Source organism: Eleginops maclovinus, chromosome 11, assembly GCF_036324505.1.
Source record: "Eleginops maclovinus isolate JMC-PN-2008 ecotype Puerto Natales chromosome 11, JC_Emac_rtc_rv5, whole genome shotgun sequence".
NCBI lineage: Eukaryota > Metazoa > Chordata > Actinopteri > Perciformes > Eleginopidae > Eleginops > Eleginops maclovinus.
The window spans coordinates 17,667,610-17,788,222 of NC_086359.1; the positions used below are offsets into that span (position 1 = coordinate 17,667,610).

General features: G+C 38.8%; 1 protein-coding gene across 1 annotated transcript; it reads left to right on the forward strand.

The window, feature by feature from the left end:
- Positions 1-12,103: 12,103 nt before the first annotated feature.
- LOC134872649 (roundabout homolog 1-like) lies at positions 12,104-107,563 on the forward strand. Its single transcript, XM_063896033.1, has 30 exons — positions 12,104-12,398; positions 35,587-35,913; positions 77,224-77,381; positions 82,641-82,761; positions 84,478-84,616; positions 84,722-84,849; positions 87,509-87,517; positions 88,259-88,383; positions 88,472-88,643; positions 92,010-92,215; positions 92,293-92,374; positions 92,464-92,632; positions 93,571-93,737; positions 93,842-93,963; positions 95,823-96,057; positions 96,209-96,330; positions 96,489-96,660; positions 97,381-97,578; positions 98,276-98,302; positions 99,454-99,493; positions 99,685-99,839; positions 100,533-100,889; positions 100,972-101,091; positions 101,185-101,320; positions 102,437-102,589; positions 103,328-103,779; positions 104,690-104,830; positions 104,918-105,127; positions 105,215-105,351; positions 106,388-107,563. Exons 1-30 carry the CDS (start codon positions 12,338-12,340, stop codon positions 106,400-106,402), a joined length of 4,656 nt encoding a protein of 1,551 aa, XP_063752103.1. The 5' UTR covers positions 12,104-12,337; the 3' UTR covers positions 106,403-107,563.
- The last annotated feature ends 13,050 nt before the right edge of the window (positions 107,564-120,613 follow it).

The following is a 120,613-nucleotide window of genomic DNA, read 5'->3' on the forward strand; positions in this document are numbered from 1 at the left end:
ATATATTTGCATGCATTGTAACTTGAACTCACCAGCATTTCAAATGTTTATTTACAGTATGACACTTACAATAACTTTTATTTCATTAAAAAATGCTAAGATCTCAGTGTCCTATGGAGAATGTCAATTGCTCACTAGCTTTTGCAACACAGCGCCATGTGAATATCTCAAACGATTCAACAAACAACTGGCAGGACCATGCAAGTCATGCAAATTCCGCGTAATGCGTGTTAGCATTAACTTTGTATGCAATCGGGAGGAAAAAAAATGGCTTTACGTTTGGTTTGAACCCACCATAACCCTTTCAATTCATTGTCAAATGTTTATACTTTCCCAAACATACAGTATTTTTTTTGTCATTATTTGCAAAAGAAGCTAACGCCATGTTTAGCCATCTTACATCTAGATGTATGGGGGTCATTTATCCTCTGGGGCCAAAGGTCAATGTACCTCTTGGCTAGTCCCTAGGATCATCTGTTACTCGTCAGGCTAGCTTTCTTCGTCCATAATGCCGACTCAGCCAGCTGTGACTTGTTACTAAGAGCCTCGACAGTGCCCCAGACATCGCCTCTCATACTTTTAATATCCTTTGTCTTGCTCCGATAGCTCCCATAATGCATTACAGTGGCCGTGATGAAAGCCTGTTTCCCATCCATTTCCCCAAAAGACTATATGTCAGCCGAAACTGCCAGGTGTTGATAAGAACTCTTACAAGAGGAGACAGTAAGCCTTTTACAAAAAGTGCGTGATGTATGACTTTACTTGATTGACGGTAAGATATGCAGGTGGTTTTATCACATGTCTTTATGAAAAAAACCCTGTTCTTCCACATACCTCCCTCTCTGGTGTTGATTTAGAATCCTTTTACTGTGCGGGGAAAAACAGTCAGTGAATAAGACTTCCTGGTTTTGCCCCTGGCTTTCACTCGGCACCCCGGTGGGATTGAACTACAGTGCTGCTCATTAAACATCAATGTGAAAAGCAATGTATTGGCCTTATATTTAACTTAAAAAAACAATGCAGTATCACATAGCATATTCCTGCACATGCTACAGGTGAGGGGAAATGTATATATCTGCTTTTCCTTACGCCCAAAGTAAATAAACCTGTTCAACATCTCCCCCTGCACCTTTTGACATAGGAATATGCGGAACAACATATTGTATCTGCCTCTTTGAGTACAGGGGATTGGATTTAGAAGGGGGGGAAGATGTGGAGGGGGGATGCTGAGAGCTGATTCTGTTTACGCTCCAGTGCACTCTCTACAGTATGTGATCTGTCTGCTGCGGTATAGGGGGGGAGCTCCTGATCTGTCTTATTGACAATATGTTAGATGGTAAGCTGTGATTATTCCCCAGCAGACAGAAGAAGGAAGGGGGAAATCATCAGTCCCGTCTCCTTTGATCTGCAGATCCCCCTCCAGCTCCGAGCAGATATTTTATTATCATTGTTTTTTAATATGGATAACTTTGAGTGTGTTTGTCCAGTTATTAAGACAACATCTGCTGTATATGAAACAGTATGGTTTAGTGCTTAGTTTTTGTGGCACTAGATCCGACCCTTTTCTAGTCTTTTCATATCCGAATTATAAAGAACAGTAGCTACTTATTTATCCCTCTGGACAATTGCTCCATTTTAGAATAAATACAAAAATAAAATATAAAAAAGAATACAAATATTTGTATTGGCAAAAAGTTAAAGTAACATTGAAAAAATTATATATTTATGTAGACGTAAAAAGTTAAAATACAACGTCTATTAAAAGATTAATTTAAATGAATAAGAATACAAATAATTATACACTAATAAGAAGTGCAAGTTTTAAAGTTCACAATATGTAAAACACATAAAACAATACACACAGGGGTGTATTAGTATTAGTAAAATAACATCTGGTGGACACGTATTGGTGTGAAAGTAAAGTTTTTCCACTGCAGTGATCTGCATATTACACAATACACTTAAATGCTTTTTCTGTTTAACTCATATCTTCTTCCTCCTACTAAATCAAATCATGGATTTATTATGTTTTTTTTCCTTTCTACACCCACTTCCTGCATTTGTTCTGTTTGTTTTCCCCATGTTAGATCAAACTAAACAATGCAATGTTATTATTCCCACCCACATTTACTATTCAGGACTCTACAAAATGTAATCTTCCCTCATTAGGTTACTGATATATCCTTGGGTGCATCATGTTCAGCAGCTTTCAAAATGATTGTTATTCATTTTGAATATTATATTACAATGTCATTTTATTGTTTCTGGCTTTCATCGCTTTTGGAAAGCTCAGCATCTTTTCTTTATTGGCAAAACACTGCCAAATCTCAGTAGAGGTTATTTTACTAATCAAGTTTTATGCTGTGTCATGCATACAAATAAGCCAAGCCGGGATTGATTTACAAGAGTCTACAAATGATTATAAGCAAGGGGCTGCAACTAAAGAGGAACAATTCATTTGCCACTTATTTTCCTGATTAATAATTGGTCCATCCAATGTCAGAAATAGTGAACGTGTACATCCCAGAATAATATCATTATTATTAAACTGTGAAAATATATATAGAATATAAGGGAAATCTTCATATTTCAGAGTCTGAAAACAATATTTTTCTATGAAAAAATACATCAACAATGAATTATCAATTTTTCTTTGTTTTCAATCGTTGACAACCTTCCAACCAACCATAGCAGCTCCATTATAAACCTGAAAAAAAATGAAAGGAAAAAAATAATCATTAAAACCAATGGCTCACTTTTTTTCATAACATTGTAGATTGTCATATTTAAAAAATCATATTTTCTAAATCAAAATAGTTGCTTTAGCCTTTAATTCAAGGTTGTAAAAATAAAATCAGTTGCGTTGAAGACATCAAAAGGCATTCCATTTGTTTTAAATAAATATTTCATTTTATTTTCTCAACCATTTCATGAAAGATTGATAACAAAAAGCAAACAATAAGCATATCAATCCCACTTTCATTCCTTAGGTGCTTTAAATTTCCACAAACTCACAACACTATTAAGTAAGTCAAAATATCTCCATCCCAAGTTTTTGGCATATTTACAATGTTGGCTGTTGGTGTAAATTTCTCCGAACAATTAAAGTGGAGTCCGTGTCTGCGGGGTGCCAAGACTTCCCGGGAATCTGGCCTTCCATCAGACAACTAGGATGAGTTGCAAAGCTGTTTGTACCACAGATGGCTGATCAGTACAACCCTCTTCCTATTCCTCGCGCCTGGCGCTGTCACGGTGTCTCATCACCATTCCCACTTGAGAGCAAGGCTGTGTTTTATTTGTGTGTGTGTGTGTGAGGTAAATGCAGCAGGTAAACGCGAGAATGTTTCTATGGTGTTTGACTTGGATTATGTATGAGCACATGCAATTTTTATGGAGCCCTTCCACAAAGAGTACTCAGTTTTGCACACAGTGAGCATGTTTTAGGTGTTCTGTGAAAGCAAAGTGGTGTGTTGGAGTATGATAGGAAAAGCAAAAAGGATGCCATAGTGGTCTGCATTCCCTCATTATTCGTGGATGGATCAGACTAAAGCGGACAGTCAGAGTTTGGCTGCATGCTGGGTGGGTTTCAGAGAAAAGTCCATCTGTCTTCCCCTCTTCTTTATTGTGGGATTTCACACAGGAACAGGGTTGTGCATAGCCCTCGCCAGAAGGGTAGAAAGTGGACCTAGACTTTGTGGAATTTCACTTTAGGAAAGGAATTGTGTATTATGAATGTGGACTATCTAGGCTAATGCTATTATTATTAAAGTATACTGTTATTAGCTTTCCATGTTGCAATTCTCACTGTAGAATGACACAAAGATGTACTGTAGGCACATTATTATATATATCTAAAAACAGCTAGGCCTATTTTATATATTTTCTTGCACTCTGGGGTACTTATACTTATATGTTCCTAAATGTTTTTTAAACCTAGACAATCTGTTATTCTATAAGCCAATGGTACGTTTCATTCAGTTGCCTGTAATAACTATGCATCCCATTTGCGTTGTCTGCCAAAAGCTGTCATACGTTTACTTTTAATTCAAAGCCACATTTTCTGACAAACTATATCAAACTATATATTCTAGCGGACAACATTTTTTTCTTATCCAAACTCAGAGAAATAAGCAAAAATGTAGCGGTAGCCAAATAGTGTTGGAGAAACGTTACAGATTTTGACAGGAGGATCCCTCTGCAGATCATTTTTGCTTTTGATAAAAACTTCAGAAAGGTTAGAGCTTAAAGAGGACATATTATGCTCATTTTCAGGATTTGCACTTCTACTGTGACATGTTGACATGCTTTGATGTTCAAGAAGGTTTTTATTTATCTCATACTGCCTGTGCTGCAGCACCTCTTTTCCCCCCTCTGTCTGAAACCAGAGCCCAGTCTGCTCTGATTTGGTAGCTGGCCGGCTTTGTTGGGATTGGACAACATTGGTGAGGGAGAGAAACTCCTTCTAACATTTGGGATTTTAGCCTTTGCAGACCATAAACATGCAGATAAACCTACAGTATAACACACTACATGACATGTAAAATCCCTAAAAAGCATAATAGGGCCCTATTATCAGTGAAATAAGCTAACATAAGTGGCAACTCGGATCAGATACTGAACAACTTTTTCTGCCAGTGTCAGATAAACACATATTTTTAACATTTAACTGCTTAGTTTAGTGTCTTTACTGGATTTACTTTCCATTTGAGTATATTTTGGATGAGGAGACATCTACAGAGAATGCTTTGGAAGTATTATATTGTGTGCATTTAAGCATCAAGCATCGGACAGCTTTATCCCTCAAGCATGTCTCAAGTTCAGCTCACATTTATGTTTATTCATCACGCAATTATGTATTTAAATCATAGTTTTACCTGTCTCTCGGTTTCAGATTTATTAAGGCTGGCCGGGGCCATAGGGGACCATGCTGGCTGTACAACCACCCGTCACAATCCTTCTCATCATCCTGGTCTCTGTCACCCAGCTTCTGCAGGGCCTCGCCATGGACATTACATCAGGTAAGAATCTCTGTAACGTCATTAGTACTTATTATTTCTGTCTTTTTTTGTATTGGATTTATTGTTCTTATGAGATGAAAACATTTGTATATGACTTTGAGCCCCTGTGGTGAAAACATACTAAATGATGCATTTATTCAAAAAGCTTTGTTTGCTGTCCTCTTACAATAAATGGAATAACTTTAAGACAGTTTGTATAAACAGCTTTTCCATTTAAGTGGAAAATATATTTTTCAAACAGAGTACCCTCTCCCTTACAGGTAGTATAACAGACCATAGACTTATTATGCAAGGTCCCATTCATATGTCAGCTTTGGGATTTTATTTATAACAGAGGAATGAAAAAAGAAAAAAAATGCAATCAATACTAACCTATCAGTATCATTTCAGGCCCTCTTTGCTGCAGTTATACTGTCCTCTTGTGGCTGAGAAGTTATACTGTCCTCTTGTGGCTGAGAGATCTCAGGATATGCATTTATTCGTTTGTGTGAAATAAAACATGGGTTAACCCAACATACTTGTGCCTTTAGTTCACTGCACTGTTTCATCAATCATCAATATAGCGATACAATATAACTTAAAGTTAGATGTATGTATCTGATGATAACAGACAAAGAAGTGAAGTAGTGAAAGTCTTTAATTTCCATGGGTTTCAGAGGATTATTATACATTATATTAAACATACAGTTTGGTTTTAGGGGAAATAACTAACTCCCATACCGTCAAAGCTTTGTTAAAGTACTTCTCTTGTAGGGCTTCCACCAGCCATGTCGGTTATGATAACAGTTATGATGTAAATAGTCCTATAGCTTTTCATTTCAACACATTTTTAAAGCCTCCTCTTCAAGTTCACAATAATACAACACCTTTGTTGCTGCCTATTAGCTTTAACCAAATGCGGATGGCTCCCTCTAGTGGTACATCTTTTAAGTGACTATGACTCAGAGGCATGCACCTAGCCAGTGTATAAAACATCGATAAATCTACAGGAGCTTTATGGTTAGTACATGTAAGCATATTAAACTATGAATGTAATTTATAATTCACATCTTTTAGATTGTGTTCATCAATGATAGTACAATTTTAGGACTGCAAGTTGTGCAAACTGTTTATTGGTTTATTGATTTAGTTTCTGCTCTCTACAAATAAGTGCTCATATTATTCCTGCCACTAAGACATTTGTAGCAGGTGTCCAGGGAAATATCTCTTTAACTTCATGTCTTGCAAAACAACTACAAATTAATTTCAACTTGGTGAGTCTGAATCAATTACATTTTAACAACATGCAAAAGTTAATAAAACTGCTTTGTTGACATAAACGATAGTCCTACACTGGAGAACAATCAGAGTCTGAATACCTTTGTTAGTCCCACAAAGGGGAAATGTACATTGCATGGAATGTATTCTACTGAGTTACCTTGAGTTATCTTGTTGTGGATACTGCCTTAAGCAACATCTAATATTATTTCAATAAAATAATAATAAAAGCCTTCTTGCATTGTCTTCTTTTCTCTCGTTTGAATAATGTTTTTCCCCACCCTCCAAACACATTAGCTAAAAATAAATATATAAATAACTGAAAAAAAACTGGGAATTGAATTTCCTGTTCAAGGTTAAAACTAGGCCACTTAGGAACAAATACCACAGTATGGCATATGGATTAGTTAAAGAGGGATGTACATTTGATCTTTACTGTTTTATCGTCCCCATGCAAACAGATACAGAAAAGCACAAAGGGAAGCGTGAGGTCATCACCCAAACACCTGAATCTGAGGCAGCCTCTGAACTAGACAACAGCCTGGGATACAAAGGTACGCAAAAACTGTGCAATAGAGTGGTGCACGAATGAGTCCTAAAACCCGGAAACAAGTAAGCATTTTACCACTTTGAATCTCAAAGTCAACTTGTACTTGGTTAGATGTCTGTAAACATAGAACACGTCAGTCAATATCCCACTTGTGAATGTCCGACAAATATGTGTCATAAAAATAACAAAAATCTAAATCAAGTGAGACTGCTTAACGTCATCACCAAGAACATTAGCCGCCTTTAGTTAAGTGGTGGTGATGCCAAGTCATGTGACCCTGGTAGATTAGCTATCTATTTCTGGCGGTTGCATTTATGATTCAAAATAAATAAAAGTGATGTTAATATGTCCAGATTATCCTGCTGCACCAAATATTTAAGTATCACAAACGTGTGATTGCCACAGATCTTAATATTCCAACATACAACGGAAAAATCATAATGCTAACTACAGTACATGTTGACTATGCTAAATACACAAATACGTATGAATGGAGTATATCTGAATACATATCTCTATGCAACACAATAAATCATTCGTCAGAATCTTGTCACGTCTACTTGTGTTAATCCAGCAGTGTACATTTTGTTCAGGTTTTTTTCCTTTCTTTCCTAATGTTGTCTTCAATCAAAATAATCAGTTTTATCAAATTATGTTTGTACTACTTCTAAGCTGTCTGCTTTTTTCTGGTCCTATCTTGTGAACAATTGTAAAATAAATATCCAAAATAATCCTCAACAAGGCCAGCCATCAGTAAAGTGGTGCTCCAGTTTGTGCTGATTCTGTGTTTGTCCTTTGAAAGATACATGAACCCCAATTCCCAGGAAGAGGACTTTGCTTCCTTTTGCTGACAAAGACTCTAATACCACTTAATGCCAGTTCAGCAGCTGCAAACCTCAAGTGCTGTGTCCAAAAGCCAGCGCGGTTCAATCCCTTCTTCCCTTTGCTTTGACATTTTTATGGTGAGGGCTCCGACTTCACTGAGATAGAACAAAGCGAAACGTTTAGGAGCTCTCTCCCTGACTGCAGCCTCCATGTTTTTTAGAAGATTACAAAATAAGACAGTCTTTCTGAAGTTTACAAAAAGAAGAAAACTAACGATGCTTTTTTCGCCTTTTATCTGTAGCACCAACATGTTTTTTCTTCTTTTGAGGAATCTAAATTGGTGCTCCCATTTGATGTGGAGCTAATGGGCAAGAGAAGGATTCTTTATCCATCCGTTTCAAGATAAGAAGCCTATTTCTTTTTTTTTTTTCATACCTCAAATCTTCGTTGCCCAGCGGGATGGAAAAAAGATGACAGTGAGATTGCGAGAAGTTGAAAGGATGTCCACGTCTTAATGACTGATAAGACCATCTCGGTAGCTGCCAATTTTGGAGATGGGAAAAAGCGTAGCTGTTACATCAGTCTCTTGTTTTGCTTCAACACTTTGCGGGATCCTTAACAGCTGTAGTGATGTGCAATGACATGAGCTGACAAATATGCAAAGGAATAAACCAGTGAAGGGAAATGAAAGAGCCAAAGAACTGTCACAAATAATAGGAAATAAATTGGCGAATGGGGAGAAAAACAGCTAGAACAGGGAGAAAATGTAGCTAAAGTCGCAGCACAAATATCAGTACACTGAAAAAACTGAAATGTTGACTCTAATTAAATTTACTATGTCAACACATTTCACATAACTATATTAGCTTAGTTGAAAGCAATAATATTAAGTTGAACCTAATAGTACTGTGAAATCCGTTGCCATATTACATTTAATTAAAGTCACAATTCAGTTTTTTCAGTGTACATCGACAAAGCTCCTGTCATTAAAATAATTGTGGGGTATAGACACTCAGATGTGTATTTTGAATGGACATAAACAGTCAACAACAATAAAAATAAAAAAAGGACTACCTTAGACCAGGTTTGTTGGTCTGTGGAAGTTCCAAATGATTTGATTCCTTCACAAATCTTTTATTTTTTTGGATCTGGCTTTGTGCTTGTTGGAGATATTCCCCCCCTGGCAAGTGGAGAGCTACGTTGGAGTGAAATGAATAAATAAAAATAGGTCTCAGTACACTTGGCACTGTCTGCCTACCGTCCTTGCCATTTTATGCGCTGTGTTGCCATGAAGACGTGCATGTCTTTGTGTCTGTTTTGCACCATCTGTTCCTGGAAATACTAATGTTGGAGATGCTTTGGATTGTGACCAATGGGGACATGCACGATAGAACTCACAAATGCTGCATTTAGCCGTGTGCACCGCACCTGTTGTTATGTTGAGGCCACATGTGAACAAAGCAGGGGCCACATTGCTGAACCTTTATCCGGTTATTGGTGCTTTACCCCTAATATGACAGTCTATCCCTATCAATGTTATACTATAGACTGATATAGACCTTTGACAAATGAACAACATTGTTTATCCTGATATAGGTCATTTCATATCTCCATAAACATATGAATTATATTGCAGTTTAGCATGTGTTTTAGTTAGTTATAAATCATATTGTCCATGGGGAATATCCACATGGTAAAGCCAATTGTCGTATCCTCCTGTATGAATTTAATACAAATTAACTAACAACTTAAATGCAAAAAGGAACTTGGCAGTTTCGATTGCAATTTTGGGGGAGAAAAATCAACATTTCCAGCTATTCATTGACTAGCTTGCGTGTACATGAATTAAGCACAATAGGACTGACAACAGTTGGGTTTTGTAATCCAGGTTGTTCATCATATTAAAATGAATTGTAATGTAATTTTGAGGTAAAAAAACACAGCCGCAAATATTTTTATTTACACAAATATTTCCACATTTTTGAGAAAGTAAGTGCAAGTAAGCACTAGTTTTGTATTAAAAACAACCCATTTGTGTTTCAGAATATCTCAATATTATAATACAGGGCCTCTTTAAATAAGTATACGCTCATTACATGGCTAGGACCATATAGTACTCTGTATTGTACTATGGCATTCATTCAGTCTCCCCCACAGAGCTGCCATATAGTGGGGATGTTTACCTATAGGAAATACAAAAATCTGAACACAGACCCCTGTGAATTGTCTGTGCAACAAGCAGTAAAAAACAAATAATATGGATAACTACAAGACATATAGGACAACTGTATTGTAATTGTGTTCCCACAATGAAGGATGCAAAGAAAGGATAATTCTAGTTTTTGAATGAAAATAAGGCAAATGTTTTATAAAGGCAGAAGTGTTCATGATGAGAATGTAATTTCCCATAGTACACTGGTTGTTTACCAGCTCAGCCTTCAAGTGCAAGCTCCATCAGCAGAGCCGCCAGCCGTCTACAATTTGGAATTAAAGGATTTGAGGCAGGAGGCCAGGGAGGGTCGAGTAAGTTGACTTTGTCCCACCTAAATATGACTTAAAAGACCAGAAGCATCACTGCTCTTTCTGCAGTATGTTGACAGATTTATATTTATCTAAATACTTAGTTATCCTCTCTTTTATTCAGTTTCTTATTTTTGTAAAGGAAAATTGCAGAAACTATGTATCTACATACTTAACTTGGTGTATTTTTGTAGTTTCATGCACCCGGCCTGCTCTATAGATCTCAGTGTGGAGGAGTAGTGGTCAGCAACTAAATATTTGATCATTTACTGTACTAAACTACAATTTGAGGTACTTGTACTTTACTTTACGATTACCATTACCTTCTAAGGCTCTATAATAATGTACTTTGGTATAGCTTTTTACATAGTTAAAGGATCCCTTTTTTTAATTTCCTGTAGCGTGTTATATAGGTGTTGTATAGTGCACCTAAAGGGTCTGCAAAGGCTGGTTTCAGACAGAGGGTGAAAAGAGGTGCTGCAGCACAGGCAGTATGAGAAAAATAAAGAGCTTTTTGTTCATTAAAGCATGGAAACATGTCACAGTAGAGGCACAAAATACAAATATTAACCTTAAAATGAGCATAACATGTCCTTTTAAAAATTGTAAATAAACTACTGCCTTGTTACCCGGTTGCAACATTGAAGTGATGAAACCATTAATCCACCAATAGTTTGTATAATAATATAATGAGCTGCTATTTTGTAACATGACTAGTATTTAAGTATAATTTAAAGTTAGTACTTTTGCACTTTAAAGTACGTTTTGTATTTTTTCATTGTAGTTTTCCTTCTTGTACTAGAGTAAATCACTTCTAAAGTATATTTATTTTTTAATTCTTCATCTTGGAATGGGAGTAATATTTTTACATGGAATATCATTATTTAAAAAAGAAAAACACCCTAGACTGTGCTTCAGCCAAGCAGCCAGCAGAGGGAGTGCTAACCTGGAAAGACAACAAGAAGACATATTTGAGCCTCACCAGGTCAGCGATACACTGTAACTATTAACTAATCAACATATATTTGTATTTAAGAAGAATTTAACTCAGGCTATGAGATTAATACCCCACCATGTTTGATATCTGCACTTAACATTAGGCATCCCATTTCTAATGCACTTAGAATATCATTTAATTTCCCAGTGGTGTATTGAGAGGTCAGAAGGTGAAAACATCATCGATTCTTATGTCATGGAAAGAAGAGGCAACAATGCCGATGGAGGAACAGGGTCATTATAAATACACTGTTTCCCACTGAGCTGCTTCCTTAGGGGTTTAATAAGGACACAGTGAAAGTGCACGTTCCTGTGCCTTGATAGAAGGATACAATAAATCATTCATCAAGGTTAAATTGTATTCACTTTCAACACACTTTTAAATATTCAATACTTTCCTGATTTGGTAATTCTGCCTTGAATACGCGGATATTGGATTATGATAGACACTTAAAACAAGGCGTTGGATTGGTGCAGCAAGTTTGATTAATTTAAGATTGAACAAGATTGAATTACGCGAACATTAAAACTTTACGTCCCGTAGTTTGCAGCACTTTTATTATATGTTTTTAACTTGTATGAGGCAGCCTGGATCCTTTTTTCATAAAGGAAAAGCTTGGTCTAGTGGAGCCTCGTGTTGTGAATGTGTCCTTATGCGGTTAAACGGAGCCTGACTCGCAGGAATCTCTGCACAACAGTGAACAGCCTCTGTCTGGTTAGAAAAAAGGCAAACCAGCTCTGTGCGCGGAGACGCACGGCGCCTCATCCAACCAGCGGCAGTCCCATAAACCAGGGGGTAAAACTACGCGTTCAAACCAGCAAAGTGACTGCAACTGGAGGACGCGTTTCTCTTTTGGATTCTTTCTCTCTCCATTCAGCCGCGGAACTCTTCTTCTCCTAAAGTGAAAGTAAACGATCACAAATGAATTCTCAGCATTTGGAAGTGGGAGAAAATCCAAGTGGCGTTGTGTGGATTACTTCTCGAGTAACGATGCCTCCGAACTTTGATTCGAATATAGATTCACTCTCCGAGGAGTAAGAGTATTATCTGTGTATTGCGGAGTTCAGGAACTATTCCTCCACCCGGATCCCCATCACCCGTGGAAGTTGGGATTTTGATGAAATAGACAACAACGCGCATTCTAACGGGATTTACACCAGCTGCTATTGAATGATGCCTGCGTGTCTGACGGGGATTTACTGTCTATTGGCATTTCTACACATTTGTTCAGGTATGGGTTATTTACTCCTTAGACATATTTCCTTATGTTTGTTTAGGGAAGTTTAAAACAAGCTTTAGATGTGATGGAATAAGGGTGATGAATGTGTTAAATTTGATCCATCAAGCCCCCCTGAGTGTATTTCTGTCACCTTTTCCTCAGCAGTACGTGGCCCTTGACCCATGCTGCGTTCTTTTTGAAAGTGACCCATTTATCCACATGTCCTGCTGCAGTAAAGCAACACCGCCTTTACAAGCAGCCCTTATCACACCGGTGGACATGAATCGCCACAATGATGGTTCAAAGAGCAAGAAAAGAGTGATAGAGTCGGTTTATGTCAAGGCATGTTTTATACCGTCAACGGCATGATCAAATGCATGCAGGGAATAGGACATTGTTGGTTATCATCCTCAGTCAATGGGTTCATACATTACATGAGTTGCATGAGGAACACTTGGATAGAGCCTTTGCACCAGTCTGAGCAGTGAGGATGTGTTACTTTTAATGGAAACAAAGTGCTCCATGCTGTGACAATGACTGTATGCGTGGTAGCTACAATCACTATAGATAATTCTGAAGGAGCTTATATTTTTTATTGTTGAAAGAAACAAAATTAACTTGCTCTTTTGGTATTCAAGCATTCTTTTTTTCCCTTAATTTTTGCCTACACTATATGCTACAACCTGGCTACATCTATTACCATTATTATCATTGTCTAATTTCTTGATACAATTATCTATTCGTATAGAAATAGTGTCACATGTTGATCAGTTTTCCAAAACCCACAATGACGTCCTCAGATGTTTTGTTTTTTTTGTCCACAACTAAAACATATTTAGTTTACTGTCAAAGATGAGTAACAAAGAACAATATTCAAGGTTAAGATGCTGTGATGGAGGGTTAGGGTAAGGTTGAGTTTTTTTCAGTTTTTTCTTAAAAAGTGAATTAAAGCACTACATTGATTATTAATATAGTCAGCCAACCATAAAGTGGTCCACAAATGACCAATGAATCCATACATGTTCTCTTGTAATTGCTTACCAACACTTGAGACAGACAAAAACAACCTTTGGATTATCTATTATATGCTGGTGCTGTGTTTCTGTTGGAGGGTCAAGGTTCACTCTGGGAAAATGAACTGAAGCATAACATTGATATAACACTGATACTGCAGGTGGAGGTTTGGTGCACATCAGCAAAGAAAAGTTATTGTTTGAGTGCTGACAGGGTACTCAGGTTCATCTAGATTTTATTGGCTCAGGCAGCATCTCCACCTCCATACACTAATATAATGCATCATTTAGCTCAAGGCTGCCACCTACCAGTCAAGAATTAAAGTAATTAGTTGTTTCGATCATAGTTGACTAAGATTACTCTAGTTGATAAGTCATATATTTCCAAATAACATAGTACACACGACTCTGTTAAATTATAATGTGAGCTTTTGCTGGATTTTTGGAGGGAAATTGATTAAATCAACCAATCGATTAGTAGACAAAATCCTTGTAGTCATGGTCACTTAAAACTTCATTTGTAGAGAACAGCCCTAATATAGTTTTTAGGTAATTATATAGTAATAGTAGGTAGCCTGAGGCAAGATAATAGATATTATTACACTAGATATTATTTTAACCCTACACCTGCTGTGGGTAAACACAGCCCACAAAACACATTTTAAGTTAAACACAAGGGACAATAGCATAACTAAACATAAAACACCTTTCTTTCTTAACATATTTGAAGCTATTTAGTGGTAAAGTAGTAATTTATGTGACAAGTTTCACCAATAATCTGAAAAAGGCAAATGCATCTCTTGTTAGAACCACGGGCAAAGGAAAATACTGAATCATAAATGTTTTTAGAAATTCAAAGAGTCCCTCAAATTCCCCACTGGCGCCAGTCTTGTTCACTCTGTAACACAAAGACAGCTGTCAGTAACATTAGCAGTGGTCACGGACCAAAAGAAGAACAATATATTTTCAGCACTAGAGCTTTCATAAGTGTCTGTCTGTGAGTGATGGCTTTATTTGGCACTGGACTTTCTTTCTTTGACAGTGTACAGGCAGTTTTTTCCATGGTTTATGCTCAAATGTGGGTTAACCCTTATTGGGTGTGACACATTCTTTGAAATTAACATATTATGAGTGTTTTCGTAACATTTTCCAAAACTAAAGATGAAACACCAAATTCCTTTTTGTGACCAGAAGCTTCACAGTGTCAACATGTGGATACAGCCTTTTAGCAACGGTTTTCTTTCATTTCCGCAGTGGTGACTCAAAAAGAAGGAAATGCACTAAGGTTTGCAAATCCACATCAAGAGCATGAAAATGTATATGACACCAATTTTCCAGTTTGTTTTCTCTCTAAATTTCCCAACTTACAAATATAGTAAACGTGCAATCCTGAGCATTTCCAAAGTTCTGAAGTGGATTTGTGCTATTCTATACAAATCAGGAGGGTTGTTTAATCCTTTGACAGAATGTACACCTGACATGAAACAACCACTTTCCCCAATCCCAGATAAGACCCATTCAATGCAAGAGCTGAATCCATGACAGTGTTTACCACATCCCACTCTAGCTTACAGGGATTTCTTACATTATATCCAGGATATCTGCCAGGTTTACATGCCTGCCCTTGAAAAAACTCCTTGCCTAACAAATTGCAATCAGAATGATTACATGTTTTTTCTACCCTAATTTTGTTGAATGTACACAAAGTCATCCCCTTGTATAGCTTCTGTAAAAACCGTGCTGTTAAGTGACTTCATAGCCCTCCGAACTGAGGGAGACCTGGAACTCCCCTTCGCTGGGACTTTATTCTCTGCATAATAAATCTGCAGACGGTAATTGGATGATACATAATAATCTAAATGACGGCCATTAAAAGCACATGCTCGTGTCGAGATGGCTTTGTCCCTTTCATCCTGCGCATTGAAATTATGCATCCCCAGAGTGATCAGCCTCGCCATTCCACCTGCTTTGTTTGATGGTCTGTAAACACCGTCTCTAAAGGAACCATGGGAAAATAAATGAACAACAGGCTTATCATCCTGTTGTTCTTTGTAATGCTGGTTGTGCTTCCAAACTGGATTTTAAATGCTTTGTTAATGCTCCAAGTTCTGCCAGGGCTGATGGGATTAATATCTTCATAATAACCAAACTACTGTAGCTAAGCTAATAACTAGGCTAATTACTTTAGCAATAAGTGACCGAGGCCCTTTGAGGCTTATTTTATCTTTATAGACCCCCTCGTCCATGTGTTATCATTGGAAGAGGAAGTACAAGAGGGGCTCAGAGACCAGCAGAACACAGCCTAATTCCATCAGTGGCGTGTGCAGCAGCTCCATTGGGAACAGTGTGATTGAGACATCTGGCTGGCCTGCTGGAGTTAGTTGCACAAAGGTCAGAGTTCACGTGTACCTACTCATGCTGTTTGGCGATTGACACTCGCGGCTGCAAGACGTTGCCCGTTTTGACCAAAATACTGGATACAGAACGCCGGACTTCAAGTAATGATGGCTTGATTGTGAGGAAGCTGGCCCGCTGTGTAGTCCTCTAAGCTAACAAGACTCCCTGCAGTCTTTGTGGTGGTGACAGTGAGGATAATGAGGACTCCTTTCGCCATGGATGATAGGGCTGATGGGACATGTTTTCGCGATGGCGAGAATTCCTTTGTTTGTCGGATGGAATTGTCAAATTGGTTATTTTCTTCCTTAGAGGTAATGCAACTAATACGCTTCACTGGAGACCATTTGGGTTTAAAAAGCATCCTCTTTAATGTTACTTTTGTTGGAAAATGCAAAAGACTCATGGTCTGGCTCAATAACTGCATGAGTGAAAATCTGTACTCTGTGTTTCAAGAGAGGTGCACTGGTTTCTTGCTAATTTAGTATGTGCTTTTTTTGTTCTTCATAGCTGGCAGGAACTCTGCAGCACACAGTGCTTTCTTCAGCTTTGAATGGCTTAAAGGCTTTCGAGCAATTTGTATTTTTCTCACCCATCCTTCAAAATTCGTTTTAGGTGTATCTATAGACTTTGTAAGTCATTTTTGTATTTAGATTTTGAAAGGGTTTAGTTGGACAAACACCTTTAAGCATTAAATTATGTGTTCATTATTATCCAGAGCATCCACAGACTCAGTAAAGATGAGTTTATGCCAAAGGAAGGTTGTTTGGTACAGGTGTTTTTGAGGTCACGATACCCATAAAAATGTGTGAACCTAGGTCCCCAGGAACTTATCTGACAAAGAAACCGAGACTGTATCCCTGTAGTCTCTCAAACCCCTGCAGACGTTCCCGCAATTGTTTGCTTCTGACTGAATGTGCATACATGCATACATAATGGTGTTAGCGCAGGCTCGATTTTGAAATGCGTGTTTTCGGAGTGTGTGCTGAAAGCTGCGTTTCATGATTGCTTTCCTTGTTTGCTCACTGGTTTCCTGTGGTGCTGTGAGGCCGAGCGGTGTTGCCAACCCTGGGGAAGTGAAGCTACTGAGAACGTTAACAAGCGCCCGCGGGCCCGGAGTTCACAGGTCATCACACCTCCTCACAGACATATACTATACACACACAACTCGTAATTTCCAGGAGGATCGATAACAGTCTGCCTGCCCCACAAAAGGTAGCATGTTCCTTGCCTGAAGGATACTCCCACAACTATACTACTTCCTTTAACCTTATCTTTAAAAATAGAATCACAGCATGTTTGATTTCTTCATCTATTTTAGTTGTTTTTATTGACAAAGCACAGTAAAGACTTACTTAGGAGCAACTTCACAATGCACGCCAATTACTCAAACAAATGATTGACTATTTTGATAATCCAATTATCATTCTAATGTTTTGATGCAACAATGGCAGAAAATGCTGTTTTCAGCCTCTCAAATATGGAGATTTCTGTTTCAAATGCTATTAAAGTGTATTTCTTGGAATGTTTGATGGACAATACAAGACATTTGAATACACCACAATCGACAGTGCGAAACTGACATGGACATTTTTCGTAATTTCTTTTGACATATCTAAAATAATAATCTGCCCATTATTTGATAATGAACATAATCCTTAGTTCAAGCATTAGCGTGAACAAAAATAAAGCACAAAAACACCTTTAATTGAAGAATGCATAAAGCTGAGCGAAATAAAATAATAAACAATACATAATAATAAATAAATAAGGTTCATGGTTACTGCCCACTCGACCACACATTGTATTTTTACTAAAGAAATACCATGTCATTTAAGTGTCAGTTATTTAGACTGGGTTATGTTCTTGATACTAGTGTCAAAATATGTTTGAGATCTAGAGATGCTCCTCATAGATTCACACTAAACTGTCCTAAACGGTACAGATACAGTCTAGCTTTTATAAGCTCAGAAATTCCCTTTGGTTTGCGGTTTTCTCCAGGATTGTACTCTTTCAGCATTACTTTCCTGTTCTGAGGTCATTGTACAGCTATGGCTGTGCGCTGAGGATCTTTACTTCTTCAAATAAATCTCCCCTTTATTGTTTTACGACGTAATTGTGAAGATATTTCACACCTTAGGTCTATGGTTTCACCTCTGATATAAGAATGCTTGGTTTGTGTTTTTTTCTTGCTCAAACTGTGCCACTGGAACTACATTTGTGGCCCTACAACGTTTTCACTCTTACTATTGATGATTGAAATGCTATAATGGTCCTCATGGAATCGGGGTTTCAGAGTAATTGGGAGAGTTAATATTTTGAAAGGGCAGCTTTAAAGGTCATAGCAATAGTGTAACCTCCTCAAGGTTACTTCTGTGTGAGTCGTCTCCTCTCCAGCCAGGCGGATAATAATCAATAGAATCGATATGCTCCCGGTGACTCGGCTTATTGAGTCGATATTCCAGAAGCTACTGTTGCGTCCAGTTCAATTGGCCGTCAGACTAATGAATTAAGATTTTTTTTACACATTCAACTGTTTTTATTTTATGACATGACTTTGAAATTCTGTTATCAAAATGTATTCTGGCAGCCTTGATCAGAACACATCTAAAGCCAACCCAGTACTCTACTTCAAATACTAATTAGCATTCAGTGGTGACGAAAAGAGTAGTTGGAATGAGGCCAGTATGAGGGTGAAGCCCTCAGGACTGACCTTGTTATTACAGGGGAGAAGACCTGCTAATGTTACCTTCATTAACCAGAGGTTGTTGCTGGAATGTCTCTCAAAGCATCTCCAGCATTTTGGCATACGGTCTCATTAGTTAGTGAGGGAGCCAGATATTTGTGTTAGGGGTCGACCGACATTGGGTTTTTCAATAGTAGATTTAGAGAGCAAAGGACCTATATATATATATTGCAGATAAATTGTAGTTTTTTTCCACATCTGATTAAATACAAACAAATATAGAAATGATGAAAATGAGTACAAAGAAAATGTGGGATAAAATTGCTGAGCTTAACTGCAGTGCACCTATTCCAAACAATAAAAATATATCAGCTAAATACATTGACAGGCAATCAAATACAATTCTAGGGAAAAAACTGTATGAAGAAATAATGAATTTTCTTTAAGTGCACCTAACAGCATCATTTATCAGCAGTAAGCATCATGTCCCTTCTTCTTAGAGACAATTAAAATGTCTTTTCCTGGTGTTTGCTCTGAATATTAAAATTAATATCAGCTTTGTGAGCCAATGCTTGATCTTAACACAATGGCATACATTTGCCTGATTTCACAACTTGAAAAAGCATGATGTTGTACACTATTAATAATCATTTAACCTTTAAATGGGCAAGCATATATAAATATTGGGAATTTACCAAATTATAATTGATCAATAGGCTAAAATGACACATTTCATGATTTCATGATCACATTGTTTATATTATCAAAACCTATATTATAGTTTTATTACAGCCATATTTTGCTGTTATGAGAACAATATTAATGCCTAGATACCTATCTAACACCGATATTAAACCCTTACATCCATATTTCACCAATATTACAGAATATTATACCCATGTTACACATAGCTATTACCCAGGATACAAATACCATTTAAGGGTTGAATGGAGATATTGCCCAACACTGATATGTGAGGGTGCATCAGTTTGCATCACCTAAAGCTAATTTCTTTCCTTTCGTCATGATTTACTGACAGGATATTTCAATTATGTACTGTAGGCTCAGGTGTTTACTTGGTTTGATAAAGCTATTGTAAATATATATGCAGTAAGAGTTAACAGTATGTAACATGATTATGATGTGCCATTATCAATTTTAAGGTAATAACAACCCAGCATCTTAATTGTATTTCACTTACCGTATCACAACTCTTTTATTACTTTTCATTGCTGCTTTTGATGTCTCGCTGACCAGCTCACAAGAAAATAACTATCTTTCTATTTTCACCCCCCCAGGCATCCATCACTTACAATTTTTCAATTTTCTAATTCAACTGCAGTTTGTGTAAATACTCTTTAATGGTCCAAAAATACAGTGTCTTGGTTCAGGCCTGCCATGTCTTACATTTCATGTTTCCATTTTGTTTTTTATGTAGCCCATGGGCTTCTTTTGCAAGTCCTTTTTTTTGGGTTTGCAGCGTTGAATCAAAGTCAATGACATCATATCAAAAAAATACCGTAGGTTAATGAGGGAAGGAGAAGGATAGGGAGGAAAAAAAGGTGCAGACAAGATTTTGTCAAGGTGTTAGAAAGAGGGAAGACATGTGTTTGATGTTTTTTTGGTGTGATGAAATATAGTAATTAAAATTCAGACTATGTGTATATGAAAGGATGAAAAGAAAATCCAGATAGTCATTAATCTGACAGGCATCTTGTTACCATAGATTGTGATTTTCCACTGCACTAAGAAGTATTCATCAACCAAATTACCTGCAGTGTTTTTGCTCACTACAAACAGCTTTATTTTGAAATGCAAGATTGATATCAGGTGTGGACTGTAGCCAGATTTAAAAAGCTGCTTTTTGACCAAATAGTGATTGTTTGGCAGAGAGAGGAATGACAAATTGTTGCGTTTTATTTTCAAAAATCAACGCCATTACATTAAACAGTCGAGTGGAACCTCTCCCGAACCAGCAGATCATTACAAGTTATGCCAAGATTTTCAGATTGCATGCAAAATGTTTCAATCTTTACAGCAATTTATCAGTAACGGTTTACAGCAGAATGACCCCAAACTCAATCTATGCAACATGTCAAACCAAGCCTGAAAGCTTGGTGTATTCCTGACGTAAACAACCAACGGCAAAGCCAAGCGCCATCGTGTTTGATCTACAACACAACCCACGAATGGAGCCAAACAAAATGCGGTTCATACAGATAAATTCTCGTGTTACTACCACATGAGCAGTTTAAATCCCTTTCGAAAAAGCACTCAGAAAAGTTTATCAAAGCCTTTAACTTTTCAATGAAAAATAGCAGTGAAATCTGTTCACAGAAACTTCATAGCAAAAACGTGGGGGAAAAGCAATTTGTCAAAACGCCGTTAAAATAATATTTGCCCAGTGGAAGTGATTGACACAAGCAGGTTTGCTGTGGAAAAAAAAAGGTCAGTATATTATGGATTTCCTAGAGCTGCTTCTCTTCCATGCTGAACTCTGACTCCTTGGCTGATCGCCCTGCGGTGCTTTATTGCCACTTGAAGTATTGCTGCAGGCACTGCAGATAGAGTAGTTATCACATATAAGAATGAAGAATCCTGCTTTTATGTTAATCTTTAGAATAGGTGATGTCCAGACTTATATTTTGTTGCTGAAAGTGCATAGCAAGTACAATATCTAATATTTAAAATAAGGAGTTTGTTTCCACAAAAAGGGCTCCAGCACCACCACCAGCAGCAGCAGCAGCAGCAGCAGCTGTGTTTTGATAAGATTTGCATTTGGCTCCTTGGCTTGACTGCGGCTAATGTTTTAGACACCCGTTGCTGTTTTTCAAAGCGGAGAACTGCCTTGAGATTTTAAACCATTTTGAGAAACAAAAAAACACATTTGAATGTTCTTTTCTCTATGAGCAACGTCAGGTTAGTGTGTTAATGTCACAATTTCATAAATCTCAGTTTACATTTCAAGTTTCATACATTGTATTACTTACTTTTTAATACAAGATTGCCATTGCAACAGATAAACAGTTAGACACTATCTCAGATGTAGAGGCATTTGTATATGCATGTGTAAACATTCTTAATCCTGCATACATTATTTGTATCTCTAATCTTTATCTATTAGCACACACAAGTAAAACAGGTGGCAGGCAGCTCAAATAGCTGGACATCTGTGTCACAAAAGATGGGATGTGCTTTGCAATCCACATTTTTAATCAGAAAGAGAAGACCGATTCATTTTAAAGGTAGTATTACATTTTGGAAAACCAACTCACTCGCTATTATTTTTATCTTATTGGGGACTCATGCTAAGCTAGTTCTGTAACTTTGTACTAACTGTTAACTTCAGTGTTTTTCAGACTGGACACTTTTTTCCTATGTGTTTGTGTGTAGAATACTGCGGAGGACTAATGTTTTTGAAATTGGCTCAGTATTGGGAGAGAGCACTGCAGAAGGCAGCAGCTAAACAGGCTGCAATGTAATTCTATGATATCAGACCTTTATAATACTGTACCAATCTTAGCCTGTCATTAGCAAAAACAAGCATTTATTAGACCTACATTGCCATAACAATTTTTGTGGCTGCAGGATGAGGCCCTCTCTCTCAAAAGTGGACCAATTTCATAGCAATATCTTCATTACTTAGACACAGAAACATGGTTAAACTGAAGGGTAGTAATACCAAATAGTGGGTATTCTGACACAGTAGGTTTTAAAGTACAACCAAGTGGGATCCATGTCCTTTACAAAGTAAATCTAAACAGCAATAACTTCGTTGACCAATAAAATAATAGATAGATAGATGGATGGATGGATAAAAGTCAATCTGCAAGAATTACAAAATTACTTAAACATAAAATAAAATACAAATAAAATAAAGATAAACATTGAACCTTTAAAGTGTAAAAAAAACATCTACATATTCTCATAGAAAATACATATATTCTGGAGTATCTAAAAGCTATACAATTTACAGAATAAATGAGAATACTCTCTCATATAACATTATCCTAAACATATAAACATAGTACTATATACATTAAGAATAGTGTCCAGTAGCTTGAAATCAAAAGTAAGATAATTATAATATGATTGTTTTGAGTAACAATCTAGTTGAAATACATACAGGGCTGTGGCCACTCATTCTGCCATTTAGAGTCGAATTCCTGCTGATATTGAGACATACATGTGTGTTTCCGTGTTTGCATGCATGTATTCATGAAGTGGGACTTTAGTAACCGGAAGTCCTGAGTGAGGGTGTAGATGTGTGTGGTGCTCAGGGCAAAGTGTCTCTCCCTTCACAGTACGGCAGCCGTTTCACATCTGGCCTGCCACTACCAGGGGCGCAATTAAGTCCCCGAGATAAATGTAGGTCATGCAGACATGCACTTGTGACATGCAATGACACAGCATGCAGCTAATGTAATATTAATGCACGGTGGTGTTGTGGAAAACGGTTTAAATGATAACTTACAAGCCTCAGAGGAGATGAAGGAAACTTGATGAATTGAAGATGGTCTGAAATAATGCAGTCGGTTTAACTGACCAAACATCAGACTGTACGCTAAGATATACAGTGTGTGCATGATTAACCCAAAGTGGATTTTTTCCCCCTCTTTTATCTTAACAAACTACATCCTTTCCACTTTTCCAGTGTCTGTCCCTATTCATGGAAAGCTTTCAAGCGCTGCCTGAGTGAGAATCAATGGCCTATACTGTACAGCCTGTTTACTTTCCACTGAACATTTAATGGAGTGAGGATAAGCCTCTCAGAAGGGCTGCTGCTGGCCTTTCCAGGCAGTTGTGCTCCTAAGGTGTTCCTTATCACAAATACAGCTCAGCTTTACTGTATTTTCCCCAGCAATATATAATCACTATGAAAAAATGCTGACGCAATAAGGATTTGCCAGAGGTGGAAGTGGTACTGAGATCTTTTACTTAAGTTAAAGTATTAACACCCGGGGGGTAGACATACTCTATAACAAGTAAAAGTCTTGCTTTAAAAAAAGTGCAAAAGTATTAGCATCAAAGTACACTTAAAGTACCTGAAATGACAAGTACCCATTCTGAAATTGGGAATAATGTATTTAATTTTTGTGTGCCAATCATTTAACCTTTGCAGCTGGTAAAGGTAAAGCTAACTCTATTGAGTTTTTAGTTGATTTATATTCAATTTGAATAATATGGACCTGCTAAGTAACTAGTGTTGTCAAATAAAGGAGTAGAAGTAACTTTAACAATGAAATACTCAAGCAAAGTACACATACCTTAAGTAAATGTACCGTTAATTTCCAATACAGGGCATTAGCAGTTTACAGTATTAGCTTAGCTTGGAAAACGTCAATGAACTGAATCAGTGGCTGGATTCTTACAAACTGAAGGAAAACAAGACCACACCTGTTTGTGTTTTAGTTTGATAGACAAACCCAGACCACAGCTTGTATGTTATTGACAGCCCGATGGATTCTCTTTCCAGTTAAAGGGTCCCGGTGACCTAGTTGGCTCAGATGATTATCGTGTACCAGCAATGTTCGGGTCTGAGTCGCCCTGGGGGCTTTATTGCTTGGTACCTTCCCAGTGAGCATTTAAAAGCTGACAACTCAAAGTAGATTTTCTTTAGACAATATTGTATTATTGCACAATCCAAAAACACACACATACATTTAAAGCAGTTAAGAAACTGATTGCATAATGCGTACATTAATATTTTTTTGGAAATTTGGGGTCTTTTTAGGATTGTTTGTACTATTATCAGACATGTAATTGCCTAAATTATTCATATGTTCAAAGTTATTGGCAGATTGAATGAAATTGAAAACAATCAGAACAACATCTTTTTTCTTTTTTCTGCATCTTGTAATATGAATTCTTAATCCCTTAGAGTGTAAAGCGATCGTTGTGCTTTCCCACTCAGTCCGTATCTTGCCATGAACATCTGGCTGCTGCAGTTAGGAGGTGTTATCTTGTTCTTGACCTTGACTTTCATGCAGACCTGCTGCATTGTGGATTGTGTTTTAAGAACCTTAAAAACCTCTCAATTTTGTAATTAAAGTTCTTCATAACTTTCCATGTGATTAAAATCACTCTTACAAATGCAATTTGAGAAGATCAAATGTGTCATAAGGGAAAGTGGGGTTTCAGACACCTTTGTGCTGGCCACACACAGACATTAACTCACTCACATTCCTTCCCCCACATACTTGAGTGAATGACAGTGTTCAACTGCTCCACTTAATTGTAGTTTATACAGCCTGAGAAAGAATGTCTGGCATTTATTGGTTCCCTGTCTTTTACTTCTTACAAATGAATGAGGGTGTGTGTATGTTTGGAATACGTGTCTCCAAGGGATGAGCAACACAAATGGTTTATTTTCCATTGAGCCTTTGTTTCTCTTTGTTAAAGGAATAACCAGATGTTTGGGGAAATATGTTTATTAGCTCTCCTTCCAAGAGAAGTTGAGAAGACAGATATTCTCTCTTTATATGAAATTAAAGCCATAGAGTCAGTAGCAGCAGCTTAGCAGAAAGGCAGGAAACAGCTAGCTTGGTTCCTTCAAAAGCTGATAAAAGTCCTTCCACTTGCTCCTCTAAGGCTCACCAATTAACATGTTATAACTTGCTTGTTCTTTTTATATGAAAACTGTCAAAATGACAAGTTGTGGTTTTATGGGGTGTTTTCTTAGTACAGCTAGCTAACTGTTTCTTCGCTCTGGCTTCATATTTAACAGACATAAGATAGTTTACCTATTATCTCACTCTTGGCAACAGAGCAAAGTGTTTGTTCTCAGAAATATCACACTATTCCTTAAGTGTAGAAATATAATAAGCAAATTGTTTACTGATCCAATCTAAAGCAGACTTCAGTGTTCTGCCTGAATTAACGCCATGCTTTTATAAGTTAGCATGTGTTAGCAGTTAGCAGCATCATCATTTCTAGTTATTTTTGCCTCACTATAGAGAAAATTTGATTTAAATATTCTCGCGGAAGTATAACTGTGCATGATTGTCATTTGCAATTTTGAGTGCTTGTAACCTTTTTATGATATACTGCACAGTGTTGTAAAACAGGTCTACCTTTTCATGTAGCGCTGAATCCACATTCGTCAGAAATTGGCCTTAGAAGAGAGGATTTGTCGGATGTTTTGCTGACATTTCTGTATAATCACATGTGCTTAAAATACCACAGGTGGTGCAGCGATGCACAGCAAACACTTGCATAATTTCACCCACTTGTCACAATATCACTTTGATGCTGCGTGTCACAGACTCAGACAGATGTCTAGTCTGGGTCTGTGAAGTGTATTTCAGGATGGAAAAGCTGACAGTATTCACATCTTATTCAGACATAGGGTTCATTCCGCAATTTAAAGTCTAACTTAATCTGCTACTTTTGTCTAATTGAAGTGGAAAGTGGAAAATTCCCAACATCTGTTTAAAACTTGCTGGTCTAATTAAAATAAATGATTCCTTCCTGACCACTGATTAAACATGAAATAACTTCAGCAGTTGGGCTCTCAAATTTTTGGTTGTTTTTGTTACTTACATACACCACATTTAAAAAAATGCTAGCAGTCATTGTTAGGTCAGCCATTGGTTTTTGCTTGCATGTATAAAGAGAAGTAGATACAGCGTCAGAGACGGAGGGCTGTTCATTTTCAATATGAAAGTTGTTCAGTGGCCGTAATGAAGCTGTAACTGGAACGACTGTAGATTCAGACAGTATCCGGATCATGTGGGGCCTTTTGCCCATAGAGCGTGCACACTTGAGTTTTCCCCAAACTCCACCTCCAATCACCAGCTCTTGGCTCAAGTTAAATGACGCTTTTAGCGCATTTTGCAACTTTTTAAACCCTAATTATTCAAATAAAAATAACAGTGTTAATACTGGGTTGTTTATTTAGCTAAAATGAAATCCTATGCTGGTTTACAGACGTGACTTTCCAAATGTTAGTCAATAGGAAAATGTATTTTTGGGCCCTTATGACGTCACAGACTAGAACGGGAAACTTTGGCCAATACGACAATTTGCTTCAATGGCTGGCGCCCTTCCTTGGGGCCAGGTTTGCGCACTATGGTTGTTAGGCCATGGTTTTCGCATCTTGGATGTTGCCATTTATTTTTTCTGGAACCAGCCAGAACACAGTAGGCGGAGCTATGTACAACCAAACGCTAAACAGACACTTTAAGGCTACCAATATTTTTCTATCAACTTTTGTGCATATCCTGCTTTATCGATTATAACATGGGACCACAATTTAATAACGTGATAAGTAGGGTCATTTTCTCATAGACTATACAATCAGACTTCTTTTTGGAAAGCACGTTTAGGACAATTCTGCTGTAGTTTTGTACAAAGAGCTCGCTGCTTAGAAACTTGTCATGTCCATCTCTCAAATGCTCTGTAAGCATCCAGATTTTAGTGTTTTGTTCTCGATGGCTGGTTTTGGATAGTTATCTGTTCAAACTTGTGGTAACATTTGACATGTAAGAATACTGCTTTGATCTCAGAAGCTTCTGTAAATCTCTGTCCCGCCATTAAAAGTGTGGCCTGATCCGTGTTCCATCCCATGGGTCAGAAAAAAAGAGAACTCAATGACTTTGACATACTGAAACAAAAGGGGTTTCCCTAACAAGACATGGCTGTTCCATTTACTTGTCACTGTTAAGCCTCCAACAAAATCTGCCTGCTGTTATTACCCAGAGTGCTACTCTTCCAGAGCGGCACTCTGGCACAGGTAATCCCACACTACTTCAGGTGGAGATTTACCATTTTCCACCATTATGCCTCTGGTGGGCTTGGTGTCAGAGCAAGTTGATAGTGTCACACAGCTGTCAGCTGATGCACCAAAGTGTGACTGAATTATACATTCATAAATGTCACAATCTGCTCGTCTCATACTTTATTTTGGAAAACGGTGAAGAAAAAAACATTTTAAAATGGAAGTAAGTGGTGCCTCTTTAACATGGGTATCTCTGTGGGTGTCCATGTGTCTGGTTCTCTGAAGTGTTATACCTTTGGAAAGGATAACTTTTCATACTAAGCTGACAGCTAGCTTGACCTCAGTAAAGCAGGCTTATTTGATTGTGATACTGGATATTTTCTCTGTATATTTCTTTGGTTTGCTTCCAAGCAGGCATAGTAGCCTCCTTTCATGCACTGTAAATATATACGACACAGTAATGTAAATGACACTAGGGTAGGTTGATCCAAGACCACCAACGGTGGAGTAAATTACACTCATATTTTTCTCATTGTGTTATTAGATTTTCAGAGTGCATGCATCATTTCCTCCTCCTTGCTTTCTATAATTGATCCAACCATGCCTTCTTTTCTAACTCACATAGAACCTACTTGAATAAAATACAAAATACCTAGCTTGTTATTCCAACATATTTTCCTGCACATTTTAGTTGATTCTTTAGAGAGATGCACTGTTTTTAGAGAAAAAAGACTCTCTACCCCCCTTATTTCACATTGACTGAGACAAAACTACACAGACATGCTCCTTTCGTTTTTATGTTTGTTGGCTTCTTTCTCCGCCTGTCTCTGGATTTTCATAAAACAACAAAACTGCCTGCGGCATGACTAACAGAAAAAATAAATATTTGCGGCGGCACAGGTGCTACAAATGACCTTTGGTGTTTATGTATGTACTTCATTGTGCATCTGTGTGCATGTTTTTGCATACTGATTGTATGCTGGCTGCTGGCCCTTTGCAGATAAAGCCTACTCTTCTGGGGGGGGTCTGATATTGCCTTCCTGCTATGCCAGGGGGCTTAGGGAGCTGAATGGACCCTTAGGCATCAGCCCAACACAATTAGGAAGCGTAGGCAAACAGTGCCCACCTTGTTTGTATTGTTCTGTTATGGGTTTAAATATCCAAACCATGTTCAATTGTGCTTGAATGAAATTTTTATGCACACTTTTGGTCACAGCTACTTGAGGGATTTACCCTATTGTGCCTTTTTTTGGGGTCTGGAGAGCCACGTTTACATATTGTCTTGTATGGTATGCGGTTTTGCACCATTATGGAGATGATTCAGAACTCCATCAGTAGCAAATTTTACCGGTAATTCCTTCATCGAGGCACCGCCAGGGTTCAACATTAATATCTACCCATCCAGAAGTCATTTTCTTACCTGCCCCATCACAAGTCATTTTATTTAATAGAGGTTAGGAAAAAACAACGGAGACGCAAGTTTATTTTAACATTTGTTGTGTCTCCACCCAACAAATGTCATGTTTTCAGGAAAATAAAATGCTTGCTTACTTTCTTTATTTTTCCCTTTTGGCACTCTCAACAGAGATGACAAGGAAGCAAGATAGCTCATACCGTAGCTTTTTCCATCATCAGTTCCTGGAAAAAAACGTGTTTTACAAATGATTTGCTATCTCTATTTAGTTTACTGACCATGTGTGCCATTGTATTTGCCCCAAGAAAGTGGGCCCTGACATATGGGGGTCAATATCTAAGTAATATCTCATAGGCCTTAGTATTGCAGATCAGGGTTGCCGTTAGAAAAAAAATCTGCCGGTCAAAGTGACCGGCCGAGGTTTCACCTTCCGGACATTTTGATAACACCACGGTCAAATGTTCCATCGTTCCTAATTAGGCTAGTGTAGAAACATTTGAAGTAGACTAGTAGCTTACAAAATGACAATTTGACACACAAAAATAATTTAACACATTTATTGGCCTTACTTTCAAATAATTACGTGAACACTTATTGCGCAAACGACCCCGTGCGTTATTTGCACGAGGTGCCCGAGTTAATTTTAAGAGACGTATCTGATGAACCAATCATCCTTCCATATATATCAAACAAATAAAAAATAAATACAAATATTTCTATTTAGTTTAATAAACTAATCCCCCTTACCCACATACAATTAAGACTTTTAACAGCCCAACAATAGGCTACACGTAAGTTATATCAACGGTCTTGACGTGCACCTGATATGGTGCGGTTTAAGTAACATTTTAAATTAATAGGCATGAGGCCATCAAATTATTCATAGGCCTACACTGCCTCGTAGCCTATAATTACACTACTTTTTACGGTTTTTGGCAGTGTTGAAATTGGCAGCTGCCGACATGAAATCGAATGTTTGTAATGTCTCTCCACAACTTGCGATGCGCATAAGGCGCGTAACTTTGTTCTCTGAGAGGCGACTTCGCTGCTTGGTCTTGATCCGGTTCTGCAGCGAAAAACCCCTCTCTGCGGGAACACTTGAGACTGGGATCACACAGGCTATTTTGGCGAGCTTGGCCCACTCTGGATAGATTTCGATGAAATCCCGAATGAGGACTTCACAGGCTGTGGCGAATTGCAATCCCCCATAGCCACGGAGCCCTGTCATCACAGCGAGGGCATCTCGTCGCAGGGCAATGGCATTGATAAGAGGAGTGGTGTCTGCAGACTCAACAGTTGTAAAATGGGAAACAACCGTTCTGATCGCTGGTTCTGCATATTCTTGAAGAGCTAAAAAAAAAAAAAGAAGAAAAAAAAAGAGAAGAAGAAGCAAATAGGAGACAACGATGAGTTATTAGAATATAGGCTGTCTAGGCTATAAAATAATCGGGCATAGTAGGCCTTTGTCTTCAATTAGAGGGACAAAGAATAGCTCCTTCTTACCATTCTGAGTTGGAGGATATCTACGAGGATTGAGGAGGGTGTCGAAGCAGTGAAGTAGATCCAAGCAGTCTTCGGGGAATCTGTCTTGTAAGGCATCTATCAGATGTTGAACAAACCGTTCTCTGACTTTTCTGAAAGCTTGGATTGAGCGGTCGCTTGCGTTGGTCACTTTGATATCCATGTACTTGCCGTCTTCATAGCCTGCCAGGAAAGTCTCCTCTTCTGGACCCGGGGCATCTCGGAACTGTGTGAATGCCGCGACAGATGCTTGCACTACTGGTCGGATACTGGAGAGATTGACGTCGTCTTTCTGAAAAACTAAATTCAGCTTGGTCATCACAGGTAGCAGATCGGACAATGCGTGAGTCATGGCTATGAAGCTGTAGCTCTGGATTTGACCTAGCAGTCCTTGCGCTTTAGCATTTCCTCTCAAGGCCTCTTCAGTTAGCTCCATGACCACAGCTGGCCAGTTGTGTTTCATGGCCTTCACCGCCCTGTGTAGGGATAGCCAGCGCACTGCGCAAGGCTGCTTGAGGCTGACCATGTCCTCATCGTGGAGTTCAGCTGTAAGTTGGCGGAGCCGGTTTGTTCTTGTTGCTGAGTGCTTGTAGAAGGAGTACACTGATGAGATTGTGTTTTTGTAAGATGTGATGTTGTCGACGGACTTTTCTGCGTCCAGGGCAGCAAGAGCAGCTCTGTGGGCCACGCAGTGCACTTGTATGGAGAAGGGATTCACCTGCTTAAGCAAAGCACCAACCCCACCATGCCTCCCCATCATTACGCTTGCACCATCTGAACCCAGGCCAATGAAACGAGACAGTTCTACATCAATTTCCCGAAGCACAGCGACTAGGCGATCATAAATGCATCTTGCGGTCCCACAGTCCACATCGTAATTTCCAAGAAAGCACGTCTCCACCTTTCCTTCCATTTCCAGCTTTAGATAAACTATCAACTTTTTGTTCACTGTGATGTTTACTGTTTCGTCGATGATCAGTCCAACAAAGTCACTCCTTTTTATTTTTTCCTGTTTCTGATTCATCACCACATCTTCTAATGCCTTCTCCATGTCATCAACACAGTCACTGTGGTGATAAATACCATCGGTAGTGACGAAGTCTGGAGCCTCGAGAGCTCGCAGAAGCTCTGTCTGCGCAACAAACTGGTTTGAAGGAATGACATGTGTGGCCATATGGAAGACGATTTTGAGCTGCGATGACAACTTTTTCTTAGAACTTTCCGTGGCCTTCTCGCAGTGGCTTTTCATGACAACCTGCTGTGGCTTTAAATGGAGCGCGGAGACATGGTCATTGCTTTGGCTGTGTTCAATTAGAGCTGACATTCTCAAATTAGTCGATCCTTTTGTAAATCCATTGCGTCGTCCGGCCTTTTCGCAATGTGAACAGAACATTGTTTCTTTACCGCTAACAACCTCACACCTCAGCCATGTGAACTTTTCACCCCAATCGGAACGAAACACCCGAGACTTTTGCCTTTTCTCTGGAGGCGGAATCGGCACATCTGGCACAGGCACAGACCGGTCATCATCATCATCATCATCATCAGCAGCACCTCTCTTGTGAGTCGCATCTGGAGTTGTCGCATCTTTCAGAAAAAAACTTCTAAGGCTACTCTGCCTGGGACCGGCCATATTTTAACAATAGCCGACGTAGCCTATTTGTTTGTTAGCAGAAGACGCTAGCCGCATTCAATAAACAAAGTGGTTGTCATGTTTACGCTTTTCGCGGTAGAATCTTTGCTGCACGCAAACGCTCGTGGGCCAATCACACGCCATACACCTTCCGATGTATTTGTAGGCCTGTTAGGTTAAATTATTTTATTCTAATAGGCTACTGTGTTACTACATTAGACTTAGCCTAAATGGTAGTATTTTTCTGAAAATCAGATTGAGTTGGATAGAGGGATTATTAGTCAATTTCAAACGGACACTTTGACCGGTGAGATTTCATTTTCTCGGACATTTATTTTTTTTCCCGGCCAATGTCCGGTAATTACCGGACAACGGAATGTCTGTTGCAGATACTAACTGTGTTCTGGTATGCTCTCATAGATAGTGCTGTTAAAGATTAATTTCACCAAATTTGCATCATTCACAGTAATTCAGTGCAGAGGTTGGGTTCCAAATTTACATTCTAATAGTTTGTTTGAGTCCGACTTTTCATCTAGTGTCAACTACGGAACATTTGCAAAACTATCCATGATCTTTTTTGTGCTATTTACTAAGTATAATATAAAATTACGAGAATCATTCCTAACTTATTATCAGCATGTTAAAATTAACAACAAGATTAGTGTGCTGTACAGGGCAGACTTTTAGACTTTCTTTGATTGAAGTCTATTCACCTTCATTATATAAATGGTCTGAAGGCAGACATCTCAGAAGGATAACTAAAATAAAATATGCCAAATAAATACTGCATAACTAGATATGTTGGGGGTAAATGAGAACTCATGTATGTTGTGTGAACTTCTCGGTAAGACTTGATTTGTATTTCCTCTTTTTTTTGCCTGACACAATACCTCAAATTTGATCAATACCATTTAGTGTTAACCTTCAACCAATACATTGTTACTGTGCCAGCACAAACAAAATCCTGTTGGTTCTTTTGTTTAAAAAAGCATGGTGTGGGCGTTGCTGAGTAGGATTTTTAGGTTAATAATTACCTGCCTGTACAAAACCACATCTTAGCACTTGTCCTTTTAGCTGGATTTAATAAATGGCAGCATTAAAGCAAAGGCAGACAAAGGAAGCTAGTGGAAGGAAAGAACACGACTTAAAGGTCCCCTATTATGCATAATGCACTTTTTGATGTCTTTTATACATAAATATGTGTCCCCAGTGTATAAGGAGACTCACACAGTGTCAGAAAATACAACCCTCTCTCTTTTCCTCCTTACCCACATCTCTAAAAATTACAAAGGAGCTGATCCAGATTTGCTTCGGTTATGACGTCATATCGGAAATTTGGACTGGTTTTACATTGAACTCCTGGCAACGTCCCACCCCCGTGACACATCCCAACCTATCCTCCGCAATATACAGTTGGCAAGCTGAATCCCCTCGAGTAGGCACCTCTGTGTATTCAGCAGGAGGTCTGCAGGAGGGACTTAGATTTGTTGTATATATAATACATATAATGTCACTGTTCTAATCGTAAACCCTGAGAAGTGTTTCAGAAATAATGCTTAATGTGGTTTGGAACATAATATGGGGTTTAATCACGGCAGCGTTTAGCTGAGTATCTCCGTTAGAAACTTGCCTCTTCAGACAGAGAGCTGCAAGACGCTCCAAAAGGGCGTGGCCAACTTCAGCTCAGCTCAAATTTTAAGCAAACAGTCACAGAATCAGCACTTCAGGAACAGGGCTGACATAGAGGGGTATGAGGCATGCCACAATGGCTGATCTGTTTGGTATTTGGAGCAAACAACTTCACAGACAAGTCTTGTATAGATATTGCCGTACAATATATTGTTGAAATATAGCATAATAGGAGACCGCTAATTGATTTTAATAGTAAGCCAGTGTGCCTTATTCTCAACTGTCTATTTAATCAGAATGCTACCATTCAGGTAATGCTTTTGTCATACCTTTTCAGTGTTTTATGCTCTGCCCACACACTTGAACAACCTCTTGAATCATATTTTACTTAATAATGCTTTGCGTGTATGTCACCAGCGGATCAAATTCTCGCCCGTTCCACAATGTGTGAAGTGTTATCTTACCGGGTAAACATTTGTCCGTGTGGGATTTATTGGTTGCATCGGGAGCGTAGGAGCTCATCACTTTTTGCACGGTGGCGATTATGTGCTATCGGCACATTAAAGCCTGACCTTTTGGATGCTGTGTGAGTTAATGTTTGGGGTAGACAGGAATAGACAGAAGACACACAGTGATGGAACAGGAAAACAGTCAATTACATTAATGACACATTCTCTTCATCCTCTTCTCTTGTCTTCTCTCTTTTTTGGGTTGTTTACTGTTTCAATCCCAATCTTATTTTCGGTTTAGGACTAATTCATTTTAATTGAATATATTTACAAAATAATAACGCATGTAGCTTGTTTGGTGGAATCTACTCTAGATTCTTAAACATTTACACAATAATGGAGAAAAAAAGGGGAAAAATAAGAGGGATGGAGATGGGCTGGATGTGCTGCATTGGGGGATTGGAAAGAGATGTAAGGAATGTAAGATGTGCATTGGAGTGTGTACCTGGATCTCATTAGGGAGGTTTGCTTTGTCCGCTGGCTCAAAGGGACTCATTGCTGCACAGTTTCTTTCAGAAGACCAGTGTGATTGACATCTCAGCAGTGTATAAGGCATTAGAGGTGATTTTGTGGTTGTTAGTGTGGGCAAGGATGGGGGTATTGATTTGTGTTTCTATGGCAGGTTTAATAATTTCAGAGACTTGAAAAAATGGCTACAAACAGTAAACACAAGCACAAATAAATGTATACTCCAGTAAGGTTAGAGGATAGTGAGTAATGGCTCCTGTTGAGGAAGAGTATCTTTTCTCTGCTGCTTAAAATAGCAGAACTATGGAATAAAACACAGCCACATAAAGACTGTGATTACATGTCAGAATCCTGTTTGTTGCCCAAAAAGTTTTCACATACAAGAAAGCGTTTTGCTGTATTGATGTGTTGGAGAAAAAAAAATAATGTTAAGGGGATGTTCACATTATGAATACAAGTTAAAAAAGAATATATGCCATATCAGATGTAGACATATATAAAGACAGATTAGAAGATATGAATGTCACACATGACTAATTATGGGGAATAAGCTGATTTTTTAAAGATATTAGCTAGAACTAGAACCAAGAAAAGTGTGTTTTTCCAAAAATCATAATGGTTTCTTGTATTGAAACCCATAGTAGAAGTCTCAGACACTAACATTTAAATCAATAAAACAAGCACAAATACCGCCCATAGTATTGTGTCGGTTGAGCAACAGATAAAACCGTAATCCCATTATAATCCACCCTTGAAGCTTTTCTCTAAAACTGCATATTAATATGTTTTTCCCAACACATGTTTTAGGGTGAGACATGTTTTGAAAGATATAACCTCCCCGAGGATTTCACACATCAGCACCGTTTTTTTAATTTACAATGCCTCACGGGGTTCCAACTGCTGAAACAAAAGCAAAACATTTTATGAGGGACATCCGATTGTTTGGTAATTACATTGTCAAACTGGATTAATGTTAATACATGGCACTTTCGGAAGCAATAATAACACGCCGTGTCTAATTCCTTTAGAGCTGCTGCTGTTTTGATTAGTACTAGTCTTTATTGCATGGGAGGATAATTTGATGATTTTTCCTATGGGTCTCTGTCGTGTTTTGATAAATGCAGTCTCAAAAACCTAATTTGGCATTCAAGTGAAAACATAGAACTAATTATCTCTTTTGCTTTTGTCTTATTTTTACCATTTCTTCCCTCTAGGGTCTCGTCTTCGCCAGGAAGACTTCCCTCCCCGCATTGTGGAGCACCCCTCTGACCTCATTGTGTCCAAAGGGGAACCAGCCACTCTCAACTGTAAGGCCGAGGGCCGTCCAACCCCAACGGTGGAATGGTACAAAGACGGCGAGCGCGTTGAGACGGACCGCGACAACCCCCGGTCCCACCGTATGCTTCTGCCCAGCGGCTCCCTCTTCTTCCTGCGTATCATCCACGGGCGACGGAGCAAGCCTGACGATGGCAGCTACGTGTGCGTGGCCCGAAACTATCTGGGCCAGGCGATCAGTCACAACGCGTCCCTGGAAGTAGCCAGTAAGTGCTGTTTTCTCCTCTTGGTGTAGAGTTGTTACAGAGCAGAGATCTTTGATGACACACATGTGCACGCATTACTCAAGCAAGGTTTTTGAAACAGACATAACACATACATTAGAGCAGTATATCAAATTGCATATTTTCTTATACAGAATAATACTCAAGCAAAGGTTGCATCTACCAAATATGTTTTGTTAAAGAGGTCCAATCATGCTTTTTGGGGTTTTCCCTTTCCTGTAGTGTGTCAGAAAGGTTTTTGTGCATGTAAATGGTCGGAGCAGACTGGGTTCTGGTTTCAGACAGAGGGTGGAAAGAAGTGCTGCCGCACAGGCAGTATGAGAAAAATAAAGAGCTTTTTGAACATTAAACCATGGAGACACAACATCCAAATATGATCCTACAAATGCACGTAATTGGGCCTCTTTTACAATGAAAGAAAAACCTTAAGGGTCCGCCATTTTGACAAATTAGATTACAAATGTCATACTCTGCTCAGTGAGTGTTGTTATGAAAAGGTCTCTGTATTCTCTCCATGCCCTTTTAAATGCAAAATCCAAACTTGTTTGAGTAATAAATACATTTGGAAACAAACACACACGGTGAGCTTCACATGTTCCTCGTTAATAAAATACCAACAAAATATTGTGCTTTCTTATCCCTTTTATTGGCATTTAGCCCTTTTAAAAACAGCATTTTTACAGCAGTTACACTGAAAGTGCAGCCACACTGAAGGCTGCAACTCTAAGACTATTTGCAGACATTGAAAGCTTTATTCAGAAACTACAATAGAAGCTTCCAATGTAAAAAATAAACACAGAACATGAGGAGATATTTCCAGATATTTTCAATTGTTTATTGTATTTAAATGACAGACTTTACATTTAGTAAGCCTTTGTCTAACTATTATGTATACAACTAAACCTGTATATATTATGACAGAGTTCGTCCATCCACATTACAGACAACTAGACAGCTACGGCCTATCTATAATACCCAGGCACGATATACAGATAATACGTTTTTGAGCTCTCATCTTAAGCATTTTAATTGATTCTCCAATCTCTCAATGTGCATGATGATTGTAGGGATTTAAATATCCATCTTCAAAGAAAGTAATCCTTTTTGAAAATGTCTGAACATACTTCCTCAACATGACCTTCAAAACTGCATTTCTGTTTTGATGAAATACTTTTCATCTCACTTGAATCCCATCACAGTCCTGGTATATTTAATTGATTGTTTGCGTGTCTTCTTACAACTCAACCAATAGCATTGATCTAAACAGACATGAAATGCAATGTTTAGTTTTGTTACTTTCCTTCTTTGATATTTATTGCTAAGGGACAGGTGTAAGTTAACAATGCGACCCACCTGTCAGAGAGGCGGCAGCTGTGGGTCTGCTTTGGTCCCCAGGTTAAAACAAGTGCTGAGCGTGTTGCTAACAGGTGACGGTTGTGTCAACTCGCTGAATCCTGGAGCTGTAAGTGTCAAGTGTGTGCTGTTGCCATTTAAAACAGCCTTTCACTGCAAATTGTCTAAGGCTGGAATCTGTCAGGTTGCATGCAGCAGCCAGTCGTGTGTGTATATATACGTTTGCTAGGGTGATGGAATGTGTAGAAGCAAGCAGAGGGCACGAGGTCAGGGCCTACGACCATCAGATGGTCCAACAAGAGTTATATCCAGTACTCTCCACATGCAAAGGTGTCTAACTAAGGGGGACATGCCAGTAGAAACGTACTGAACGACTAGGGCACATATTGTATTTTGTCAACAGATCAGTTGAATACTTTATTCTGATTGGTCACCTTAGACTTAAGACGCTTTGATCGCGGGACTATTTACAGTGATATCAATCCGCAGAAAGGAGTCCTGTCAATTTAACGTCAGCTTTGGCCCCAAAAAAAGGGGTTTCACCAGTCAGAAAACACCAGTACTTTTTGAATACTGCTTTTTATATTTGTGGAGGGCAAGACACTTTGGATTCATGATGGCTAAACTGTCACAGAAAACAAAAAGAAAAAGAGGACAGAGAAATCAGCAGAAGAAGACGGATAGGAAGTGAATTTATCTAGTATTGTTTAAAGAATGGTTAATGCTAATGCTTGCTAACAATGAGTTTGCCTACTTCAGTGTAAACATGAGGTGGATTATTTTGTCAAACATCTATTTAAAATAATAAATTAAAACAATACCCTGATAGCCTTTGCATTAGCATCATCAGATGTTGATAGTGGAAAAATTGCACGTGAAATTAGTCTTAAATTGCACTCTGATTGGAAAGTTTAAGTGTTTTATCTAACTAGCCTTAGCAACCATGTTTTACATACATTTCACTTGTTTCATGCAACAAACAATGTTTTTTCTAAGGATGACCATGTGTTATTTTCCTTTGAGTTGCTCACAAATTGGTTTTTAATCAAGTTAGTTACAAGATAGCATATTGTTAATAATGATTATTCACTTGGTAGTTCATTCTTTAAACCTATTGACACATATGTGGCACATACTGAATATGCAGTGCTTTCAATCAATGCAATTCTTAATGGTTATTTTCATTTATGTCGTTAAAGTTGAACACTGAATGCAACTCTCCTCTCTCCACTCAGAACTCAAACTTGGAAAGACTGCAATAAAACAAGGAAGCTTTGTTGATAGGGGTTAACAACCACCACCATGCCCTCACTCAAACTGCAAAGCCCCCCCATCCTTTACTGTCAATACCCTGCTCTGCTTTGCTGTGTCAGCTTACTCTGGCTCTGTCTCCTGGGCAAGATATTCCGCAAAGGCTTTTAGAATAATAACACCCCTCTAGTATCCGTTTCACCTTTTGCATTATAATGAAAGAGATGGTCAAACGTATCATGGTAATGCCAGATCAGCATTTCTTACCCAGAGAAGCTCGGCCCTCAAGGGGGGAGAGTTTATTACTCGGGAGTTCACTAAATTTGCTGTCAGGTTTTAAGGTCGAGGAGGAGGTGGGGGAGCACAGAGAAGACTTGTTGAAGCTGCCTGGATGAGTTATGTTTCCCTGCTTCATCCTGCAGAGGTCACACAGATTCGTGGGTCACCCTGGGGCTGGAGAGTAAAACAGAACCCCCTTTAGCTAAAGTTGCTGAGTTAGGGAGTTTATAAGAAGACTGGGGAGTGTTAAAAGAAGGAGTGACCTTACTCTGTCAATACACTGAGGTGTCAGGTCATGTGTCCGGTGTTGTTAATGTGTGAGTTGTTCGTTTTCTGAAGGGTTTTAATTGCTATAAGGTGGGTGACTAAAAAGGGACTTTTTTCAATAATGACAGCTTTTCATTTGTTATGGACTGACAGGTTATGGATACTCTGTTATACACCGTAAGTGGATGTTTTTGGAATAATTTGCATTGACGAACAGCCTTTTTTTACAAACACACACTCACATACTGAGTACCATCAAGTATCATCATGAAACGCATGAAGTTTGTCATTCAAATATCATACAGGCAATAACACTGTTATGACACTTAGAGTAATACAGCAGAATAGTGGAATGATTAATCTCCATTATATGTACTACTCACTATAGGTGTATAAAAATACATGGCATTATTATAATAAAAAATGCATCACAACATGTAATAAAGGAACTATTTAAATGTTGATACCCCCTATTATTTGCCTTAATTCTAACACGATTAGAAAGCAAATGTTTTCTTCCCAACCACCCAATCACTTTTACACTGATTTACACACTGAAATTAAACTGACTATGCCATGCATCATGTCAGTTTGCATGTCACCCAGCTACAGAGAAAACAACATCTGTGCTTAGCTCCCGAGCTTGTGCCAAAGTGGTAAGCACTTCTGTATGCACACTCACAGGTGAACTAAGCAGGTACAACACAGGCTGTTTAAATCGCAGCAGCACATCTGCGCATGTTGGATACAAACCTGTGTGTCACTGCTAATGATAAACACATCTGGTCGGGTGTTTGTCAGTGTAACAGTCTGGAGGATGATGTCAGGATCCACTCTGTCACTTGTCTTTTGAAAGCTGTGAGTGTAGTTGATTTATCACTAAACCGTGTCACAATCTGTTCCGCCGTGCTGCCAGGACTGGAGCTCGCAAAAATGGGTTGGTTCTAACACTGCTAGCACACTAGCTTTGGACTGCTGTATGGAGGAGGTTTTCATGCCTGGGTAACTAGCTATATCACCATAAGACCAATTCCCACATACTTCTGCTCTGTTCATTTAGATTACTATGCAACATTTTGATTTGTCAAAACACCTCACGTGCAGTATAGTTTTTTAGTTCATTCATACATCATACCATATGTGTTATTTGTTTGCCTTTAATGGGGACATATCCTCTTCGTGCATGCGTTAGCGTTGTGGTTTTCTGGAAAATACTTTTAATCTAGTTTTGAGGCAAACATCTTTACAGTGCACTTTTTATATCAATTTCATTGTATTACTCTTAGTTTTAACTCATGTTGATCTTATGTGATCAGAGAAAAACAAGCTGAGCATATGCTAGCCTTTAGCGTGTAACCCCATTGCCTATTTCCATCGGGGAAACAATGATTTTTAAACCTTGTTTTTCTGTGTTTTTGCCAGTTTAACAAACCGTCTGTTTTTTTGGTTTCTTTTGGGGGGGAGGTCTCTTTGGATTCATCAATTCCTGGTAAAAACCTTTTGAACTATGGGATCTTTAGTTATCAGAGAAGCTGAGTCAACGTAACTGAGTTTTCTTCGGTTGAAACTGCCCACAAGTGAACCCTTAACTTTCCATGTAAAATGGTCATAAAGGCAACATTTGATTTACTAATTATTTGGGTTATTACCAAATATTGGCCAAACACACATATGACACACCAAGCAGCCTCAGCTGCTGTGTTCAGTGCTTATGTTAGCTTGCTAACATGCTAAATTATGGTGATTATGATAAACATTACACCTGCTTAATATCAGCATGTCAGTATCATACAATTTAACTGAAAGCATCGCTGTGCATAAGGAGAAGAGTTTTAGTCTGCAGATGCACACATAATGCTAAGCAAAATGATAAAATATAACACATTTTTAATACAATTCCAAATGTATTGTTTGCATGTAGATAATACTTCCAGTGCAGAGATGATAGCATTAGTGAATACAATGAATAATTAATGCTCTGCACCTGTCCCTACAGATGCACATTTAACTGTCATTGTCATTACACATGATTGGCTGTCTCGAATAACTTGTCATTTTATATAATATGATGAGTTCATGGACTCCAAGGCGGGGAAGGTGCAGCACATTCATAAAAAAATATCAGAGTTAGTTTTTTGATCTTATATGGAAAAAATAAATGTGAAAGCTACAGCAGGAAATTAATTACTCGTAAAAGCCCCAACTCGATTCCGAATGAATTTACCGCATTTTAACTTCTACTAATGCCGCCAGGATTAAAGTGCAGTAAGGAAGAGACAATGAAAAGTGTGAAGACGGCTGACAAAAGACAGGCTGACAGGCTGAAAGTGATAGGAGCGGGAGAGGACTGACAGACAGGAACAGACGAGAGAGGGGAAGAAGTGTCTGTCCTTCAAGGCACAGAAGAGAAACTACTTTGCAGAAAATTGAGGTGACGTGGTAGAGACAGTGACAGATGCAGTATGAGCTGGTGCCTGAAGCGTGACCACGGGGTCGGAATACTATGTAAGCACACACAACATGCTCACAGACAGACACACACGGACGAGTGAAGCCTTTTTTCTTAAAGTGAAAAAAATGAAACGGGGAAAAAAGACATGTAACTCAGTTCCTTTCCAATAAATGTCACAGAAGACACTCAGCATATTTTTTTTCTGCCTGCGGGGGCTCTAGAGGACCCTGGGAAATGAACATATGTCCTATTGACCTCAGCCACTTGATTCAATCATGGTGAGCTTTATTGAGGTGAAGGCAAAGTCACAGCCAGTGTACTCTAAAGGTTATTGGATAGAAGACCTGTTTTAGGTCCAGTAAGAGAGAGGAATACGTGATGTTTTTAAACTAATTGGACACTGCCATTTGCTAAAGGAAAGTGATGCTTGTGGCAGGACTGAATGATAGGCCAAAACACTGCAGTGATGAAGTAATGACCCACAGGGAAAGACAGTGATACCGCCACGTCACGTCACAAAGCATGAATGTGTATGAAGAGAATACGGAAATTAAAATGCAATATATCCAATTGATATTGATATTTTGATACAATACTAAATCTTACATTTATGTTATTGTAATATCACATCAGTGTCAATTCCTGTTCTTCTTAGATGCTCCATTATATCAATTGATGTTATTTTCTGAACTTACCGAGCTCTTCTAGTGGTGCTTTTACTTGCCTTAACCAAATGTATCCACATTGGTCAACTAATATTAATACAATATGTTTGATGTGATATTTGATTTTTCTCTAATTCGCCCAGTCTGACCTGGATCCTTACATTTGTGTATTCAGATATTTATATATTGTTTTATTTACATGTATCACAAATACTATTTTTTTACAAATGTATTATTCAGATATGAAGAGATGTACACATTTGGATAGTGATTTGTTTCCCCCTCCCCCAACAGAGGTTAAAATATGTTTTCTTTTTTACCTCATAGTCCGATACTGAATCTTGGCACATTGTGTGACTTCACAATACATTGCAGACAAAATGGAATGAGAGATTTGCAGATTTCTTCTCAATTGCTTTCTTATTTTTTTCCCTTCACACTTAATGCCAAATACATGATCTCCAGATATGTTATTTTCTGGTTGGAATAGTGGCTTTTAATAACGTTGACATTCAAATTCCAAATCAACACATGAATGCTTGGCAAGGTTTTTCTCTTTGCTTGGCTATTTATTCGGTTCAAATCCAGTATTTTTGCATAAATGCATGTAATTATCAAGCTGCGCTATATTAGCGTTATACTTATTGTCGATTCAATTGTAGTTGACTTGTGTGATCCAAACATTTTCAAAAATGTTTTGAAGTGAACGAGTCACAGATCATTACAAAAGAGGACTGTAATAACTTTCAAAGTTTACATATTTGTTATTATAAATATTGGTATTTGTTCTTGCCACCCTCCTAACAAATGGAGCCACACACTACCATGATTACAAAACAATGAATTTATTGAGATATATTTAGCTCATAAAATATGATGAAAGGCATTAAAAACCACATTCAATATCTCAATCAAAGATTTGAATGAAAAAACAAGTTGTACAGCTGTGTATCAGAGAAATACAATAGTGAACAAATCCACTTAAACACCTGAAATCAACTGAGCACATACACACCTATGCTCCTTAGACAACTCATACAACATTACATCTTCATACTGTATAAATATTTCATCATCCTTAATGTATGCAATTTTGTTTTCATATCTTGAAAAGGGAGAGCCACAGGGAGACATGCAATGGCGTGTGGTAATTACATGAACGCATTAACATGATGGACATGTTCACAGTAACACCGTGCTCTCTGAGGTGGATCATGGGAAGCGCACCAGCTCAGTCACACTGTTTGATTGACGGCTTAAGGTGGGACCCCAGCTCCGCCTCCCCTCTCCGCTCCTCTTTGATTGTAATCTTATGTTGGAGAAGGATCGAGCGCAGAAGAGAGGCGGATTCTCAGAGGTCACATTTCCCCTCTGCCTGCCCCTACCCATTAACTAATGGCTCCCCACTTCAAATGGCTGTCACTGTAGTCACTCCGGATAAAAGCTAAAAACAATCCTTAGTGGCGTAGATCGGTGAGTCTAAGAAAAGTTGTCATTTTCTCTCCATATGGACGAGCAATGATAGACATACACTTGTTTAAATGCCGCTCATTCACAGTCTGATATCAGTGTTTGCATGCAATTGACTGTGACAGTTTGTGAATGCTCTTCATCCTGTTCCCCCCCTCCCTGCTCCCTTGTTCTACTTCTCCCAGTTGGCCTTCGGTAAGATCACTCAGTGAATAAGTATCACACTCCGGGGACAGCTGGTTTGTGTTTACAGTGTGGAGACTGGGCCCAGTGCGCTGCAAGTATTGTCTAAACAATTTGAGTCGCTATATTCCTGCCTAAGGCTCAGCGTTCCCAAAGAGGCAGATTTGTGCCAGGACGTAGGGAAAGAGTTTGTTTGGCTAGCAGCGGCACTGGAAAGGGAGAAGAGAAGGGACATACTCAAGCGCGTCTGACAAAAGACATATGGCTCCCCGGGTGTGGTTATATTATTCAAATGTATAGGTGTTCGTTTTGCGTGTCTGTGTGGACACTGTGCTCTATATGCATGTGTGAAACAACATTTGCTACTCTGAGAGGAAGAAAAGACCGATGTTTACATCTTTACGTTTTTTTCACATTATTTACTTGTACCATTTATTATAACTTGTTTTGTTGTTATTTGTTTCACTTTCTCGAACAATAGGAGCCTTCATTTTAGAATAGTGGTGTGTTTTCAGGAAAAGAAGGATTCAAATAAATGTATGATATGCAAATGTTGTCAGGGTTGGGTGACAGGACCCAAGTGCAGAATGAACAAAAGGAGGCAGGTATGGGGGTTCCCACTAAAAGTGAGCTTTATTAAATAAGAGCTGTTAACAGACACAACAAGGCAAGGTACCAAAAACAGAAAAGTAGCCAAAGAAAACTATGATGAACCAAAGGACCAGGGAGGACAAGGGAGGACAAGGGAGGGTAGACCAGGACACGCCACAAGGAACAGACTCTTGGGAAACCGGACAAGAGACAAAAGGGGAACCAGGATTAAATACACAAGGGTAATCACAAGACAAGACACAGCTGGAGGGGGAGGAGAAACACAGGGGCAACAGGTGAACACAATGACACAATCAGGCACAGGAGGGAAAACGCAGACAGGAAGTGAAACTAAACATGACGCAAGAGGGGAAAACATTTCCAAATAAAACAGGGAACATAAACAGAACAAGGCTCATGACAAATGTATAATAACAACAATTGATATTGTTACAATATGCTTAAAGCTTATACGTATAGTTATAAACACTCATAAACATTCATAATGCTCTACAACAATACATAACTCAATGTAATGAATTCTGTAACAACTTACTTTATTTTAATTTTACCCTATAATCACCTGATTATGGCGTATATAAATATATGCCTTTTTTTTACTTCCCTTAAATCACCCAATACCTCCTCAGGATGGGTAACTTACTATAACATTCCTCATAATAAGGAATGCATTATAACAATAATATAAACCAAAAATCCAAATGCAAAATGTAGGTGAGTGACAAACACTTGACTCTGCTATAAACAGATTATAAGAATGTTCATGATGCGATATCAACATTTGAGACACAGAAAGTGTTAAAGAAACATTGAGTGTTACAGTATATGGGATAAAAAGCTACCAGACACTGTGAATTATTTACATTACAGGCATACTGTATGAGTCTTTATTGGCTGTGTTGCATATGTGCACTTTTTTTCCTCCTTTCCTTTTTTATGCTTATCCTCGGAGAATACGTTGCTGATGAGGGAAGACCAAGAGTGGAGGAGAAAGTAACAACCTCGTAGAGTCAAATCAACAAGTGTGTTGTTTGAAGACAGAATTTTGAAGCCCCTTTGCATATGTGGGGGCAATCACGTACTGTATACACATTGGATGTTTCTTCTTCATGCCCTCACAAACACCCATACAAATCGTGTTGGATATCATATTGTCTTGAGCAATGTATTCAGCCCTGGTTGGTGCAGGGGAGACACTTTTCGGCTCAGCCCATTTCCCCCGACACTAAATCTTTTCCCCCATTACCCGCTCAGTGCCGGTTGCACTTCCCCGCAGCCTCGGAGCAATGATGCAGCCATATTTTATCCATTTCCGATAAAAGAAAATTCCACGCTTGCCGTGTCGTGTTACTCTGGTGTCATATGTATTTTATTAACTTGTTTGCAATATGGCACCCTCCCGGAGCCAAATAACCAGCATTTATGTGCTTTGCTGCCGAAATGTTTCTTACAACTGAAATTAATTAACAAGGGAAAGCCATCCTCAACTCACAACTTGCAAGGCTGTAGTGACACAATCTATGATATGTCACCTATATTTTACTTGTGGATTTTTCAGTGTGTAAGTATTAAGGGCTTACAGCACGCTTGAGTAATCCCGCTGTCACTGAGAGAAGAGGGATGGTTGTGCATTTGCTGAGATATTAGCCTTATCCATCCTCTATCCGTCACTCCATAACGTCACAGTCAACAGCACCCAGCAGCAATATCTGTGCTCAGGGTTAATGCTATCATCCCCGGCGGTCAAAGGTCACATCACTTTTTCATTTCAACCTTGTGTCAGTTTTCATTACCCAAAGCTTTCCGCCTGATCCCATCAGAAGATCACAATCAGAATCAGGTTTATTACCAGACACAAAGAAATAGCTTTGGTGTATACATGAACAGAGAAAGAAGAAATACATTGTGAAATAAGAGCAAATATAGGTTATAGGTTAATAAACATTATTTCCAAATATTATATTATGAACAATTTTTAACAAATGTTTAATATAAGTAAATATACAAAAGGAAATACATTAGGAATATGACATAATAAATTACATAAATGCAAAATACACAAGACATTTGCAAAATTCACAGTATGGGGAATGACACACAACATGTGCTTTGTGTGGTATTATATCACCTGGTAAAAGTTAACTTTTAGTTGGGAAAAAAAAAAAAGTTCATTGCAACCCTACAGTCCCTTCAGGGCGTGAAAATGAATAAGGAACGATCTCCCAGATGTGTGCTATGTAATTGTGGTTTGATGATTGTTTGTTAGTGTTTATGATGAAAATGCCAACTTTGTACACTGTCATTAAGTTAATCAAAATCTTATGTGATCTAGAAAAAGGCGGACACTTTGCTTTGTTATTGCCAACCATAATCAAATATTCTGAATGAATACCAGACATCGAAATTGTACACAGAGTTCAACTCAGTGTTTGTTTTTACAATGTTTTGAGTTAATACAGAAAATATCTTGTTTTTCATTCAGCATTCACTCTTTGCCCACCAAAGGATAATAATGGCATTATATTTAGATGGTTCACGCTTTTGAACTAGTGTCACAGTCAATACACATAGGATTACACAGTTTGACACACCTGGAAAGATGACACGTAAAGATATCTTTGTAACATGTAAAGTTAGTATGCAAAAATCAGACAACGTTTTAATTGCGTATTTAGTTTCTGCTACAGAATACATCTCTGCTGGGTAACTAATCCTTTGAGAAAATGCAAACAATTGTGGTTTCATGAGGAAGCCCCTCATTGCATTCATCCATCTGAAAACAGTATGTTTTATGTCTACTTAGAGGAACCATTTAATTTTAAACGCTCTTTGCAGAGAGTCGATAACGTCACTGTTTTCCCATAATCCACTGCCTTTAAACAACAACCCCCATTAGCTTTGATGCTAAAGTTGCCTTAGACATGAACACACATCTTGTCCTGCAACTAAGCTTGTTGAAGTAATCAAACTAGCATTCACTAGAAGAAAATGCACAGTTAATGTCAGTTGGCTGGCTAAAATGAGCTGATTAGCTGAAGCAAAGTAAGCCTAATTGCAAATACCACTTGGGCCCCCTTGGATAAGTAATACCCAATCTTTATTTGATTAAACTTTTTAAATAACACGTTTGAAATACACTGATTGACAAGCGGTTTTATTTGTTGTATTTTTATTGTAGCAAGGTGCCAGAGAGCATCCAAACACATCAACATAGACTGAAAGAACCTTCTTGTTAAAAATGTGCCAGGGAAAAGCAAGCTACTTCTCACTAATACTTCCAACAGCACACATTCTGGGATTGTAGGCTACATATAGCAGAACACATTTCCTTTTCTCTCATTCCCCTGCTGAGGCTCTGCCTGCAAGCTTCTGTCAATCAAACTTGAACATTTCTGATAAGACGTTTTTAATTTCAAAAACTAATCAAAATATACAGGAAGGGTTACAAAATGTATGTATTCATTGATCTAATTTCATCAATACTAGCTACACGGTATTAGAACAGCTACTATACAGCAGTTTGGTTTACCTTACAGATAAGCCAAATGTCATCTGCATAGTAATGAGCCGAGATGATTATTGGATACTGAGATGGTTATGATATGGTGAGAAGATAATATTGATTAAGAATACCATTGAGGCACGCCATACATAAATAATGTTGTTGATGAAAAAAAAAAGAATATCTGATGCGTTTAAGGGGATTTTCAGAGATACTTCATGAATACTGTATCTCAATACGCATACATTACACCACAGAGAGCCACAGACTCCTGGAATCAGAGAAGTGAGGTTTTGCCAGAGCAGTAGCAGTATTACCCTGTTCATACAGCATTGTTCCTACTGCTTACCCACCATGAGCAAAGACTCATCTCTAATAGGCAGCAGATGTGGTGATATATAACATGCAGTGAAATAGGCGACAAAGAGAGAGGGGTGGTTCCTCAATGGAAAGCTAAATAATGAGGTGAACAATTCCAAGGCACTACAACCATGCTTCAGTCTGCCTGGCTGTCAGTTCTGCATCCCCTATTTTCTGCCATTTTCCTCCACCTCCTCCTCCTCCTTCTGGAGCCTCGCTTCATCTCTCTCCTGTGGGAATACTGGGGAATGTGCAGACAGGTTTGTGATGGAGCTGCTGTTGTTGAAGCTACTCACTGAGAGCTTTGATGACCAGTGATGTGTTCCCCATTATTGTTTCATATACAAAATAGTATGTGTGTCATTCTGTGCAAGGTACTTACTCTGTAAAGGCAGCACCAAAACAAGGGTGTGTCTCTGTTTCTAGAAGATGAAGCCCTATTCCTAAAAAAACTAGTGCTCATATTAAATATTTAATTGTGCATGTGTCAAAAATTGTGAAATAAATAAATTAAGATTTGTTCAAATTAAATTCGATTTTTTTCGTATCGCCGACTCTGCGACTTTAAGGGGCTGTGCTTTTTTCCCTACCTTTTATGTTTTGAACATCAAACGTCTTTTGTGATGTTGACATTGCAGAATTCAAACAGCCACTATCAATATTTTTCTAACTAATTGTGTTGCTATGTGCAGATGAAGTGATAATTAATATTCACCGTCTCTGTGTTTGTTTAGCTGGCAGCTTCCTTTCACACCCACACTCTTACATTCCTTTTTTTTATGTCATCAAGGCCAATATTCAAGGTTTTATTACACAAGACAGAACTATAACTATCTACTCCTACCTGGCAACCTAGTATGATTATTCAAAAGACATGTCATTCTCTTAAATACAGGAGAACATATTATCTTTAAATGGCATACAATATAAAAAGATGGAATATTTCATCTTGCGAAACTCCCAATAAAACCCGCCTCTCTGTTTGCTCAATCTCTGTGGAAAAGTACCTTTTACTGTGCCTGCCAGACTTCCCAAGGCTATGTCGGATACATAACAAAGAAGCGCAGATACAGTCAGCATGAGATGAGGCGCTTGGAGCTGAAAGAGTGGATAAAGCGCAGAGGTGAAGGAAAACTAACAGACAGTGAAGTGGGACTGAAGATAATTAAAAGGATCTTCAGAGCGATATAGCCCTCAGCACTGAGATGTCTCATTCATTAACACACATATAAATGCCTCTCCGCACGTACATTAAAAGCACATAACGCACCTATACCCACAAATGTGTTGTTTTTATATTTTTCATGCCAATTAGGACATAAATCCATGTCTCCTCCACACCCATATCTTTAATAAGAATTATGCGAAGCACGTCAGGATTTTACTCATTTTCACAGTAGCAATCTAGCGACAATTTATCTCAATCAAGCATGAAAAATATGCTGCCGAACTTATTATTTTTGGTTTAATATAATTAATTGTTTTTCCAGGGGACTGATGCAGTAACTTGCATATTCATTTTTTGGTTAAAATGCCCAATTCAAATGTGTCCGTAGTGCAAATGAAACCTAATGTTATGTGTTGACTTTCCCAGTATTTATAGATACTAACACGTGAACACATAAATCTCATCTATGAGATTTATATTAAGATATTATATGTTTGTAGTTCAGAATGGCAGGGGCTTAACAGATGTTATGTATGCTGTCACTTACTCACTTGTTTTAGGACAATAAATGTCATGAATGGCTTAGCCCTGCCACCCCGCTCTGATGAAGTGCTGTTTCTGGGGCTAGTAATCATGGCAGTTCTGTCTCAGGTCTCAGAGGTCAGAGAGATGGTAACAGCTGATTTCACAAGCTGTCAGCAACTGGTCTGCCACCAGAATAATATATTTTTCAGTAGAAGAATGGAAGATAAGAGATTTACCACCTGTTACTATGGCCATTTCTGTCTGATAGCTCATATTCTACACAATGTCTCTCTTGGAACAGGATTTAATCATTTTAAAATTAAGCTGTCTTAGCAAAACCTTTTTTACAATGGTTTGCAATAGGGAATCAGAGTGATTGCACATGTATAACCAATTGTTCGCGATCAACAGATCAACAAAATCAAAGTTTGATTGCTATTTTAAAAAGATTATTGCCTGTAAGAAAAAGTAAGCAAATCAAACCCATGCATGATCAAATGTAGCAAGTATAATTCAAGAAAAGGGAGACTGAAATTAAATCAGTCCCTGTGCAAACTTAATCAGAGCAGTGGTGGCTCTGTGTACTCTATGTTTGATGGCATCCTCAGAGCACCACATTAAATATAGTAGCAGATGAATAACAGATGTGTTCCCCTACCCTAATGCACACATTTCCAGGGCTGCAGAGTGCTAATGTGGATTGCTTTTAAACAAAACCAACGATGTATATTTAGATCCATACCAGTAACACAATTTAAACCTAGAAAAAGGAAAAACAACACATTCAAACTCTGCTCGCCTTACTTTGTAGTGTTTTTATTGATTGTAGTTTTATAGATGCCCTTCATTAAAAACACATTTTCCTATGTTTATGTCTTCTGAAATGTCTGATCTTATCGTTTCTGACTTGACTCTTCACATCTTTAGTGTATAGGGAGGTGTTTGTGAAGGCATAGTTAGAGTTAGCATTGGCATAGTGAAACTTTTGACAGCAAACATAAATGTAGAATGCATTTTTGGGATAGTAACCAGATCCTCCTATCACTACCGTCAGATTGTATTGTATGTTAACAACCACTGATGCTGTGTCAGCCACTGCCAGTTTCAAGGTAGCAAAAATCACCAAGATGCTAACAATGCTTAACATTCTGATACTGCTGCTAGTAGCTCAGTTAAAGCATACTCCTCATTTGAGTTGAACATGTATGACTTAATTACGCTGATGGAGAAAGTAGATCACACTCACCACATTACTCTATTGATGCCCACTGCTAACTGTAGTGCTAGCAGTGTTGGTTGTGCTGGGTGAAAAAGAGTAGATGTGTTACTTGTTTATGATGTGAAGTAGAGTCCCATCTATCAGGGAATTTGATCGTCGTATACGTTTGACGGTTTTAGTATTTTGGTAAAGGTCTCCAATTATGCTCTTTTATGGCATATATTATAGGTCTCAAATATATTAATATATATATATATTTTTTTTGCTCAAAATACCAAACAGATCATGCATTTTAGCATGTCCGCTATCCTGGCCACGCCCCTTTGGAGCACATGCTGCTCTCTCTGTGAAGAGAGAAGTTTCTAACGCAGAAACTCAGCTAAACGCTGCCGTGATTAAACGCCATATTATGTCCCAAACCACATCAAGCATTATTTCTGAAACACTTCTCAGTGTGTCCGCTAGATCAGAGACATTATATGTATTATAAGTCCTTCCTGCAGACATCCTGCTGAATACACAGATAGGCCTACAGAGCTGCTGCGGAGGTGATTCAGCTCGGGACTGTATATTGCGGACGATAGGTTGGGACGTGTCACGTGGGTGGGACGTTGCCAGGAGTTCAGCATAAGGAACTGCCTACATTTCCGATATGACATCATATCAGCAATAAATCTGGATCAGCTCGTTTGTACCCCCGTTTTAAAAGATGTGGGTAAGGAGGAAAAGAGAGAGGGTTGTATTTTCTGACACTTTGTGACTCCTTTCACACTGGGGACACATATTTACGTATAAAAGACAGCAAAAAGTGCATTTTGTATAATAGGGGACCTATAGGATGAACATTTTGTCAGATCTCACCATGCGTAGGTTCTTTTTGGAACTAAAGATGTTTCAACGGAATCTTATTTTTATCTGATGGGCTTATTGAGTGTAATCTCACAGATTCCGCCTCTTCTCATGAAAGATTCACAGACATAAATTAAGTGAGAAGGATTTTCCTTCCAAAGCTCCAATCCTATACGTTATCCCAGTGGCCTTCATGCTGAGCTGGCTAATTATAGGCCCACTGAATTCATTTCAGCGAGTGAGTCAAGTGAAAAACTGGGATCAAGGTTTGACTGATAATTGGATTGATCGGGTACTTGAATTCCAGCAATCCACTCTCTTAAAAGTAATAGTGTGCAACCATTAACATAGTGCTATAACCTGACCAAATGCTTGCAATGCCACTACTTATTGGTTATGTTTTGTTAAAACTGCAAAGATATCTGCAAACAACATTCACCCTTGCCTTGTTTGTTTTATATCCTGGTTGAAATCCCTCTCATGGCCTACCAAATATGTCATATATGCCATGAGAAGTGGCTTGCCAAAGGTCTCGCATCAACATTTTGACGGTCAATGAAACACACCCACCCACCACAGACACGCACATCTTTTCCGCCCACTGTATTTTCAGTGCAAGAAGCCCCACAAGATGAGTGGTGGTTTAATTGACAGATCCTTTACTAACTGGTTCCCCTCACTGACAGACGAGGACATTTTTACACTAATAGCCATCGGACACCTGGGTGTCTTGTCAGTTTTTCCTTGAGGTTTGTTGACAGCGCGTCCAGAGACAGCGAGTGTTATGTAGTGTAGAAACGCTGTCAGTCTGATGTCTTATATTCCCCCGCTGTCACCGCTTCCTCTCTCACTCACACAAAGTGCCATTTATAGATATAGAGTATTTCTACGCCATGTGTTGTTCTTGGCATGCATCTCTTTTAGCCTTTGTACCTCTGAAAAACAGGCAAAAATAAATAAACCAGGATAGGATTGAGTCATAATATCAGATTTACACTCAAGGTTTTCATGCATTTAAATTTGACGCACATTTGATGAACTTTTGTCATCTTTTCCTTCGCCTCCTGATTTTTGTTTACCTCAAATGCATAGCATGCCTTCTCGTATGTGTTATCTTTTTAATAAGCTGATACAATAAATATACTACCAAGTCTGAGAGAATGGGGTATTATTCAGGTCAGGGCACTCGTCTTCCACATTCTCTTTTTTTGTGTATTTTCTTTCTGGGTTTTGCTTGTTTGAGCAGTACTTGGCCTTGGGTTTGCCTCTTTCCACCCCTTCTATCTGCTGCGGCTCTGTGTGCATTGATTATCTCAGAACTTAGGTATCCAATTTGTGTGTGTGTGTGCATGTGTGCGTATCTGTTTCACCGTCTGTAGCTTTGCTGCATGCTGAGAAGGCAGAAATCTCTAGAGGTTCTTTAATAGAGCGGATAGTGTTGCCCGCCTCACATTGCCATAGGGGATGGAGGTAACGTGAATAGTGGGGTGGGATATAAATGAAGAATATAAGGGAGAGGGCAGAGCATGACAGTATTCATGGGTAACTTACAGATAAGACTGAAATCCTGTGTGTTTGATTAGCCTTTTGACTCCACTTGTAACGTATACTTCTAGCTTTATCTAATTAAATAGTGTTGTTTCAGGAGATATCATGCGGAATGCGCTCTGCCTGGGTTTATCATGATGAATTAAAGGGTCAGTTGACCCAAATCCAAACAATAGAGAGATTTCCTGGACTGCCACGGTATCCAACCATGATGGTTTTGGTTTTATACATGTTTTGCAAGAACTATCTCAGAGATTTTGGTCTCCACTCCAATTAAATGGAGGTCAATAGAATTCTGTGTTGAGTACCAGCATTAATAAATGTTTTATGTATTGTGAAACATTGGTGAACCAGCACTTTAACAGCACATTTTAGAGGGATACAGCACAAAGCCAGGGTCAATAGCAAAATGTTTTTTCCAGCAACAGTGTTTTGTTTCTGTGGATGATGAATAACATGCTCACAATGGTTTTCATTGGAACTATTATTTCATTAGAAGGCATTATCATTGAAAATGGTTCAAGGTGATGTTGGTGGGTTATTCCAAGAAATAACACCTCTTGTTGTCTAAAGACATGTCACTTTGTGCCATTATTAATAGCTTTGAACAACACACACAACATTCCATTTACTCCCATTGTATTGGTTTCATTTAGCATTAGAAATCGAAAAGTGAGATAGTATCTAACAACCTTGGCCCAGTTCATTAGAATGTTGTGTTATAGAGTGATAACACATTTTCTGGATCATGGAAGTGTCTCATCTTGTTTCTCTGATACTTTAAGATTCAGACTTTCGGAAGGTTTCACCGGGACCCGAGTTATTCGCGGAGGTCCAATATCTCTAATCTATCTAATAGTGTAAAAGTATTAGATAAAACAGTTTTACGTTTATAATGTGGGGTTTTTCAAACACTGTTCAGCTGCAGCTCATTTTTATTTAGCTGATAATTTGAGATCCAAACAAATCCTATAAACATTCTTCTGGTTTAAAAACAAAAAAAATGTCCCTTAAAACTGAATAAAATGTGCTTTTTCTAGAAAATGTCAGCTTTACTGGTAATCCAATACATACTGGACTGTGAGCTTGATTCAAATTGCAGATTTCCCTAGGTTTGGGATGATGTAAGCAAACACCTCAACAATACAACTTAACATATGTCTAGTTCATTTTAGACATTTTAAAGCAAAAACGTTATACATACATACTTTTAAAGCAAACTTTAAATGCAGGTCAGAGAGAGTCAGAGATGTTTCCTTTTTGTTAAAACAAAAATCCTACTATTAAATCTACCTTTTTGGAATGGACGCATAACAGTAATAGATAGTAATAGATATTAATGCCCCCCCTCTGAGTATGTGTGTGTAGTGAGGAGCAGCAGCACAGCTAGATGACTCCAGCACAAAATTGCTTCTGGGAGGTGGAAATGCAAGAAGCTTCACACTCCCATGAACACACAGCAGGGTAGAGTGCTGTACATTGTTTACAGTACACATAGTCTGCCATGTTTAATAGTGCTCCCCGTCACTCCCATTTGGATTCTGAACAGAACGACAAGCACACAAACTTTAACAGCCAAAGCATGTTAGTCGGTACGCTTCAATGGATGCCATTAAACATGAGGTACCTTCAGCTCAGACACCTACTGAGTCTAATCAAGGGTTTCAGTCCCAGCAAATCTCACTGCAGCCTTGCAAATTACTCTAAGTCCTCCACAAATGTATGTTCAAACCCCCTAACAGCTGCATTTTTTTATCAAGCAGAGCAGAAAAAAAACAGACAAACCAATTAATTTGGACACATGCTGCCATATGAGATAGTGTTTGGAATTAAGAAAGTGGAAGTCAACCATGGTTAGACAGAAAACCTTGGCATAACATGGAACTCAATGGCTTGTTTTGTGGGAGCTGGAGAAGCGACACAACCAAAGCGGAAATTATTATTAACGCTGACCTCGACCAGACCCTAATTCACTCCTCTACATGTCATTTTTTTTCTTTCCTTGTATCCTTGAGAGACACAAAGGAAATACTCTCCCCAGATGGTGAAGGACATTTCATTTGAGTCCACAATGTCAGAAATCCAAAAGAAAAAGGTTTTCCTATCCCTAACTGCCCTATTTCTCAGTTCTTCCTATTTGGATCCAGACAGTGCTTAGTCTGCTAAGAGGCAGACAGCTGGAGGGATTACAGTGAGCTAATTATAAGATATATCTCTATAATTGCAGCAGATTATGCTATTATTCATGCAGAGGTTAGCTGCACAAAATGCCTTAACCACCATCACATTACGTAGCATATATCGCTATGTATTATTCACTATTTACACAGCTGAAACTAAATACCGCCGTTTAAAGAGCTTTGGAAAGGGTAAAGAATAACCAAACCCTATTACCCTATTACAGCTCTTTTCTCAGTCCGTAACCCATCATTGATGACTCCATTAGACTCATGCATTGATGGTATTGTTAGACAGAAATGAGGAAAATGGCACGGCCCATTCAGACAGCAGATCAATTGTTGAAACGAATTCCAGGAGGATTGCATTATTTGACATGTGGGCTGGTCTTCAGATTACAAACAGACACTTTAGTGGAGGAAATCATTTGAGAAAATAGCAGTGGCTCATTGTTCTGATGCTAATTCTATGATAAAAGAAGCGACTGAAAACTATTTTAAAACATCATCAACACAAGCATTAGTTTCAATGTTTGATAAGTTCAATGGTCAGACGCACTAGATAAATTGGCTGCTCTTTTGGTTAATCAAAAGTCACATTTAAATTCAGTCTGCTTAATTTGTATTTGCCCTGAAGCAAGCGTTTGAAAATGCACATTTTGGGTCTCAGTCTCCTTTTAGCAGTGCTTGTCAAATTTGTATATGGAAAAAAAGGGAAATTAAGTCAAATTTAAATGTAATTCTAAAACAGAGCATTAAAGAGTTCAACTAGGCTAAAATATTAACTATTGAAACCAACTTGACGGGGATCACCCAAGCCACAACATTAAATTGGGTCAGACATGGTCCTTCCACGTCCTTGTAATGACCACATCCATCTTCCAAAGCGGCTTCATACATCTGTAAAGTTGTATTTTAAATAAAGTAACACTAGGAGTGTAAGATAGCATTATAGTAATACAGCTGTGAGATTTGTGCGTCAGTGTCTCTGTAATTTGTAGTAAAAATGCAGAGTACATTAGTCTTATTCAAAGTGGGTTAATGGGACAGGTGGTAGGTGACAAACCAGAAACCAACAAGAGTGTTGCCTAAACAAGTAGATTTGTGGGTAAAAATATAAAAATCCCTGACCTGTGAATGTTCCGTGATATTGAAATGTCAAGACACCAGAATGTGTCGTGGATGGGAGGCAAAGTGAATATTTACACGCCACGCTAAAAATGATTGCATGTCTTTCCCTCCATCTGCATATCTCTGTTTGCCAGGATGACAGTATGTTGTTTCAAAAACCTCACTTATTCTTTTTTTTATTATCTATTTAGCAGTATGTTCACTTTGCCCCTTCCTACCTCCTCCTGCCCATCAGAGCAGCTGTCTGTGTACACATGGTGCAGCAAGCCAACCTTAACATTTTCTTTGCACTGCTGCTAAAACCAATTAAATTTACGGCAAAGAAATCACCTGATTACAAAGCACCACCCCCAATCCTTTCCCTCTGGTGTGTGTATTCATGTGTGCATCTGTGTACTAATGCCACCGAGGGCAATGTTAAGAGCTGATCAGGTGGTGATGTGACATACTTTCTGCTTGTGCGTGTGCCTGTCTCTTTGCTAATCCATATGGGCGCAGCTCTAATTAAATCCAGCGGCTCAACCGTTCACACCACTGGCTGCTTGGCACTGAGCAAAAAAGTCTGTTGGGGTTTTGCCAGGTAATATGACAGAAGCAACAGGGGGGGGGGGTGTTAATGTCAGTAATAGAGACAGGGGAGTGATTGAGGCTGTTTAAGTGCAGTAGTGAGAAGTAATGACCTGACCTGCTGAAACTGAAATATTAAAGGGCACACATAATGGGGAAAAAAAAACCCGATGTACTTGTGTATCTGGAGTGCCTACTAACCCCTCACGGGTGAATTAAACAACCCAATCAGTTTTTTTTTTGTGGGCAATCATAAAGCTTAATATTTAACAAGCCGTTTCAAATTCAAATATTTCATATTTAAGAGTGTCCCATACACAGAAGCTACAGTGTAGAGACGGAAATGAAAATCCTAGGTTATTCCAACAATGCAACATTCATTTATATAGGACATAAAACAATAACACTGATTTAATAAAAATAAAATAGTGCAAGAAGAAGCTGAGTACAATATCTTTTTTATTAAATTATCTTGCAAGACCAATCTGGAAGTAATGCAGATGAATTAGATTATATAAATGTCAACAGATAAATAAATGAACAGGTAAATGCAGGAGTATTTATACATGTAAATAGATTTGGCTACCATCCTATGTAACATGTATGTACATACCGCCCCCCCAACTGAGTAAGTCCACCCACAGATTGAGAACTACCTCTGCAAAGGGTGCCATTTTTTCTTGAAAGAAAATCAAAGTAGATTGGGAATTTATGGGGGGAGGCGGGTGTCAAAGAGACAGGCACTTAAATAAAACATTTCAGGCAGAGGATAAGGGGGGTGGGGGGCTATGCACTGAGCCAACCCTGCTGGCGTCCCAGGGACAGACTGGGGGGCTGCTTGTCTCTCCAGAAGTGGGTGCCTCTCTCAGCGATTTCCAGGCCTTATCAAATCTAACCAGTATAAATGTGTGCCTGACCACCTTCACTCCCCGTGCCCCTCTACCAATCCCCCTCCATCCTCACAGGCGAGACATACAGTATTATTGTGTAATACGTGAGATGACTTTTGCATCCAATTTAAATTTATTTTTGTATGTGTTAGGGTTAGGGTTAGTTAGAGTCATTTCCGTTTTGCTTTCCGGAATTGTTGAGCAGGAAATATTGTTTATCCATGTATTATTTGAGTGTGACTGAGGTCATGTTATAATTATCCGCTTGATGTGGGCTTCCCAGTAATTTCGCAGCAACCGCGCAGTTTTTTTTTTGTACGGATTGTGTGACTGTATGCTTGATTAGTCTGCTGCCGCTTGGGAGGGCTAATGTGTTGGTTTATTGGTGTTGTGTTAACAGGATAAAGATTTATGGGGGAGCAGACCAGCATGTGTTCTGTGGTCCACACAACAGATATACAAATAAATAGAAATTGGGTCCATTTGTCACTGCCAAGGACTTGCCTGGGTTGCCTTGTACCTGTGGAGTGCAGAGAGCCCGGCAGAGATGTGACAGTTTTTCCCTGTCGGTGTCTTATCTGCTCGTCTATCACACATGTCCCTGTCAGCCCTGCTGCAGCCCCCTGCACACACTACTGCTGGCTCCTAGCGAGAACAAGGCAAAGAGCCACCTCTGTTTGATTTCCTGCTGTTTGTGTTCACACCTTTTGAAGATATTTCTAGTTGCGGGAATGGATGGCTTCAAGTCTTCGTTGACTTTTTTAATATTTTACCCAGACCACGATGGTTCCCTAACCAAATGCTTTGATTTGCCGAACCATAACCATTACGTTTCATCACGCCTAAGTCAACACAAGCAGAGATTGTATTGCAAGAGTGGGTATTTCATGTTGTTAGTAAACATTTTGCTAAAAATTCAGTAACAAAATTGTGCAACTTATTATTTTTTGTTAATTAACTGCTTTTCCTTATTATGTTAAGGAACAAAATATCCGGGTAGAATTATATTTCTAACAAACTGTTCTTGCTATTGCAAATTAACTGAAGAAAACCGTGATTTCTACGAGACAGGATTGTTTATTAAGCACATTTCCACTATAATTTCCCCAGGGATTCAAGTTGGGGCACAGAATGTGGAAAAATCTTCTCATGCACACTAAGTGCTGAGTTAGTTAGAAGCAACAAGAGTTACTTGAACAAGCGGGTAATTATCATGTATGTGATAGCATTCATCCCAGAACTTTTAAGAAAATGCTGTCTATGAAATATAGTCTTAATAAAGTAAAGGTGGAAAAGTAATTTAACTTGTTATCAATTGAAATAAAAACTCCATATTGAATATTGAATAATTTGCACCTGTGGTGTTATTTATGAAGCCTTTAAAAAGTGAGTGCAATCTCACTGGAGTCATTTCTCTGTAATGTTCAGCCAGCACTTCAATTTCTCTCAATTTCTCTTTTTTTTCATGTATAGAAGAGAGAGACGTCGAGGCAGAGACAGACATGAAGCCACAGTGCAGTTGTGTGGTTTACTCTGGTATTCTGCTGACATGGGATCCATTAGGAGGGTTTGGGGGTTGGGGGTGGAGTATGCACAACAAGAAAAAAAAGAGAGGGAAGCATGGGCCTAAAAATCAGTGAGCATAGCTGAAAAACTCAAGAGTAGGTTTTAGAAGCAGGTTGGAAGAAATGGGGAGGAGCAAAGCCCTGAGAGATGGCGAGATAGCTAGGAGGAAACAAAGGAGATGAGAGCAAGCAGAGATTGAAGTTGGAAGACAGGAAAACACAAGGGACAATGAAAAGTGATGAGGGTGTACTGTACTGTAATGCAGGGGAAGAAAGAAATGAGCAGAGAGTTGGAGGGGGGCTTATTCTGCTTACTTTGCACTCGTGGAGAATAAAGGCTGCATGGTGGAGCCATACAGGAATGGCAAATGTGAGACTGTCACTAAAAATGATTTAGGTGAGCACTTGCCTTAATCAATGTGGCAATATATAACTTGTATTCTTCCGCTTATCATTCTATATTATATGCCGACGCACAATTTTATCGCTGTTCAATAAAGATCCAATGTGTTCCAATGGCTTTACAATGCCATTCTCTCTCCCTTTCACAATAAAAGCCCTAGACATACTGCATTACTGCAAGCATTTCACTAAGAGGTAACTCAACAAAATAGCTGATAGCTTTTCCAGGTAGCGTAACAACCAGAGTTACATCCATCCATCCATCCATCCATCTTCTCCCGCTTTTCCGTCAGGGTCGCGGAGGTAACAGCTCCAGCAGAGAGCCCCAAACTTTCCTTTCCCCGGCCACATCAACCAGCTCTGACTGGGGGATTCCAAGGCGCTCCCAGGCCAGTGAAGAGATATAATCCCTTTTTTTAATGTATGAGTTACATTAAAAAGACAAATAAAAATGTCATAAACATTTTTAACAGCTAAGCTAGTTCAGTAAGTAACACAATGTACATACCTATTAATACTGGGTGTTTTAATCTGCCTTCATCATAGCACTTTTAACAGGGTTTTAAGCATTTTTTTATAGTGTAAGTTGTGTCCTGTTTTGGATAGTAACCAGGCTGCTAGCGTTAGCCATGCTGCTAACGATGTTGGCTTTCGATCTTGTTCGTTCAAAGAGCATTGTTCATAAAAAAGATGTCATTGCCTTTCCTGTCGTTGCTGTGTGATTGGTAAAAAATGCAGTTTCCATGTCGATGGTAGCTCTAATGAAAGCACAAAGTGATCTGGTTTTCTTATAAACAGCGTCAACAACAATATTACCACCTGGAAATGCCAAGGGGCAAGTTGAAAAGCTATCTGCATGTTCTTTAACAGAAACTGTCAATGACACACACATTTGACCTTAACTTGGCCTCAAATTTGCTCCCATCAAGTCAGGTGAGTCACCAAAATGTTGCAGAGGACTGATAGGTGCATGGTTTTCAACAGAGCTTAATCATGGCATACCTCATACTAATGATAAGGCAGGGTGTCTGCACACACACTTAGTATTTTCTCCAGCGGTGCCCAAATGATACCCTCCGTCCCTGTCATCACTGGCGCCTCGCACGCCAACCGATGGGAGTGTCATTGTCAAGGAGATTGGAAACACCTGGAGGCTGGCATCGTCCAACAGCACATCAGTCAGCCATATTTACGCGGACTCAAACATTGACAGACGAATGTTTGTAGCCACAGGGCTGCGGCCGTGTTTGTGATAGGGATTCGCAGAAAAACACAGAAGGGGGGATGGAGAATGAGGATAACGGAGCGCTCTATTAGCTGTACTTTCCAAATGTGATTACAGATGCTTCTCAGGGATGCACTTTGCTCACTTTTCCTTGGAACATTTACACATGCAAATATCCACCCTGCCCAATTGTGCCTCTGACCGCAACATCAAACGGAATGAGCTATCAGGACCGAGACCCGGCGAAGAATCCAATATCACTTTTTTTTTTTTTTTTGTATAATCAGGCTTTTTCTCTCTTCCCTTTGCATATCATTTTGAGGCCCTCCGCCTTTCCTTCCCCCACACCTATCTGCAAACTCTCCTCGTCAGTAAGACAAATTACCCAGTGGGCTGCTCTTTTAGCTGTGCTTTCTGTACAATAATCAATTTAAACAGGGGAGAAAGAGAAGGCTAGAGAAACGTGAAATTATTCATCAGGGTCTCTCAGTAGCGGGGCTGTAGAGGTGTGGGGGATGGTTGGGGCTACCTCGTCCTCCGTGAGATAATTAGGGAGAAGACCGAAAAGCAAAAATAAGGGGAAGGCTGTAGGCCGGCAGTGAGAGAGAAAAAAAAAAGGTAGGTGTTTGGTGCAGACATGGAGGGATCGCAGCCACTCTGAGTTTGTTGTTATATTTGGAAATCTGGAGATGATGTTTAGTTTAGTCGTCCCAGCAACAGACAGATACACAGCAGAGGGATGGAGGATAGACAGCTGGGGCTGGTGACGAGTGAAGGGGAAGTGCAGGGAGGCGGGGGAGGAAGAGATTTGAGGGAGCATGACTGAGACTTAGCTTCAGTTGAACTATACTCAGCAGAGAAAGAAGGATAGTGCGCAAGGGGGAAAAATGAGCCAGGCTCTCTCTTGTGGCGGGTGTTTATTCAGAGACCTCTTGTTTCCTACCAATTAAAGGGGCTGGGGACTGCTTAAGCACCCCCCCCCCCCGCTCCCTGCTTTAACTCCCTCCTCTGCTCAATCTGTCTCTGCTTCCCTTCTTCTGCAAGGCTTGCTCCATCTGCAATTTTTGATCATTTAAACATCTCACGTCGCACATGTTTTTACCTCCTAAGTTCTCCCATCTGACATTTTTTTTTCTTCATTTGACATTTTGACACCTGCATCTCAATGTGTTTAAATACACTTCAGTGCTTTCAGTTATCCATGGAATAATCTGAAGTATGTTTACCTCGGCCGTAATTACATGTTTTATCTACAACAGCTTGCATTTGTTCTGGCCTTATCTATACCCATCTCTGTGCTGCTGCAACGACTCGATTTCCCCAGAGGGATCATTAAAGTTTCATCTTTCACCTCTCGTTCATTTCTCCCTCCCTTCGTTCATTCCTCCCTGGCGCAGCTCGTTCCAAACCAAACAAGCTTGTCGTTATACTCGATTTCTCTTCCTGGTCCGACATTAAATCACCCGTTTTTAGCGTCTCTGTGACTTGAAGGGGTTTTAATTGCCAAAGACTACTGTGTGCGGCGGTTTAGCAACGTAACAGAACAAATATGAATGTACTGTATGTCTGCATCTAGTTCAGAATTTAAATTGGATAAAAAATACACCATAACAAACGTGTTTTCCACACAATTAGGTTCCCAAACAAGTAGACTGCATTCTCAATTTTGTCTAAGAGTATTTTATCATCGGTGACGGTCACATAATTAAACACTTCCAAATTGAAAGAAAACCAAACCAACTACTCGGTTTTATTAAAGGGGCTCTTTTTCAGGTTTCATAATGTAATTTTGTGCCTCTACTTTGACATGTGTCCATGCTTTAATGTTCAAAAAGGTATTTTTTTCCCCTTATACGTCCTGTGCTGCAGCACCTCTTTTCACCCTCTGTCTGAAACCAGAGCCTAGTCTGCTCTGATTGGTCAGCTGGCCAGCTCTGTTGGTATTGGTCAACCCCTTAGATTATGTGTTGGAGGGCTAGACAATAGAAGAGCAAGTGTAAGTAAAGTTGTCACTATGTTCCTGAAGTAAACAAAGCAGTCTAATGGAGGCGTTTCAGGAAGGGCGGGAATGTGTACAGTTAGACATAAACTGGAATTTGCAGCCTTTGCAGACCATTTAAATGCACAAAACCCTATAACACAATACATGAATGGGAAATCCCCTTGAACCATATAAGGATCCCTTTAAGGGGAAGACTTAAGTAAAAAGTCTGGCCTAAAATAGATTTGTTTGATACGTCATACAGTTTACAGACGTACACTTTAAAAATAGTTCAGAATCAAAATCCCTTTATTCGTCCCACAGAGGGGAAATTTAAATTTGCTACAGCAGCAACAGAGCCAAAGATAGCTTTACAAAAGAGAATATGCAATTCAAAAATTTGAAGATAAAGAAAAACACACATTTTACAAAATACACATCCTGTAGTGAGATATGGCAGCCAGGTAAATATTGCACAGTTATTAATAATTGCATACTTCTGTTTATATATTGCTCATAAATTGTTATTTATTTCACATTGGACACACACACCAGTTTCTTTGGTAAAAGTTTTTGTTTGACCCACCCATCCCCATCTTCTGATAGTTATTGACAATACACTTTGGTTTCCAGGGGAATTTTGAGAGACTAAGCTGAGCAGAATGCTAGAAAAACGCTGTTCTTTTATACCCCCAGCTCTGAAGTCATGACAATGGGGTGCATTGCTCGTCCCAGCCTACACACATCATTATCAGTGTCAAACACCTGACTAGTTGGCTCTAAATCAGCCGTTCATTCATTAATTTTGTTGTATACCTCTATCCTGCATCTCTCAACACATCCATCATTTGTGAAGAAAATAATGTCTTGGACAGTGTCAAATGCAGCCCCTATGTGCGCCTTGGATTCATGTGATTTTCGCTATCTACACTTGCACTGTCAGCATCTTTCCCTGTCACTATAGTGTCATTTTCCCTGGTTGAATAAAGGCATTGTTGTGCCATGTTGTGTATCTCACTGCAGACTGTATGCCCGTCAATCAGCATAATATGCCTCGGAATATAATACCATAGTCCCATTTTTATTTATTTTTTTGTCAAACCAGCCCATGAGGGGGAGAGCGTTACATACCTACCATAGCCTCTTTCTCTCCTGGGCCCAGAATTGTCTTTCAGATTGATGACAGGGGAAGGACTGGGGCACCTGGAGGTACATTAGGATGTGGAAAATAGCTAAAACAGTGAGTGTGTGCACATGTGCTTCGGTTACCTATTTTGGCACCAGCCTTGCCATTAAACAGAAACACTACAAGGCAGCGTCTGTCTCTTTCAGCATTGCACTGGAGCTCTTTGTTTCTTTGTGTCTGCATGTCTACCCATGCTTGTACGTCTTTGTCTTGTTCAGTTTTCTCTTTGCTATAATACATCGCCCCCCTCCAAAACACCAGCTCTTCCTCATCCTCCTCCACCGTTGCCTCTCTTTGTGACCCGGGTGCACTCCTCCCTCGAAGCATATCTCCTGGGTTTTTCTTTTTTATTATTTTCTACCTCTGCCCACTTTGTCTTCTTTCACAAACAAAGGCCAGGTAGGAATTAGGGTGGATTCTTATTTAAACAAAGAGTAGCCTACTAAGCTCCAGATTTATGCTCTGTCTGCTGTGTGTAATTGCACATACCCCAAAGTTTGCCCCTCTGTGCTTTTTGTGTACAGTTCATTGAAGGTGCTTATTTAACCTAGCCCAGGGAGATTTTCTTCCAAACACAATTTCTAAGGTCATGCTGCTCAAACAAAGGTTTTCATGGACCGGTATAACTGGAATACATTTGTCTCAAGGTCTGACTGCTGTCTCCTTGCCAGTTCTTTTGTTTTGTCGAACAAAGCCCGCAAAGTATTCTCACCAATCTCACTCCTTCAGGGCGATTCATTGGCCTTATTAGTCAAAAAATCTTGCAGTGTTATTTTAATCTGCTCGGAACAAAAATTAATTGTCACACACACACTTACGTACACGCTTCCCTCCGCTAACCATATTTTATCTACTCGTTAATGTTGCCCAATTACTCTGTCAAACACTGCCAACGTTTTGCAGCGTGCGGCGCTTATTGAAATGGTAATGCAAACCATCTAAAACTGAAAGTCTTTCATTCACTGGCTTCTAAGTGGATTTATTCATGACAATTTACTCTTCTCATGCAGGATTACACTAATGAGAGGGTTAAAGGGTGGTATGTGTGTGTGTGTGTGTGTGTGTGTATGTGTGGCTTTTCTCCGCTTTCATGCAAAGGACTCTTGCCCCAGAGAGAAAGGGCCACGTTTCTACAGCCTCCAGCTCTCTCCATTATTCAGAAGAAGAGGACTTGATTTGGTTTTGTGCAATTTCCCATTCTCATTACTTCTCCTGCATTCTAAAGAGTTCAGGTGTTGTTTATAGTTGTCGCTGTTGTTTTTCGAGGTTTTATCTGATTTAAATCACAAACCAGTCTATGATTAACTTCACACCTGGCCTTAGAGCGCTCTAAACTGTAATTGGTTCCTCCTTTTCCCATGCTACACCCCTTCACAACAACACATACATGCAATAATAACAAAATAAAAATATAATTCTTGCATCAGCCCAATGATTCAGGATCTTCTCCAAAATGTAATGCGTTCTTTTTTGACCCATTCTAGACTGTTCCACAAAGTTGCAGGAAAAGCGGGCAAACATTTTTCCCCTAATCCTTCCAACCGAAAACCCTGTTGGCTGAGGTACCAGGAACTTCCGCCAAATCTGTGGTGCATTCACATGCTTCTTGGATAGTCCCTTTTCCTAAATTGTGATGTGTTTTTTCCGACTTTGGTGTGTTCCTGAGCTATTAGGCTTTATGTGGGAACTACATTGATGATAAAAAGAAAATGTGTTTTTTAAAACCGTTTGAACAACACGTTAACTTCTGTTTCCAAGTCTTTGTTCCGAATCGGTGCATTTACATGCTCCTCATTCCCATTTCCCAAATGACACCTTTCTGTGTTTGTTAGCTTTGAATTTTATTACAACAACATTTTCCATATTTTTTTACTTTTGGTGGTCAACTCCCAATGTTAACAAATTAGAAACTTATTTTATGAATCAGGACCTGCTCCAAAATTCAATGGCTTCTCCCTTGGCCGATCCTACACCCTTCCACCGAGTTTCAGGACAATTGGGCCAGTAGGTTTTTCAATGCTGCTGACAGACAGATAGACAAAAAAACACATAGACAAGCCGAGCCTTAAAAAAAAACCATCCTTATCGAGGTAATAAAGCAATGCTTGTGTCCAATGGGACAATACTCTAGGTCAGCTCCTCATGGGGAGGTATTGTTAGCACAGATCCCCAGGTATTTCCTCTGCTGTATAGCCATTTCAGCTGGCTAATGTCAACACCCTGTCATACACCTCCCTGTATCCCCATACTTTTCTCTCATTAGTTCTCCATCCAGTTTTCTGAGGCGTTTGCTCTTTCGCCTCCTACTATCAAATGTGGCACACTTGTTGAAATGATTAAAGGATACACCTGGGGATTGTGGTCATTTCAAAATCGCTTGATGAGTTTACAGCTGTTTACCTGAGGTGGCTTTATGAATTCATACAAATGGCTTAAAGAGCTAATGGTCTATAAATAAATCAGGCTATACAAAATAACAGTTGGCAAAAGCAGACACTACCCACACATATAACATTTTTATTTAAACTTTCGCATAATTTAATCACGGCTTGCATCCTCACAACACTAAAGCAGCACTCAGTTCCTGCAAATATAGGACTGTGTAGAAAATGCTGATCTTCATTGTTTCAGGGAACCATGTCCTCATTGTGCCCCGAGGAAGCAGAAGTTGCCCTAATGCGTTCACACTAATTAAAAAGACCATGCTGCCATCTTGAGTCTGATTTACTTTCTATTCATTCAGTTTGCTAAATAGAAGCTCTGTCTGTTGAATAGTGAAGCCCGAGCACAATTTATTTACTTAAAAGTGATTAGCATGTTGATGCTAGAGGAAATAGTTAAATACAAATTATATTCAGAGCAATTTGTTTTGTGGTTAGTTTAAACTAAATAGCAATAATACACGATAGCATAAAAGGCTACTTTGTTGTAGTAGAGGTTGTGTGTGCAGTTCAGGGGCAGAACACACACAAATGATGTTGGAATAGCTTGTATGAAAAAGTGGGATAATAGTTTTGTTAATATATTATGAAAAGAAAAAATATATATTTTACTATGCTTAACAATCTTCTTATATCTCTGTATATTTAGAAATATAGACACTCTAATGCTATATTTTGTAATTGAGCATTGTATGACTTATAAAGTCACGTATCACAATACTTAATGGTTGATAGTCAATCACAGATATTTAAATTTACTATACTTTTTATACTGTAGTTTTGTATTGCATAATAATAACATGAAGGGTGTAGGCAAATTATTACATTACGAGATGGTTATAAAACACTATAAATTTCATTGTTGGCGTTAAGTACAATATTATAGTATTATAACAAATTCTGTTTAAAATGGCTTCTAGACATGGGCCACATAGAAATGCTAACAGCAGCGATTTCAAATGGATTTGTTAGTGTTGCAGCGGTCATTTTTAGCTCACTTTTATAAGGTGGTTGACATTTCGAAGTATTTTTGTAGTATAATCTGATCTGAGCCTTGCAGTTTAACATACGAATGCGTGTACAGTAGATTGCAAAAGTGTTGAATCATGGCAATTTAACATTAAGTACCATACTTTAGCCTTACACTTTGTGGTCTAAGACAGTTTGATACACACCAGTTGTGCTCAGTGTAATGTTATATTGGATGAATATCTGAAGTTAGATCTTCAGGGGCAGAACACTCTTCCTTTGAGTTGTCTTCTCCAGAGTTATCAAGCATAAGTTATGTGTGGGAATGTTTTCAATAAAAACACTGTGTTTTTCCCATAAACAGAAGAGCATGTGTTTCTCCGAACATGTGTAACAACTTGTCGGCCTAGATTTTATCTTCCAAATCCCTCACAAAAACTCCTTCAAGGTTACTTAAGTCTTGAAACCAAAAGCAATGTAATGTCTGCACTCCTGTTTTGTTATTGTTGTTTTATTTTCAAAGGATTCAGTATTTGATCCTGTTTTTTTTGTATTGGCATGAACATCAGCCTAATATGAATCTGGTCATCATCTTGAAAAGTGAGATGAACCAAGCCATTTTAGGCAACAGGAACTGGGATTCAACCATTTACACTTCTGTTTGATTGACAATTCACCTAACCCCAACAGAGCAGTTTCTGCCAGCTCTTACGCCCCTTCACTAATTATCTTAATCTGCTTCATGTCCGTCCGTCTCTCCGTATCGGCCCTCTCCTTATTCTCAGCTTTTTCCTTCCTTCTCCTGCCTTCCTTCTTACAGAGTTATGGGATGAGCGGAGGAGATTAAAACCGAGGTTACACAATCCTTTTAGCTGGTTTTAATGTCTTCCCCTCGCGAGTGATATGTTCTGCACGTACATCAACAGGATTAGAGTGTCAGAACATCCGAGAACTCATGAGCCGGTGCATCCATCCTTACACACACACTCCCACGGCATCATTGTACCCATAAACCCCCTCAGAATTCAGTGCCTTTTAATAGGTTTTGTGTATGTCCATTGCACCATCATTTATTCAGACTTTCCTCTGCCTTTCCTATTCCTGTTGTCATTGTGGTTTTTGAGTGAAAACAGCAAAACTTAAAGGTAATTTTTATGACCTATGTTATATATATATATTCCTTGAGTTGGTAATTCACAGTATCCAAATGTTTACAACAATTGTCAAACCTAAAGGCGTAATGGGGATGTATCCCCTATGCTTAGCGTTAATGTTGTTTATTATAAAAGATCCAGAATACCGATGACTAAATCTTCGATTTTAGTCATCGGTATTCTTGATCTGGACTTATCAGAGAGTAATACACTTCCTAAACGTCGAAATCTATCTCAGGGACAACCATAGTGGCGTAAACAACTACTCCCATGATCCTACACTACTTCAAAACGCCACAAAACACGTCCTTGCATTTGTTTAGATTGAGAGACTCCTGAAGGCAGAATATTACATCCAAAATTTCATCCAAAATGGTTTCATAAAATCATGGCTACGGGGTGGAATTAAGACAGACGGAACAAACCAAGAAAAAAATGTTGAAAATGTAATTTAAGAGGAAATATTATGGGATTACATCAGTAAAAAGTTGTGAGTGCGTTAGAATTGTTTCTGTCTTTAAGGTGATGTGTGTAAGGGTTACAAAAAAGAGGGGGGTAGTGTAGATGTTCACCAACCAACGTGAGATAAAACTGACATTTACAAAATAAAAGTAATACCAAATGTACAAATCCAGGAAGCACAAGTCAATTTTGGGTCAGCATTCCAAACATGTCCCTCATAAAGAGGCTACTGCCATGGCCATGACCAGAGCTATACACAGGAGAAAAAAGTGAAAGTGTACATTTTTGGCCGAACAAATATTATAACCAGGAGCTTTATCCCGGTAAGTGAGCCCCTATGTTGAGTTAATTGGCTCTCCAAACGTAAAATAGATTTATGGCCCTGCATGAAGAAAAAACCCTCTTTGCCTTGGGACCTTAGTGAGTAATGATTTATGTCATTCAAATAGGGGAGCTTAGGGAGGACGGGCAAGGATTTTTGTTTGCTTTATAAGCAGTGTCTTCTGGATACAAGTGTGTACTCCACAAGTCTCGTGTGGTGTAGTTATGAGACTGAGCTTATGCATGTGGTCTAATTTGTATGCGCAGTATCTTCTTTTTTTATTGGATTCGCTTGGTTGCATTTCATATTATCATATTATGGTATCGGCATATGTGCTTGTAAAGGGGTATGTGGCCCACTGGACCTTTTTTTCGACCAGCTTCAGTACATGAGCTGCGCATATAGTTTTTTCTGAGGAGCAGCTGTTTCTCCTGCAGCTTCCTGTCCCTCCAGACTAGAGCTCTAAGAAGCAAGGAGGAGAAAAAGAGTAGGAGGTGGTAAAGGGGCAGAAGGGCGGAGGGAAGGGGTGGGATAGAAGTAGAGAGGTAGGGGGTAGGGAAAGGTCAGGACATAGATTGTGAGAAAAAGTCAAGGATTTCATATCTGCTGGGGTCAGATGATAGCTGTATTTTTAAGGCTAGCCTTGGGTATGACATCTATATATTTTAAGTTCATCTTCCAGGGTATTTTAGTCAAAGAAGACTGGTTTGTATTTGAACTGAAACAAATGAGTTCAAGCACTGGACCACATAATGAAATCTGGATTGTGTCATAAATGCCATCACTTACTTTTCACTTACAATACTTACTGTTGGAATAATGTGTTTTAGTGTGGTATTGGTCAAGAGTGCCGCGCAACAGAACCATGATTCCAGCCTCTGCCTTTTTACACATGGTGAAGTACAAGAAAAATAGTCACACTGCATAGACCCTAATTTTAACAAACAGGGTTTATTTCTTTCTTTACTCTTCATTTTCCAGGAAGCATTTCATAAATTCTATTTTTTTCCCCTCACTACGAAATCATTGTCAGGAAGTGAGTGTGTACTAGATGCTCAGATAACGGATTAATAATGCATTGGAGGGATTAGATATTGAAATACAGAATGTTAAATGATATTCCCCTTTTACTGTAAGTGTCATATATTACTGTTAGCAAATACATATAGTTACTTATTGAACTAGTCAAATGTGTTAGCATGTGGCAGACAAGTTTACTCCATTTTACTCCAGTTATTCCCTCTTATTGGAGTATGTTTTGCTGAAAGGAATAATTCAACATTTTAGGAATCCTTAGAGTCCCCAGAGAGGTTGCTTAGCAACCAGCGTAGACTCCAGAAAGTGACTGCTCCAAGCTAAAAAAATGGTCCCCCATAAAACCACACCTTATAGTATTCATGCATTTGGTTTTTCTATAGATGAAATATTTAAAAGATTAATTTCCTACTGTAAGTTTAGCTAAGCGGCTGCTGGCTTCAGGTTGACAATAGAGCACTGACAGGTGGGTGCTACTGATCCAAACAATTGCTATTATTTTAACCCTTCAAAGACAATACCCTATACATCTCCTCCGACAAAATAAAAAGTATGTTAGGACCACATTTTGAAATCTGAAAAGTGTCATGAATACCAATACTTATTTTCTTATACACTTATGAATGCCACAAAGTACAACTATAATTCCAGTTCTTTCTTTGACTGAATATAATACATTATACATGTTAAGGCCTTTTCATCTGCATCTGAAAATACTTTTGAGAATGTGAATTAATGAAATTCTTGCACAAATAACATTGGCAGCTAATTGTACTCATCAAGCTCAGACCTGCTGATTGTAAAACTGTGGTTCCATTGTTAACACTCAGCAGGTACCCACATGCCAATACAGGTTTCGCTTTTCCATTTGCTCAAATGAAATTTCTGATGAATTATAAAACCTATGAACACGTAAAACACATCAAACTAACAATGTGGAGAAACTGTTTTTCTCGTCCAAGTTTAAATCTGTCCATTGCCTCTAAACAGCCATTTGTATGAGCTGATTGCTAATTGTTTTCCTCAACTATAATATGAGCTGGAAGCAGAAGCATGCACAGCTGCTGTCCTGCTTTTGGCGATGCTTTAACTGATATTAAACCGTCAGTGCCTCGCAGTAATGTTGATGTTGACTTTGGGTTATTGTTGTACCAAAGCAGTTGTACAGCTGGATGTGCGGTATTTAAAAACACTTTGAATATCAAATGAAGTCACAAGGGAGGGTTGGTGTGGACTGTGGTGACAAAAGTTGCCTGTGGCCATCTCATGCAGTGATGCAGTGTGATATGGTTACTGTGTGTGCCCCCTTTCTGCGGGGTTGGATTGTGCTCCTTTTTGGTGGAGTTGGACTCTGCAGAGAGGATTATTGGAGCTCGGCTGCAGTAGGCCTTTCATGCTTCTGCTCAGGCTCCAGAGGACTAACAACAAGTCAGACACTGTCAGATCCAGGGTAGCGAGGCCAAGGGCAGATGCTTTGAAGTGGGCTATGAGATTCTCATCTAGAGGGATCAGATGGAGGGTGAAAAGAAGACAGCGAGAGGTGTAAAGCTCCAGCTAAACAGGCGAGCTGGGCAGGCTTCAGAAGCTGTAGAGGTGGGTTTCACTGTTAGAAGCCAAAGCCGACATGCTATAGGCTTAAAAAAACCTGTGAAATGCATGTGGGTGCAACTTGTGATATAAAAAAAGTATGCTTTGAGAAAAATGAAAGCCTACAAAGCCTTACGGCTCTAATAAGTAACATTTAAAAATTTAAATGGCCAGATGTATTATATAGTTTGTCCCCCGTGTACCTACTTTTATCAGAAACGTTTCCAACAATTTGAAACCTCGAGAAAAACTGTCATTTTAATCAAGATAATGGTGCGTATATTTTATATGCCTTTAATTACGACGTAACCTCTTTGCACATGTGCCAGCCAGCATTGTGGTTTGTGCTGCCAGAAGCTGTCATAAATTCACATTCTTACAGTTTATCCTCTTTTTATTGTAGAACACGTACACAGCATAGAAAATGCAGTAACATTTACATTCAGTATTTAAACAACTGTAGTATGGAGCAATGGACATATTTTATGATTGCAAACCCGCGGGAAACTATCATTTTGTATGATATCTTGGTACTATTTAACTATGTATTGTTTTTTGTCTTCGGACAATTGGATCTTAAGTTCATAGGAACAACATTAGCAAACGTTAGCATTTAGCTCAGCGCCCCTCCATACATTTTTAAAGAGAAACTGCATTATTCAGTGTTTGTATGACCCTTCGTAAGAAAATGTACATATTACAAGTTTAAAATACAGATAAAAGAGCAACACAGAAGTAGCAAGAATCTGAAAACAACTGCAAAGATACTTGAGAAATATTAATCATCTGCAATCAAAGAATTCTTAGAAAAAAGTATCTCTGTTTGCATAGCAGAGGTAAGAATGAGGCTTTAATTTGTGGTGATTGTCCTCTACATCATTTTTTTTCTAACATTCTTGAAATCAGGGCAGTCATTACAGGATGTCGACATGTCATTAATCAGCCTGAAATATTTCGTGTATGCATCCTGCACACGTAACCCTCATTATGCATGTCCACATTTCGCAATCTCTCCTGACCCTAGCAATGGCAATGTCAGCAACACAACTCCCTGAGAAAATCTTGTAAGGATTTGTTTACTGATAAGGAGAAATTATTGGAATTATGTGGTGCTTATGGACGACAAGGAGATGAACCCAAGAATGTCGAGAAACTGGACAATTTAAGTATGCTTACATGATTTTTACTTGAACATGCATCATTTCTCATTACAACTTAATAACCAGGGACATTTTCCCTTCTGAGAACTTAAACAGTCCGTTTTACAAGCACATGTTCCAGATTATTTCCTAGGTGCTTACCCAGCACAATATGCGCAAACTGGCCAACTTTACCTTGTTCACACACACACACACGAAAACATGCGCACTTATGAGAAAACTCTTTACTAACCTTCATAATCTTCTAACCCATATCTGCCTTTGCATTATGTCTTACACTAATTCCAGCGTTATCAGCAGAAATAAATCGTTTAACCAAGGGGTTGGAGGAAATAGTCCAGGCTTTCAAATCCTATGGAGACATTTGGACCTCACACGATTGTAAAAACAGATGTGTAGCTCAATTTCCATTAAACTTATGAGATAGTATCAGTCAATCAATCATATACAGACACACACACACACACACACACACACACACACACACACACACACACACACACACACACACACACACACACACACACACACACACACACACACACACACACACTGTACACACAATCGTGATGGTCTCACTTTCTTCCTGCCTGGAGTAACCTCAACCATGTTTTTGCGTCCCATGAGGAATGCCTTTTATCATGTGACACGGTGGTGCTGGGGGTTGGTGGGGAAGGGGTCGTCAGACAGCTGTTTCCCATCAGGACTCAGTCAACTGCAGTCATCCAGTTGCAACCCTGCCCAGAGGATCAGAGGGGCGCAGAGCAGCGAGCAGAGTGGAGCTCAAAGAAGTGCGGGGGCCACAATGCCTCCAATTAGAAGGTCATCCCAATTTGTTCTCCCATATCCATGGTGCCCATCAGGTTTCTCAGGCCCGCTTGTTAGGCGTTATGTTCAAATCCATAGCCAGAGGTGAAAGAGTTTGCAGCCATCTGGGAGCCATTATGCCTTTTTCCTCATTGTTTCCTGTCTTTTCACCCCAACCCAGCTCGGCGCAGTTCTGTTCTCTCTCTGTGTTGGCTCAACTCCCTTGGCTTGTTCAGGTTCTAAACCCCCCGCTGTAATTTAAGACTGGGAATGCTTAACAGCAGTCACTCATGCACAGGCCAGGCGTCTATGTTTGCACATGTTGTTCACCACGTCGGGAGCAGAATTTTCCTCAGTTGTATTGAACAAACGATAGTTTAATTTATCATGTACCCCCTTTTTTTTCTTGCTTACAAAAGTCCCATATTACATGTTACAACTCCGTCAGATTTTTATCACATGAAGACAATCAAAGAAATATACATGACATAATAAAACCAACTAACCGGCCATAGTAGAGATGCACAATCAAGTCAGTCCTTTTGTTTTACAAATAGAGTCGATGGAGACAAGTCCCAGTGATGTTATAGAACCAGGAAACATAGTCTAGAAAAACGGAACCCTAGCCGTTAGCACGATGCAATACAATACAGTGCAGTGCAACACCGTCCAATAACTTGTGTTGACATCTCTCTATCCTAAAATGTTCAATCCCCATATCGTAATAAATTCAAGATTGGACAGATTAAACCAGATTTTTTTAAGCTATAGATTATAGTGTCTAGTATAGTCTGTGGAGCCAAAACCAAATAATGCAGATAAAGGCCTAACTTAAACTCTACAAACTGGAATCCTAGTTGATAGCGTTAGGGAATATTTTGCTTAGGTGTTTAACCTTTGACCTATTTCATAATTTTCTCCTTTCTCTGTCTCTATTCCCATGGCATAGTTCTTTGGCCTTCAGGTTTCTGTAATCTCCCTTAAGGAGGGGCAGCTTGGGCGCTTTGTTGATGCCAGTCTATGACCGAGGGTCCATATTTGTTTAGTCTGGCACTGACAAATGTTGATTGTCCATTCGGAACTAATTAAAACCTTGTATTGTAGGAGAGATCTTCAGAATTGGTCGGGCAAACACCGTGTCAACTCGTGGCTGCATCAAATGTCTTGTCAATTCTCCAGTCGTTTACTTCATATTAAACCTTCAGTGTTTGTCATCAAAGTTCCAGCTCTCCCCGTGTCTCTCTGAGTTTCTTCTCCATTGCTTCAGAAGTTTCCATCACAGATAGCACAATGCAGTCCAGTACTATACAGTCCAATACGCTTTATTGTAATGGTAATTTGTTCATCTTTAAAAACGTCAAATAATTCCCTTGGTAGGAGTATACCAGATTTCTTAAAGGTACAGACATGCCATTTAACCCTTTTTTAAATTTCCATGCCTTCAGGATCACCCTTATTGCAGTGGATTTGTTTTGACACATTTACATTTTTAGAATCCCTTGCCTCTCGTCAGAAACGTGCTTCCCTTAATGCTGTTTACGGCTTGAGGCTTTGCAGTGGAGACCTTTCTAACCAGCCCATGGAATGAGCAGCCTGTGGCCACCAGAAATCTCACTCTTCTGTTTTGCTTCATGGAGTGGATGCGGGTTTGCTTTGTCTCCAGTTCGGCTTCTGGCTGGCTCGTGAGCTCTGTTTCTGTGCGCAGCCTACTCGTTGTGGAAAGATGATAAATTGCTGTGGTAGCTTTTCCACTGCCTGCTGGTGGAGCCGTCTGGATCTCACCTTTCAGCGTTGCACTGCAGCAGTGTATCTTCTCGTTTTACTGTCAGCCATTTAGACAAGCAGCTTTCTCTGCAGCTGGTCCCAATAGACCTTGTCCCTTGTTTGAGTTAGGAAGTAATCCCATGATGATTCCTTGTGATATTTTATACAATGCAGCATGATATTGTACATAATATCTATATATTAAAAACTCATCAAATGGAAGGTCTTTCCGAAAGGAGTTGGTATTGTGCTTGAAAAATAATGTGATAGGCAGAGCTAGCAACAGCTCTTTATTATGTTGCTTTCAAATGGAACTTGTAAGGTCATATTTTTGACATGGGAACTCAAGTCCGCAATATGCTGCTGTTGAAGTGGTTAAAGTCACCGTTGCTAGGTGACTGACAATATGCCTTTGTTCCCATTACAAAAGTAGAGATCATTTTGTGTTTTGTGCTTTTTATTTCCAATCTAGAAACTAAGATAGGGTAGGTTACAGAGCAAATGGAAAAAAGAAATAAAGAAAAGCAATTCCCTGGAAAAACGTCCATGAGCATACTGTATGTCATAACTTTTTACCCCAGAGCTTGTGAAAGCTGTGAATACCACACTATCCATCAGTCAAAGAACTTTTCTTGTTGACACAATAAATACAACCTTGAAGGTGCCAATAAAATGAGCAAATATTGTAATATTTCATGGTCGAATCATAGACAAACATCATTGAATTCCACTCTATTAACTGTTCTGCCATGTTTGTTTTCCAGTTTTGCGCGATGACTTCAGACAGAACCCGGTGGACGTTATGGTGGCAGTCGGGGAGCCGGCCGTGCTGGAGTGTCAACCCCCCCGTGGGCACCCTGAACCCACCATCTCCTGGAGGAAAGATGGTTCCAACTTAGATGACAGAGATGAACGCATCACAGTAAGAGAAGCGAGTTACTAATGTTACCAAAACCGTAAGATACAATTAATCACAGGGCTACACACCGTTTGGATGATACTGCATCTATTTGATTTAATGTTTTGGTATTGAGTTTCCCTTTTTGTATCAGTAGAGAACTGATTACCTCTTAATCCAGTCATCATGAAGCAGGGCTGCAGTACTAGATTCTGGACCAGGCATCGAGGCACCTCAAAACCACTTATTTTAAGCACATTTTTCATCCAAACTAAATATGACGACTGTTCTAACTCTGGAAAGACCAACTAAAATAAAAGTTGATGATTCTTTTTTAACTTTTTCTGTCAAGATTGAGTCTTTATTCTGTGAAAGAAAAACTTTGGGGTGTACCATTTTATTTTTCTTGTGCTGCAAACAGATATACACAACTAGATCAGCTATAATGTTTTTTTTGGGGCTGATGGTGACCAAATGTAAAATACTGTATGTGAAACATGTCGCCCAATCCTAGGGTTTTTGCTCAATTTTGCCTCAACTCCCTGAACCAAGCACCAACACAGTTCCAACATTGATTATGTTGGAAAAACACTATTGCTTACTAGGGGCAGATTCAAGTCTCCATACAGACCAAGAACCATCTTTAGGAGGTGCAAATTCGGCTCCTGAGCACTGTGGAGGTGCTCATAAGCAAGGCACCAGTCCCTCTACACTGCTTTGAGCTCTGTAAAGTATAACTGCTCACTGCTCCTAATTTTAGTATATAACTCATTCAAATCCTCCATGTCCATGCATTCCTATTTTCATTATGATATTCACTTGACTCAGACTCTACTGCAACTGGTCTTGAAGTTGACTTTGACTCGGTTGGACTGAACACTTGTTAAGTTAATAATAGATTTTTTTTTCTTCACAGTCTTGAGAAAGACAAATAACCTAATCTGAAACTCATGTCTTCGCTGAGTATCAACAGATAATTGAAAATGTCACAAGAATATCCAACAGAAGATTTATTTGGCACAGAAAAATGAAGAACAGTGAATATAATACTTTGTTTATGCCCGATGGCAACCATAAACAACAAGAGAAAATAACAAGCTGGCACTAGCAAATGTCATCATATGAGCTACAGCATGTTATTAATCTGATGTATTAGGTTGTCATGTGGTGTACAGTACACAGCAGTGATTTCTTTTTCATGTTTCTGTACACACACAAGTGATTAAATACCCAGAGGCATCTGATTGGAGAGGCCAGCAGGAACAGGCTTCTCCTTCCTTTGACTCAATAGCAGCTCATATGATTCAATGTGTGTGTATGATTTGTTTATGTGAATGTGTACACACTCCTATGACTCACAAAAGCAGATTCAAAGCTCATTTTAGTGCGGAGTGACAGGTAGAGTCTCTCTGGGGGACTGTGATGGACAGAGCAGCTAGCTCTGATTTAAGGGATGGATGAGAGCCAGAGGGGGGGGCTCCTCTGAGGGAAATACAAAGGCTGCTTTTTCTTTGTACTTTCTGCGTGCCTGTCTTTGTCCTCCCTAATCATCTTCTCTATATGGAAATATGTCTTTGCTGTGAGAGTTCACTCAAAGACATCACTTACTGTACAAAGAATAAAGAAGTCCAACGCAAGCGGTTCGTGGCTACTGTCCATCCTTTTGAGTGTTTCCCTCGTGACCATCATTTATTTATACCGATACTTGGATAAAGTTGTGAGTTAATTCTTAATAGCGATTTTTAGACTCTCTCACACACACAGCAAAGGTTTGTTGGTTTTAATTTTGAAAAGGGGACTGTAGGTGCCTTAAAAATACATGTAAATGTAATGTAAATCATACCATCACAGCTTCAGAATGTGCCTTCAGGCTACGTGAAGAGGAAAGAAGACACACTCAAAAAGAGCAAAACCGAAAGGCTGACAGAGATGGAGGATGGACAAACCACATTTGGATTTCTTAGAAACGGAGCGGTCAGTCCAGGAAATGAAAAAATAAAAAAGCTCTTGGTCTGCTCTTTAATCAGCTGCTAAAGTTACTAGTGCAGCAGTATTTACAGCAAACACCAACATGTTGCAGAACCTAAGTATAGCATTACTAAATGGCAACGGTTTGAGTTAGATCTTTGCAGTCCTTTAGGAATACTGGCATTATGACGATGCCACAAAAGTTGATAATGCTTAATAAAGAGACAGTCATTACACAGGGTCCATACCCAATGAATCTAAGACACAAATCTCTTTATCCAGGGTTCAGCTGGGTAACCCCAATCACCTGATTGTATTATTGCTATGCTATGCATTTAATGAAAATATTAGTGCTTGCTCACTGAAATGGAAAAACGCGGTTGTCTGAAAGATTAGGAGCAAATAATACATGTATCCAGTGGCATTCAAGTAATTGGAAAGAACGCGTTTATTGTATGTCTACATGTCATAGGGTCCACTATTCTATATGTGCAGCTTTATTAATGTAAATGAGCAGTTCCTGCAATTCTATTATCTTCCATGTGCAAATAAGCGTCACAAACTGAACTATATTATTAATAGGGTTATTGAATTGTCCACAGATAAATTGCACCAACTTCAAGAAAGCACATCTTTCGGGCTCCATGTAATACGCCCACCTATTCTAGGGTTGGGCTGGGGTGATTAGCTATATGGAAGAAGATTAAGGCCTTATTTGATTTCTGAGAATAAAGTCAGAATTAAAAAAAAGAAAAAGTAATTCTGACTTTTCATTTTTCTGACTGAGATTAAACTCTGAGATGAAACTCAGAATCCTGAATTTAGTCTAATATAAATAATATAAAATAACACTTTTGGTAAGATCTCAGATATGGCCCTAATCGTCTTCAGAAAACACAAAACAAATCCAAATATATTTTAAGGAAAAAAAGATAAAGTGAAAAAGATATACATTTAATAGAATGGTTTAATATATTATGGTCCAATTAAACACTGTTTATGTCTTCTGAGAATATGCCTTACTTTCTAGGATTCCAACAATGATTAAATATTGTGTCTATGGCAGCGTAACCACTGTTTGCAATCGTGCACATTTATTTCCAGTCAAGTAGAATCAGACCATTTTGCATAAATCCAAATATAGTCCATTCGATACCAACAGAAATAGCTGATTCTGCATTACCAGTTTTCAACTCCCCCAGTTGCTTCTCATGATCAGTTGTGGTTGGCATTGTGTTTAAAACAGTACATAGAACCAAACCACAGTCTGTTAAATGTTCCTCTACAAACCACATCTTTTGCAACTCATTTAGAATGTCAGCTGTAGTTAGGCTGCTCTTAGTTGTTATTTATTTGCTGAATAATATGAACTGTTTGTGGTGGAAGGTTACCCCGGAGGAGGCTGACTAATGAATAAAATGCTACCGGTCTCTTCCCTGCAGCAGCTATTTAATGATGTATTCTATCTGGTGAGTGGAGAGTGCTCACCAAGCCAGGTGCTCTCTGGCATGACGCTCAATCCCCTGCCTGCTTCACGGGCGCAGCACTGTAGGCAACCTTGCCCTTTGACCTCTGTTAAATAAAAAAAAGAAGAAATAACTATTGCATGCTGCGTGTGTCTCTGAATAGATGGATGCCCATGCTCAGTGCAAGTAGGAGAACAGCTATTTTAAGCCATAATATGGAGGTTGAAAGTTTAATTGAATGGCTAGGGGAATGTTTCAGATGTCTTGGTGCAGGGAATGGCTGCCCTATCTTCACATCGCCGTGTTTACCTGCTATAGTATCATGCCTGCCGACACTGAAAGCACTATAAAGACCTTGTCTGTAGGGGGAGTCTGGCGGAAAGGATATGAAAAAGATTGAAAACAGTATGAGTGCAAATATCTTTGTACAGTGTGTGCCGCTTCTTTGTTGTGTGTGTGTGTGTGTGTGTGTGTGTGTGTGTGTGTGTGTGTGTGTGTGTGTGTGTGTGTGTGTGTGTGTGTGTGTGTGTGTGTGTGTGTGTGTGTGTGTGTGTGTGTGTGTGGGTGGGTGGGTGTGGGTGTGCGTGCGTGCGCGCGTGCATGTGCACGTGCATGTGTGCGCAGATAAGTTTGGGAGAGGCAAAGAAAGCTGACTGAACATCTGAGGAAGGTCTCTACAAAGAGCCAGTGTCTTTGTTCCCAGGGTTCTGTGCTAATGTAGCCCTAGATATGAATTATGTAATTTTGTAATGGGTGACCTTCTGTGCAGCTTGAAAGGCAGTGCAAATATTATTCCTCAGATACAGAGATGCATACAGATGCACACACGTATTACTGAGTGTTGTGCCATCGAGCGCATACACATTTATATTTCAAAATGACATACAGCCAAAGATGTGATTATATTTGGGGATCATTTTAAGTTAACCTTAATTCATCCAAAGAAAAGGGTAGGCAATAGAGAAAACACATTTCGCCAGAGGCCCCTCAATAGATATTATCACAAAACTAAAATAATGGCACAAAATTATTTAGATTTTTGCACTATGATGACATTTTGGGTAAAATATATGTTTGTCCATGCATTTGTAAGTGGGGGATGCGATATTATGTGACAGCTTCTTTTTTTGTTTTGCTTCTTGGTTCTTTAATTCAATGTTTTGCCTTTAAAAAAAAAAAAAAAAAAGTAACATGTTGAGTTATATAGAAGGTAGGGTATTCAAACCATCACATACTCAGTAAAATAAGACAATATATTGGGATTTATTATCTTTTTTTTCAACTTCTAAATATGTCGTTTGTCCACCTATAACCGCGGATAAAATTAAGAGACCACTCCAATTTTGTATTAAATCTTTATCTCGACATGTTTGGCAGCCATTCCAGTGTCTGCTGAATTCCAAAACAGAGAAAAATTCCCAGTAGTTTATAGAATACAATACAAAAAACAACAACATTTAACCTCAAAAGACGTACCTATAAAAAATTAAACAAGACGAACTGATGATGCTGAAGTGGTCTCTTAATTTTTTCCGGGGCTGTATTTTACATCGAATAAGCAACATTTCTTTCTATAATTGACCAACTTCCTGTTACTCTTGCTAACCTTGTAAAAAAAAAAGATTAAATCAGTAACATTTAGAGGCCTGAAAATGGTTCCATATTAGAAAATGTTGATACTTTTGCATGTACTGATACAAAATATGGCTTCAGTCTACTGTATCAATTATTTTCCACTAACCCTTTACTATTACATACATTATAAAAGTGCCAAGCTCCCGTGCACAGTGCACATATAGATGTTTCAGATATTATACACAAAGCATATTTTTTTTATGCTTTCTCCTAGATCCGCAGTGGCAAGCTGATGATCACCAACACCAGGAAGACTGATGCCGGGAAGTACATCTGCGTTGGGACCAACATGGTGGGAGAGAGGGAGAGTGAGATCGCTGAACTCACTGTGCTAGGTAAAATATGATTGCTTTTCACAATGTTGCAGTGTTTCACTTAGTCTGAGTACCCTCTCAGTTTGCCAGTCTGCCATGCAAAGGCTTTTTCACAGGTGGGGGGTATAATAAGCCGTTAATTACATTGATTATGCAGCACTACCATCTGATCTGCCAGCTTTGGAGAGGTTTTCCACCAAGAACGTGCTGAAAATCTACCGCTGCAACACTGAATCGTTGACTTTTATTAAATGCATTATGTCAACAGATGGACAGATTTCTTACTCTACTAGGTACGTTGAAAGCAATAATATCACATTTAAGTACAACAAATATTAGGTTTAACTTGTGTTGACATGATACATTTAATTTAGTTTTGACCTTGATTCAGTTTTTGCAGTGTACCTCCGCTATAACCCCTCAAACCTTTCAGGACAAAAGCTCCACATGCCACCTCCAGCGCCTCTTTTTAACCTCTATTCTCCAGCCCCCCCCCCACACACACACACTTATTTCCTAACATTTCCCATCAGAATAGAGCTCTTATCAATATCAAATGGTTAGATGACCTTGGTTGAGGTTGGGAGAATACAGCCTGGTGTCTCATAGAGCCATTCAAGGCTTTGAGAATACTCTTGCTGAATGCAGAAATGGGTCAAAAAATGTTGTTCGACAGGTTGAGCATAATAAATTACTGTGGAGACCGACGGATTATCACTAGAGAATATTCGGTATGCTTACAAATTCTATTATAATTGCAATATATGTAGATTTTCACAGTTTGCTAGGGTTTTTGTTTTTATTAGAAAACATTTTCTCTGGCTTTGTATGAAAAAATTAAATCGGTTAAAGTCATGGGAGCTGGCAGAGTTGGTACTTAGCTAAAAAACATACAAACAACATAACTAAGAGCCAGTTATACAAACAATATCAATGTTTTCTGTTCCATACCATATAGTCGACTGACTGTTTATTCCAAAGTAAATGTTATTGCTCTGCTATAATTTCCCTGCAACAAGTGCTTGTTATTATAAAACGATAGAAACCCCTAATCGAAACAATATACATTCCATTATTACACCGGGTACAGTAATGTTTAGACAAGGTACAGTAACTGCACAAAGAGGAAGACAAATGAACAACAATTGTATTAAGTTTATCCTAAATTATGTGAGCTGGGTATTTTCTAATGTACATTTCAAGACATTTTAAGATTTTTCTTCAAAATATAACTTGTTTTCTAGCTCACAATCTGTCTCTCCTCTGATCCCTTTGCCCATAAATGATGTTTATTTATATATTACTGAAGCCATATTTGATATATATTTTAGACCCATATTACACCACTGTTATTATGCCAATATGACACCCAAATGACACACATATAACCCTATTTGAATAAATAAAACCAATACTACACCATTATTAGACCGATTTTAAATCCATATTAAAATCTCAGTACACCAATGCTACAGATTGACACAGCCTGAAAAACACATCATTTCAGCCCTAACTAATTAAATAATACAACATGAATTGTTCTGACATCTGGCTGTTGGATGAGAACTACAGTTTATGCTTATTTTAGTCCTTTAGTACATTTTGATGCCAACCCTGAAATGAATCACAATTGTTAATGCAGGACTTTACTTGCTAAAAAATAATTGATTAAATTAACTACTTTTGTTGAAGTAAAGGATATTTTCATCCACCACTGCACTGATATGTGTTCTGCAGAGCGCCCGACCTTCGTGAAGCGACCCAGCAGTGTGGTGGTGTTGGCCGAAGAGAGCGTGGAGTTCCACTGTGTGGTACAAGGAGACCCTGTTCCCACTGTCCGCTGGAGAAAAGACGACTCAGACCTGCCTAAGGGCCGGTAATGCACAAAGGCTCCTCTATATACACATTAATGCACCATGCAAACACTGCGTTCCAACATCTCCATTCATCTCCTGATTGTGTATGTCGCTCCTGCCTCCAGATTTGAAATCCTAGAGGACCATACCTTGATTGTTCGCCAAGTGACCTATTCAGACGAGGGCTCGTACACATGTGTGGTGGAGAACATGGTTGGAAAGTCTGAATCATCCGCCACGCTCACTGTGCACGGTCAGTACAACCCGACCCTCACATGTTATGTCATCTAAATGTAGCAGCACCATCTTCTCTTTTATTCACGGTTCACACACCTTTTTCTCAGATTTCCTTTTCATGGATGAGATATTTGCAACACAGCTGCTTCTAGCCTACCAGGAGAACTAATCCTGCTTTGAAGTGTCACAAATGAGCAGGCAGTGACTTTCAGTTCCCAGTTGTGCTGAAAGAAATGCTGCAACTTTCCAAAACAACAATCATTTTGTGGTTTTGGGTTGAATTGAAGCGAAACATTTCAAATCTATATCTGAAATGCAAAAATAACCTCCGATAATGGAAAAGAAATAATAATTAGTAAACAAAATCACTGCATATTACATTAATGACAGATATACAATTATAGCTGAGGAATATAACTTAAAACAGCAATATTCATGGCTACATTATACTGCAATTTTGCAAAACAATCATAGGTTACATTTTGATAAAATGTTCAAAATGAAGGTCTGCATCTCCTGGTTATATTCCAGTAAATGAAAAAAAATCATGTTGATTTCTTTAGTAAACTGCATATTACACTAATGAATGACCAAATCAAGATAGAATGGATTATTGAGACGGGAGTATACAAGGAGTATGGATGCAGTCATCATAGATCTATTGTATATATTGTCACATGTTACAATGGAATTGATTGAAAAATGACTGCATTTTTGTTAATGAAAGGGTTTTAAGGGTTACATTTACACTATTGTCAGCACATGAACCACATGGCATGAACACAGAAGAACATAATAAAAGACTGAAAAGACTGTTCTAAAGACAGCACAGATGCAGAATTATCTCTGTTTTTCTATTTTTTACCTCCTAGCCAGAGGTTATATAGTACCATTTCTTAAAACAAAAAGAAGCTGAATCAGACACTGCAGCAGTTTGTTTACAACACATTTCATGGTAATGTCCTGAACAAACCGAGAAGAGCATGCAAAGTAAGTGTTTGTGTGACGGCAGGAAATGGATTAATTTGGTCTGAGCGGTCCCGCCACAATGACACCATTCAGTTCATAAATCAGCGACAGGAAAGAGCAAAAAGTCACCTCGCATAGTTGCAATCATACATACAGTATTATATACACCTACACACAGGGCAGTAACACAGTGTGTGACATAGACTGGGACGGCACTAGGACTTAATTAAAGATAAGGGCGGGTTGGATGCATATTGGGAAATGACATGGTTGTAATTGCATCGTCTTCCTCTGCTTCCAAAAACCTGAGAAAACGAGTGTCGGGGGGGTAGTATAACTAATTTTGGAAGTAAATGGATAAGGGAAGGAATAAATGGTATATGAGGAAACAGAGCTATCTAAGAGAATGTGTGTTTTATGGTTAAATTACAAAGAAAAACTCTGGCAGGGCTGATCATAAATATAGTCGTAACCACAAAATCATTTTTACTGACCTAGAACATTTGGTTGGTATTAAACAGCTGCCATTTAAAACAGATGAAGCAGGCCAAGGAGCTTTTAACGTTTTGCACACGTCCCAAGTTTGAAATGAAATGACTTCTCAGCGTTGCACTCGTTTAAATGATCTGTATTTTGGCAGGGTCTGTTAGATAACTTAACTCCTATACATGATGCACATCCTTTCAGACAGGGGTGCTTAAGCAGCTTTTCTGCAAGATCATGTGATTAAATTTTTTTCTGAACCCAAAAATGTTAAGCAATTACCACAGTCTTCCTCCCGCAGCAGTTCCAAAACAAGCTGGTTAGCTAGCCTTTCATTTTGCTGTAAATCTAGTTTACAGATGTCAGGATGCACAGTATAGTTCTCATCTTAAAATGTGTCTTTGTTTGTCCTGTACATTTAGTCGAGCAAATCTTCACAGAGCACCATCAGTTCCCTTCATCCGGACCCAATGCTCGTTACTCTGCCCTCACAGTTTTATGTCCTCGTTAGAGGATTGTATCTTACTTCCAAATGCACGTCAAAGCTGACGGGCTCTGTAACTCAAACCAGCAATTACATGTACTTTTCACACCTCAGAGTCTGCAGGGGCTAATAGGGGCTAAACATCAGGTCTAGTCCTTTGACATCTGTTTTTTGAAGTTTAAGGCGTTATACTTTTTGTTCTAAAAGCATTCTCTCCTTTCATGGTCATTATTTTCAAAGTATTTTTTAAATATGTATGAGCACGGTTGGTTCACTTACACTGTTTATTGATTCCATTTGTGTTTCTCTTGGGATAAAATCATTTATATAAAATACTTGATCATCATTATATTATCCGTCTTTTCTTTTTTCCTTCTACCCCTCCATGTTTGCGTGTTAAAAAAGAAAAATATAAGAAAATGGATGTTGTGAAAACCACTACGAACAGAAATTGAATCGTATCAATCAATATATATATATATATATATATATATATATATAATCATTAATATATATCTTGATAAAAAATATTCTATGTTGTAATTGTACTTAGACCTAAGTTGTTCAATTTTGACTTGCACCCCTATGTTGCTAACTATCTACTTTTTTCCATGTCAATTTCATTGTCTCTTACCGCCAAGCATGTGTTAGTACTGTTGAATGCATCATTGTATTTGCATGTTCAGGTTGGACTCCATTACTCATTACACTGCTTTTTTTTGTTTCTTTTTCCTTGTAGTCAAAACCGGTAAGTTGTCATCCATCCCTCATCCACCACCAGACAGCAACAAGAAATCTTGAGCCCTGTCATTGTCCTTATTCCATCCATCAATAAAGTATGTAATTCATGTTATTTGCGGGTAAATTAAAGGGGCCCTATTATGCTGATTTTCAGGTTCTTTGTTTGTAATTTGCACCTCTACTATTATAATTGTACTTGCTATAATGTTCAAAAAGCTCTTTATTTTTCTCATACTGCCTGTTCTGCAGCACCTGTTTTCACCCTCTGTCTGAAACCAGAGCCTAGTCTGCTCTTATTTGTTAGCTGGCTGGCTCTATTGGGATTGGTCAACTGTTTAGAGATGTCCCGTTCCTTAGCCTAGCATGTACAATGTGTTGGAGTGCTAGCCAATAGCGTGCTAGCGTGAGTGTTACGTAGTGATATATGACGGAAGTGCACAAAGGAGTCCAATAGAGGCGTTTCAGGCAAAGGGCAAGAGTGTGTGGGAGAGAAACTCCCTATGGAGGGAACTTAAGGATTTCAGCCTTTGCACTAAACCTATATAACACTGTACAGGAAAGGGAAAACCTTGAGCATAATAAGGCCTCTTTAAAAGATATTTGCTGTTAAAGGAGGTAAATTATGACTGTTTATTGCTACATACTATATTCCTTTAGCTTTTCATGAATACAATAATTGAATTTTCTAAATCTAAATGATGAAAATATGTCAGACTGCCAGGTAATTAGCGCCTCATTTCCTCTGCAGTGCCACCAGCATTTGCCATACACCCCAGGAACCAGGTGGTTGCAGTGGGCAGGACGGTCACCTTCCATTGCGAGGCCACTGGCAACCCACAGCCCGCTATCTTCTGGCAGAGGGAAGGCAGTGAGGTGAGATCACCCCCCGCCCCCCATCACAATAAAGCTACACAAAGCAAATAAAGCCAATGTGTTTCTAACTCTCTGTTCCCCCTTCCAGAGTCTCCTGTTCTCCAACCATCCGCCGCAGCCCTATAGCCGTCTGTCTGTCTCCCAGATGGGCAGTTTGACCATCACCGATGTTCAGCGCTCTGATGGAGGCTTCTACAGCTGCCAGGCTCTCAACATCGCCGGCAGTGTCATTATCAAAGCACTGCTGGAGGTCACAGACTGTGAGTAAAAGGGAAGGTGTGATGGAGGGCAGACGGGAGGGGGGAGCAATTTTATTTGGCAGATTTTTTGCTTCAATCTTTGTTTTTTTGGCTTCTTTACTGCGGCAGTTTTCCTTTGGTAGGTGTGTGAAGCGTTTAAGGCTTTTTTAACTAAAGATGTGGTAGTTGGGTAATAACTGGGGGGCACAAAACAGTCTGTTTCCGTGGTGATTGTGTGTGAGCACTGTCTGGGCTTGCATATCTTTTCCTGTGAAAATAGAAATTCTTAATTTATAACTGAACAAGTGCAATCTGAAAAAGGTTAGAGGAAATTAAAGATTCAAAGGCTTCACTGTCATTTGCACAATAGCCACTTAGTTGTTGTGGTCTATGAAAAATAAAAAGGTTTCTCCAGCAATTAAAAAAAACTCCACTTAGACATCAAAGGAAACAAAGAAATTCTGAAGTGGTAGCGTATTATTGATGAATGTAACTGACTTATTACAGAATATCTTTATATTTTGTGTTTCAGTTATGTTATTTTGCTCATTTTTAGGTTCATATTTGTATTTTATGCCTCTGCTATTCATGATTCCATTTTTTAATGTTCAAAACCATCTTTATTTTTTTTTCATACTGCATGTGCTGCAGCACCTCTTTTCACCATCTGTCTGAAACCAGAGCCCAGTCTGCTCTGATTGGTTAGCTGGCCGGCGCTGTTGTGATTGGTCATCTGCTTGAGTGTGGTGGAAATGTCCCGCCTTTACCAAATGACGCAAAATACGGAGCACTGGCAAATAACCAAAATAAATACTAATGAAATGAAATGTAATGAAAAATACAAGTAGGAATTATTTTATTCTTTATTTTCTAATATTTCCACAAAGGCTAATCTACTGCAACTATTTGTGAGTTGAGACTGCAAGATTGACTTGTAATATATTTTTAAATTACTTTTATATTAAACCTGGTCTGAGGGACTATCATCAAAATCCCAGGTGATGAAATAACTGTGCTAATTATTTAATGAAAAAAAGTAATTTAAATATGCTTGAAGGCCCATTCCAGTAATTACACACAGCCAGCAAAGCCTGTAAGCTCCCAATTAAAATAAACTGTGAAAATGAATACATGTGTTTGGGTAACAGTGTGCTATGTACATATGGTAAATTAATAAAGGTAATCGCTCCAGGTTTAAACAGACAGTTATTGCTTCTCAGTGCAGCCCTATTAGTTATAAAGCGTGATTCGCCGCTTGTATTAGAGATGTTTTCTGCAGCCGCCTCAGTAGGGAAAAGAGAGGCATCCACTCAGTGAAAAACCTGCTACATGTAATGGAAATAAATAAAGATGGGATCATGTTTTATGTAGTTTTTTTTCCGGCGGTCTCTAGCACTGCACTCTCAGCCTGTTCCTCTCCACTCTACCCTCCCCCGAATTCTCTCCATCCCACCACACTCCTCTCATCCCCATTTGGAGAGGTGCATTTGTATGGAAATAACTGCTCCACATTACCTGCAGCAGTTTTCAAGGCACGTTTTCATCACCTTTTTTTTTCTGCTGATTTTTTTATGTATTTCTCTAGAACCCCTGCCCCCATGCACAGGTTTTTTAAATGTTAGAGAGGCAGAAAGAAAAAGAGCTGTGTTATCTAAGTGGGGTTGTTATTAGTTGGGCTCTGCCGTTGTGATTGGAACCGGCTCCAGCACCTACTGCCGAATGAACGATTAGTTGCTCTCCGCTGGAGGCGAAAAGTTGATTTCTTTTTCCTCCACTGCCTGCACAGCCACATAAACCCATTGTTCCCTCTTTGCCAATTTTCCCTTCAATATCTTTCACATCTTATCTGTCTCTTATTTTTTTTTGGCAGCATTTTCATTTTCTCTACTTTCATCTGTTCCTACTTTTCTTTCTTTCTCTGTCTTCATGGCTTTGATCTTTTGAGAACATCAATTCCCAATTCTGTAATATTATGGGGTTTTTTTGCAAGTTGCTTTTAGTTAATGGTGAGAGTAGAGATGGAGACAGGAGCAGGGTAGGAGATATAGTGCAAAAATAGAGAAACGCACTGAGGACTTTGCAGTTATAAGGCACATGTCATAGCTTAGCTGAGACAACAGAAAATAAGGTAACATGCATGAAGAGGAAATTACAGCATCATGGGATAGAGTTCGGCTGAGAGACCTTGTTTCCTCTGTATTAACCAAACAAAGCCCTTTCCATAACCTTAATTTACCCATACAATGACCACAATGTTTCTGTAACCTCAAACAGATGCTTTTAGTTTCCTGAACATGACCCCAAAAAACCGTAGACACGTTTCAGCTGGAGTGTTTTTATAGGAAAAACATAAAACACATGTTCAATATTTATAGCTGGTGTTTGCAGGGAACACTGTGTGGCATTAAAGAAAGACATTAAAGATAAAGAGCAGTTTGATAGCAGATAAAGTAGGGCTAAGATCATTTTTTAAGCACCTGATATATATAAGCACTTTATATTTGCTAACTTTATTGTTGGCCGATCATCATTATCACATTTTTCATAACTTTGTGCCGATTTTCAGGCTTTCCGTCCATTTGTTCATACTGTACATACATCTGTCCACCAGTCCAATTCCCATGAACATGATACCTCAGGAAGCTCTTCAGGGAATTTGGCACACATTTCCACTTGGACTCGAATGAGATGATGAGATTCTGGTGGGCAAAGGTCAAAGCCTTTACCAAACATGTTTTTGGTAAAGGCAATTCATTTTAAAGCTAATTATGACAATTCCACCCACAAGTCTAATAAGTTAAAATGATAAGGTGATGAAGTTATGCACAGACATTTATGAAAATGGAATTACTAGTTGTATCTCTACCTTCTTAATATGAGTGACTTTATTTCTTTGTTGCATTGTGGGACAATAGTGTGCCAAAACCATACTTGAGTACCAAATTGTGGGCATCTTTCAATATACTTTATTTGGAATGTTAGTTTTATTAAAGTATGCAATAATGCCAACAGGCAGATGTACACATTTTTGAGTTAGATTCAGAGTCACAATACTTTATTCTCCATAAAATGTACATATACTGTAATGGAGATGTGTTTTTGGCATTGGCAAATAAGATAAAATAACAGAGACCATACAAAGTACAACGTAGAATTCATACAGACAAAAAGAGCAACATTTGATCATATAGGGACAAAGTGGCAGTCTTAATAAAAGTGGTTTGTTCTTCCACTGGCTTGGGTCCATTACAATATCAGTTGAATTACAAATAAATAAATAACTATCCATTATAATTGTCTGATGGTGTTGGTGACAGAATGTACTAAGAAGGATCCTTGACAGTGTTAGTCTTTTACTTCTGTATTGTCTTTATTCTTGTTTATTAGCTGGGTCAGACCACCCTCCTCCAGTGATTAGACAGGGCCCACTCAATCAGACCATTGCTGTGGACAGCACAGTGCTCCTGGGCTGCCAAACATCTGACTCTCCACCTCCGACAGTCCACTGGAAGAAGGATGGTTTGGTGATGTCGCCGACAGACTCCCGCATGTCCATTACAGACACAGGATCTCTAGAGATTCGTTACGCTAAGGTAAGAGGAGTAACACGGCATTGTTTTTTAACTGCTACAGCAACTACACTTCTAACCACTGCATCTTTTCTCCTCAGCTTGGAGATACAGGCTTATACACTTGTGTAGCTTCTAGTCCCAACGGAGAAGCCTCCTGGACAGCGTACCTACAGGTGGAGGGTAAGCCACACAAATCGAGACTTAAAGGTCCAGGCGAGTAGTCCTAAAGTAGTGTACTTATATTGATTTGTTGGTTTGCTCTGCGACAGAGTTTGGAGTTTTTGTTCAGTCCAGTGAGCCGTTTGACCCCACCATGATTCCCAGTGCTCCATCCAAACCTGAGGTGACTGACATCAGCCGCACTTCTGTCACTGTGTCATGGAAATCGGACACCAATAATGGCGAAACCCCTACATCTTACCTAATCGAGGCATTCAGGTTGGATAAATGTAGCACACTATTTATGACATCTAACAAGGGAAGCACTTTGACACTCATGTCTACAATGCATTATAAGAACACATATAATGTGAAGCATGTGTAAATAAATACTCATCATGCTTTAATACAATAAACACACAACACATTGTCAAGCTTTATATTAGTTATGAGTTATATTTTCAATTATCAATATACCTAGTAATTCAAAGAGTTATAAACACAATTCCTAGTGCATTATTGAATTATACTGCAAATAACATACCGTTAGCATTATAATTAATTTACTTGCTCTCAAATCAGCCGGGAGGGGTTATTTTTGCAATAATGACCTGCTCACTGTACATTATCCAACTACAAAAGAAAAAACAAAATATTTCGATGCATCATATTGACTTTTAACTTATTTGTTTTGCTTCTCCAAAGACAAATAGTCCACTCACTGTGCTTTGCTGTCACAGATCAGAATTGTAACCATAGCAAAGGTCTATTTACATCATTGGTCTGCTATGAAAGAATAACAGACTGTAGAATGCTGTAATTGACCAATCAGAATCAAGTATTCAACCAGTATGTGTAGAAGATTAGAATGTAAAATAACTATTAGTAACACACATTGATAATTGCAAACAACTATTAGTGAATGACATTTATAAAGTGTTACTACATTACTGATACTTGACCTTGTATAGGTCATCACAAAATGCTTTATAATGTTTTAAAGCATATCTAATATTGCTTTTCACTTTAATACTGTGCTAAAAGCAGATTATAATGTGTTATACTGTAGGTTTGTATTTATAATGCTCAATAGACATGAGAGTCAGAAAGTGTTACATTTACCCGCATATTTGAACTACTTACTACAGTATGTGTAACATCTATGAAGGTTTATGAACCTCTCCTCCCTTATGATATGTGTTCCCCTCACCCTGCAGTTATATGTCGGGCAGCAGATGGGTGACCCTAGCTGAGCATATAAATACACAGACCTTTGTGCTGAGGAACCTGAAGCCTGCAACTGTCTACCTCTTCATGGTCAGAGCGGTGAATGCTTATGGCCTCAGTGACCCCAGCCCAATCTCCGACTCCATCAGAACACAGGGTCAGTTTGAGCTTTTCATTGCTTTATCCTTTCCAATTTCAGTTCGCCTGAATGCATCGTTGTTGCTATTTTACTTCTTCTTTTGCTCTCCATTGTGCCAACAGACAGCACAGCCACCATGCAGGGAGTGGATCACCGTCACATCCAGAGGGAGCTGGGTGACGTGGTTATCCACCTGCACACACCCTCCGTCCTCTCCTCTTCTGCTGTCCGGGTGCAGTGGAAGGTAAGGGGGCAGCGCAGTCAACATGTTTTGCTACATACTCTACGTCTGATTTAGGGTGAATGTGGGAAAGGGTCAAATGTTCAAATACCAGTTAATGTCAACAAAAACTGCATAATATCAAATTATATTAAAGCCAAAGGGTTAGGGTTTTGAAAATAAAACCAGACGGCAGTAGGTGACCTGAGGATAATTTGTCATCATTTTTTTATTTGCCAGATATTTTCTGGAATCGTTTGATCTAAAAACAAATAGCAGAAAATAGCAAAAATGTCTTCAAATGTATTTAATATCTTGTCATTTTTTCATTTTTTCAGATGAGGGAAACAGCATTTTGCATGAAAAAATGATTTTCAATCATTTGCATAATTTTTCATTGCAATGACTTATCAATTCGATGATAGTCAGAAACTTAAGTGTTTCGACCAATTGTTTTATTATGGATTATTATAAAGCACACGTATACTATCTGATATTGTTCTCTTAGACAACATAACGAAGTGTGCTGTCAATGATAAATGAGAAAATACACTTTCTACAAAGATGTAGTAAAACATAGAGATCTGAGGAGCATGAGCTGACAGCGCCTTGGGATAAAGAGAAGAGAAGTGCTAAAATATTTACTTTATTCTAAAATTACAAGCGGATTCTTCGCTAAACATTTATTAGCATAGAATAAACCCCAGTGCACAGAGAAGCAAATTCATCTTTGGTCTTATGCCTTTTTCCAAACACAGGAATGTACTGTATTTGCAGCATTTTTCAAGATTGATGATGTGTGTTTGGATGTGTGTGTGCCTCCACAATAATCTCTTAAAGCATTCTTTGTGCGGTTTCAAAATGGAAAGTGCTTACTCCTCTCCTGGCTTGACTTTAACCAGAGCTATGTTGAGACGGAACTATTAATGACCTCATATTGTGGTTTGCATTGAGGATTCACAGACATGCGGAAATATTCATCTATAGCAACCTGAAGGCAAAAGGGATTAACTAGGTTTAAAAAGGTAATTCCTGCAGGATTTTCCCTTACTGAAGGTAAGGAGCTAACCTTTTACATATTGTTTGAACGAACATGCAGAACAAATTGCATTACAAATACAATACAAATCCAATTGTTTAGTTGGATTTGCAAACAGTACATTCACAATATCACTTTTAAGTGTTTTCAGTTAATTTACTCAAGTACTAAACTTTCCTTACTTACATGTTTTTTTTATTCCCGTATGTTTATTTCCTGCTGCTTTTTACTTCTACTCCACTTCAACTCAGAGGCAAATAATGTTGTTTTATATCCACTATCTGTCAGATATGGTTACTTTAAAGTTTAAGCTTCAGATAAATAAAACAAAATATGATCATCAAATAATTCGATATGTATTATTATAGGTTCGGACAACACTTTATTGATCCCTTAGTGAGAGTCATAAGCTAAGTTATGTTGTTTGTTTATTCATTTTATAGTTTTTAATATTTTATGGTATTTATTCAATTTGTTTTCCTTTGTTTTTTCTGAGAAGGTTATCTGATGAGAGCTCTCGGATAATTATTTATTTTACTTTTTTATTTATGAAATTACGTTACGTTATGATGCTGCATGTGTGCAAAATGTTTTAACAATCCTCCTGCATTAGATTTCTTCTTTTCTGTTTTAATTGGTGTTGTGTGCCATGTAGTTATAGCACTTTGAGTTGCTCAAAGTGTATGAAAAGTGCTATAAAAATAAAGCTTTATTATTATTATTGTTAGTATTATTTCTACAGTGTGGCACCTTTAGCTTAAAGATCTGAGTAACTCTTTCATCTATGCGCATTGTGTGATATTTCTGAAGCTTTATGCTGTTCTATTTTTAATATCTCCACTAGGTCGAGCAGCAGTCCCCGTACATCCAGGGTTACAAGGTCCTGTACAGGGCGTCCGCTGAGCACGGGCAGCCGGAGGGGCAGTGGAGCGTTCTGGAAGTGCACGCCCCCCGGGAGGAGGGGGTGGTGCTCGGTCAGCTGAAGAGAGGGTCCATCTACGAGTTCAAAGTGAGGCCCTTCTTCGATGAGTTCCAGGGAGCTGACAGTGAGGTGAAAGTTGTCCGGACGTTGGAAGAAGGTGACTTGAGAACTTATGCTCTGCAGTGATAAATATACTAGCCATTACTGTAATAACTAAAATCCAGGAGTTCCTGTTGGAAAACTGTTAAAGATGCAGACTCCACCTGAGGTTATGTCTGCATGGTAAACTGTATACTTTATGTTCATAGCCCCGAGCAGAGCACCCCAGGGTGTTACAGTGACAAAGACTGATGCCAATGGGAGCGCCATCCTCGTTGCTTGGAAACCGCCTACGGAACGCGATGATGCTGGAGTCATTCAGGAATACAAGGTTAGAAATGAAAGCCCCCCACCGTTTCCTGTTACTCTGAATAATGTGTAAGAGAGGTGAAAAAATAATGTAAATGGCATCTCTGTGAGGCTCTTGTGTCATCAGACGTGTCCCTCAGGCAATCACCGTCATCTTCTTTCGCCACTTTATCTCGACAGATCTGGTGTCTCGGTAATGAGAGTCGCTATCATGTGAACCAGTCTGTGGACGGCTCCACCTTCTCAGTGCTGATCTCCACTCTCACGCCGGGAATCCGCTACAGCGTAGAAGTAGCAGCAAGCAACGGTGCTGGACCTGGGGTCAAGAGTGATGTCACTTTTTTTCAATTAGGTGAGAAATCTACTGCCCAAGGGACTAACCTAAAAACACTGACAGAATCTCAGGGAGAAAATGCACTCTACAGTGGTCTTGAGAAAAATAGTAAAGCAGCATATTGTGCTTACACTGCTGCTGCTTATCTTCAGTTGTTTAACGAGACTCTTGTAACTTTGCTGCTGCATCAACATTTTTCTACACTTTGGAAATCTCAAGTTATGCTTCCTGTTAGTTTTGGACTTAAGTACTTAAATAAAAATTGAAATACAACTTTACATGTTTATACATAATACTCTGTATTTGAAAATGACCAAGTACATTAGTATCAGCATCAAAATATACTTTAAATAAAAAATACGTAGTAATAAGTAGAATTACTAATCCTGCAAGTGCCCATTTCAAAATAATAAATGTTATAATATACTTTATATAATATATGGATTCTACTTTGATGCAACAATGTGTTCTCTACTTTGGTATTGCAGCTGTTTAAGATGAAGGTTTCTATTTACATTTTATTCACACTTCAAAGTATACTATGGGTAGCTTGTGAACGCCACTTGGCCTCTGTAATGTAGTAGAAGAAGTATAGAAAATTAGGAAATGGAAGTGCATAAACCTCAAAATTTTGTTTAAGTACAATACTTGAGTTTCTGCCCACTGCTGCTTTCTGGTCATCATTATTAAAGTTGATGATGATGTTTTCTGATTTCCTCATCTTCTTCTTCCTGTTAGACTCTGCAGGCCAGATGATGGACATCAGCGAGGATAGAGACACGTTGTCTCAGATCTCCGACGTGGTGAGGCAGCCGGCCTTTATCGCAGGCATTGGCGCCACCTGCTGGTTGGTGCTCATGATCTTCAGTGTGTGGCTCTACCGTCACCGCAAGAAGAGAAGTGGCCTCAGCAGCACATACACCGGCATCCGCAAGGGTGTGTTTTCTTATTTTGTGTGTGTGTGTGTTTGTGTGTGTGTGTGTGTGTGTGTGTGTGTGTGTGTGTGTGTGTGTGTGTGTGTGTGTGTTACAAATACAAACCATTTAGTCCTAAAAAAGAATATCATGTTGCTTTTGTATGTATATCTGAAGGTGGTTATGGTTGTAGAAGGGATCAAGACGAGGCACCACACTGATCATCAGCTTCATCTCAGTGATATTTAGGAATCATTTGGATGATAAGCAGATCACATCAATGGGTGAAAAAGACTCTGGGCTAATCTTCTTTTGACACAAAGAACACATCTGCATTCAGGACTGCGCAGACAGTCAGAGGCTGACCTTTAGTCGCTCATTTGTGGAGTGTCATTTCCTCAACGCAGCACAGTTCTTCAAGGTGTGGGCCTGTCAACCTGCCATTACCATGTCTGCTGCTACAACACCACCACCACTATTTCCCTACTCTGTCTGGGGTTGTCTGTCACCCCCATTAACCTTCACCTGGACACTCATAGGGAGCAGTGAGGCAGCTGGCATGTGGTTATTTAAACGTTTGTTGACAACCACAATGTCCATCACAAGGCAGAGAGTGCGTGCCTAGACACGACAAAAGCTCAGTGTCATTAACAGCACATAACTGCTGTAATGGTTAAATCATTCTGCTCATTATTTCCTGTCTTTGTCTCTCCCTGCAGTCCCGTCGTTCACCTTTACACCTACAGGTATGTAGAGTGAGATTTCTCAGCCAATGTTTGTGATATTGTTTGTCTTTTATTTATTGCAAATATCCCAAGATAATTATACATGCTGTGTCCCTTTCATCTAATTTTTTTTTTCATTTTGGAAGCACAGCAGCTAAAATAACACGTGGATGGGATTGTACAAACATCTTAACATAAAATACAACAACTAGTGTGATTAATTAGTTCCCCCTTTGAACTGAAAACTGATGTAATTGACATATTTAGAGAGCAGGGCAGCCAAAGGCCAAAAAATATAAAAATACAGCAATTTAGTCATTATTTTATTATTTCCCAAAATAGACACAACTTAGCTAAATCTACTCTATACAAACATTTATTAGACACTATTATTGTCTGCAATGTCTCAGTTTAATCAAGTAGATATCCACTCATTCTGCAGTGCACTTGTTTTAAATAAAATAAATATAAATAATACTACAATTAATCAAAAAACGGAATCTTGAAAAAAAGTAGCATTTACCAGCAAATAGCAGCATTTCAGTTTTTCCAAAAGCGACAATACAAATGTGTAAATTAACAAATTAAAAAGTAATACACAATATTATGGCTTTTCTTGGTGTTGGCTTAGTGAAATACTTCAATGAATAAATAATAAGCCTCACAATTGCAGTAATTTATTTTCATTAACTAGAAACTAAAGAAGCATCTGTTGTTAGCTACACAGTCCTTAATTGTGGTACAAAAATACACATGCATCTGTTTAATAAAAGTGTCTGTTAAGCTGTTCACAATACACCTGATTCCCTGCCGATCCCACCTGCTCACAAGGTTGAAAGCTTTGATTAAATCAGGAAAATATGTTATGTTTTCTTTAGGAGAATTTGTAGGTGTTTGACGTTTACTGGTGGCGGAGGAGAACATGTCTCAAACACTGTTTCTGAATCCGTCATGCGGAGGTTGTTGAAGGCAATTATTTTACATCGTGTTCATGCACATTAAACCACAGACTCAGACTCTGAGCCCTATTGATGGAAGCATGTATTGAAGTGTATACTTATCGCTTCTTTCTCAGAATACCTTTCATGGCTTCACCTCCTCTGCCTTTGGCACTTCCTCTTCCTGACAGCTCATCAAGGTTTAATGTATTTTTTTTCTGTTTCTCTTTGCAGTGGCATATCAAAGAGGAGAATCAGCGTGCGGTGCTGGCAGGTGACTGATATGTTTGTCCCTTTGTGTTATATAAAAGACTCACAGGACACATTCACTTACACTGTGGAGACACTAGGGGGAGCTGTCTTCCTGCTCCAAACCCTTTGCATCCACCCCCTGCTCATTCATCAGCAATACATAATGAGACGGCCAGGTTTTGATTGACAGCACTGTGTTCCTCCTTATTGCAGACCTGGCCTTCTCAGCATGGGAGAACCTCTCAACCAGCTGTGGCTGCCTGACAATTGGCCAAATGCATGTGCCAATCACAAGGACTGTAGCATCAACTGCTGCAATAATGGCAACGGCACCAGTGACAGCAACATGACAACATACAGCCGCCCAGGTCAGTCAGAGACTGAACACATGTCAGAGTTCAATGCAGGAGCCCTGGGAGATACAATTCCATTAAAACAAACATTAAAAAGGGTAAAGCAGAACAGTATCGATATAAGGGCTTTCAAGATATACAGATTTTTACTAGAAAATGATCATTGCTGAAAGAATTCATGATAAGGATATTATTGTGATATTTATAGAAACATTCATTTCATTATTTTGCATTTTGTTTCTTTTTTTATTACAGTTTTGAGTATATTATAATCTGTGTATTACCTAGTTGTTTAAATTAAAGGTTGGGGGAAAAAAGGAAAACTTGTTTTGTTCAAAAGAACCAAGATATTTCCACTGAACCCTACTGTACATACCCAGTTGTGTATTGTTGGATTGGTTTCACAAAATAGCAGTTTAAAATGTAAAGACACTTAGCATTACCATCATTTTATTAATGTAACATGCAGCAATTGACATGTTTTGTATAACTTGAACCCCTTCTTCATGAAGTCACTTAAAATTGAAAAATGTGTGCAAAATATTTTTGTCTTCATTTTGCTTTTGTTTGCTAAAATTATATCCACAGCTGGTATGATAATAGTATATGCAGTAGATAGCAATATACTGTATTGTGTGTGTTTAAAACTCAAATCCGCTTCCATCAATACTGCAGCCTTGTGACTTCCTGTGTTCATGTGCCCCCCAGCTGACTGCATAGCTAACTACGGAAGCCATCCAGAAAACAAACAGCTCGGTTCTGAGACGGCCATTTACAGCGACGTGAAGCTCTCCAACAAGCTCAACGACATTAAGACGTTCAACAACTCCAACCTGTGCTACGCCAGCCCGGGAGGAGACCCGTCAGCCACGTACGAGCCCATCCCGTATGCCACCACGCAGCTCATCCAGGCCAGCATCAAGAGTAAAGCAGCTGCCGGGGCTGCTCTAGCTGAACCTATGGACATGCACTGCTGGAAACAGCCCCCCAACCCTCCTCCAATACCAAAGGAGATGATGGCGCAGATGCAGTACAACATAATAGAGCAAAACCTGCTAAATAAAGGTAAACGGGGTCACGTTGAATGCACTTAACACAATTTTTATGCCCAAAAAAAAGAGGTTTAAAATGTTTCTTGCTTCTTTAGATCATCCGCAAGGAAGTGAAGGAATGATCCATCCTAAGACTATCCCCTACAACCAGAGCCGTGATCACAGCACAGGCGGCTCGCACCACAGCTCCGACAGAGGCAGCAACAGCACCGCGGGTAAGGCCAACGGCTACTCGGCACGCTGGTGAATTTTAATGAGGCGAGACATAGGTCTGTTTTTTACATTGATATCTCTTTCTCACATCTCAGGAAGTCAAAATCAAAAGAAAGGAACGCGGGCCCCAAAGGTCCAGAAACATAATGCAGTGAGCTGGGGAGAAGCCCCGCCTCCTCCTCATGCTAATGCCTGGGTCTGCGACAAGTATAGCCTACCCATGGAAAGGAGGTACGAGTGGGGAAAGACACACTGTAGTTCTTTACAATACACACTTCCTGTCTTGTTTTGTGAGTCCGAAATTCAAAGATTTTCACTTTTATATGAAGTTAATGGGACAAAAGCAGGAAATTGTTCAAATAGTTTTCTTGAATATTGAAATAGCTGCAATGGTGTACTTTAAAGGGGCCCTAATATGCCTTTTTGGGTTTCCCTTTCCTGTAGTGTTTTATAGGTTTTAGTGCATGAAAATGTTCGGCAAAGGCTAAAATCCCAGAGAGTTTCTCTTCCACCCTGAAATGCCCTCGATTGGATTTGTTTGTTTTCTTGCGCGACATTGTGACCTCATGATGTAAAACTTGCATTTTTAGCTAGCGCACCAACACATTGTACGTGATAGGCTCAGGGGTGGGAAATATCCAAGCAGTTGACTTGTTTTCCACCGTTACTCTACTTTATCTATGGAGGGCGCCAGTATCTCCATGGTAACTATCATGCTACCCTACCAGCCTCTTAAGATTTTCATTTTAGATAAAGCTGGTTTAGCTGTTATATTTTATTATTACATTTTTGTTGAATGTCAATCAATCCATGTAGTATTTAAAGTCATTCTAGAACTTATTTTCATGTACTTTTGCCATTATGCATTATGTTAAATTTGATTCTACATGGTCTTAAAAATTCCATAATTTCACTTGTTTAAACCTGGAGAAATCCTGTATGAGGTAGTAATAAAACCCAATGCTCTAAACACATGAACATCTTCTGTCAAAGCAAGTCCTTATTGTCGCTACCAAAACAGAACAAACGTTCCAATTAGGGCTCGTCATTGTCAGAGCGTTTACTACGACATCAGGTTTTATATCACTGAAATGACTTCATAAAATCCACAATGAACAGAACAGAGGCATCCTGACATATGCAGCATTTCTGCAATAAAAAACACAGATGGTGCAGGAAGCTTATTGTTTGTCTTGTTTTTTGTTTCTATGATGGAAATGTGTGTTGTTGTTGCGATTCCAAGGGATTTGCACTGGTGTCTAATGGGCTGTGACTAATGTGTGAGGTCTGCCAGCACCCCTCATTCCTTTAGCCATTACCTCACGTCGGTTGTCCTTTCCTTATCAGTTTTGATCCAGACGGGAGAATTGAAGGCTGCCCTACTCCACCAGTTAGAGGGGCGGCCTCGTCTCCTCCCGATGTGTCTTATAGTCACCCACCAAACACAGCACCACAGGGAGACCTGAACAACGGCCTGCACAATGGAGCCCAGCACCTTAGGTAACCAGATTAAACTTTATAAGAACTTATTTGATCGGGTTTTTATTTATTAAATTGTATTGTTTTGTTTAATTTTTTTATAAATTAACTTTTTTTACATATTTGCTATTTTTTGTTGTCCTTTTTTGTTTTTTTTATTCCGGTTCAGATATCCAGATTTAACTTTATTGACAATATATTCAATTTAATTTTTAAGTGTATTTTTATATTTCTTTAAAGCTCTTGTTACTGGATTATACCTTCCTGATTTTTCAGGTTCAGGTTCAAGGATATTTTTGTCATTATATATCATTTTAATATATGTTTTCCTTTGTTTTGACCTTGATTATTCAGAGGACTGCATTTGTTTAGCTTATCTAACAAGATAAACATGTCCTTAATCAATATATTTTCTCTTGGATCTTTTTGTCTAAGTTTTTTGGTCCCCAACGAAATTTACTTTTTCTTTTTGTTCCAAATGAATAGCCAATAAGGTAAAAGGAAAATGGTCATGCATATAATGATAATTATGGTCATAAGGATTACAATATTACTCAAGTTGATTGAGCACCTATTTTCTTTTCTTCTTCCTTTTTTGTCTTCAAAAAAGTTGGGTTTATATATGTGGTTTAATATAAAGATGATAGCAGGGATGCATTGCCATACAGGGTCAGAGAGACATCACTTGGGATTGCATTCAACCATTTTGAAGTCACACTACTCATATTTTAGTTGTGATTTTGTATTTGCACTGTCTAGCCAACACATCAGCAGCCACGCTCGCACTCTGTCTCCGACACACACGTACAGCTCCATCCCCTTCTGCATGGACACCGATGGGCAGGAAGAGGAAGAAAGTGAAGAGGAGGCAGATGAGGAGACAGACGCAGAGCCTGCTGAAAGTCACTGCAGCCAACACCACAACCGGCAGAAGCACAAACACCAGCTGCACCAGCCCTCTCCACACAAGCTGCTCCTCCACGGGCTGGAGCAGACCCCAGCCTCCAGCACAGGGGATCTGGACAGATCGGTCACAGGGTCCATGGTTAACAGCTGGGGCTCAGCATCTGAGGACAACATCTCATCTGGCAGGTCCAGTGTTGTCAGCACCTCGGAGGGATCCTTTTTCACAGACGGAGATTTCAACCAGGCGGCGTTGTCTACGCGGGATAACGTCGGCCTGCGCATGTGCAGATATCCAGAGGAGTCAGGTGAGAGGGTTTTTGGAGAGAAAAAGTTTTGTCTTTACATATTAGCTACATTTTCGTAGGTCCATCATTAGTTTCAGACTAAGATATCTATGAAACGCTTCCCTGAAATGTGATCCCATGACATGTTATCCAGCAACACATTAGTCAAATATTAATGGATTCATTTCTGTAAAATAACATACAGATATTCAAAGTCCCCAGAGGATACATCCAGGAATTTTCCCCAACTTTATTATCTAGTTTCACCATCTACATGTTTTTCATGTTTTACACATCGCATTGTGTATGGACATTCATAGTCTCCAGATGATGAATCCCAATAAATTTGGTGTCACCTTATTTCAGGCTTGCACATACCCAGATGCAGATACACAGAGCAGTCGGGGGAAAAGGATTCTGGGGATGATGGTCTGTCATTTGGTCAAAACTAAAGATATAAAGACTTCTTCTTCATAAAATGGGCTTTGAGACATTCACGGTCCCCAGAGGATGCAGAAAACTGAACTAAGGGATCTTTAGACTTTTTATCAAGCATGATCATGAATACAATATCTATTGGATGTATTGCAGCAAAATAATTAACAGATATTTGAAGTCCCTTGAGTATGAATCTGAGAATTGTGGTAATTTCCCGAATTCCCAACAAGTACATTTTTTTGAACATTTGAAGTGTCTCACTGTGTACAGACATTCATGATTCTCAGATGATGTATTTCGATAACTGGTGATCCCTTGTTTTTTTTTCTTTCTGTAGTGACTTCATAGTATTTCTCTATCAGGTTTAATTTTACAGTAGCATGACAACATAAAAAGGCATGGAAACCTGGTTAATATTTTAGTATTCTGCTACATTATATTTGCTATTATATAAACATTTAATATGTCTTCTATGATTTTGTGATGATTTCAGGCCAACGCCCCCAGCGGCCCAGCAGCCCCATGTCCACAGACAGCAACATGAGTCCTGCAATAACACATAAAAGACCCAGGAGACATAAACAGAACCAGTCAGGTCAACAGGACTACCAACCCAAAGATGTCTTCAATGATGGTAAACACAAAACCAATAATTAGATTAGAGCGTTAATGCTCTTCATATCCTAATTACTCACTAACATTTGGATCTCTGTGTCCCCAGACTCTTGCACGCCTCTGAGTTTTTCCAGCCAGATGTCCCACGGCGACTATAAGGCGAGGGGTGCCACGCTGCCCCGGATGGGCTCTGGGGAGGGCCGGGGTCGGCGAGGCAGCGCTGGGACTCACAGGGTCAGGGAGGTTACAGAGAGCCAGGATAAGCACAAGATTCCACCCGGAGGAAAAGGAAGCAGCAAAAGCCGACAGCACTCAGGCACTGGATGGATTTTATTGCACTTTTTTTTTAAAGTGATTGAGTGCACTAGCTGACTCAAATGTTTTTTTCTTGTCTCTCCTACAGAATTAGGGGATGTCCTCCTGTATAGTCGTCCCGCTTTCCCATCAGGTCATGCTCAGAAGGAGACTGATGATACTCATTCATCCAGCTTTATGTCATGTGGAGACTCAAGGACCAAACACGGAGGACAGGTGGAGGAGGTAAATCAAAGAAATCAAAGCTCTAAATCTCAAATTCCTTGTTAGTTATTTGGTGCTCCTCTTCCCAAATATGTCTGTTTTTTTGAACACTTTTTATCGTTTTAGTTGGGAGCACTAAAATGCTTTATGACAATAATCACAACACATAATAAAACATTTTAGAAAGACCTATAAACTCATAGTTGCTTGCTACTCACTGACATTATGTGTATTTTAATTCACATTTGTGTAGTTCATTATAATCTTTTTTATTACAGCTTTGATCATTTTCAATTAGGGGATTCTATAGTCTGTTATTCAAAGCAGTGTTTTGCTTTTTCCCTATAATAGACCGCTGCTACTTTCAATGAAATCCTCTTTAAAATAATATTCTTATTTTAATTCTAAAAACAAATGCTGGCTGTGTGATAAAGGAGGTAAACGTACAGCGTATTGCTTTTCCCAAGGATCATAGCGTTTAATAATTACCCATAGTTGTAATACATTATAATATTTTGGTATACATTAATTACGGTTATAATGCTTTATAATGGGATTATTAGTTACATTAAGTGTTCGTTGAGTGCTTTAAGTGAAGAAATGAAATGCCAGCTTTATAGACGCGTTAAATACATCACAAGCTGTTTTTAATCTCTGGAAGTAGTTGTAAATAGTCAAATGAAAATTAATTTTACCCTGTTTTGTATGCATAGATTTAGATATATTTTATTCACTTACATTAAGCTTTACACTAAGCTTAAAATTAGGATAAAAATGCATTATTTAAATCTTATAATGTATTACAACCAAGTTAACCCTTGCAAGATGATTGGCAGGGAACAGCAATTATGAAAAAGTATCATACTTGACCTTATACGTCATTATTGAATGCTTTATAATTATTGTTATGAAGCTTGTGAATATTCATGAGTGAAATCATGAGCAGGTGAGAACGTATAAAAGTGTGTTTATTGACCCGCGCTGTTATAGAAAGTGTTACCATGTTTATTGTAATATTCAAGGAGAGAGAATTAATGGCACTATTTTGTTTCCACAGTTCCTGAAAAGCTAAACCGAGCACAAAAAGAACATCCTACAGTTGCTTCAGACGAAGGATTTTGACCATTAGAGGATGGAAAAAAGACTATAAAAAAACTGCACAATACATGCTATTGTTTTCTACTTTGGATTTCTCATTAGGTGTTGGAAAAAAAAGAAAAAGTGCCCTCATGTTTGAGCCTGTGGACTTCAATAGTTTGCTTTTTGGGTGAGCGGCCTGCAGGAGTCCACTGCTGGCTTACCGCTCAGTAAAGCAACTTGAATGCACATTTAATGGCGACCGTGAGTGACTACACAAACATCGTCCGTGGCGTCTGCTCGATGCGGCGCCGTACCTGATCTTTGCTTGTCAGTTGTCTTGTTCTTTTTTCCTGTAATTGATATCCAGTTCATTACCAGCCATCTTGTAAATTCCTGAAATTGTTTACTGCCACAGAAGTGCTTCGAATTCAAATTTTATATAACAGTGTTAATGTTTTATAAGTGATGTACATCTTGTCTTTGTATTATTTGTCCTACTTTGGTTATAAAAGCACAATCACTTAGTTTTTATTCTAAGTCTTTATTATTATGAATTCCAGTCTGGAGGAAAAACAGGCTTTGTCAATCATGGCTGAGAAAACGATTGTTGATTGTGATTGTGCATTCAGTTGCGTACATGTAAGCTGCTTCCATACAGATTTGTTGTGTGTACTGAGAGAATTGCATGCAGATTCACCTGTAAGAGCTTTTACTTAACATCTTGACTGCTTAATCGTCGCTTTGGGATGATGAGAAAAAAAACCTGTTAAGGAACTGGTTCCATTGTTTGTTTTCTCCACTGAAGCTCATGTCATTCAGTCCTGTGTTCCCTTGACCTTTGCCATAACTTTTTTAGAGCAGGGCTGGACAATAGGTGTCAATTATCCAAGTAGTGATTGATACCTTTTCAGTAATTATATAAATTATTTAAAAAATCTACAATTATCAGAAAGTCAGTTTAAGAAAGTGAATATAATCTGAAGGTGATGTATTAAAAACATATATTGTATTATGTATAGATCTAATGTTAAATTTGCATCATGTGATGCATTTTGGTCATATTGTCCAGCCCTATTCTGTAAGTTATATATGGAGCAAATTTGTCACTTTAACTACTCTGTTTGAATAAATATTGCTGTTCCTTAAGCAACAATAACAAGTTATGTCTTTATTTTAACTTTCAAGTAATCGCATGTTGTCTTTATAGTCCAAAAGGAAACCTTGCTTTTCGAAAATGAGTAACCAGAAATGACAAGAACGATGTGAAAGTGCACTCTTTGTGTAGAAATGTCATCAAGGGAATCACGCCTTACAGTGAATCTCAGTCTGCAAAATGCAAAATGTTCAAATGTTTAAGGGTCTACGGTGAGCGTGTTTGTAGCTGAATATCACCTGAGTTGATTAGAGGTCATTCAGATCACCTGTTGGCTCCTAATTTAGAATTGAGAGCAGCTGGTGTGTTTCTCCTCAAGTTCAATCAGAGTGAGACACCACCCTTTCTACAGGGCTTAAGAAAGGTGGAGAACTGCGCACCCAGGACATTAGGATGATTTTGTCACTTAATGCTCACCTTATATCATATCACATATTAAACCCTGGTCTTTGGCCTTTTGATAATTTTTTTTGCATTTTAAAACCTACTTTGAGAGTTTAGGGCTTGTCTAACAAAAAGTTAATGCACACAGGCTTTAAAGACATTTTCTTATTTTGAAGACACGTGTGAGATTTCTTTCTCCCAAGTTGTAGTTTTAAGGTATCAACCAACTCAGCGACCAAAGGACTCATTCCTGTGTTTGAAATACTTTAGTCTAAACAAAACTAAAGCTTAAAAGATAAAGAAGTACAGTACGTTCAGTTGTATGTTTCCTTGCCCTGTTTTTACCTGATATGAGATACAACTCTAGTATAATGAGTTATTATCACTCATTTAAAGACATTGAAAGCAAATGACGCACATACAGTAAGGCTTTCAGAACTTGAGAAGGGTTTTTTTTTCTTGAAGAACCAGTATATAGTATTGTAAGTTTATTCTATATGAACCTCTTTGGTCAATTAAATGGAATATAATCCTTTCTAGAGATTTAAAAAGAATGCACTCTGAGCTGAAATGACCTCAAGGAAAAAAGTCTTGAAAATAATCTTCAGTCATTATAAAGTGTACTTTTAAAAGCAAATTAAATTCAAATTGCAGCAATCCGAAAATGCAATTTTCTTTATTTTGAAACCATCTTCAAAGATCTTGGAAAGACACTTGTATTGTTTTATTCAGTTCCTGATTTATTTATTATCCCAGAGGTAAACCCCCAGAGCTCTGTGTTTGTGAGGTGATGTGCCTGAAGAAGACAGGAGAAAGGAGAACTGTGAGGATGTGATGAGACATGCTGTTTAATTAACCTCACTTATGAACTTTCATCAGCAGAGCAGCTGTGTGCTGCTGGAAGGAACAAAGTGTTTCCCAGATGTCTTTTAGTGCAAGTGCAAGTGTGTGTGTGTGTGTGTGTGTGACAGTTTAGCTTTTCCTTGACTCACACAGTAAGTGCACAAATAATTACGGCAATTTTATAATTATACAGAAGTCTGTTGATTTATTAACGAGGTTGATCCTTAACTGTCTCCACTCAGCAGTGATAAGTGAGGTGAGGAAGTACTCTGACCTTCTGTGCTCCTTCATTTAAGATGTTTTGACTTCACTACGATATCAAAAGGGCATAACTGAGGGATGATTACCCGATACACTGGTTAGTAAAATGGTCATATTGTCTTTAAGAGGACAAATTATGCTAATGTTCTGGTTCATATTTGTACTATGTGCCTCTACTGTGACATGTTTACATGCTTTAATGTTAAATGTTAAAACTCTCTACATTCTTCTCATACTGCCTGTGTCGTATTCATAATTTGGAGTAGACTAAGGGTCGGGACATCTCTAAGCTTTTGACCAATCATAGCAGGGCCGGCCAGCTAACCAATCAGAGCAGACTGGACTCTGGTTTCAGACAGAGGGTGAAGAGAGGTGTTGCAGCACAGGCAGAATAAAAAAAAACAAAGAGCTTTTTCCACATGAAAGCATGGAAACGGCATAAAATACAATTATGAAACCTCAAAATGTGCAGAGTAGGGCCCCTTTAATTACGGATTTCATCGAAAAACAAATGATTTCTGGTTATTTTTTGTCTCTCCCGACCAATTCATCATCACTCTCTTTACTAATGCACTGTAATTCCAATAAGAATTACAGTGCATTACTTTCAACCTTTCAAAGTCAAGGGTTGTTTCTGTTGGATGCAATCTCCTACCAGAACACTAGATTACACTAAATCCTACAAACTATTTTAACATCTTATTGTTTTGACAGTGTGTCCTGCCACTTTCCTCTTTTAGTCATTCTAAAGAAGAATGATCAAACAATTGTGTTATCGCAGGTTAAACTCAATTCATTGTTTTAAAATCTATTTGTAATACCATTTAGAGATTAAGAACTCATTTCAGGAGGTTGAATGACCTAACCAGACCTTGAGACAGACATATTGATGAAAGCCTTTTTCAGTAATTAAACCTTACATTTCCCTTAAACGGTCCACTCAACCAAGAAACACTTTAACTTCCCACTTGGCTGTTTTCCAACTCAATCAAATTTGTTTAGAATACACACTGCCAACGGTAAGAGAATATCAGAAGAGGTAGAACGATAGTCTCCTCAACTTTTCAAATAGTGTCATGCTTCTCAGTGAAGTGCCAGCTCAGCCTTGATGTCTTCTACATTACAACAAAGGAACCTGTAAAGGGTTTGTGGGTACACAACAAAGTGCGGTGCAACCATGAGGGCCACTCAGCTCTGTGGACTGACTAATACACAGTAATTTGTAAGGTGCAGCTACGGCGGTTTTCCTTCAGTCTACCAGCTGTACTCACTCTTGTATTTTAATAAATTGACTACATTTAGTTTAAAAAAATAAACCCATATAGCGCTTGGTAATGCTGATGATCTACACAGAGAAAACTATTCAAAGTTTATTGTAAATGTATAACCAAGAAAATCCTCAGTTACAATTAACTTTCAAACTATTATTTTAAGTAGTGTCCTTCTGAGCCTTATCCACACAGGATAACACACCTTTTAATATTGATTACTCAAAGCACACAATCAGCCAATAAACACTCAAACAACTTTTTCATATGGAACATTTATAATGTTTTCTGCGAGGAAGAACTATTTGATTTTACATGGACATGTGGGGGGACATACTGAGTCTACTGAATGGTCTCGGGTTCCTCTTTTTTTATATTTTGAACGTCAAACATTTTATTTTATGCATTCTGGGGAAATCCAATACACCAATTTATGGTGAAAAAGTCTTTATTCATGTGACTATTCAGGCACTAGGGGACAATTTAAAATTTGTGCCAAAGATTGAAGTTATTGACACATTAATTCTGATACATTTTTAAGTTAGCTTTTCTGTAGTATCAGGCTTTCTGCTCATTGTCATAACTTCAAAAGCATATCACATCAATTTGTTCTCTGAAAAGATGAGGTATTTTAAGAAAATAAATGATTTTTAAGGGAATAAAGTGGAAATGTAATCAAAATGTCAGCACATCCCTGTTCATACTCTGTGGATACAGCGCACACAGAACTGCAGTTGTCCCTAATACTAGCATCGGTTATATGTATTTTTAATGAATATATTTGTAAATCATTATTTATCATTAAATGTGGGGGCTGTGCGGACATTTTCAGCCTATTGGAAGATATATTTTAAAAGACCTTTCCCACCAAGGTATGCATTCTTGCCATTTGTAGTAATTGACAGGTACAAAGGCTACTTTCAGTAACTGTGAGTCCATCTTGTGTGCAGAGATGCTGATTTTCCTCATCAACTGTCAGCCCCTGCAACACAATGTGATCCACCCTACTTCTTTTGAACACCATCCCTCTAAGCTTGAGTGATGTCATATGAGTTAATGGTAGATACATCATTTTAACTCTGTCCATTGCAATCAACATGATTGCTTTATAAAAAATACCAATACCGAAGAAAAAAGTCATCCTCTTTATTTTAGCCACTCAGGCGATTTCATAAAAAAACTACCGGAGTGTGCAATGGACAAATGGAAACTTGAATATGCATCATTTAATGTTTTTATTATGTTTACCAAGTCATTCATGCAATCAGCCTCTTTATGAATTATTCCAATATCTTGATTGCAACCAAACAGAATAGTGAGGCCCTTACAGCTGTTTTCCTCTCAACGCGCTGAATGGCTGCCTTCATCTCCATCCTCCTCTTTTTTTCTCTTTTTCAAGGACAACTGTCTATAGTAGGATATTCACAAGTGTTTGCCTTGGTTTCTAAGATACTGTGTGTGTGTCTGCATGTGTGTGTGTGCATGTGTGTGTGTGCTCGTACATGCTTGTCTGTGCTGCCAACTTTCATTTTCAATTTTGCCGTGTTTATCCCGCAGATTCTCTGCAATCTGTCGGCACAAAACTGGCCGTGACAGCTATAGGGCAAATGTGGCGGAATTGCTAGAGAGGCTGAAAGAAAAAAGTGAAACTGATGGCTGTCAACCCCCCCGAACAAGTCTTTATAAAGGCGACAAATCTATCGAGACAGTATGGCTGAGTGCTGAGAATGAAAACACTCCCCTGACCTACCAGCTGAACCGCACCATATGCCATCTATGTGCTCAATTTCCTCCATCGCACACCAAATGTTGAATCTTAGGATAATCCAACATGTTTCCCTGGAAGCCATTGGAGGTTTTGGGTAGCTTTTTGGCCTCTGAAACAGGTATATTCAGGTGACATAATGATGTTTATTGAGGAGGTGCAGGAGAGAGGTCTGGAGGTGATGGAGACATTGATTAGCTCCAGAGCAGTGAAACAAACAGGTGGTGTCAAAGATAGGAAGCTCTGAGAGAGGCTGTCTCTGTGTCATTGACATACTTAGAAGGAGACAGGGGGGTGAAGTGACACTGGTGTAGAGTGAAAAGTTATGAGTGGAGACGAAGGGGGGGGAGGAGGAATAATGAAGTGCGAATTTATGATTTCAAATTTATTGCAGTTGTGTTTGAGGAAGATTACTTTCTCTTAAAGCAGACAGTTGGTGAGGAATTAGGAGGTGTAAGAGATAATGAATCTGGTGGTGAGGTGGAGCTCGACCCAGTAAATTCAGATTTGTTTATGGAGATATATCACGGTCTGTCACTATAAGAGCATGCCACGCCAACAGAGGACTTACTGCGGCAGATGAGAAGGAAATGCTAAGTCGTCAAAAGCTGCACTCCAAGGCAGAGAGGATGATGGCGTGGCCTTATCTGGCAGCGAGAAATAAGAGGGTGGATGGGGGGCTTTAGAGACAAGTTTGTTATAAAATCTAAATATTTAATGTTGCAGCATAATGCGAGGCAAGGGAATGCAAAAAAATACACAGAAAAAGGAACAAAATCATCAGTATAAAGGCCACAAAAGATTTACAACGTATACATGTATTCTTAAAGGTTTATTATTTTGTGATATTATGTCAGTTAAATACAGCCAAATAATTTTACCATCAATGTGTGGTTTGTCTATTGAGTTTATACCCTAGTTTTTTTATCGTCTCTTCAGACATGTTTCAAGACAATTACACATTTTTTATGACGCTATGGTCCAACTCCACTGACCTAAACTCATCTTTTTAAATCTAATTCATTTTCACAAAAGAGAAAAACTTTACAAAAATAATTCAATATTGTGCTTACATTATTTGTATAGATATTGCTAGGATATCATTTTAGTAATGTTTTCCATCTATGAATATCATTAAAAAAAGTCACAGAAAGACTCGATATTTAAACCTAATACTTATAATGTTTTTATTTTCCAATAAAAAGGTTCTGATACATACTTATATATTTCAAAATCAATTAATATCTAAGTATTTTTCATCAAAATGAAGATAGCCCTGGACAACATTTTTTTATTTCTTCACTCCAAAGTTTCTGGGACTCGAAAAACACTAGCTGTTCATTTATTGTTTTTTGATCCACTTAGTTATCTTGTCATGGGATTCTCATTTTGCCAGGTTAGCTGTCAAAATGATCCACTTTCAAGGGGAGCTTCCAGCTATTGGGTCTGGGTTCCAGGATTAAAGAGAGTGTGTGGATCTGTAAGTCAGGTAAGGTAAAGCCAATACTGACATCAGCATGCACTTACCTTAATACCCTCTGCCAGAGACCTCCAGGATAGGACTTGCTGCTTCATGTCAGTGGCAACATAAAGGAAGTAGACGAACGAGATGAGAACAAATTGGTCACTCAGGGAGCTAAAGGCCAAGAGAGCACTGGCCTGTGGCTTACCCCCGGGGTGTCTGAGCCACAGAGCGAGTCTCAGCCTCAGGTGGGTTTCATGTTAACCAGCACTCTGTTTGAATGCTGCAATTAGCCAAATGTCATGAGTCACAAATCAGCCTTTCAGGGCAATGTTACAAATAATCAGACTGAAAAGGTTGTCGACCGCATGTTGGGAAAATTTCATAAGATGATCCTCTCATGCAGTATTGAGATCTTGAGAACACAAGATAGAAAGGAGCAAAAATGAATGCAGCCAGGTCTCTTGTGACCATCATATTGTAAACCATCACAACCCACTCTGCAAATTAGTGAAATACTCTTTTGAAATACAAAGTGGATTTTTAGAAGTTCTGCAATCACAAGGTCTACATTTCCTTTGAAAATGTATGTCTCCTGCGTCTAAAAATGGCCTTTCCCTGAGATGTTGGCACTACAGAAAAAAATATTGCATGTTACTATGCTAATCACTTTTGCATGTTGGTACATGTTGAATAAACATGTCTACTGTTATGAATTGTGTGAGGCTCATTCATTATTATTCATGTATGTTCACCTAGATAAGGGGTTGGTTTACCCAGAGGATTATTTAAATAGTTTATTTTGTTTTACCCACAATCAGAGGGCCTTGTGCTGGGAACACCACACACACTGTTAAGTAATAACATCTTTAATTTGGCCCATTACTTACAAGTGATACATTTTGCCAATTGCTAACACGACTAAATTGTATGGATTCAAGTATTCCATCCAAGCTTTATCGTCCTTGTTACTTGAAGTGTTTCTGTGATAAATATTTAATTGTGGCAAAGTCCAAAGAAGCGAAGCAGTTTGAGGGCAAATTGCTCCCCTGAGTTCTGAGCAAATATCACAGCAGTAAATAACAGTTACAGTAAACTGCTTGTTCATCCTAGTGAAACCCCAACACCCCTAAAGTGACCAAACCATTCCTAAACCAGTGCTGCAAACTGCATCTTTATATGGCCCTATAACTCTGTGAAAGCAGGTGGGGCCTTGTAATTGGGCCCTATGGGCTCGGCTATGCATTGTCCTTTTGTCAAATTCACATGCAATAGAGGAAAAAGTACTCAGACACTCTACTTAAGTAAAAGTTCTAAAGCCACATTTTAAACGTAGACTGAAAAACTCAAACGTTGACTTTAATTAAATGTTTTATGTCAACAAATTACATATAATTGTATTTGGTTAGTTGAAAGCAGTAATGTTAATTACTGAATCTTATACTTACATTTAAACATTAAAAGTACAAGACCTTAATTCAAAATGATTTTGTTAAGTAAAAGTACAGAAGTATTATCAGCTAGATTAATTAAAGTATCAAAAGTAAAATTACTGATTCTACAGAACGCCTGTTTAAGGTTAAGGTGAATTATTATAAAAACGCATTTTCTAATGTTTTGTCATTAGAAAATACATGTCATAACATTTTTAATGTTAGAATTCCTCAATATGGAGCACATTTCAGATAATATTGAGAAAACGAGTACTTCATATACAGTATATCATATAAAAACTAACTACAATTATCAAATAAAAGTATTGGAGTAAAGGTACGATATCTCCGTCTGAATTACAAAGTAGCAGGAAATGGAAATACTAGTAAAGTACGAGTACCCCAACATTATACTTGAGGACATGTACTTAGTGACATGCCACCACGGTTCACATGTATACAAACTGAATTAGAATGAGGCTATGGAAGACGTGTAGTGGGAAACCAGCTTAATCCGGCCAAAGTGAGTGTGGAATTGACATCATAATACCAATTTTTCTGTCTCCATTGCACCTTTGGAAAGCCAGCAAGTTGGATTTAAAGCTTAAATGTTGGTTTGCTCACGGTCCCCCACCTGCACAATATCTGCAGACAATCCTAATCCCTGTCTATCTGTCTCAAGACACAAATATTGACAGGCTGTCCCACACAGCGAATAGCACCTACTGCGCCTGAAGCTATCCTCCCTACTGCTGCCCAGATCTATGCCAGCTGTCATTCAGAGATAGCTGAACGACGTTCAGTCTCTCCTGGCTCCGAAGGCATAGAATAAAGTTGAATCTGGAACTTGTTCAAACTATGGCCAAGACAAAATAAGTTTCTAAGACCTTAAAACCTAACACAAAAAGTACGGACATTTGTGATGGTAGCTTATTTCTTTGTTGTAACAATACTTCTTGGCAATAAATCGTATACCTTTGGAAAGCCTGTTTCCTTATCTTTCAAATGGTGCCACATTTGTGAGGAACATGCATTTGTGGGAGGAGCAGCAGAGCAGAGTGAGTTCTGCCCATGAAAAAATTGACAAATCTCCTCCTCGCCAATGCCAAACAGCTTTTTTGCTGTTGACTCTTTTGGTGTTGTTTGGTGGATTGGATGATTGAAGTTTGATGAAAGAAGACATATTGATAACAATTTATTTATTAACAATTTATTAATTTAACAAGCAGCCTGAGAAGCGTTTGTAAGAACCATACACAGCCACGACAGCCTCTCCTCCTCATGCTGGTCTCCAGCCTGGTCACACACTGCTGTGGGATGGCATCCCATTCTTCAAGTCAGCCAATGTGGTTGTGTTGGTCATTCTGGCACACCCAAGCTGATCCCACAAGTGTTCAATGGGCGCAACCCACATACTCACCACTGCTCCTCCCAGAAATGCATGTTCCTCACAAATATGGCATCATTTGAAAGGTAAGAAACCAGGCTTTCCAATGGTATAGGATGTATTGCCAAGAAGCATTTCTTTGTTACAACAAAGAAATAAGCTACCAAACACAAATGTCCTTACTTTTAGTGTTAAGTTTATATATTCAGGCACTGTGTGTGTCGACTTTTGGAGGAATTACGCTCTCCTCATTTGGACAGGAATGCTAAGTTCTTTGACAAACAGTGTGAGGAACATGGTGCTGGATCAAAACGCACATTTCAAGAGAGACAATTTTGCAGCTGTACCCTATTTTGCATTACTGGTTGGCATTTCTGTTTCACACCGTTCATTTTAGCTGAATTTCACAGCTCTCCTGATTTGTTTGCAGGTTATTCAGATCACCTGTTGGCTCCTAATCAACAATTATAAGCAGCTGGGTGCAATTCCCTTCAGTGCGAGGCAACACCCTTTCTCTAGGGCTTAGGAGAGGTGGAGAAACACACACCCAGTAAACTCTGATCCCTCCTCCACCAAACCTTCAATGAGCAGATACAGTGTGATCATAAACTGTTGTCTTGAGGTCCTTTATGAATTCTTTGCTTCCTAACTTTCTAAAAGACTGTGATTGTTTTTACTTTCTTAAGCCTAATTTGTGAATATTAAAGAAGGCCTATTATCCTTTTTGGGTTTGATTCAGGTTTGTGTGAATGTAAATGGTCCAAAACAGCTAAAACTCCGCTCCCCCCTGAATTAAAGCTCCATTGGACTACTTTGTTTACTTCCATAACATGGTGGTATCACTATGTAACTTCTATTGGCTAGCGCTCCAACACATTGTACGTGACTTTCTAAGGGGCTGGACATCGCTAAGCAGTTGACCAATCACAACAGAGCTGGCCGGCTCTGGTTTCAGACAGAGGGTGAAAAGAGATGCTGCAGCACAGGCAGTATGAGGGAAAATCATGCACAGTAGAGGCACAAATTACCCATATGAACCTGAAAATGAGCATACTATGAACACCTTACCACTATTATTGCAAGAGGATATGCTTGTCTTATGATAACCCAGAGGCTTTCATTTATAGATTTATTTTTATTTTTATTTTGTGATTTTAAAAGAACTTGAGAAATACTACAGCATTATGAGTTTGTTTTCATGACTTGTGTATCTGGATAACGTTTGATGTCTGACTCCAAACCATGTCTTTGGGAAAATGCAAACATTAAAGTGACAGTATTCGTACCTTAGCTTACAGAATTGAAGTTAGCTTCAATATATATAATATATATATATTTTGATATTTGCATGGACATACGTGCCGCAGAATATCATGATGTTAAAGCTTGGGTAGATGCTCAAGGAGAGGCAATGTTCCTATTGATAATAACCTTCTGAACCTCGACCGTGAAAAAACATTGCAGAGGACATACCTATAGATAAGGCCCGAACAGTGTGTACCACTCAGAAAGCAAAAAGGAAACAAGTAACTATTTGCTTGCAGAGGTCCGTCCCTTTTTCCTCAAGGTGGATCGATTTTACTTCAAAGTGCATGGATTCCATTCAATGGAATGAGTGGCATTCTGAATTGCAAAAGTCCCTGAGAACAGATTGAAACTTGTGTCCTCCATTACAACAGCTGTCACTAAAAACAACGATGTACAATTATTGTGACGCAGGTTTATACAATACGACAACAGATGGTTTAATGCAACCTACCCTTGACTCTTTTGTACATCAACAGTGCGCACTCACTTCTCAGGTCAATTCACAACAGAAGCGAGAGGAAATGTTCCTTGAAGAAGAACTGTTGCAATGTCAACCTAAGTGCACAAGTTATTTCTCTCCCCAGCTGTTAAAAACATGGTTTCACTGCCAAATTCAGGTCATGTTGGAGTTATTGAGATTGCTCAGGAGCTGCCGAGCCAAGGGGCTTACTTTTCCAGGATACAATCCATAGAAAGACCTATGGCAAGATTCCAATTAACACATTTTCCCTTGCTCTAAGGTCGTAGCATTAGAAATATTTGCAAAAAAACAGTCTCTCATTCTGAAATTACTTTCCCGTGGTAAGATTCTAGCAACCGTGCGAAGTGTATTGAACGGTTCTTTCTGTAAGTATTGTGAAACCGCGAAAAACCTTATATGGGATGAGTTTCAGAACGTTCTCCTGTCATGTTTTCTTCCCTTTCACTTGGTTTATGTTGTGGAACAGAATATTCAAACCAGGCTGCAAGGGAGAAACAACATGCTTCCAAGACTTCTCCTTCTTGTTTCATGCTCTTATCAAAAGTTGCTGCTCTTTGGCCACAGATGATGGAATGTTCGTAAGGGTATTGAAAGCCATGAATTGCTTCCTCCCACCTTCGCTCAGTATTTGTGTTACCTCCATAAATCGTTTGATACACCTGGGGAGTCAAGCTTATGAAAACCAGAACAAAATACAAGAGGACTCTGAATGAATCTTGCAAAGCTAATGGTAAAACAAATATTTAGAATATTTAGGTTAACAAAAAGTGTTGGCGCAACGATGACCATCAGGCTTTGGCCTCCATTTGCCACGGCAGTTGGCTCAAAAGAGTCAAATAGACTGCATATATTCGTACAAAAAAGAGTTTCTGGCTACCATTCTTAGTTAGCTTGCACCCAACAACCACCAGAGGCAAAAGTCTACAAATGTCCGGGAAATTAAGGGGAAAATGAAACTGCACTGGATGTTCTGTCAACCGTGGTGACCTATACTTGGTGTATCTATCTACACGCCAACAAAGTCCTTGAAGGGGTCATTTCAGATGATAAAACACCCAGCAGAATATATAATACGCCCCATGGTTTCCAAAAGATTATTGCTGTGGTAGACTTCTATAATTGATGGGTTGTGTTTTATCTTTAATCTAATCCTGCTGCTTCCAGAACAAGCAGGTATAGTATCTCTGAAGTCATATCTTCAAAGTCTTGTCCCAAGTCATGTCAGACGAGGCACATCCGATCACACCACAACTGCTTATCGTTTACTATCTAACATAACAGGCCGTTTTAACTGTTCTCTAAAAAGCATGATAGCTTATTATGTTAAAGAGATGCATAAGATTTGGGATTGCTTCATACCAGAGTTGCATTATGCACTTCTTGTAACAAAAACAAGCTTTAAGTCAAATAGAAACGAAAGAGTTTGGATGTAAATCGTTACACTAAATCACACAGTTGGTGGGTCCAAATCATGTTGTTAAGACTGTGTGAACAATATGTGTAAAACATTTATGATTCTGTGTTTATTATACAGTGGGAAAATGTGGAAGTCCATCATTCTTTTGTCATTAATTGCCCTTTCTTTCCAATTCATTTGAATTAAACGTCACAGTTCCCCTAAGTTGATTGGAGGTTATTCAGATCACCTGTTGCACAGGGTGTGAGGACTGACTCCTAATAAAGAATTGGGAACAGCTTGGTACATTTCCCCATTAGCCAATCAGTTGTGATCACACCTTTCCTTTAGGGCTTAAGAGAGCAAGTGAGATGCATACCCAGGACACTCTGATTCTTTCTTTACTCAGTGCACACCTTGTTTCAGCCAGAAACTCTGCTCTTCTGGAGAATTATTTTCTTAACTTTTCTGATTAGGTTGATCATTTACAATTTAGAAGGGTTTGTACTCTCCTAACACTATCATAATGTCCACAAGCTGTTTTCTGGTTTATTTTCATCGAAAACTCTTTCATACATCTGCCTTTCCTTTTTTTTAAAGAAGCATTTTTCTGTCTAAAGGCAATTTTTATTTTTTCTCCTATTCAATTCTTAATATTTGGTTTCATTTTGTTGGGAACCTCAGGACTCTTTTCCTGATTAGCAGCAATCGTGGGAACTGGTTCTGCCATTCATTTAAATCAACGAAAAGGACCTTTTTGAGCTTACCAAAATCATCAGGCAATGTAACATAACCACCACAAAGTTGAACAAGAGCCAATAAAACATCTCGCTGGGATCCACCTGATTTAAATCCACTGTTAGACTGGATCAACCACTGCTGGATAAAACTGTCTGATACACACAAGAACATACTGAATCTATCTTGTACATCAACACTTAAAATAAATGTTAAACATGAATACCATCAATCATCGGGAGCACCATGAAAGGGACAGTTAATACCTTTATCTTGTTCTGCTTTGTGATGGTTATTTGACAAAAATCTGTTAGATCCAAATGT

What these genes read in the sequence shown, in the direction of transcription:
- LOC134872649 (XM_063896033.1), top strand. Translation starts at nt 12,338, where the DNA reads ATGATGCCTGCGTGTCTGACGGGGATTTACTGTCTATTGGCATTTCTA. An exon ending in ACTGCTGGAGGTCACAGACT is followed by an intron (nt 88,644 to 92,009) that starts GTGAGTAAAAGG and finishes CTTGTTTATTAG; the next exon opens with CTGGGTCAGACCACCCTCCT. An exon ending in AGGCAGCAACAGCACCGCGG is followed by an intron (nt 101,092 to 101,184) that starts GTAAGGCCAACG and finishes CTCACATCTCAG; the next exon opens with GAAGTCAAAATCAAAAGAAA.